This window comes from Vigna angularis, chromosome 8, assembly GCF_016808095.1.
Source record: "Vigna angularis cultivar LongXiaoDou No.4 chromosome 8, ASM1680809v1, whole genome shotgun sequence".
Classification (NCBI taxonomy): Eukaryota; Viridiplantae; Streptophyta; class Magnoliopsida; order Fabales; family Fabaceae; genus Vigna; species Vigna angularis.
In genome coordinates, this window is record NC_068977.1 from 6,047,555 (window position 1) to 6,166,296 (window position 118,742).

Genomic DNA, 118,742 nt, shown 5'->3' on the forward strand with positions numbered 1-118,742 from the left:
TGAGTGTTTCGCTGAGTGAATAAGGAAGCTCAAGTGAGTGAGCCTTAATATTTAAAAACTTTGAATGTTGTTTCACAAGCATATGTGTTTGTTGAGGGAGAATGACAAAGTTACTGTGTAAAAATTAGTATTTTAAGATTTTGAAATGAAAATTTGCGAATGCATTGATAGAGCAAATGGTTAACCATAATCTAAGGTAAGAAATTACATCATGTTGTAAAGAAATTTATCCTGTTATACAAAAGAATATTTAATTTTTGGGATGTAACTCTTTAGACCGAAAGATTATATGAGAAGTGTAAAATGTGAGTTTAATTTTCTTAAAAAATAGAGGTAATGTCAATTATTATTAATGTTTTGATTAAATGATATTAATTAACTAATGAACGTGAAAATATGTAATCATGAATATTGAACTTTAGAAATGTATATTTTTTACTTTCAAAAAATATATTAACATTCCATATTTTATTGTTTGTGTCATTTTTAGTTGTAATATTATACAGATAATATTTCAGGTCAAAGTTGAATTATATTATGATAAACGAAGAGTGATTAAGAGATAGAAATTTTTATTATATATACGTGTGTGTTTTTTTTTTTGTAATTGGAATAAGTGATATTACACTCTTAGTAGTTCTTATTATCAATTGATGATTACTTTTTTGTATCTTTTAGAATCAGATTAAATATTAAACCAAACTATCTCATTGATTTTTGTAAATTAAGATTATTAACCGTACAACTTGAAAAGAAAAAGAAAGCCAGTGAAAGTTTGAGTCTTGGAAACTGATTTGTGACAGATTTTATGGTAGTTGACAGTTGAAATGAAAATCACATAATTTATGCGTGCTAATTAATCATTTTCATATTCAATCAGGTACAAAACAGGTCAATTAAAGAAACAAAACCCAATCTTAAAAATTATACTTAAATTCATACCCAAAAGAATCACTTACATCATGATATCCAAGATTTGAGCTTTCAACCATTAACAATTCTCTTGCAAAAATCAAAGGAACTCCATGAAGTGTGTTTTTGTTGTTCATGTGTTCATGTGAAGAAGTGAAAAGTGAGAAAGAAAAAGACATGGCAGTGTCAGCACCAACCTCAAAGTTCGACATTGTAATCCTCGGAGCCTCTGGTTTCACCGGCAAGCATGTTCTTAGAGAAGCCCTAAAATTCCTCACCAATTTCAACTCCATCGCCATAGCGGGCCGCGACACCTCCAAATTGGCCCAAACTCTCAACTGGGCTGCCAGGCCCAATCCGCCACCTCCCATCCCCATCCTTGCCGCCGACACCGCCGACGCCGCCTCCCTCCGGGCGCTATGTGACCGCGCGCGCATCCTCCTCAACTGCGTCGGCCCCTTCCGCCGCCACGGGGCGCCCGTTGTCGCCGCGTGTGTAGCCGCCGGCTGCGACTACCTCGACATCACCGGCGAGGCCGAGTTCATGGAGCGCATGGAGCGTGAACACCATGTGCAGGCTGTAAAGAACGGAGCTTTGGTGGTTTCGGCTTGTGGGTTTGACTCGGTGCCGGCGGAGATGGGGTTTTTGTTCCACTCGAGGCAGTGGGTGGGCCCGGCCCGGCCCAACATGGTGGAGGCGTATCTTGGCTTGGAGTCAGAGAGGAGGATTGTGGGGAATTTTGGAACGTTTGAGTCTGCGGTTATGGCTGTCAAGGATTTGAAGGAGATTGAACAGCGTAGAGTCATCAGAGTAAAACCTAAGGTATGATATGATATGATGTGATAGTAATGATAAGCACAAATTTTGATTGGAGTGGTTTATTTCACTTGAATTTAATTCAATTTCTTGTGCATTCTTCTTTATTGTTTATTGGGATTCTGAGTAGCAATAGATAATTAGATTAGGTTTAGCATCTGAGATTTGATCAGTGGAAATCATACCTGCAGAAGAATTGAATTCCATGGTGGTGGATAAGAGGGAGAAATGAACTAGCAAAGGAGAAATCATTCATGTAGAGATCTCCCTTTTACACTGTCTTCCAATCACAAGTTTTCATATGTATTATGTGACAAGTTTTGTTGATTCTTAGAAGTTGAGTTCTTCAATGTTATGATACCATGATGACACAATCTTGAAGAGAGAGTTGAGGTTCACTTGAATTTAATTCGATTTTGTGTTCTTCATTCTTGTTTGTTGGGTTTTGAATTAGGAATATAGCTGCTGAGAATTTAAAAGAATGAACAACTCATAATGTTATCTCTTCCACTAACAATCATACATGCTTGTTGAGTTCTAGAATTTTTGTCTGTTTGGACAAATTTTTTCATAAGCACCTTTTGGGAGAAAAAGTAAAATTAATTTCTCCAAAAGTTAAAATCAGGTTATGCTTATGCTAATATGTAAAAGATCTCTTCTATAAGTTTCTATTTTCGTATTTTTAACTTGTGTAACATAATTTTAGCTGATGGAGAAACTCATCTCATTTTTTTCTTCTTATTTCTCTCTCGGGCAAGTGCTTGTGGAGAAACTTGTCTAAACAAACCATTAAATCAATCTCAAAAGCTAGCTCATATTGTAAGAGTCACCCTTGCTTGACAGTGTAAAAAACTCTTACACTGACAATTATTAAACTCACTAATTCATATCACCTACTCATGAATTTTGATATGATTGGAATATTTTTTGGTTTTTATTTCTACCCTTCATAGAGTTCAAGATACAGTAAACAGAGTTCACAGAACTCAAACGACAATGTTTGCCTGCAACCTGCAATATATAACAGTTTTTGAGAACCCTCAAGATGCTTGAGATATCTGGTCTTCATTCCTCACACTACACACAATCTCTTCGACTGGGCATCATAGTATTATGATCATTGAGTTACTTGTGCTGGTTGTTGATTTTCATTTCTTTTAAAAAAATCAATTATCCATCATCATCTAAAATTGTGATTAACTTAATGTGATCATGTTCATGGAACTTTGTATTGTTTTTGACAGAGAACACTAATGCTAGAGTATATATTCTAGGATATATACCCTTCAAATTGCGTTTATAATCTTAAAACTAGTTGTCCATTTTTATCATGTGTTATTTGCCAACTTTTCTTACCCATGCATGGTTGCAGATTCCTGGGCCCCCACCTAAGGGAGAAATAATAGAACACCAGAAGAAAATAGGCATGTGGGGTGTAACACTACCATCAGCAGATGCAACTCTTGTTGGAAGAACTCTTTCAACTCTAACTGAATCCCCTGACGGACTACCTGGGATGAATGAGAGTGAAGAGATGGTTGAGAAAAGGAAAGCCTTCTGGTCATCTGTGAAGCCGGCTCATTTTGGAGTGAAACTGGGCTCAAAATCTTTGCTGCACATGTTTGGATTTATTATGATCGGAATACTGATTGGTGTTTTGGGAAGATTCTCTTTTGGAAGATGGCTTTTGTTGAAATATCCTTCCATCTTCACCTTTGGAGGGTTCAGCAAGAATGGACCTTCTGAAGAGGAGATTGCGAGTGCTTCATTTAAGATGTGGTTTATTGGAGATGGTTTCAGCAATGAGAGGCTTGCTGCAGAGGGAAAGAAGAAACCTGACATGGAAATTATTACAAGAGTAATGGGACCTGAAATGGGATATGTGAGCACCCCTATAATTCTGATTCAGTGTGCTCTTATTCTTCACAGCCAAAGAGAGAATCTACCAAAGGGAGGAGTTTACACTCCTGGGATTGTATTTGGTGCAACTGATCTCCAGGAAAGGCTTCAACAAAATGGAATATCTTTTCATGTCATATCAAAAAGTTCCCTTTCTACATGACACTCTGCAGTTCATCTTTCATTGGTCTGAATGCGTAAGTTATGATAAAGAAATTAGAGAACCTTCTTTGTTCTATTTGTCTATATTTTGTAAGGATACTAAAGTTATATTTTGGGGATTAATTTACTTAGAAATGGAGAATTTGTTGGATCGAACGTTTACCACTAAATCGAAAGCTATAACTATTAGTCAGGCCAAAGTTTGAGATTGATGGTTTGGTTTGAATGTGGAAGGAACTTGACACTGAATATTGAGTAGAAACACGGTTGGGAGATGCCAATGTCATTGAGCTGATAAACGTGTACATCTACTGAAGAATGACTACGAAATTCTAAGGCATGTTATTGTGAAGATATTGATCTACTTAAAATGGAAAGTCGAGTATAACAAAATTCACACCGTATTCAATTAGTTTTTTTTCTCTCTCTGAAATAGAACAACTCAAATTTGGAGTTTGTTTGCAATAATGTAAATTACATTTTGCAAAAATAAATGAATGAGATTGTAATGTAAGATCAACATCTAACCTCGTGCACATAAGAGACTTTTAATGAAAGTCAGAAAACTATCACTACAAAATTAATTCGTACTTTCCAATTTTTTTACCAAAATAAATGTGGATTTTTTCACAATTGATACAAATGTATTCCCGTTTAATATTAATTTTAGCTATTTAATTGTGCATGATTATAACTTCTTATTCATTTATAATTTATTTAAAAAATACAGTTAATAACTATTCAGGTATAAAATGTATGAAATGTATGATTGAAATGTTATTAAAATTACAGTATTTTGTTAAATTCGTTTCTTAAATTTCAAATACAAGTTAATTTAGTTCGAACACCACGTATGTCTAAAATGACTAAAATAAATCAATTTCATAAAATTATGACTACAATATTAATTCAAACTTTTCCAAATTTTTCCCGTTTAATCTTAATTTTAACGATTTAGTTACGCATGATTATAATTTCTTCTTGTTCATTTATAATCTGTTAACAACTTATGAAATATAAAATGTATGATTGAAATGCTACCAAAATTAGAATATTTTGTTAAATTCGTTCCTTAAATTTTATATACAACTTCCAAGATATAAATGTACGATTGAAATGCTACCAAAATTAGAGTATTTTGTTAAATTAGTTCCTTAAATTTCGAATACAAATTAACTTAGTTCGAACATGATGTGACATGTGTGTAAAACGATTAAAATAAATTAATTTCATAAAATAAGGACTATAAAATTAATTTGCACTTTCCCAAATTTTTACCAAAATATATGTTAATTTTTCGCAATTTATTACAAATGTGTTCCTGTTTAATCTTAATTTTAACGATTTAATTGCGTATGATTATAATTTCTTCTTGTTCATTTATAATCTGTTAACAACTTATGAGATATAAAATGTATGATTGAAATGCTACCAAAATTAGAATATTTTGTTAAATTCATTCCTTAAATTTTGAATACAACTTCCAAGATATGAAATGTATGATTGAAATGCTACCAAAATTAGAGTATTTTGTTAAAATAGTTCCTTAAATTTCGAATACAAATTAACTTAGTTCGAACATGATGTGACATGTGTGTAAAATGATTAAAATAAATTAATTTCATAAAACTAGGACTATAAATTTAATTTGCACTTTCTCAAATTTTTACAAAAATAAATGTTAATTTTTCGCAATTTACTACAAATGTGTTCCCGTTTAATCTTAATTTTAACGATTTAATTGCGTATGATTATAATTTCTTCTTGTTTATTTATAATCTGTTAACATCTTCTGAGATATAAAATGTATGATTGAAATGCTACCAAAGTTAGAATATTTTGTTAAATTCGTTCCTTAAATTTTGAATACAACTTCCAAGATATAAAATGTATGATTGAAATGCTACCAAAATTAGAGTATTTTGTTAAAATAGTTCCTTAAATTTCGAATACAAATTAACTTAGTTCGAACATGATGTGACATGTGTGTAAAATGATTAAAATAAATTAATTTCATAAAACTAGGACTATAAAATTAATTTGCAACTTTCCCAAATTTTTACTAAAATATATGTTAATTTTTTGCAATTTATTACAAATGTGTTCCGGTTAATCTTAATTTTAAGTATTTAATTGCGTATGATTATAATTTCTTCTTGTTCATTTATAATCCATTAACAACTTTTGAGATATAAAATGTATGATTGAAATGCTACAAAAATTAGAATATTTTGTTAAATTTGTGCTTTAAATTTGGAATACAACTTCCGAGATATGAAATGTATGATTGAAATGCTACCAAGATTAGAGTATTTTGTTAAATTAGTTCCTTAAATTTTGAATACAAATTAACTTAGTTCGAGTGTCAAAAAATGATTAAAATGAACAAGTTTATAATTTAATAAATTAATTTTTTATTAAATATTATTTAACAAGTCAAAGGCTTTAATAATTTTTATTTTAATTATCAATATCGATAATATTATTTAATAAGTCAATATTATTAAATAATATTTTATTTATGATATTTTAATTGATGCTGTCAATTGTAACATTAATTAAATAATATTGAAGAATACACCGGACGAGGAGTGATGTTTTGAAAAGAAGAAAAAAAGTGACGATATTCCTTATGTCCTGAACTTTATTATACACTTTTGTTTAAGTAATTTAAAATTTAATTGCCATGTATATAAATTTTAAATTTAATATACTTTTTAATACATATTTATTTATATAATTTATTTATTTTATATTTTTTCATTTTAAGCATGACATTATTTTAAATATTTAAAGTTTTGGCTTTAAAATTATCATATAAATAGAGAATAAATAGTTTATAAGAGAATAAAGAAGTTGGAAAAATACATACACAATTTTTAAAAATATAAGATACTTTATTAAATTTCTTTTACATTAAGAAAAATACATGATATTTTTGTACATTTTATTTTTTTACAACAAAAATAGTAAATATAATTAAAAAAAAGTAAATATATTTTTTATCTTTTAATTTTTTAGTAAAAAATAAAAATAAAATTAAATTTTATTCGAAATTTTAATCCAATTTTTAAGAATTTATTTTTAATCAAATTTTGTTATTTAACGTTTTATAAAACTAACAACTTTTTTTGAGATATTTTTGTATAAAATTTACAGATTTTTTTATATTAAATTTATAACTTCTACCATTAACATTGAACTACTTACTCTTATTATTATTATTTTATTATTATTATTATTATTATTATTATTATTATTATTATATATACATACAAATATTTTAAAAATACTAACACAGAGTCACACAGTCTACAGGGAGACTAATGCTAGGGTTTTGGGAGGAAGATGGCGACGATTTCTTCTGATAGAATACTCGATGATGATCTCATAGTGGAAATTCTTTCATGGCTTCCTGTAACGAGTCTCGGGCGATTCAGGTGCGTTTCAAAGACATGGAAATTCCTTATATCCGATACCTGTCTTGTGAAATTACACCTTTCCAGAAACCCACAACTCCTATTAATGCTGAGAAGGGAACACGAGAAGCAATGTTTCATGGCTTCATTCTTCTCTGTATCTTCTTTAATCCAAAACCCTGTACCCACTTTTCGTGATAGTATCGGCCACTCCCCCAAATGCCGTAGAATTTTATTCGGTTCTTGCAATGGTCTGCTTTCCACACATGACTCTGTTTCCACCGATGAATCTGAAGAGCACTGGGTCAACTTTTGGAACCCTGTCACCAAGATTTCCTCCAGACCTTCACCAAGCTTGCGTCTCAGTTACGACACTGGTTTAACCTATCATAAGAATTTTGCGTACAACACTGATTTTCTCTATCGTAAGAATTTTGGGTTTGGGTACGATGATCGGAGAGACAGTTACAAGGTGGTGATAATTCTTTTTCATACCGGTCAACGGCGAACGAGTGTGTGGGTTTACTGCATGGGTGACGTATGTTGGAGACGTACTATGATAAATTATTCGACTTTTCACAGTTTTGACAGTAATGGACACTTTCTTAATGGCACTGTTAACTGGTTAGGCTTTTTTTCTGAAGAATCGAGGATGAAGCTACGAATATTGTCGTATGATCTAAATAACGATACATGCAGATATTTGTCGGTGCCTGAACTCCCCTGTAAAAACCTTACGCGAATTCTATCGGAGTTTTGAATGGTTGTCTTTGTTTTTCTCATTGTGGGAAGACCGACTTTGATGTTTTGGTATTGAAGGACGTTCGAGATGAAACATCTTGGACTCACTTGCTGAGTGTGAGTTATAAGAGTCTTCAGATCAATGAACATAACAGCAACCTGCGAATTTTGTGCATGTCTGGTGATCTATTGTTGCTCACATATTCAAAGATGGGGTATCGCGATTTCATTGTCTTTAATTTGAAGGATAATAAGGTAGAACGTATTGAAGGTATCTTCCAGTTCATCCTCTTTAACATCTTCTCGTTTCACTATGCTCCAAGCTTGATTTCGCCTATTTGAGACATGCATTTATGTTAGATTATGCTAGTGGTTTCAGAACTTTCTCCGTATGGACATGACAGAGATTGGTTCCCGTAATTTTGCTATTTCCTTAATTTGATTTGTTTGATGATTGGTTCATTATTAATAAAATTTCGATTCTGCATTGATTTTGGCTGCAAAACAATTAAATCTTTATGTATATTGTCAAAATTGTCTCCAGTGAGCAAGAATTTTCTCCTCATTTGTGACCGTGATCACGTCAAGGTTCAAAATTGGCATGGTGTTTCTGTGTTGGTCTGCAATTCGCAGTTTATGAATTTCCTTGATATTTTGCTTCAGTTTCTTGTGCCAGTTATACGTAATTCTCTAAATATTTCAAAATCAGCTAACAATTAGATTTTTTAAGAAATAAGTTAATGATTATCTTATAAAAGATAAGTAGAAATAAAAATTATGCACAAAGAAAAACATTTTATTTATATATAAGTATAAACTATAAAATTAAATGAGTAATTTTTTTAATTTTTTAACTAGATTTTATTTATTTTGTAAATAATTTTTTAATTAAAAAGTTATTAAATTTTAAAAAACAGTCAAATTAAAAACAGATAAAATTAAAAAAAATCACTTAAATACAATAAAATCAGTAAAATAATCATTTTAATTTTAAAACTTTTATTTAAAAAAATTGAAAAAAAATGTAGAAAAAAAGGAATTTCTTTTTAATAAATGATATCAAGCTGAGTTATAAATGATAATTGAACTTTAGGCCGATTAATTACATTTATAAATGATAAATGTATTCACAGAATGAAAATAAATATTAAAGTATTTTTTTTTGTTGTAAAATAAAACTAAAGTGTAAATTCTTAAATCATTTTTTTATTTGTTAATTTTGTTTAATATATTAATGATTGAGATAATACTCAACATTGGTTTATCCTTACATTAAGGACACTATTAAAAATTTTAATTTTAAAAAGAAAACAAAACACATGTAAAAATTATTAAAAACGAAATTTATAGTGATTAGTTATTAATAAAATTAACGGAATTAAGTTTGTTGTATAAAATTGTAGTTTTTTATTTATTATACTAAAATCAAAACATGTATATTATTCTTATTTTTACTAGCCAAAACATAGGTGCTAGTTCAAAATTTTAAATGTTATAATAAGTAATAATGTAATAATCAATAGATAATAATAATCATATAAAATTATATTTATTTTGAGTAAAGTATAATATTCATTTCTATATATATTGTTGAAAAAAGATACATACATACATATTATATATATATATATTAATAATATTGTACATGTGCTATAGTAAAATATTCGTGTTTTAAATTGTTTTATTTTATTATTTTATATATTAATTTAAAAATTATTTATTATTATATATTGTACGTATGCTTATATTTTTTAAATATTTATATTATAATATAAGTTATTAATATTTGTAAATCAAATAAGTGTATACATACTAGTAATTTTATTTTTGTTAAAAAATTGAAATATATATGTAAAACTAGAAATACTAACCGATAAAGTATGATCATTGATTTACATTCTTAAAGTTTTTTTAATTGGAAAACTAAATAAAGATTGATGGTAAATATATGTTTGAGTTGCTCTGTCATTTTTAAAAATTAAATATTTTTGTTAATATATATATATATATATATATATATATATATATATATATATATATATATATATATATATATATATATATATATATATATATATATATATAATGTAATTTTAATTTATGTAGAAGTAATAAGTAAAAAGCAGTTTTTATATTTGAAAGTCTGTAACAAAACATGATCCATAATTTGTTATATTTTAAAAATTAAAAATTAAAATTAAATATTGTGATTTTTTTGTGAGACATTAATTTAATATAATGATATTAAATATTGGATAAATAATAATAACTTCATTTATGCGTATACACAAAAATTGTTGTTTGAATTGATAATGCTGATAATTATATAATATTATATTTCAAATATCAGAACACATGGTAATGTTAGTTTTTATCCTTGCACTCTTTGCACTCTTCCCACTTCCTCATTTTGAACTCTTTGAAGGCGATTTTAAAAATAGTTAAAAATAATTAATTAAAAAGAAACTACTTTTATGTATTATAATTGTAGTATTTATGTATTATAATTGTAGTATTTATGTATTATTATAATTAGTCTTTATGTTTTTATAATTTGTTTTGGGTAGGAGTTGAGATCCTTATTCAAAGCATTCAAAGTTGTTCTATAGAACGAATGGACTTCTTGATGATCCTACATTATCTAAATTGTGTCATCGCTCATTCTCCTTCTTGATGATCCTACATTATCCAAATTACGTTGTTCGCTCATTCTCCTCCCGTAGAAGTCGTGGGAATGGGTACCTGTGAAAGACACTTCGATACTGAAGCTAGTGATTACTCAATCATTTTTGTAATAAAGAAATAAAGATGAGTAATTAGAGTTACTTGCCTTTTCTGTAAGACATATATTTATAAATATTATAATGAGTTTACTATTATGCCTAACTCATAATCACCAATAAATGACTTTCATTGTTCCTATTAATCTTCAATTAATGATTATTATTCGTCTTAAGTGCCTATTAATAACTATTATAGCTCAGATTAATTTTCAATTAATTACTGTTATGGACCGACTGGTCACTTCCTCGCTGGATAGCCGATCGCCCGATCCTTGACTCACCAGGTGGTCATACATTACACAAGTCCCCCAAGTCCAAGCAAGCTCTTTATTGGAAGATGTGCGCATGGATTATTGTGAACTTGAGAGAAGTCGTTCGTGTTGTATTAGGGAGTCTGTTTTCGATGCGCTTTAAGTCTTCATTCTTCTCTATTTTGCCCGATCGATGAGCTCTAAGAGTTCACTGGAAACGTTGCCGTATAAATGACGATGCAATGAGAGTTCACTTTGAAACATTATTAACTGATCAGTGAGCTCTAAGAGTCTTAGAACCTTCCTAGGTTGAAGGAATGGTCCTGTGCGAGATCGCTCCTCACCAGTCGGTAAGCTCTAGGAGTCTTAGGACTTTCCTAGGCTGAAGAAATGATTTGATGGGAGGTCACTCCTCACCGGTCGACGAGCTTTAGGAATCTTATTTTGTACAACAATGATTACAATATTGGTAGTTACTATAAGACTACATCGAAAAAGTTTAATTATGAAATTAATTAAGCTTCTTCGTAATGGTTTCTTTCTTGCATGTATCAACACCATTAACCAAAGATTTAATTGAAATAATGTTTAACTTTTAGATCACAGAGGAAAGAAATATATTGAGTAAATCAACAATGTCTAAATTTTGAAGCTTGATCAATAATTCTTACCAACTGTTTGGGTATAGGGTTGAAGTCCCTTACTCAAAGCACTCCAGGTTGTCTTGAAGACTGGACGAGCTCCCTAGTGGTCCTCCATCCTCCAAGTTACATTGCTTGCTCTCCCTTCTCCTTGTCCAAGCCGAGTAGACGGGCACCTGTCAAAGGTACTCCGACGCTCAAGTTAGTAAATATAGCCGAATGGTTAGCTAAGTAAGTGATGCATATAATGTGCATCGTGTCCTTAAAGTCATACCTGATACCTTTATTTATACTAGTTGTGGTGGACCTTTATTTTTCGTTGGCCTAATGACAACTCAATCAAATCTTAATCTACATTAAGAGCTTAATGAGTCACTACTAGTTGACTCAGCCTATGTGGACAACCATGGAAAGAGAGAGGACGGTGGACAACCTGGGAGGTCAACCTGGAAAGACGACCATGGGAGAACCGTATAGAAGGACGACCATGTGGTAATTTTGTTGGTACACCAACAAAGAGTATTATTAGCGAAATTGTTACCATTCACTCAAGAAAAATGACATCAAATTCAACTCAATGTTGATCCCAAGCATCAAATCCAATAATGAGGGTAAGCATGGGCACAAAGATGACACTGTAATATTTTTATATTTTTTATAATTTTATTTTAAAATTTATGAATTATTTTTTCAAATATTGATAGAAATATGAATATTTACAAGTTTTTAAAAAATTGTAAATGTTTTTAAATAAATAATAAGAAATTAGATTTTCTTGTATGAATTGAATAACAAATAAACATTACCAATCATTGTGATCTCATGCCAACACTAACATCACTAGAAGGATCTTACTCCCTGTACCACCACACACGGCTCCCTGCACCTCCTCATTCATCTTTTGTCCTTCACTAATATTTAAACGGATATGAATATGTGTTGGATTCTTAAACGGATGTTAACATCCATGGACAGATATCGACATCCGTTAAAGGATAAACGGATGTCGATATTCGTCCATGGATGTTGACATCCGTTTAAAAATTGAAGGTCCACGGATGATGACATCCGTTCAACCACATGTAGTGATTGCACAAGAGAAAAGTATTACAGTGGTAGTTGTGGGTGACTCAAATTAACAACGTTTGGGTATTGGGTGAGTTCATTTAAGTGAGCTTGCAAGAGTTGGTTTGGCAACAAAAGAGAGAGAATTTTGTGCGTAGAACAGAAGAAAGAAGAGAAGAAGTAGAGGAAGGATGGGTTGTTCTCGGGTTTGAGTGGTAGGAGGAAAAGAGGATAAAGGGTTTCCGGGTTGGGAGTTGGGTACTGAACGACAGTTTTGATCTTGCATTGTCGCTTTGATCTTGCATCAACCTCGCCTAGCTTCTCTTTGCATTCGCTTTGAACAGACAATTCGACGCCAGGAATCCATCCACCAAATGCAAGTATGCCTCCAAATCATGGCAACATGCCATGTCCGCGTCCGACTTAAGGAACGACAACATCTTCGTCTTCATGCACAACTCACTTCCCACGTGTGAGTAAGCCAACGATGTTGTCTCCTCCAACACTCCCCCTCCCACTCTCCATATTTTCTCTTCAAGCTCCTCGCTCACGAATATCTCAGGGAGACGCGTAATCACATCCTGCGAATTCACTATTCACAAAACTTCCACGTTCTTCGTCGTCACGCGATCGCCGAAGGCCTTGTTCCCCCCGCGCGGCCCACCGAACCAAAAAAAGCCATCAGTGGAACTCCGGCTCAACACGTGCTTATTTCATCGGCCACCAATAGCGCCAACGTCGCTCCCAGGCTGTGTCTTGTCATGGTAATGCTTAACTCTTCGCCTCTGTACAGATTGACGAGTCTCTTTACTTCCTCCAAACGGACTCTGACAGACTCATCACGTGTGCGCCTTTCGTCTTGTACAGACTCGCCATGTATGCACCTTTCGTCTTGTACAGACTCATTGTTACTACCGAGGGCGGGCAACCGACCGGGAAGGTTTTAGACAGTGCCGATCGGGTAGAAGCAAAGCTAATATATCGGATCGGGTGTCTCAGCCTGATACGTCCGATCGGGTCTCTTAGGAGCAATACGACCAGTCGGGCGAACACCTAAAGCTATGGGCTGGAGACAGCAGTTGAAGGCTCATGAATGATTAGTTAATGAGGTAACGGTCGTTGTCGAGTATTTAAGATGCGCATTGAAAGCCATTAAAAGGTACATTAATGGGTAATATTCTTTGAAATTATATAAATAGCAGTCAAAGGAGAAGGTAAACTCTCTGTTCTGTGATAATTACATAGACTTGCTAATAGCCCATTCTGACTTGAGCGTGGGAGTGTTTGCTGCAGGTCAACCCATTTGCGTGGAGAACGAGCGTGAGGAGATTGTGAACGAGCGTGAGGAGAGTGAAAGAACGAGCGTCAGGAGTGAAGGAAGAAGAACAGATCGGAGGAGGAAGAGTGTTTCCGGGCGAAGGTAGCAGGAGTTTTCCCCGGTCCCATTCAGCAGAAACACTCATGAACCCACACTCCACCTTGGGCTTTCCTTGCCCTTCAATGGCGTAGGAACTGGTGTAGGAGCGTGAAGACCATGTGCTTCCCAAGATTTTCCTTGTGTCTTCTGCAAAAAGTAAAGGGGTGTAGGGAATTTAGGATATTAAAAAGAATAAATAAAATTAAATTAATGTAGGGTATTTTTAGAATAAGAAAAATAGTGTGGAGGTGGAAGGAGTATTTGGGGTGGTGGAGGGAGCAATTTTCTCACTAGAAATACCATAAAGAAAAAGTTATTAATGACACCATATTAACTGAAGCTTCAAAAAATTAATCGACTATGACGACTAATAGTGGTTCTTATCTCAGCTTTTCCCTACTTAAGTATACTTAAGTATAAGATGCTTCTCATTGAAGACAAAATTAAATTATAATTTGTTAAGTAATTGAAATTATGAACAATTATCGAAATAAGTCAAAAACGATTTTGAAAAGTCATGTCATTTTCATAACTTTTCTGAAACATGTATTCAAGTTATTACAAGTCTAAAATTATAGACTTAAACAATTCTAAACTATAAATAAATTCTTCTAAATATGTATTATTTCGAATTTGCTTTCATAAATACACTATTGTCCTTTGTTTCACTCAATAATACTTTAGATCAGAATTGGTATACTTCAAATACACTAATGAATCCGTACATTTCTTTTTCATCCATATAAAAAAATTGTGGTTTATGCAATCTCAAAGTTAATAAATTTTTAAAATGTGTAATTTAAAAAGTCAAAAATAATTTATGGACTGTATAATTCTAAAGCTTTTGTTTTTATATATATGTATATATAGAAGACTCTCAAATTACACAATTCAACAATTAAAAATGAGTAAAATAACTTTTTTATTGTGTAATCCAAAAGTCACATGATTTCTAAGTTATACAATTCAAAAACTATTTTTTTTTTCTTAACCCTCTTCAACTTCTCAAAATCATTTTTCACTTTACGAATTTTACAATCTAGAAATCTTTTAAATTATACAATCGAGAAGTCATTTTTAAGTCCTAATTGCACAATCTTAAAAGAGTGAAACAAGATTATTATTTATATGGGGTGTATGAAGAAATATACATATGTTAGAAGCTGTCTAGAATGACCACATGATATTTTTTCTTGGATTGGGTGGGTGTTGCTCCCTCCACCGTCCCAAGTGTTTCTGCATCTTTCCACTATTTTTTTTATTCCAAACATATTCTACACATCCTCACTATTTTCTTTTATTCCAAAAATACCCTACACCTCCCCACTATCCTCAACAATATTTCTCTTTCTCTTTCTGCATTAATGGAGCATTCATATGGCTTATATTTAAACTTGTGATATATTGCAAAATATAAAATTCAGAGGAAACTTCAATATTAGTGCTTTTACCACTTCCATTTTATAAATTTTTACAAAATAATAAACATAATAATATTAATAGTAAATAATATATTATTATTATTATTATTATTATATACTAACTTTATAATGACGAAAGAACTAAATAAATTCAAAATCTTTAACAAATAACTTTTTTTTTATATTTTAAGTATTTAATAATATTTTTATATTATTTATCTAATAAATTAAATATTTTATTCAAATTATTTGAGTCAAACATGTCGGTAAGTTAAAACATAATATAATGTTAAAATTATAGATATTAAATGTAAAAAAAAACACATATATATAAACATTTTTCTAGAAATTTAGAACAAAATTTTACCATTTATTAAGTAATTTGGAGAAGAAAAAAATTATTGAACAATGAAAATAAGATTGAATCAAACTTATTTAAGGGAAAGTGTAAATAAAATTTTGTAATATATCACAAGTTTAAATCTGAACCATGTGAATGTTCCACTAATGTGGAGAGAGAAAGAAAAAGATGACTGAATATAGTGAGAAGGTATAAGGTATTTTTGAAATAAAAAAAAATAGTGGAGAAGTGTAAAATATTTTTGGAATAAAAAAGAATAGTAAAAAGATACAGAAACAGACCAACACCCAGATTGGGTTTGCTCAAAAGACTGGTTTAAATTTCTAATTCGAATGTTCTTTCTGCCACCTCCATTATTACTAACTGCTACCCGTATTAAGAGAAAAATATTAAAATACCCTTCCTAGCTGTACCATGTCACTGTTGTTTTTGTCGTAAGTTCGTAACTGTCATTACACTGTTTTCATTACCTCTGCTGCTGTCACTGAGGTTACATCACTACTATTACATTTTTGTTCTCCACTACAAACGAAGAAGATAAGAGAAAGCATGATTTGAAACAAAAAAAAATCGTTATAAAAAGCTCAATCTGAAACACATTTTATGGAAAGCTTGTTCTAAAAAGCTTATTCCTAAAATTTGTTCCAAAAGTTATTATATATGTGTTGGAAAGCTCGTTCCATAAATCTTATTCTAAAAATTCTATTATGAAAATTGTACTAAAAAATTTTGTTTCATAAATTCTAAAAGGCTTCTTTTGAAAAATTCTTCAAACTTTCAAAACACATGTAAAATAGATTAAATCAAACTACATACCATATTAAACAAGTAATTTAACTGTATAAAGAATTTGAAGACATCTCAAACAATTTTAAAATACCAATCATAAAAAATGTTTTATCTATATATAATCATCACAATAAAGATAAAATTATACCATCATGATCATTAATAAGTAAAAACAAAAAATAGATAAAAAAAACTAAATAAGTAACTATATAAAAAGACTAAACTCTAAAAATATATTTTTAGATCGTATAACAAAACTATATATATAAAATCTTTTTAATATTAAAATAATCAAGTTTCACTATTTTTTTAAAATATTATTTTTTAAGTTTTTATATTAATTTTAATAAAATATTAATATAATATTTATATAAAAATTAAATTTGATGTTAGTTTAAAATGGATAAAAATAAATAATATATAAACTAAATTAAAAAAAAATAATGAGAAAATCATAAATTAACACGCAGTACTGATTTAATAAGTAAACATTTTTTTTTAAATTAAAAAATAAAATACAAATGATTTTTTTTTTAAATTACAAAAACTGAAAAAAAAAACACAAATTGGCATGTAAGATACATTACTCACCTATTTAAACACATATAAAAAAAATCAAATAAATTGATGAAAAATGGAAAACTTAAAGAAAATCCAACACGACTAATTAAGAATCAAAGGAAATTTAAACCAAATAATATAAATTTCACGTGGTAGACATCAAAATTAGTTGCAATGAGTAGAATTCGGAAGAACAATTCAATTTAACAGAAAGCAATATTTTATTTTTTGCATTTTAATTTATAAATAAAGGTTATTTGAATACTGAGTTAATTTATACAGATTATTCGGGTTCATATGCAGTCAATATTTATTTTTTAACTTTTATTTTATTTTAAATAAATGAAATAAATATATCACACTTTAAACAAATTAAAATCAATTACTTTTATAATTATTTATTATTAAATTTTAATAAAAATATCATATGAAAAATAAATTTTGAATTAAAAATAATACCTATAAAAATATAAATATTAAACTTCATTTTTAAATGGGTCTAATACCAACAAAATTACCATTCATTTCTCATATCTAACTGTTATAGAGTTTAAACACTAAACTAATAGTTTATTATATTTTATATTTATGTAAATAAAATTTAATTTCAAAGCTGGAGAAAAAAAAACTGTATAAATTTGTGATCCAATTAAAAACACATCCAAAACAAACCACATTTGTGAATCCTGTTGAGGTGTCTCACTGCTTATCCAACACCTTCTTAACAAATTCCTCTGGTTTTGCGCCTACAACTGACACAATCTTCACCACACTAACAAACAATCTCGGTGGAAAATTTCTTCGCCGGAAAATTCCTCCCCCTTTACGGTCACCGGCGATGGCCTCTGCAACGTCGTTTCCGGGTGTTTCTCTTCGTCCCTCCGTTCCAATTCGCAGTCACGCTCGATTAGCACAGTGTCGAGTTTCCTTTGGCTTTCCCCCGAACCTCACTTCGTTGAAGAGTTTGAGTTCAGTGCCGTCGAAGAAAAGAGAAGCTTTCTCAAATGGGTCTTCGAGAACGGGAAGAATCCTAGCACCGTTCTCTGTTCGATGCTCAATTTCATCAAGTGGAAAAGTATGTTTGAACGTTCATAACCGTATTCATTGTTATATTCAATCCTTTTTGGGATTGAAATTATTGTTAATGAGCTTATAAAAGAAGGAAATGCGTAATAGATAAGAAAATTACATTCACTCCCTAAGAATTTTTCAGATTGCATGATACCTTCTTTTTAATGTTCGATACTTTTCGATCAATTTGGAAAAGTCAGTGTAATGAGTAAAAAACGTGACCAATGATTTTTAAACATTGTAGGACAGAATGAAGAAGAGTTTGGTATACTGAATAAGAGGAAGTGTTAATGTCATTTATTCTCCTTGAAATTACTACTAAATAGTACTATTGTCACTTTTGGTTTCACTTCAAATCTTGGAAAAAAGGTATGAATATTAAGAGATTCATTTTTTTTACTAAAAATGAACATTTTTTGTGCATTTAAATTTTTTTAAGGAGGATGTGTAATAATTAAATAAATTGAACCCTTTTTAATGCTTCATTTTCAAAACCCTCTGGATTTAAGATTTGTGCTTTATTTTAATTTCGTTTGAGTTTAATCTATTGTATTTAATTGAATTATATTATTTGTCTATCAATCTCTGAATGAATCTCGAATGTTTATGTAGTGATTTCTAAAATATGGGGTTTATACAAATATTTTTCTTGTTATATGAGAGCAATTTATTCAATACATGACCCAGATACCTTCTCCACTCCTGCAAATGTTTTTTCTTAGTTTGTGTATTTTTTTATGATCCTTGAAATATTAAGATCTTTTTCTTTGTCTATGCTACAAAATGCTTATCTGACACTTGCTAGCCTGATGGATCTACCTAGTGTTTTTAGAACAAAAGAACCAAAATAGAAGATTTGGATATTATAAAGATCTTACACAAATTTACCGGAAAAAACTTGTATATTTTACATATTAAACCTAAAATATGTTAATGTTTAGTTTAGTGTCTTGTTGTTGGTATCAAAATAATACTAAATTACTTTTAACTAAACATATGTAAAGTACATTATTGTGTTAAATTTAAGTCATTGGTTGGTGTTTAAGTAAAGCTTGATATTAGCTCATGCAAGTCAAATTTGGCTTAACTCAGCTGAACTGGATTCATTTCAATTGTGGCAATTTAAATTGTTTGTGATTTTGGGTCACTTGTGATATTGATCGGGTCTAATTGGAGTTTCAGAGGTGTAGTGATTGATATTGGGTTTTGATGCAATGACAGATTATACAACAAGAATTTACAGAAATGGCATGGCAAGCAATTACCACTGCACCAGAAGTCGCTAAGGAGAACAAGCATCAGATTGTGGAGACTGAGCACTTGATGAAAGCTTTGTTAGAGCAAAAGAATGGGCTTGCTCGCCGGATCTTCTCTAAGGTTGGGGTAGATAATACTCGGCTTCTAGAGGCCACTGATAAGCACATCAAACGGCAACCCAAGGTGATTTGAACAAGTCAAATCTGCATATGCTTTGGTGCTCATAGTTATGTCTTTATCTTGTTATCATAATCTCTCTTCCTCTTGGTATTATTTGAGGTATAAGATGTTATTGATTTTACCCATATTCTCTTGTAACTTGGATTGTAGGTGTACTTTTCTTTCAGAATTAAGACCTAAATAAAAATTGTATTAATCCTCAACTTTTTCTGAGTAAAATGCAAGCTAACAGAAGCTTGGAAGTTAGAATGAAAGTTCTAGCCATTTACTTCCGTTTTCATAATGCCATAACATTGAGTTGAATCATGAGACTGATATGTACTACATCACATGTGGTTGTGGTCTGATCAATCTTTATAGTTTATCCATCCAAGCAAAAATTGCGGAGGAAAGGTGTAAAATGCCAAACTAATTTGATCAAACAGTTAATATATTGGCGATATGCAATTCAAGTCCTTACTCTTTTCCTTTATTCAAATTACATTACCATGTGTGGGAAAAATCTCTTATTTATCTGCACTCTTAATTCAGTATGATTGTATGAGCAGTCTATATTTAATGATTTTCACCGCTGATACTTGAAAAGACCCGTTTCATTGATGTTCGAAATATTGCTGACTTACAGGTGTTGGTTGCAGTTCAGATCAAGTATTTCAGACTGTGGATATTTTTTATTTTTCTATCTATGGGTAGCACTTATATTCCCAAATTCACTATTAGATATCAATATACAATTTTGAGCATATGCAAATGATATGGAGGAAAACTCCTAGGAATTCATTGTATCTTTTTAGATGCCTATAAAATACGCTCTGTAATCCTAGAACCTGATTGTTAAACTGTTGTCCTATTATGCTAGGTTCTCGGGGAATCAGGTGGTTCAATGTTGGGGCGTGATTTGGAGGCATTAATTCAGAAAGCCAAGGACATCAAGAAAGCATATGGGGACTCATTTGTGTCAGTTGAGCACTTTGTTCTTGGTTTTGCCCAAGATAAACGATTTGGGAAGACTTTGTTTAGAGATTTTCAAATATCTGAGCAAGGTCTTAAATCTGCCATAGAGTCCATAAGGGGACGCCAGTCAGTTATTGACCAAGGTCATTTATAATTATAATGTATATAATATTGCTGTCTCTTGACATTTTTGTTTTCTATTTGTTACTTGCTTTTGTTTGGCAGGAGGGTGTTGATTTTGGCTATTAAAAACTTTAGGGTCTATTTACTTATGTTTTCATTTCTATTTTATTTTTAATTACAGAACAGTCATCTTTTTTCAAAGATTTGTGCTGGAACATTGAAAACATTTATTTTTTGTTTTGCCCTGTTTGCTGTACAAGTAAAGACAGAAAATGAAAACAGAACTTTTTCTCAAACTGGCCCGTAATCTCTTTGTTTGTGCTAGAACCTGTGCTTGATGATGGGCTATGAGTATCTGTAGATGCAATGTTTTCATTTGGAAATATCTTCTGATTCATAAGCCTCAGTTTCAATTTCTTATAGATCCTGAAGGAAAGTACGAAGCCTTGGAAAAGTATGGGAAAGATTTGACAGCAATGGCTAAAGCAGGAAAACTTGACCCAGTCATAGGAAGAGATGATGAAATACGCAGGTGCATTCAAATTCTCTCCAGGAGAACAAAGAATAATCCTGTGCTAATTGGAGAGCCTGGTGTTGGAAAAACAGCAATCTCTGAAGGGTAAGTCTTTAGGTCTTCCTCCCAAGTGTTACCTGTGTTTGTCTTATTTTTAAGTATTTAACTTTAAATTATCTTTTGATTAAATTTTAGATGCTGCTTCTATCATCTTTTACCTGAATTTCATGTGTAACCTGTTTCATACATACAAGAATGCCACCTGCGATGGTGTGAAACAAAATACAAATTATTTGAACATGACAGTTCAGTTTTTTATTAGTATTTTTAAGAGATAAATCATAATTGTTTTATGTATGGAAGTTTAATATTTCAAAATACATACAAGAATGCCACCTGTGATGGTGTGAAATAAAATACAAATTATTTGAACATGACAGTACAGTTTTTTTACTAGTATTTTTAAGAGATAAATCATAATTGTTTTATGTATGGAAGTTTAATATTTCAAAATACAAGTTTCATAAAAGTAGAAAGTAAGTTGAGCAGATTATCCTAGTTTAAAATGATAGTTCTCTTCTGTTTATGAAACTAAAGTTCCTTGAAAATTGAGTGCAAGAGGTTACACATTGTTTGAAATAACAAATTATTCCTTTCTTCTATCATACTAAAACAAACATTTAGGCATTTCCTTTTCTATAGCATTATATATTAGAATCAATGGTAGAAACAATGTAATCGATTATATGGTTATTGAGACCGCAGTCAATTTAAATTGTGGTTGCAGTTACTTTGCGATTACTGTGATTTCAGGCATTGTGGGTACTGCAAGTGATGTGGGTTGTGTTGTGGCATTATTTCCCAGCTTGCAATTGTGAAATGTTATTTTGTTTTAAACAGAAGCAACATTATGGCCATTACAGTTTTTCTTGTGAATTCAACCTGCAATTTCAGGCTGATGTAGTTGCAAACACTGCATCAACCCTAATATTGCAGTTACATCAGGTGAAGTAATGTAATTTAAATGAAACCATGTTCAGTGATGCTGTTGAGACATTTTTGTTCAACCAGAGATCTTGGGTTTTTCTTGTAATTTTGTTAGATGAGAAGGACAAATGTTTATACCTTATTTGGTTGCTTGTGGTAGTTTTCATTAATTATTGACCTAGATGCCTTGGAAACAGACTTGCTCAAAGAATTGTTCAAGGAGATGTTCCTCAAGCTTTGATGAATCGAAGGGTATGTGCTTTATCTTGGCTATTCTGAATTCCTAATATTTTTTTAGAAGCTCAAAATGGAAGATAAAGGGGAAAGAATGGGAATGTGGGATAGATTTACATTAACTGGCTTTTTAAAGATTTTATCTCATTTTCATTACATTAATATATATTACGCCCTCTAAATCTTACCCTTAATTCCATTGATTTGTTCTATAAGTATGTTTTTTTTTTATCTTATTTTTTTCTCCAGTTTGAGCTGTGTGTTGACCGTGAGTTGTAAAATTAATCTGATACACTTGTCACTTTCAGCTCATATCCCTTGATATGGGTGCACTTATTGCAGGAGCAAAGTACCGGGGAGAATTTGAAGATAGACTGAAAGCTGTTCTCAAAGAAGTAACAGAATCTGATGGTCAGATTATCCTTTTCATTGATGAAATCCACACAGTTGTTGGGGCAGGTAATGAATTTCAGGATTTTCCACCTTTTGTGACTGATTTTTTGTTTTTGCAAAAGCAATTTGAAATACAACTTTCCCCATTTTCTTTCAACATTTTTTTCCTTTCTGTCTGCATGACTGCTGTGCGAAAACCTTTCAAATCCATGGATTTGTCTGTAGCAATGGTGATTTGATAAAAGAAATTAAACATGTTGCCCGTTGAACTTGATTGAAATATTGAATATATCTGTCACATGCTAGGTGCTACAAATGGTGCTTTGGATGCTGGTAATCTCTTAAAGCCTATGCTTGGTCGGGGGGAGCTGCGATGTATTGGTGCTACAACATTAGATGAGTATCGAAAGTATATTGAGAAGGATCCTGCACTTGAGCGCCGTTTCCAGCAAGTTTTTGTTGACCAACCATCAGTTGAAAATACCATTTCAATACTGAGGGGACTGCGGGAAAGATATGAACTGCATCATGGAGTTCGCATTTCTGACAGTGCACTTGTGGATGCTGCAATTCTCTCGGATAGATACATAAGTGGCAGGTTTTTGCCTGATAAAGGTATTAATAACAGACCAAAGACTCTTGGCAAATGAACATATTACACAAAGCTTAAGAAATTTTGTTTTAAGTTTTTTCTGGCAAATAATTAGTTATTGTATTATGATACCTTACTTCTTTTAAAAGAATGATATTTGGATTCTGGATTAGGGTCTTAGCAATAAATGATATAATGTATTAATAGAAACTGTTCTTAAGAGCTTTAAAACCATATGGAACTTCCCCACTGTAGGGAGCATTACTGTGACCATTGTCTAATTCATTTTCAATGTGTTGAATTTGAACGATTAATTTATAGCTGCAACTTCTCTCTTTTTCTTTATCATTTATTTGTTTCTTTACATTATTTTGTTAATTTTTTCAGAATATATGGAAAAGCATCTCATAATATTAGTATTGGAACTCAGGATATCTTAAAGTATCTCGGATGTTTGCTTAGGATTGGTTCCTATTTTTCAGTATATTCACCAATTGGTTTCCTAGATTGGGATTATGATTCTCATACTAGTATGGATGTAGGTCGATACTGTCTTTTGTATAACCTGAAGCCAATATCAATTTTGGACTATTCATTAGCTTATCTTCATATTTTTTTATCTCCTTTTATACAAAAGCATTCCCAGTTTTCAATAAAAATGTAAACTTTTACTGTATTTCATTTTCTGTGGACTTGCATCAACAATACTCACAAATCACTAACTTCTTGCTACTTCTAAATTACAGCTATTGATCTGGTTGATGAAGCAGCTGCTAAACTAAAAATGGAAATTACTTCAAAACCTACTGCACTTGATGAGATTAATAGGTCAGTCTTGAAACTCGAGATGGAGAGGCTCTCTCTCATGAATGATACAGACAAGGCTTCTAAAGATAGATTAAATCGACTTGAGACAGAACTCTCTCTCTTAAAAGGGAAACAGGATGAATTGAATGGGCAATGGGAGCATGAAAAGTCTGTAATGACTCGTCTGCAATCTATTAAAGAGGAGGTATGTTATCAGAATTATGTTATGTTTTGCCAAATGTGCATTCAGTTTATAAATAAGTGAACGTTTATAAGACAGTTTTGCGGGGTTTGATCACACTGAACCAGAGCAAGTATGTTGGTAATTATATTATGTTGGTAATTATATTATTAGAAATGCACTTGCATTAAGACCCGATTGTATGTTAATCAGAAGATTAAAATCTGATGCTTTCCGATTTTCATTTATATGCAGATAGACAGGGTAAATCTTGAGATTCAACAGGCTGAGAGGGAGTATGATCTTAATCGTGCGGCTGAATTGAAGTATGGCAGTCTAAACTCCTTGCAACGACAACTTGAAAGTGTAGAAAAGGAGTTACACGAATATATGAACTCTGGTAAGTCTATGTTGAGAGAAGAAGTTATTGGGAGTGATATTGCTGAAATTGTAAGCAAGTGGACTGGTATTCCAATTTCAAAACTTCAACAATCAGAAAGAGAGAAGCTGTTGTACTTAGAGGAAGAGCTTCATAAGCGTGTTGTTGGTCAAGATCCCGCTGTTAAGGCAGTAGCTGAGGCTATCCAACGATCAAGAGCGGGTCTTTCAGATCCCCATCGGCCGATTGCTAGCTTTATGTTTATGGGACCGACTGGTGTAGGAAAGACTGAGCTAGCCAAGGCCCTTGCTTCTTATTTGTTCAACACAGAAGAAGCACTTGTACGAATCGACATGAGTGAGTACATGGATAAACACACTGTCTCGAGATTGATTGGGGCTCCACCAGGATATGTTGGATATGAAGAGGGAGGACAACTAACAGAGACCGTTCGCCGCAGACCTTATGCTGTCATTTTGTTTGATGAGATTGAGAAGGCACACTCAGATGTTTTCAATGTATTCCTTCAAATCTTGGATGATGGAAGAGTAACTGATTCACAGGGCAGGACTGTAAGTTTTACCAACACGGTTATCATTATGACCTCAAATGTTGGATCACAGTACATTCTCAACACAGATAATGACACTGTACCCAAAGAGTCAGCATACGAAACCATAAAGCAGAAGGTAATGGACGCAGCAAGATCAATCTTTCGCCCTGAGTTCATGAACAGAGTTGATGAGTATATCGTTTTCCGGCCTCTAGACCGTGACCAAATAGGTAGTATTGTCAGGTTACAGGTAATTTTCTCCTCTCTAATAGATACATTTATGTTGAAGTCCATTACTCCACCACACACACCCCTATAAAAGAAAGAAGAGTAAAATATGTTTCTAATCTCTCAAAATTTGGTTTTAGTATCCATGAAAATTTAATACACCTTTACTCTATATTTTGATATAAACATATGTTTCTAGTCTCTGGTGAGGGACCAAAACAATACCACTTTGGGTACATGTAAAGTCTAGAGACATTAAAAGGACTAAACTAAACTTTGAGATATTTTGAAAGACTAAAAACATCTTATACTCAGGAGAATTACCTGTGTACATTTCAATGATGAAAGTCAAAGAGAATTCTGGGAATTGTTACATGGTCTTTCAATTTTTTATCACAAGACTCACTTCCTACGTCTTTTACAGTTGGAGAGGGTGCAAAAGAGGATTGCAGATCGCAAGATGAAAATCCAAGTGACAGAAGCTGCAATCCAACTCCTTGGAAGTTTGGGGTATGATCCAAACTACGGCGCTAGGCCGGTCAAGCGAGTGATTCAGCAGAATGTGGAGAATGAACTTGCCAAAGGTATTCTTAGAGGAGAGTTCAGAGATGAAGACACAATTTTAGTGGACACAGAAGTCACAGTATTTGCCAATGGTCAACTTCCCCAGCAAAAGCTAGTTTTTAAGAGGGTTGGAACTGATGCTGAATCCAGTTCTACTGTTAAAGAAAACTGGGAAGGCTCTCCACAGATTCTGTGAATGCATGTCACAGCTCCTTGTTTCTCCACATGCAAGGTTTCACAACAAATTTTGGTGCATGTCGCTTTCTTACACTTATGCAACTTCGATGATCCTGTGCATAGCATGAAATAGTTTATAGTTTTCCATATAATAACTTTTGTTGGTCAATACAAATACCATGCTAAAGAAGTGTTGACTTTATGAAAATCAATTTTATTGTAAAGCTGAAGCAGTAGTTGGTTTCTCAAAAAAAAAAATTGGCTTCCGACTTACACAATTCAGTAGTCGTTTTTGACTTTCAGATATTCCAAAAAGGGTAAAATGGGAAAGACACTTTAGGGGTGCAGGAAAAGTTATAGAAGTGCAAGAAGAAACTGCCTATATATTTCGATGGAAATTAGTATCCTTAGTTTTTCAGGTTTTCTCATTTCTATTTAAAATTTAAAACTAAAAAAATTTAAATTTCCATGCAAATTTAATATATATTACAGGTCTCCAAGATACTACCTTTCTTAGTATTTTCCTACAAACATTATATATATATATATATAATAAACTATACCAACATTTTGTGTTGAATAATTTTTTCTTTCACGAAAGTGAGGGGAATCCTCCATGGGCATCTTTAACTCATACATTGTAATATTCCATATTTTGTAACAATCACAAAATTAAAACTCAATATTCATTTATTTGAGATAATTACTATTTTATATATGTATATTATTGAAATTATAATTTTTTTGGTCAAAGTCAACTTTAATTAAAATTTGCACAAAAAAAAATATCGATTACTATAAAAAAAATTAACTAAATGAAAATTGCAATATATATTCTTAGAATTTATTAAAATTATGTGAAACGTCAAATTTCTTATTCAAGGTTTGTAACATTAAAAATAATAAATGAATTTCTAAAAAGTTAGTAAAAGTAAAGTTAGACATTTTTATACTCATAGTAACATACTTACATCCTTATTGTTTTATTATATATGATTTATCCTTCATTCATATTTTCATGAGATTAATGAGATAGATTTTACATCTTAAATCAATAAAAAAAAGTGTTTAAACTCGTGTTCAAAATATAAAAAATCAAACATTATTCTTAAAGAATCAAAATGACTCAATTTTTTTTTAAAAAAAGATAACGATGAAAATAATTTTTAAAAATATAAATCTTAAAAAATTAGATAAATAAAGGCAAAATGACAATAAGAATGCAAAGGTGAAAAAGGAAGCAAAGGAAGAACACTCTTTCTTGCGCTACCGGCATCAACGTTGTCATCCTCGGCTTCTTCTTCTTCTTCTCTCCGTTTAAGTGTTCTTCTTCCTTTTGCAGCTTGTTGTGTCGCAGAACCGAACCACTCACCATTCTTTCTAACATACGCAAATGGGTACTTTTTATTTTCCATTCATCCTGTGATTGCAGTGATAAAAGATTGAAACTTTGTGTTTCAATTCGCTTTCTCGTCACTTTTCCCCCCTACCCATTTTCACTTTCTTTGTTTTTTTTCTTCTTGGGTTAGATTTTCCGGCAGAGGAGAACGAAGAGGGAAACGTGGAAGAGTTGATGATGATGGAAGGAGTAGCATCAATAGCATTGTTGCCGTGTGGCTCTATCTCAGGACACTTCATCCAACTTCCACATTCTACTTGCTATGGCCTTTCTGGCACTGGTATATCATACATGTTCATCTTTTCTTTGTTTGACTGATACATGTTTCCCCTTCTCTTCTCTCCAAAGATTAGGTTAAAACGATTATTTTGTCCTACATGTTCCTACATAAGACATGACTTTAAGATAACTTTCTCTATGAAAAAAATGTAAGTTCTAATCTTTATAGGCTTTCATTAGTGCACATTGGTCCGTGCTGATACTATGCTGCTGAAGTTTGAATTCTTAACAAACTTATTGCATTATATCCTCTAGTAGGGATTGAAAAAATTTCATTCAGGATTGATTTCTAAGTTAGATTCACTTGTAAGCATCAAATGATTAAAGAGTGAAAGATTATCACATTAGAATTATTCTCTTGTAATGAACTTTAGGTATTAAGGGATAACTGGTTTGTTTTTATTTAAAATTTTAAGGGCTCCTTTATGTCCATGCTTTGTACAAGGAATTGATGTAAATGGCCCGTAGGTTCCATATTATTTGACTTAAAATTAAATTAAACTAAATTCATCAACTAATTTAACTTCTTGTTAGCCTTTCAGCTAAAGATTGTAGTTATTACTACCAGCTTGCAAGAGTAGTAAATATCCTTTTTAGTGCATCAATTCTTATACAACTATTTTTAGTAATTGTTCATGGTCCTGTATTTGATCTGCCTCTTTTATGCGACTTTTTTTATGCACTATTGTATCCATCTAGTAATTACGTGTACTTTTTTTTTTCATGAAAGAATTGGCATGTGAAAGGGAATGCAGTAGGGGTGAGGATTATCGCGTCATCAAACTCACGATCACAGATTTCAATGTAGTAATTGTGCCCTTTGTGTTGTTTGTCTTTTCCTTCCTTTGTATACTTTATTCACATTTGGTTTTCGTAAAATAGACAAAGAAAGAGCAAGCCACTGTTGTGGAGTGCAAAGGCCATGATGCTGCACGGTTCCACAGCATTGATCATATTCATGGGTAAAGCAGTGTTTTCATGTATAGTCTCTTTTTGAGTGCTCACTGTGCTTTATGATTTTGTTTTCTAATTTAAGTTGGTTCTTAGTCTGTATAACTTTCTAGTTAAACAGTGAGAATAATATTATTTTGAGGAAACTACATTTCTATAATAAGGCAACTGCTTAGGTATAAGTTATAATTTTTGGACTATAGTCAAGTCAATGAAGTCAATCTTTGTCATTGGATTCTACAAGTATTTAACTATAATTATGCTTACAGACAAATGAGCTTGTTGCTGTTTAGCATGCCAATGGAACAGAGCAGCTTATAAGAGACACATAATTAGATAATCCACAAGTTATTATCTAGTTTTCCTATGGTCCTCGTAAAGATTATTTTCTATTTTACACAAAGTACTTAGTTGGTGTTCTTTGGGATACGTTATTTTAGATTGAACTATTACTCACTATAGTTTCACACAAATTGGATTTTAGTCACTATTTCCCACTCATCTGGGTTTTTTAGTCCTTATGGTTTCTACTCATTAGGTTATTTCCCCCTATTTGCTGTGAAGGATTTTTCATTATAGTTTGCAATTATTAAACTACCGGTCCCTAAAAGACTAAAAGTCCAAATGAATTAAACTACCTTTTGTATTTCAACCTGTATTTAACATGAGTGATTATCAGTAATTGTCTGTGTTAGATTAATTTTTCTCTATTTATCTTGATTCTTTGTCTTCTGTTGGCTGGTTAGTTCTCTTTCAGAGCATGTTTGAATTTTTCACACAGATTGAAGTTCTCACTCATTTACATTTTTCTTCACTTTGAATTTTTATGATAACAAGTTCATTGCTAGCATATTCCACTTATTGTTTGCATCCACCTTTGAACAGTTGGGGTAAGGATATCACTGGTATGGTTGAACAAAAGGATGGGAAGAAAAGAATCTCTGTTTCATTCGAGTGTGAGACACTGAAAGCCGATAAAGCAGCAGAAGATCACATCAAGAAATTCATGCCAAAGTTAGCTGGGATGGATGCTGTTGGTAAGTGAATGTGACACAAGTTACTTCACACCTTCCACCTACAATAGTTTTTCCATGTTTTCTTCTGTCGGCTGTTTTTAATGCTATCATCTCGTTTACCAAGACCAATGGCATCATGTGATTGGTGTAGTCAACCTCTCTTAGTATGATAAGGCTTTGGTTGGTTTATTGTTTTTAAATTTATCTTCTGAAGAATCCTTTTTATTTTATCAAAAAAAGGTTAAACAATGAAGTAATGGAGAGATGCTCAAAAGAGTATTCTCACAGTTCTAAATTGTTGCTAGTCTTGGATGATAGTTCTACACTCATACACAATTGTGAGATCTTTGATAATTTATGGTCCTTTTCTTTGCTTTTTCCCTGTTGTGGCCTGTATATCTTTTCATGCACTTTGAATGGAGGAAGTGAAAGCGTAATGAAGAGACCAGGATTTGATCATGCCATGCAATCTGAACCGAACCATGAGGCATTCTTCTTGGAGTTGCACTTTGCTAAAAGAAACCAGCGTCATATTTCTTATACTTTCTTTTACTATTAATTGATTAAACCTGAAGATTTCAGCCTGTGGCAGGTTCTAGATGCTGCTGTATTTGATTACTGTGATATTTTGATTCTCATGATTTTTGCATGGCATGTACTTGCATGGGACACTTTTTTTTCTCTTTCACAGAATCTTGCATTCTTTTGGACCACCAAACTACAATTTTGATATTGAGAAGTGTGATGCATGCATGAGCTTAAGCACAAAGATACAATCAGTTTAATTTGTTCAATGCATTTTATTATATATCTGGACCAGTTCCTCACCCCTTGCATGCTCAGTGTTTTATTTGATGTTTGAATAATTGCAGTTAACATAGGAAAGATGAAGATTTCTGGGTTGGATTTTGGAGCAGAGGAAGATGAAGAGACTGAGTAGAAAAAAAATGATATTTTGTAACTAGTTTATGTCCATTAAGAGACTGAAAGAAAGAGTGAAATGACATTATTTGAGCAAATCATGCATAACATTGTTTTGTAGAAAGGTATGAATGTGTGGTTTGCCTAAAAGTTCATCCTTAATTGAAGAAAATAGGTTCTCCATTCCCAGTTTCTGTATATGTCTTTAAATTGGATTATTGAAGTACACAAGGGAAGAATATACTCCATCTGAATGGATAAAAGATAGAAACAGGGCAAATTTAGAACAATAAACACTGTTAACTTATATAACCACAATTTTATGAGTGAACAACATTTTTAACCCCCAGTGATAATTTTTTAATTATGAGTTTAATGGCTTAGCATTGGCAGTATTTATCATAGTTCTACAGTTAGTCAACCTATCACGTGTCAGCAGTGATGTCATTTTTAAAGTAGTATTATTATAGAAGTAAACTAAATTATCATATTTTATATTTGTGATTAGTTTACCAAGTAAAATTATTTCACTTTCTTAGCATATAATGTATGTACTCATTTAGAACCTTTTCATACGATCAAAATTAGAAATTCGGGTGTCTATTGCGTGGATCAAAATGTTCCAAATTCTTATGAATTAATCATGAGTTAGTAAACCCTCTGGCATGTATTAAAGAAAATTAGGTTAATATCTTCTATAAGAAATTATCTAAGTAATTCTGAAAATAATATATTAATTAAGACAATTTTAATGTTATTAGTTTAATTATTTTTTACTTTTGATAAACGAGATACTTTAATCTTATAAAAAGTACTACGAAGATTATTATTCCTTTTATCATTATTAAAGTTGAAAATTGTTTACTTAATAAATTTGTGGCCTGTAATTGGTAACATTAATGTCAGATGCGTATATTTATGGCATAATGATTGATAAAATGGTCATTGATCAGAATCAGTACGTAAAATTAGTTTCATTTGACAGATACAGTGCAGTTTCAACTGTGTCCATGCAGTCATTGTCATGCTAAAAGTTCTCATGATTTTAGGTGGAATGTGTCGAGTGAAAAATACGTTATATCTTATTTTCTTACCTTCATTAATTATTGATTAATAATTTTTTTTTCTACAATTTTTATTTTCTGATTTCAGTTAATTTCATAGTTAGATAACTAAATACAAAGACTCTGTTCTTGTCTGACAAAAAAATATAAAGATGTTGTCCATGTTTGACTGAAAGTATGTGGACTAAGAGCACAACTTTTTAGTATACTCTTTTACTCACAGGTGGACTTCGAAGAGTGGAGCACAAAAATTCTCTTCAAATGAATCTGAAATTGGAAAATGCTACTAAATCAAAATGATTTTTAAGAAGTATTAACTATTGCACACCCAGGTCAGAAATCTACAAAACAATTCAGTGTACCACATAGTTCTAAGTAAAGAACCACCTTCTATTTGATTTATTAAAAAAAATGTTGGCAATATTTATAATCAGTGGAAAATGCTGGCATGAGTTGAGACAGCAACATGAAGCATAATGCAATGTGGAGGTTTGAATCAAAATGAGACTTATAGCTGTTGCTGAGCACAGTTTCACCCTTGAGCAAACAGCACTGCGCTCAGCCAAATTTCATGTTAAGATTGAATTCCAATCTGCCAAGGAAACATCACAATTTCAGATGAAAATTAGATAATGCATACAATGAATGAGTTTGTCTGTCTTCATTTTTTTCAAAAAGTGTTTTTTAAAAGAATATACATATTTCAGATTCTTTTGGGTGTTTGTCTAATCTGCTTATCTTATAAATAAACAGTTTCCCTTTTTTTAAAAAAAAAATTAACTGTTAAGTAAGTGATTATCTTAAAAATATTTTCAAAGTCTAACCAAACTGGTCTAACATCATTCGTGTTGTTGGTGTGTTCTCTAATCAGATTTGGAGTTTCATCTTGATAATCTGCATAATAAAAATTCTAATAAATGTCAATGGATATTACCCAGATGAAACTTCAATTCTGATGAGAGAATAGTATCCATTTCTACAAACTTTTAACCAATAATAAACTGAAACACCTGTTAAAAAAGATAAGTTGTTGCTCATCAACATAACCAAAATTCATGAAAATGGGTCTAGTTCTCACATAGAACTAGTTTTTCATTCATAAAAAATGATAATTAAATATTACAGGAAATTATGGACTTCACAGACACAGGAAAATACCTGAGAATCATTAATATCTTACTCATTTTCAGATACATCCTCTGAATCAGACAGTGGTAACAATGTGCAGACCCCAAGCAAGTGACCATTTAGGCAGACATAATACTCAATATAATCTTTATGGGAACCCAACCTGCACTTAGCAGTTTGTGGAATCATATTGGCCTGTAGCATACTCCACAACTTAGCCTTACAATAGGGGCAAATCTCGGTTGGATGGAGCTGTGCACCTCTGTTAATTATCATCTTCTTAACGTTTGATGATGCAAACGACTTGAAAATTCCTCTGAAGAATCCTAAATCACCAGCTTCACCTTGGTCAATATGCTCACAAGGCTCAGACACATACAAAACATCATTCAGACACTGTGGCATGAGAAAGCTCTTTCCTAGTGTTTTAGAAAACCGAGTCTTGTTAACAAAGTGACCAGGAACCTCAACATTATCGAACAAACCACCTTGTGTGCAACCAGAACAGAATATGAGAAGCTTCCCCAGAGCCCTCCAGTTCCCATCTGCACTGTGACTTCCACTGGATTGCAGATCAAGCATCATCTTAGGAGCTCTTGTTCTGCAAAACTCTTTCCATAAAACCCTCTTTGCAATATCATCAAACCATTTGCATGCACACGACAGTGTAGCAATTAGATTGGGGTTCCAATTCAAATGCTGAAACACCAAGAATATCACATCTTCACTTAAATGTCCCTTGGTGCATTGACAACTAGCTGAATGTACACATCGATACTGCTTAGTGAGAATCATTTTCTTCACCTGAAGTTTACACAGAACACTCATTAGTTTCTTATTATTACTTTTTCCATGTCATACTTTAGAATATTCATACATATGACAAATCTTAATGACCAGATTTCTTAATTGTGCAATTCATGTTAATCAGGAAACATCAGGATATAACTAATGTAATGTAACCAATACTGAACTATGCAAACAATAACATCCAAAACGCATACCATATAACTAGAATTGACATCATCAAACTGCTTTCTAACATACTAAAGGTTTTTTCAAGAAAATATATGTTTTTCTCCCTCCCAATGCTCTGGTCTGTGGTGAACTTCACGAGTATATTGTTATTCAGTATCTTACTAGTCTTAAAATCTATAGTGCATGGATATGATATTTGTAGTAAATACAACAGAATATGTAAATTGAGCTATCTATGCTTCATAAGTTATAATCAATAAAATCCTATCTATATCTTCAAACAGAAAATGAAGGGTGTAAATTTCCATGGAAGGAGGAATGAAACAACTGATGAAGCAATATTCATAAAGAATGAGGCATGAAATATAAACCACTAGTTCTTACAACAAAACTCAAATGCAGAAAACAAATATCATAGATAGAGCGGTATTTCAGTTCAAGCAACAGTACTGCAACCAAGACCAGCCTTAAAAATTCTTCAAAATTCAAGCATCTAAGAGTGAAAAACGATATCAAACCATACGTACATAAAAAAAGATAATTAAATGCATCAGACAAAGTTAAGCATTCCAGAGCTACACGTAAATGAAAATTTTCATTTCCCAACACCAATAACCCAATCTACAGCAGCCACGTCACAGAACAAAGTTAAAAGACATGACACATCTCACATGGCACCTGAAGCTTAACATAAATTCCTTAATCCTTACTACATAGACAAATCTAAACTCCAAAATGACCCTTCACTAGATTCCACAGAATCCCCACTCAAAACTATAAATTTAAGAAAACCCTCCTTTCAAACGAAAAAGAAAAATTAAACTACCAAAAAAGAAGAGAAAAATGGATCGGTATCTAGAAATTAGATATAAAAAAAAATACAAGAAAAACCAAAGCAAAACAAACCCAGATTGTGACTCAGCTTACGGAACCGGCTTTAGCCATAAAAGAAACAATGGTTTGCTTTGTGGGAAAGAAAAGGGAAAAGGGTATCTGAGAAACAGTAAAATCAAAAACAGACAAGAAGAAAAGTAGCAACTTGTTTGCAAAAGTGGCGTAAAATTATCTGTAATTTTCACCTCTGAGAAGGGACAATTCGGTCCACAAAAAGCACAGGGCAACACACTCAACTCGAAGCAGCAAAAATGCAAAGAGATAAAGAGAAGAGAAGGTACGAGGAAGAAAACCAAAGAAGATGAAAAAAAAAAGCAAGAAAAAGAACCATAAACAGAAACGTTTGAAGAGGAAAAAAAGTGTAATATATTTGAAGACATGCATAGAGTAACTGAGTGAGTACGGATTCTATCAAGGACAAATCATACTGTGAAACGTGTCAACGATGTCATCTTGGTCCAGCTGGCACAGCACGATTCTAAAGTAGCATTTCGAAGGCTGATTTTGTAGGGTATTCAAAATTCAACCAAGTTGTCTCAAACACTTTCTTCTGAGTTTTTAAAGAAAAATATTTTTTTAATAATAATTCAAAAAAGTATTCTTTTTATTTCCTCTTTACAAAACCATGAAATATAATGTCTTAATTACTCACTTTCCTTAATTTCTCATCAATAATAAATAATAAAGAAAAGAAATGTAAGTGTGTAGTGTACTTACAAGTTTATTTGAATTGGTAAACAAGGAGTTAAATCCATCAATCAATTATAAAGATGATTAATATTAATGTTGAATAAGTTTATAAGAAGATAGTAATTATTGTAATTAGGTCGTTGTTAATGAAAAACTTATTTTAAAATTTATAAATATATTTAAGGTAAAAGATTAAGTTATTTGTATTTATTGTATAATTAATATCTAAACGATTAAATATTAAACTGAATTTAACATCAAAATGTTTTCTAAAATTATTTTATGAATATTTTAGATGAACAATTACGATAGAACTTAAAATTAAATACAATTTTTAGATCTTTACACGTAGAATGGTTGATCTCGATTTTATTGATCTCGATTTTATATTTCAAAATTGATTTTATATCTCAAAATCGTAAGAAACAATTATTATATATTTTTTTATGAGAGAAAAAGAAACAAATAAAAAAGAATGAAATGAAATAGATAAAAAAAAATAGTTGGTAAGTTCTGTTTATTAAATATGATGTTTAGTAAAGAGAAAACATTACATGGGTGATAAAATAAAATGAGTTATCTAATAAAATAGAAATAACTTATTGAATTGTTTAATTCTAAAATTATTATTATTATTATATTTTAATATATTGTTAAAGATTTTATTTCATTTTCTTTAACCAAGACTAAAAAGGATTATTTCTAGGTACAGTTCACGTCTGCCAGGTGTCGCTTTCTTAATGTTTGGGCTTTCATTTTCAATTTTTTTATTTATATTTAATTGATATTGTTATTTTGTGTCAACTTGGTGCTTTATCTTTCAGCTGTCAATATTTTTTTAGTTTTTTAGCTAAATAAACACAACTTGCAATTTCTTTATTCTTCTTCTTGCTTTCTCACTTGTCTCAACCTTTTTCTCTTCTTTCTATTGGATTCAACCAAATTTACAATTTTGGCTTTATAATAGTAAGTAAAAGTAAAATATTGAAATTAGTCTCATTAGTTTCATAATTTGTTATTTTGTATTTGTTATAAATTATATAAATAATTTTTAAGGTATTTTATTAAGATTATAAAACAAAATCTAGTAGTATTTAATTAATATTTTTCTTAAATTATAAGAATATGTTGATTTAGAAAAATTATACTATTCACAACGTGTCTTACATTAGTTGTTTTCAAAATGAAATGCTTTTAACTATAGTTAAAAAGTGCATTGATAAATAACTATGAAGGAAAAGAGAAAATAATGATAGATAAGATACGTAAGATAATGAAAAGGACAGGAAAAGGAAAGAAAAAGACGAAAATGGGCTTGTATTACAATTTTTCAAAAATATAAAACTCAATAAACTTAAAATATTTATTTAAACGTTAGTAAAACAAGTTAATTAAAATTATATTTTTGCCCTTTTAATAAAAAAAATAAGCTTGCTATGTTTAAATTTATTTTCATTTTGATTTTATAAAAATATTTTTAATATTTTAAAATTTTAAAATTTAAAATTTATTTATTTTTAAATATTTTCTTACTTGAATAAAGAATGAAAAATAGAACAAAAAGAAACTAGCTAATTAAAATTATTTGGAAAAAAAATTATATTTTTTTAAATGCTAACAGCATATAAATTATTATCCATATATTTAATTTAAAGTTAATCGTCTTTTTGTTACATATGCATACACATGTATTTCGATTTAACCCTACAATAATATCCAAATACTCACTATTAGTATTACTTAAATTTAATATTAAGAGAATTGTTTGACACTGGTGAAAATAAGATTGTCTTAGAAAATATTTACAAGAAATTAGAAAATATGTTATTGCTCTCTACTACAGAGTCATATTTTATATTTAATTCCTCCAAAAACTTTTGTTTGACTTTTGATTCCTGTAAAATTCCTTTTTATCCTTATTTTTTTTTATAAATATGGAAACTTTTTGTTTTACTGTTTTTCGGAAAAAAATTAACAAGAACTAAAAATAAATTATTCTCCTATCACAGGATAAAACAAAAAGAACATACCAAAAAAAAAAACTAAAATGAAATGAAAAACAGTTATTTTTTTTAAACCACGAGACAAAACATAGAAAATCAAATATTTACATATCATGTTTAGATCCTAATTTTCATATCTATCTGAGAAATTGGAACAAACTAAATATTTCCAAAATTTCAAGATGAAATGTTTTAGGAGATCAAATTACAAAAAAACATGAAAGAGAGGTAAATAAATAAATAAAATATATAAAGTAAGTATATATAGATTAAAATACCAATAATGTCTAATTTTTAAATGAGGTTTTAAATACAGTATAATATGAATTTTTATATTTCTTTTCAAAGTAAACCTATTAAAAAAAAGGTTTAATTGCTTCCTTTGTCCTCAGTTTGGTTGAATTGTGTCAAATTCATCCTCATTTTTAAAAAAAGTTTCATTGTCATCCTCACGTGGTGTAAAAGTGTCAATTGAATCCAAACATAGAAAAAATTTGTGTCAATGTAGTCATCTCCGTTAAATACACACTAACGGTGTTAAGTGGCTGATTATTTGGCACTAGAGAATTAAAACGTGGCAAATGAGTCACAGTAGTGGTAATGAGTCATCCAGATTCTAACGCCTCCTTGCGACACCATCAACTATTGCCCGCAGCTTCTTAACAATAATCAAGAACAAAATGCGACAGGGTCTTCTTCCGCGCGACTCAACCTGCCCAAAATTGCCAAGAAAGGAAAAAAATATTCCGAAATTACAAGATGAAGAACACCAATCTACAGAGAGGAAAACAAGAAACCCACTCAAATCGCAAAATCAGAAACCCCCAAATTTCCAAGTCGCGACAATAAGGAACCCCAAACTTCGAGTCAGACGCGACTTCCCTTCACTGCGAATACGCCGGAACACGAACCTAGCGCGGAGGCGCCGCTACTGCAAAGGCGTCGCGGCTTCAACATCCACCACGCCGCGATAAAATGAAAGACACGCCTGAGCCATTCAAAATCGCCTCCCTCCCTGCAGGAACGAACCGGCCACGAAGAAGCGAAAGGGAGTCTTCCCTCCCTGCGAAGCACGAACCAGAAATTGGGAAGAGGAAAAGGAGGTTCGCGCCTCCCTCACCGCGGAACGAATAAAGCGACAAAAAAAAAAGAAAATGGGTGCCTCCATCTTCTTATGAAGCCGCGACAGGGAGGAGAAGAAGAAAACAAACCCTAAGTTGGGTTATTCAAGAATAGAAACGAGGATTGAGGAAAGATTTGGACTTCTAGAATTGAAATTTTCAAATTGAATTTAATTAAGGTTAATCTGAAATCTCAATCGTCGAGTTCTTCCTTCCTAAGGACTGCCACGTCATTGACACGTCATTACCACTACTGTGACTCATTTGCCACGTTTTAATTCTCTAGTGCCAAATAATCAACCACTTAACACCGTTAGTGTGTATTTAACGGAGATGACTACATTGACACAAATTTTTTCTATGTTTGGATTCAATTGACACTTTTACACCACGTGAGGACGACAATGAAACTTTTTTAAAAATGAGGATGAATTTGACACAATTCAACCAAACTGGGGACAAAGGAAGCAATTAAACCTAAAAAAAATGATCGAAATAAATCCACTTCTACCTTAATTTCTATAACTTGGATCTGTTGAGAATTTGAGTTTTCACGACCTGAATTCTCAATATAAAATAACTTTTTACATCTTTTTTTTTTTCAAATTTTTTAGAAAAAATAGAAAAAAAAAATCATCTCAGAATTCAGTTGTTGGAGATCACATGTTGATATGATTTTTTTTTCAATTTCATTTTTAAAAATTGAGTCTATGAAGACCAAATTCTCAATCTGTAAACATTAAATGGGTCTAATCTGGAAATTAAGGTGAGAATGAGTTTAGTTGAGTAAACCTTTTTAAAAGGAATATATTTTTAGGAAAAAAAATTGTGATAATGGAAAAAAAAATGTAAAACATTTCTACCAAATCTCTCTTTTCATACTCAACTGCTCAAACCCATAAACCCAAATATCATTATTATGAAAATTAACCAAATTTACCATTGTTAATAATAATATCAGACTTAATAACAATATAAAATTAAATGCATAAACTGTGAAGATGGTATTCACAAAAAAATGTTAATGACGTCAAGAACAAGGTTAATGAGTTGGTTAATATTTATTGTACAGTTTCAGTCAGTCATATGCCAAGGATATATTTGTGAGGAGTTAGGAAGAACCATCGTTAAAATGGCACAATTAAAGAACCTTGTCGATTAGTCATTCATCAAGTTAATTGACTATTATTAAACATACTTAGAGATAAAGTATAATTGTTTATAATTGGATTATAATTAAGTTGTTACTAATCAAAAGTCTTCTCCGAAATTTATAAATATAAATTTAAGATAAGGTGATAAGAGATTTTGTATTTACTATACTATTAAAACTTTAGCGGTTGAATTTTTACTGACTTTAGCATCAGAGTACTTGTGTAGGTAACATCTGTAAGACCCTTGAAAATAATTACATTTGAGTTGATAAATATTTATTTTTGAGTACAGAAAATTTTGTATAATGCTACAGTAAAATACATATAATGTTACTGTAAAATACGTATGGTGCTATAGTAAAAATACCTCATGAAAAGCGTGTTGCTACAGTAAAATGTAGTACAACTACAGTACTGCTACAATAACAATGTAGTACAACTAATAATGTAGTACTACGACAGTAATCCTAACTTCAACTATAAAAAGGGGTGAGAATATGAAGTTTTTCATCATTGGAGTGAAATTCGTGAAGAGGGAACAAGAATTTAATAGCAGATAAAAAGATTTAAGGGTTAGGATCTGGTCATAGAGAAGGTTGTGAGAACTTCTAAAAGGGTGATTATGTTGAGTTGTAGAGAGAGTTGTCTATAGAAAAGGGGGTTGTCTTTGTGAGTGTAGAAGCTTTTAAAGGGTAAAGAAGGGAGGTGCTGCCCAGATTTTTTGTAGAGAAAGGATCAAAGTAGTTCATTAAGAGGTAAGAGGAGTTAAACCATGTCTCTTTATTTTTTTGAAAAGATGATGATATGAGCTTGTTGTTTGGACATGAATGTTGGTTGTTGTTTAGAAAATATACCTCTTGAGTAATTGTTTTTTTTTAAGTATGAGATTTTATTGATTATTGGCCAATATTGGAGTGTTTTAAAGTGTAAGTTATTAAATTTTGTTAGAAACATGATGTATGCAAATGAATGTGATATTTGTGAAACTTGTTAGGGAACACTTTGGCTAAGGAAAGAGAATGTACTGAAGTTGTCCATTGCGCGTCCTCTTTCCTGGAAGTCTACTCAAAAAGCTTTCAACTTATATCTTTTCATAGAACAAAGAAAGTATATGTTGTCTTAAATGTGATGTTGTTTGCTGTATTTAGCTTGTTGTTTCTATTCAGAAAAATAATTGCTACATGCTATTTTTGGTGTCGATTTTAGAGTATAAATATTTTTTGTATTATGACTTATTGTTTTGTTTTCGAGAGATGGTTATATGGTGCTTTTGGTGTATCTTTTGAGTAGAAATATTTATTATATTTATGTAGTAGTTTTTGGTAGTTTAGTGAAGTAGTATGTTATAATAAATAAAAATTCTGGTAATGTGTACAAGCTTGCCCACGTAATGGTCATACAAGATGAGTTTGAAATAGGAAATATATAGCTAAATTAAATGGATGATCAGTAATGTTACTTAGGTTGCCAAATATAAGTTAATAAGTCAAGTCTTTGGTCCACAATTCACGTATATTATAAGAGACTTGAAAAGTGAGGAATTGAGTTGTTAATGGATTGGAACGTATTCCTAAGTGCTTAGAAATTTTAATTATAGATTGTGTATGACCTTCAATCTTTGTTAAACTGAATGATTATTTATGTATGCATGGACAATTAACAATATGAATATTGAGTGTGTTTAATTGATGAAATTTGAATGATTGAATAATTACATGTGGAGAGTTGTGGATTTGGTGTGTTCATATGATGAGTATTTTTCTTTGCCAAAGCAGTAATATTAAATGAACATTTTTGTGATGTGATAAATGTTGGATTGTTATTGCTTTATCCACGAATTAAAGATATGTAAGTGTGGGAGTAATCTCTCCTTGTTGGTATGTTATTTATTGAATCTTAATTTTGAAATGAAAAGTTGTTCAGTGATGAGTAAGTGATGTATCTATCGTGATGTTAGAAAGTGATGTATCTATCGTGATGTTAGAAAGTATACCAATCTTGAGTGTTTTCTATTGAATGTTTGGCATAACCAATATAATAATTTTTGGTAAGATTGATGTTTTGATAAAAATGGACTCTTTGAGAATACTTGTGTGTTATTTGGATGATTATCTTGGATTAACATGGAAATGACTAGAGATGAGATATGCATGTGTGAAACTATGAGTATGGATGTGATGAGTTAATGTTGTGATTAACAACAGGATAATGGGAGTGATATGTCATTATAGTTGTTATTGAGAAATGATTCTATATGATGTGTTATCATGTTGATTGTTGGAATCATGATTGGGTATGATGTGAATGTGATGGATATATACTACATGATGAGTTTGTAGACTGAGTTGTGAATTATTGATAAGTGGATGATCTAGGTTAATGTTAGATTTTAAATCAAGAATGAGCATTATTGAGTTGTGATCTGTTGAGGCAGATGATTTTTGTGTGTTCAACGAAATTAAATTGATGGCAATCGTGTGGTCATGTATATGAAATTTGATGATTTATGTTGAAATGAATGATTTTAAGTAATGTGGATGAGTGTGTTTTGTTGTATGCTCTTCAGTGTTCTAGTTAGCTCATCCTTGCTTGTTTGTGTTTGCGTTTGTGTTTTTGCGATGATCGTATAAAGAAATATTCTAAGAAAAATATTTGAGAATTTTCTTAGGATTGTAATTTTAAATCAATGTTATTTTAAGATGTGTACTCGATTTTCAATACTTATGATGTATTAAAAATAGTTTATTGGAGAAATTGAAATTTCAAATTTTAGAAAAATAAATAAATGTTTTACGAATAAAGAGTGACACCCGAATCGGGGTGTTACAACCTCCAAGTGAAATGGACGAAAAATGATAGAAGGATTTGAACCTTAGACCTTTTCCTAACATACTAGACAACATATTGTTGATATCAATTCCCCGTACGGAAACACTTATTTAAGAATACAAAATTACTGGAAAAAAAACTCATTAAACATAAATAAGACTTATCAAAGTTTTTTGTGTTAAATAATTTTAAAATTTATTTGTATTTTTTAATGACTATTTTCATAATTTTACATAGAATTTGATAAGTTTTTTTATCCAATTAAGGGTAACAAAACATACCATCCCGACCCATTTAATCTTGGCTCAATATTGATCTGTAAAAAATGGTCGAACCACCTTAAAATTGAAAATGGGTTGAACTTTACAACCCAACTTGCTCGTTGGTGGTCTACCAGACTGGCCCACCTTTTTTTCTTTTTTATTTAATAATTTTTTTATTTAATATAAAACATAAATTCACGTTTCAATTTGTTAGTCAATAAGAAATCATGCATGGTCCTCGTACTTAGTTTAAAAGTGGCCCTTGAGTTTAAAAGTGGCCCTTGAGGGAAAGTTTCCTATAAAGATTAAATGGAGAGATATCCCATTCTTTGAATTGGGGTCGCTTTGGGCTTTTTGAGAATGTTGATGTCACTGTTGAAGTGGAAATATGTACTATTTCAACCTTTTTTTCACGCGTGACTTTGAATCACCTTTCAATCTAATCAATATTTCAATTTTCCAAATCCATTAATGCATCCAATTTTGGGAATACTTTGTACCATTCATGCACCAAAATCTCTTTCTACTCTTTCAAAAATCTACCACCCAACACAATAAATCATTTCAAGGACCAATACTTCACAACTATTTGCAAAAGGGATTTCTGTACCTTTCTTACATTTCTTATTATGATGAATGATAATACGGTATTACTCTATTAAGATAACATTATTTAAATTTAAACGACCTTTACTTCAACTTTTTATTCCAAACTCGTATAAATAAGTAAAACCATCTCAAAAACTAATAAAGTATTACAGTTTTGTAGGTAAAAAAGGGACAAAAGAGTTATGAATATTAAAAATATTGACATTAAAATTATATTTAATTACTCTTTTGGTTTTAGTTTTAGCCAAAATAATTAAATTGGTCTCCAAATTTTTTTATCTCTAATTTTTTTTTTAAATTGATACAATTTTATAATTTTTTGTTAATACTATATCAACAATATCAAATATATCTCATGCCACTTTGTGATTTTTTTTTTGTGTTTTTTAATTTTTATTTTATTTTAAAAAAAAATCATTCACATATTAAGTTTGTGTCGTGCCACATAACACTCTTAATATGATGTGATAGTGATTATGTCATATATCTTATATTCAATTTATTTTCTATATTTATTTTTATTCAATTCAATCTTATTCTTTTTCAATGAAGCAATTTTACACCTCTCTAAATTTATACTAAATTTAATTTTTATATAAATGTTAAACTAATATTGCGAGAACCTAGAAAGGTGTATTTTAGGAGTGAAAGTGTTTTAAAATACTAAGACTCTATTATTTTAATAATAAAACGCTTTTATATAACTATAAAACTATTAAAGAGTCTCATTACTTAAAAACACTCTATTTTTCTATAAACTCTTTTATAAGAGTTTTCTCCCATTTCTCTAAGATTTCTTACAATTTGTTCACCCCTTTGAGGATTAGAGGCCATAGGATTTCTTCTTGTGACAAGCTCGTCAAGGTCAACCAATCAATTTCTTCTTTAGGGTAAGTTAGTTTTTAACCTCTTTCCTCGTCTTGTTTGTTTTATCTGGTTGAATGCAAGATTTTCCTGCTCACATGTGTTCTTGTATCATCTTTCTTGAATCCATGCTGATCAATTTCTTTGTTTGCATGGTCGGATCGTTTTGATGTTGTCTCTAGGTGTAGAAAAGGGATAATCTGCAAGTTAGGAGGTGTCTTGACTCTTTAGGGTTTGTTGAGAAGCTGTCAAAGTAAGGGAAGTTAATCCTTAATTCTTTTGTAATGTTCTTTCTATTTTAATGAATTGGATTTGTAGTGAGCATGATTAATTTTACTTGTATGGTTTGAATGTTTGATTCATGATTTTGTTGGTTTGGACTTGGTTTTGTGTGATTAAGAGGGTTTATAATATAAGTAATTGGACAAATTGGTACGAGTTTCTATGTTTAAAACTATTTTGAACCAAAGCACTAAGAAAGAAGTACTATTTTGACAATTGAGCATGTACAAGTTCCATCAGAAATACAAAATACAAGTGTTGATATATGATATGACATTAAGCAGTACTAGACTAGCATTGAGCGCTAACTTCTTTGTGCAAGTTTGGAAGCATTTTTAGCTTGAGAATGTTAAGTGTCCATCTACATCGTTGAGGGTCCTATTTTGTGAATGTTTTGGTATTAAACGACAACAAGACACTATTGAGCGCATCTTTGCACTAGATGTCTATAATATTTTAGCTCTAGGATATTGAGTGCAACGTTTTGCAAGAAGAATGACATTGTTGTTAAGCACCATAAAAGGTTTAGCATTAAGTGCTACCTCTGAGCGCCAATTTGTATGTTGGATCTATTTCTTTTTTTGGCTATTTAAAATATATTTATAATAAACTTTATGAATGCTTATGATTATTATTGTGTTTGATTAAAGTGATGATACTATTGTATACATGTATGGTAATATTCTAATACTTGAATAAAAGAATATTCTAATACTTTAATATCTATTTACATTCAAGTTGAGTAGAATGTGCTATGTGAAGAATATCATAAATCTTAGTCTATAAATTTTATCCAATCTTAATTAGCGAAGAAGCTTAATCTTATATGTGATTGGATGATAAATTTGTGACTAAGGCTTTACAAGACCTAAAAACCACCACAAGTGTACATCATCCATTCTAATATTAGGAAAATATTAGGAAATTATATAATGTGAACTAAAGAAATAAATAATGATACACATATCAGACCTAAAAACCACCACAAGTGTACACCTTCCATTCTAATGTCAGGAAATTATATCATGTGAACTAAAGAAATAAATAATGATACACATACCAAAGATATGTGAATAGTTTTATATAAAAATTTGATCTTTTTAAAAAGTCCATGTATGAAACAATGTATGTATATATTTTATTATTATAATTTATCATTTTAGATAACTATATTAATATTATATATATATATATATATATTTCTAGTCAGTATCATTAATTTTATAATATTTTTTAATAATTTTATACGAATGAAATGTTATAAGTATTTTTCTTAAAATTAACACTTTAATAAACGTTTTTAAAATATATTTCAGTAATATAATTAAAGTTCATTTAAAATAAATTTCAAAAAATTGAATAAAAAAGTGAATTTTAATAAAAATATAGCATTAGATATACTCATATAGTAATTAGGTATCCCATTTGTTACAAACGTTATTACGAATGTATTAATAATATATATACGATTATCTATATCCACGTTTTCTTTGTTAAACCCCTTTTTGTATCAGCTTTGGTTTTTTCATGTTACCGAGGTGAATTTACGTATGTTGTGATGACTTTTAAAACATAAAGTGGTCAATTATTTTTGTGACAATAATTATACATGATGATGACTTTGACGTTGTGATGCCTTAGTATCTAAGTTTACACACCTCAGTCATGCATCAGCTGTTTATATGAAAATCATAGTGGTATATTTCAGACTCAAGAAAATATGTTTGACCAGAAAAAATCTAAATTACACACACTGCAGGAAGAAATCAAGCACGACAGCAGCAGTATTGAAAACAGACCGAACAAAAACTCTCCATCCCCAAAACTTAACCATCATCCGCATGTGCTCCTGCAGAATAATCAAACCATTCATTGTTATGATCGAATTCCTTGGCCAGAATCCAGGCACATTGAGGAGAAACACAACAGTTATCGACAGCCTTCGACTTGTGCAGATTCACATCATTGCAGTAAACCAGCTTCCTTGAGAGCACCTCTATAGTCTTCAACACTTTCTGCTCGCACCTGCATCCCCAGTCACATTAACAAAATAAGTTATTTAAGATGGATATTTTCACAACTCCTTCAGAACAGATAATAAAAAATCAAATTTAGCAGAATCAGTGCTATGAATCAATTGACACACCTCAGCTACACGAGTGCCGAAGTGATTCTCAATCTTCGACATGAGCCTTTCATCCTTTTCATCACATATCAGGTTAAATACAGCCCCTGTAGGATCAAAAGAAACAAACGGATAACTTAACTATTTTATACCAGCGCTGAAAATATGATTCATAACTCGAGGAAGAATGAAGTTATGAATCACTTTCTTTGGAATAAAAGGGTAAAGCAAAAAAAAGTGCATGAAGTGATACTGTGGCCAAACAGATACATATTAAAACTTAAACACCAGTCTGACCACGGTGATCACTCAAACTAAATATCTGCTTTGTCCGGTAAGATGGAAAAAGAAAAAGAATTTAGAAGTAATAAAGTCTATAAGAACTACAGATAAATAGTCAATTTTTAAAATCTCCTTTGTCATCTGATTTTCAGGTGTCCTACCAACTCAACAGCCCACTAGCTAAAAATATTTCTAACCCCGTCAGAGTAATAATATATATTGAAACAAGTAGCACCACAAAAAAAAGGAATTAGGGGGGCTCACTTAATACCTATGAAGCACCGACTCTGACACTGACACCACTAACACAGCTAATGACCAAAATATAGGACACCGTATAACTGCTGATACACACCCACAGCAAATGCATACATGTAATATAAGCATCAGGACAAAAGTCTCAACTGAGGATTAAGATTTTCATGTTGTAAAAACAAATTTGATAAAGTTTTCCTTGCAATAACATCTTTCACAGTAGAATCTTAAATAACAAACATGTAATCTTAATAGTTAAAATAACTACTTAAGTCCTTTTTATAAGCCTAAAAAATAAGTCATTATTATTTCTAATATAGGTCGTCTTCTTTCAATTTCTTTTTGCTATTTTTAAATACAGTAGCGTCAGCCAAACCTTTTTTACAAGCCTAAAAAATAAGTCATCCATTATTTCTAATATAGGTCGTCTTCTTTCAATTTCTTTTTGCTATTTTTAAATACAGTAGCGTCAGCCAAATCATGTCAAAGAGATGTAAGCCAGCAGAAAATTGTGACACAGTTGAATAGGGTTGGACATCTAATAGAAGTGTCTGACAAGTGTTCGGCAGGGCACCACACTTTTCTACCAAGGTCTCAGTGCTTCCTAGCTTAATAATGCAACTTTAACAATTTCTTATAACTACACAAGAGTAAGCAGAGAAATCTGGAAATTACCTTTGCGCCCAAAGCGCCCAGCTCTGCCAACCCTATGCAAATACACTTCACAATCAGGCTCAGGTTCACGGGTATAGCTGGCAGTGTGTTTCATTGGAAGATCATAATTGATGACCAAATTAACCTAAATAAATATAAATAGTTAGGATGTAACCACATTTAAAAGATAAAAGGACAGACAAAAAGAGAAGAGTGGGAGAGAGAACCAACACAGTACCTGTTGCTGATCAAAGCCACGAGCAAGAAGATCAGTTGAAATAAGAACTTGAGTCAAACCATCTCTGAACTCCTTAACAATTTTCTCTCTCTCGTCATGACCAAGAGCACCTTGTATAGATGTAACCTCGTAGCCCATGTCAACAAGTGATTTATGCAACATTTGTGCACTATTTCTTGTACGCACAAATATGATGGTTTGCCCCACATTCTCTCCTATTTCAAATATGTAATCTTTTATCACTTCAATCTTCGCAAGTTCATCAGAACAGTAGACTTTATATTGCTTCACTGCATCTAAAGATAGTTCTTCTTTCTTTACAAAAAGTTTATTATGATCCTCTTTGACTGTCCTTGAAACGAAATTCTTGACGGTGTCATTAAATGTAGCAGAAAACAGAAGAACCTGGAGGTACACACAAGACCAATCAATTTTCTAGATAAAAAGAAACTCACTGCAGAAAGCTTTATTCAAATGCAGATCCAATAGTTATGTGGCTCCAAAATTGTGCAAATACAAATTGACTAGTATCAATCCATTAATATCAACCAAAAGAAGATGTAATCTTTATATCCATGTGATGTTGTTTGACTGAACAAGATATATTTCACTAGACTGTTTTCTCTTCTCGTAATATGAATGGATGGTTAACTTCATATCTTTCACACGTTATAAGAGGGCTCAAAGTGATTTAAGTTTTGCATGAACTAACGAAAAGATATGCTGAAGAATAGGTGACTATAATCACCAGTCACTATATGGATGCAGAAATTTACCACACAAGTTGAAGACGCTAAACGAATCAGAGAAACTAACACATCACTTGTAAAGTAATTGCATCAAGAAAAAATATATTATGCCGTTACTTAGCTTCCATTTGGTTTACTATAAAAAATCAATTTCACCCACTGCAGCACATGTTTCAATGTAAAATATATGGCTGAGTCTAATTGGAGCATATATCTCAGTCACGTAGACAAATATATGAAATAATTTCTTGTGCAGATGGAGAATGGAGAGATATCATGATCCATGGAAGAACAACGTGAGAGAGAATTCAACCAACCTGACAATTAGAATTGACTTTTTCTATTTCTTTCATTATCCTCAGGGAATCATCTTTAAATCCATCCTGCAACATTGAAGTTAATAACAATCAAGACATGGAATATTTACCAGCAAATTTCTATTAAAAATAAGACAAATGAACATGTAACCATATGAACATTCCCGAACCTAAAACTGTCTAATGCTCAATCTCTGGCATGCACATTTATAAACTATAAATGAATAAATCGTAAAATCAAATGATTCACTACTACTAGTTCTCTATTCCTCTATATCCATGACAAACTGACAATCTACCCTGCAACACAATTACAGCACGCATACCATTTTAAAGATAGCTTTAGCAGTTTCACTACGTAATTCTTCAATAAAATGCAGTAACAATTCCTGGAAGAACGATACAGCCATGAACAGTGCACAATAGAATACGGATCATGAAAAATGGAGGAAGGCCAAAAATCAACTTTATGATATTTGGGACAATGTATGATGGGCAAAATGCAGTAGTCAAAGAGCAGTTGAAATATACATGAATCATATGTATAAAATTTTAGTTGTATGCAACTAAAAATAAGCTGCATAAATATTGGCATAGTAACATAAAATCAACTCAACAAGTCAAGAGGGAAGATCCCCAATCTCATATTGAAACAGTGGCAACAATCCTGGCCACAAAAGTTATAATTCAGCAACACAGTAGCACAGCAGCACCTCTCAATACTATTAAACTCAAGATTCTACCAAGGTTGGAGACAGGGTGAAAACTTGTAACTCAAGGATTTCAAGAATCTATATTCCTACCTAAAATGAACAATTATACCCATAATATAATACACAATATACAATGCATGTGTATTAAAAAGAACATATATAAAGCAAATACTTGCAAAACCACTTCCTCAGACAAAAAACCCCAATATTAAACAAACGTAAATAAAAAAAATCATGATTACAATAATATCTTCAAATTAACAGAATCATATATTATTATGATTATGAGCAATTAAAGGAGAAAAACACTTAGGTCCAGTAAAAAATATCATAATTATATATTATATTATAATCGTTTTAAAAGTCACTGTAACAAGCTTTGAACAATTTTACACACACACACACACTTGGGTCCATTTAAAAACACTACGCAAATTGATGAAGAGACAAGAAAAGAAATTAATATAAAAAGAAGTTCCATTCGCAAATCAGATGAGAGAAACCTTGGGAAAAGAAGGACAAAGTGACTTTCAATTCTGTTTGCATGAAGCTCAGTTCGCAAGAGAGATACAACCAGCAGGGCCAAAGCTGCAATTGTAGTGCAGCATGGACATCCAACAGTTGCAAAAGATCTAGAACTTATGTGCATAATGGAACAAGGGTCTCATTCAAACAAGGACATAACTAAGAAGTGTTTTACCATTGGGGTTGAAAGAATTTTAGGGTTTTTTTACTGGAATTGGAAATCAAAGGGGCCCGTCCCAGAATTTTTGGGCACCTTGACTCGCTAGATTTTGTAAATCCCACTATTAGTACATGAAAGATCACATCATTCTCCCGATCCTGGTCAACTGTAATCCTACGCACAATCCAGCCCAAAGGACCTGCTCCCATGTGTAGAACATTACAACCCACAAGGTGCATTATAATTTTAACAAAACTGGCATCCCTATAGCAGCTATCAAACAGCTTTGAAGTTACCAAAATGTATGTGCTAGGGTGTCTGCATAAATATTGTCTTGATAATATACGGGTTATGCAATCATGAATTGTTATGCATGGTAAGATTACTAACTCACCAGATAATTACTTAAAAGACATATCCAGAGTGATTTCTACCTAGGTGACGGTAAAGCTGTATCAAAATTAAACTCACAAATAAATGGTCAAGAAATGTGGTTTTCTACTACTACTACTACTACTACTACTACTACTACTACTACTACTACTACTACTGTTCTCTTGTGTCTAACCTAACCAATCCTCCAATAAAGCACGGTAATAACAAGTTCAGCAAGTGGGCAACGCAATAAAATTACCTCCGCAAGCATTTGATCTGCCTCGTCAAAAACAAGAATCTTCAACCTGGCGGCCCCAAGTTTCTTGAAGCTCATCCACTTCTTGATGGTGCCAGGGGTTCCGATCACCACCTGCGCCATAATCGGCGCCCTTTTCGCGATCGAGAGCGCATTGCTATCCGTCGGCACAGCGCATTCCGACGCAATCCCGGTGTACTTCCCCATCTTGCGGAGAACCTCGATGTTCTGATTAGCCAACTCCCGAGTAGGGCAGACACAGAGAGCCTGCGGTGCCTGCACCTTGGGATCGACGCGGCTGAGCATCCCAAGCACGAAGCACGTGGTCTTCCCAGACCCGTTGTGCGCCTGCGCGATGAGGTCGCGGTGCGGCGGGTCGAGGATCATCGGCAAACTTATCGCCTGGATCTTGCTCGGCTTCTGGAACTTCATCTCCACGTAGAGCCCTTTCAGAAGCTCCGGCGAGAGGTTTAAGTCCTCGAACTTCGCAGCCGACGTGTACGGCGTTTCTCCAGAGGTAACCTGACCACATTACAAAACCCTGACATTCAATTCAAAACCCTAACCGACTGTAAACAGAGAGAACAAGAAAGAGAGAAGTGTTGTGTTGCGAGTAAAACGAACCTTTTGGATGCTAGAATCGTCGGGGTCATCCAAGAGTTTGGGAGGGTTCTCATCGTTGTCTTCGATTTTTAATGAATCAAGGTTGACGGAAGATGCTTCAGTGGCGGTGGCGGTGGAGGAGGCTTCGGTTTCTTCGTCCGCTTCGTCAGCCCATCTTTTGGTAACTGGCGGCGGAGGGTCCACCGCGGTGGTGGTGGCGGCGGCGGTGGATGGTTCTGCCATGGTTCGGAAGAAGAATGCGACGGTAGCGAATAATACAAATGTTTGGGCCGAAAAAAATAATAATAATGTGTTCCTCCAATAGTAATAATAAATATAGTGAAGGTTGCGTTCCAATGACGGTGGCCAATAATACAAATGTTTGGGCCTATGTTATATGAACATTATCCACTTTTACTTCCTGCATCTCAACAATTTATTTGCGCACCTCCAAAAACTTTTAAAATGATTTTTTTCTATTGAAAAGATTAATCTTTCTGTAACAGATTTCTAAAATTTTCAAAATAAGATTTTTTAAACAAGATTTACGGGATAAACTTTATGGAATTAAATTTTTAAAACAAAATTTCTAGAATTAAATATTTAGAACGAATGAAATATATTATGGAAAAATTTTTCAAAATAGAATTTCTAAAACATATATAATATTTTTTCAGAATATCCTTACATAAAATATATTTCAAAAAAAATCTTTTCAAAACATTTAGAATACAATTTTCAAAGCTTTCCGAATTAAGTACTTTTTTTTCGCATTCTCTTTTTGTTTTAGAGCGTTCTTCCCTTCTTCCCCCTCTTCTTCTTTCTCTGCAGCTTCAGTGGTGTGGTGTTGTACTAAAAAGAGCTTGAGTTTTTATTTTCTATTATTGTGAAGGTACATTTAGCAATTATGAGAGTGAATGAAACAACAGTCACATATTTTTGGAAGAAAAAAAGTCTTTAATTGTGTAAAGTATAATATATTTTTATTACTGCAAATATACTGCTGAAACTAAAACAATATATGTGAATAAATAAATGAAGAGAATAACTTTGTGACCGACTAGAAGGTAACCCAAAAGGAACAGAAAACATCATCCTATAGGTATGCAACACCACCACCAAGTCTGATGCCATATCAATAAGTAAGTCTAACTGTTGCTCTTGAGGACAGTCCAACTGTTGGAATTATAATGTAAAGAGCTCAGTTATGGCATATGTGTGATTCATTCTTCTCAGATGATTATACTAAGCTTGCACATGTAAGGTTGGTTGCTCTTTATGCAATGTGACAAATTGGTTTTCCAGGTAAAACTTCAATGTAAAAGTACTATAATCTGAAATGTGGGGACCAAGGGTAGCTAACCTGCAGACCCCAAAACTAAGTCAGCCCCAGTAACAGGTAATAAATACACTGGCAAGGTCAATGAATGACCTTGAATTTTGACTTCTAATTCCTTGACCAACCACTCAGGAAATAAGGCATTGTCATTTCCCACCAAAACTTGAAAATTTGGAATTGGTTCAATAAGAAACTTCAAACAATGAGCTATTCGTGATTGCAAAAAATTATCACTCGAGCCACTATCTAATAAATAACGCTTGTATTGTTATGCCATTGACAGACCCCTGAAATTTCATTGTACCCAAAGTAGAGGTTCCTTTTAAAGCATTATAAGATAAATGATGCTCTTGGGACAGATGTAATTCAATGTTATGCTCAATATTTGGAGGTTTTGGTGGTAATTCTCCAGAGTCCTCATCTTGTAAATGGAGAAGTAAATATTGTTTGTTGGGGCACCGATGGCATGGAGAAAATTTTTTATCACACGTATAGTAAAGGCCTTTTTCTATCTTAAGTTGCATCTTTGCTAGGCTTATTCTCTCAATATTGGTATTTCTGATGGTGGTGGTGGATGGAGCTATAGTAGGATTAAGAAGGAAGGGTGGTAAACTAGTGGATTTAATGGTTTAGCTTATAGGTAGGCTAGTGTTTTGGCTGTTGGGTAGGGTTAATAATGTTTGGGTTTGGAAAGGTATTTCTCTTCATACAACTTGGCCAAGGAAACAGAGCGAATAAAAGTTGAGGGCGATTGAGAAATCACATCCCTTCAAATATCTGGTTTTAAGCCTCCAATAAAACAATCTAATAAAGCTTCAGTGGTGATACCTTGCACATGATTAACCAGTGCAATGAATTAAACATAATAATCATGCACAAAAGTTGTTTGTGTTAATTTAAATAGGGAACACTCTAAGGGAGAGGGACCAAACTCCAATTCTAAGGCTCGAGTAAACGCAACCCATGAATGAAATGAATCATGACGAGTCATCATTTGATACCAAGGAACCACGTCCTTGTCCAAATGTATGACAACAATAGTTAATGATGATCGTCCGGAGTATTGTAATACGAAAAAAATTACTCTGTCGGTAAGATCCACTACAAGACATCAAACCCATCAAAGGGAAGAAAATTCAACTTACATTACGCACGTGAAACGGTGGGGAAGGGTTTGCGGATTTATGCTACAACAATGTATCAACAACAGACTCCAGGGTCTCAAATCTAGTGCCATGTTCTATATCCCGTGTCTCCATTACTTTTAGGATTCTCTTTACATCAACAGTTAGTTCTTTAAGGTGAGTATTCTCAACCATGACAATGAAAACACCAATGTAACAATACCAATGTACTAGGAAATTTTCAACCACACCAGAAAGGAATTAATAAGTAAGGATAAAAGAAACTTCTCTCAATGGTATTAAAATTTAATGCTCATAAAACATAAGAGTGTTATCAGCCATTTCCATAGCTGTATAGAGCAAATGATGTAAGAAAAACAAAGTGACCCAACCGAAAGAGAAAATGCAATGAGAAAGCAAAACATAAATCAATTCCCTCCTCTTTTGCTTAACCAAAAGAATACAAAGACTAGATCTTTAGACCAATAAAAATCCTCCAGCCTAGAGTTAGTTATTTTGTTTCTTGTACCCCTCCTTAATCCCTCATTAGTGGGATTTGTTGTCAAGTGTCTTTGGTGATTTGTATCTTCAGTTGACCTTTTTGTTCCCGCTATACTTGTTACACAGCTTGAGTTCTGACATAATTGCAGATCTCAATGCAGAAATTTCCAAATTTTATGTTAATGGAATTGAAATTCGTCCTTTGAAAAAAAAAACTAATTATTCTGGATATAAATGGGTTGTTAACTGATGTAGTTTCTCCTCCTCCGGAAGATCACGAGGCTGATATAACCATTGAAGGGAAGGCAAGTAAGAATTGTTTTGTTCTTTGTTTTTATGGATCTGGTTTATTCTTATGCTAATTTTGATTAGGTTTGAATTTGATTTCAGTATTCAAGAGACCATTTTATCTCAATTTTCTGAAGTTTTGCTTCGAAAATTTTGAAGTTGGCATATGGTCTTCAAGACTGGAGTACTCTTCTAACTACCTTTGGCATAAAGAGTATTCCAATTTTGAAGACCATATGCCAACTTCAAAATTTTTGAAGCAAAACTTCAGAAAATCGAGATAAGATGGTCTCTTGAATACTGAAATCAAATTCAAACCTAATCAAAATTAGCATAAGAATAAACTAAATTCATAAAAATAAAACAATTTTTACTTGTCCTTCCCTAAATGATTATATCAGTTTCGTGATTCTTTAGAGAGGAGAAACTACATAAGCTAACAATCCATTTATATATAGAATAATTAGTCTTTTCTTCAAAAGACGAATTTCAACTCCATTCACATAAATTTGGAAATTTCTGCACTGAGATCTGCAATTACGTCAGCCACTAGTCTTTTCTTCGTCTTTTTTTTCTTCGGCTTCCTCAGTTTTCTCAGTACTCACGATATTTCCTTTGAGATCCATTATGTTATTTTTCTCTTACAAACACAGGCAACAATAATATTATTAAAATAAGTTACTAGAAAATTTACAGAGAAAAATACAAATCATTCCAAACCTTAGTATTGTTATTTTTACAGTTTCCTCTCTTTTATATCAATGGCTTTATGAATGTTCAGAAAATTACTTTTTTTTTCTAAGACCCATATTCAGGAAAGATGAAACAAATCAACAAAAGAATCAACATGAGTCAACATTAGCAAAACAGATAAAAATGCTAATCAAGAACAGATAAAAACAAACAAACAAAAAGAGTTTCTTGTTATTAGATATTTTCATGTATTTGTACACATTTTACAATTTTACCTTTCCTATCATGTGATCACCACAACACAACACTTCACTTTGCTCAAAAAAAATTAGAACACACATATGCCACTACATTTTCGTCCTCCATTATTTTATTTTCCTCTTATCTCATTTTTACTAGCACAACAAGCACCACCACAACAAACAGGTTAGCATCAATCATTTCCCTACACAACCTGATATAATTATGAAAAATTGGAACACACCAATCATACAACACTTCACTTTGTTTAAGGTAAGTATTTTCTGCCTTCCTAGACTACTTCTCCAATAATTGTGTTATTCTTGATCATTAAACTAAATGCATCAGTTCGATAGGTTGACTAGAAAAAAATAATACTTGATTGGCCAACTCATCCATCCCGCCAGTCCCATGAGTTTTAATATAAGAGATTTTTATGTTTTCAAAAGTTGAGAATAAAGATCAAGAATTTCAATTATTTTTTGAAACATATCAATTATTAGAATTCTTTATAAACAAAAAATATATTGTATATGAATCACTTACATATTCTGCTGAATTATATATATCTGCGAGATTAATTTGGAAAAATAATAGAAATATACAAAACAAACTATTTTTTGTTGGAAACATTCCTCTAATAAATTTTGTGCAAACTTTTATAGTAAATGAAATATATAGAATAGTACATTTTAATTTCACTACATTTTAAATTGAAGTCGGGCAAGATGACACAATTTTAGTTTAATTTTAGTAAAAATCGTATTAGATTAACACTACTTCGATTTAGAATACTATGACTAAAAAGCATGTCATCTTGGTACAATTTGAACTTTAATTTATTTTGTAAGAGGTTATTTAATTTTTATATCGAAAAGCCAATAATTAGATAGTATATTTTGAAGAAGAAATATTAATATATTTTCTAAATTGTCAATTCCATGGAAATGATACTAATAAAAAATTAAACATACTGTAAATAGTACTGAAAAGGCTATTAGTTATTAGAAATAAACATCTTGTTCAATAGAGATATGGAATACACAAAGAGATGAGAATCAACTTTTACCACAATTAAACAATTTTTTCCATTAGATAATTTAATATCAAAGTATGTATGAATATACAAGCCATGCATTATTTAAGATAGTTTATTTTGGGGTTAACCGACAATTTAAGCTAAAGGTTTCTATGAACATAAACACATAAAAAAAGAAAGCCCTACCTAGGATTCAATAGTCAACCAATTTTAAAATGGACATGATTAGCTAAATCTTCAAGCAATGTGCAAAAATTAGTAGATAGTTGATATCAATGCTATATTTTATTTTCTTTAACCGCGTTCTATAAGAAGTTTTTTTTTAAGTCATTTTAATAAAGATTTAAAAAAAAAGTTAATCTTTTCTTTTTAATTTTCTCTACTAAAATTTCTTATAGAAAAGATTATTCAGACATAACCTTGAATTTGAGGCTCTCTTTCTGGAAAAAAAATATTCCAACCATGATCTGTTTTACAACACAGTAGCTGCTTCCTAAGTTAGAATAATGTCTCATACACAGCAGGAATCATAGGTGATAGACTTTTTTCCAGTTTTTTTATGTGGTGGAGAATGACTTTCTTTTGTGGGAAACAAAATTATCAAAGTGATGGGAAAAAGATGCCAATGTGCACAAAGACAATGATATCAACTTCATTCAGGCACAAACAGAATCACCATATTTTCTCCATGTTGGTAATTTATAAGAAAGCAGAATTTACTTAATAAGAAACAAGAATGAACAGAAAATGTATCAAATTCACACACTAATTAGTTAACTGGATGATAACAGCAGATTTAAGAGATAATTGTTTTACAAAAAACAAATGTCCAATACTGACAACTCTTACTTTGATATGAACAACATCAAAGAAGTAACAGAAATTTTCACAAGTTCAAAGCAAGTTGGCTTTCCAGGCTAAAAATACAAAGACACTGGCATCACTGTCTGATATTTTATTCAAAATTAGAAGATACAAATCATTCACAACAGGTATGGATTTCCAAAGCAGAATGAAACAAAAAGTATATGATGCAAGTTAAGGTAAGTTTGACAACACAAAAAACCCCCTTCAAACTCTACATGCAGAGTTTCTAAAGACAATTCAAGGCAAATCTATCTCTACTTTCTGCAGTACCTTCAGCTTGTAGGCCTCACAATAACTACTCCCAAAGCTAAGGTTTATTTTCCTATCATTTCTTTACAAAACAAGTGAAAAAGCTAGAAAATGTCTACTCCAGATTTTGTCAGCTGAGTGTGTTTGCAGAAGGTTTTTTCTCTTGAAGAGAGATCACAGTTTCAAAGGCACCAACCAATGCTTTAACCTTGCTCTTACGAGTTTCGGCTAGTTTACTTGCTGTTTCCTCAATTACATTATTGAATAGTCCCTGTGCATCTTTCTTGTCCTGCATATCTTGATGTCTTAAAATAACCTTCTCTGGAGCAGTTGCAACATCATTGCTGTCAGCACAGGTTTCGTGTCTTTCAAAGCTTTTCCGGGTGTCAACCTTAACATTGACCCTCCCACCCAACCCTTTTGCTCTCCGAAACTTAATCCTCCTTGGACTACTTATCTCAGTTTGATTTTCAACCACTTTTCCCCTTCTGAACTTCAATTTTACCATTTTGTTGTCCTTGTTTTTGGAATATGCCACCCCATTCTTTGTGCTCTTGCTTTTCCTCTCGTCTTCCAATGTCTTCTCCTTTTCTATGCATTCAACTTCATGGTTTCCTGAGAAAGAATCCTGCTCATCCTGCTCATATTCACTAGTTGTATATTCAGATTCCTCTTGGTCTCCTTCGGAAAAGGATTTGGAAATTGAGGATATTGATGACTTAGGTGATAACAACTGAGGGACGTATGATTCATCATCATAGTTTTCATTCTGATCAGATTGCAAAGGTTTGTTTTCACTTTCCATCTTGATGACATACAAAGTCTTTTCCTCTACCTCGTTGTTGTCGTCTTCCTTGTGCTCAACCCTTTTGGCAGTCTGCTGATGCTTAAGGTTAGATGCAATTTTCAGGCTCTTCAGCTTTCTTGAATTTACACTTGCAACTCTTCTGAGGGAAGCTCTGGGGGATAACAAAGCCTTCTGAGGTGCAATCAGTTTTTTTGAACCTTCTTTGGAGGACTTGGCCCCCTTTTCCAACTTGATCTTATTATATATTTGGCCATCATTGCCATCTGAGGTATTCATAGAAGATATTCGCTTCTTTCTAGCACTGCTTAAATTTAAAGAAGGCACACGTTTTTCAAATGACTTTGATTCTTTACCTTTGAGAGAAGATAACTGTGAAGTTTTCACCACATAGGAAGATGGTTTTGATGAAGTTTTGACCTTGGAGATTGGTTTTGATGGATTCCCTATCTCATTGAAAGTAGGTTTTAATGGAGAGTCCATCTTATTGGCCATTGATTCTGATGGAACTTCCACCTTCCTCGAAGTTGATTTTGATGGAGCTTCCACTTTCCTAGAAGTTGGTTTTGATGGAGAATCCACTTTCCTAGATGTTGATTTTGATGGAGTTCCAACCTTTTTGGAAGCAGACTTTGATGGAGATTGGACCTCCTTCATTGAAGAAATTTCTTGTTTTGTTGAAGGAGATGTAAGGGACCTCACGACTGATGGTTTAACCTTGGCCAACCACAATTTTCTCTGGTTCACAATAACTTCGTTTCCTGATTCCTTTGGGCTGTCAAATGACTTTGTTATCAGCTTCTGCTTAGAAGTGGCTGATGTATCAGAAATCATCTTGGAATCAACTGATTCTTTCAGTTTTCTTGTTGACACCTTTGTCAGCTTGGAATCTACGGATGCACTGAGCCTAGCAACTGATATCGCTGTTATCCCACCAACACCACCTTCTAAACTTTGATGAAGCTGTTTTCTCCTAGCTCTATAAGGTATAGAGCGTCTTTCCTTCATTTCTTGTTCATGTTTCTTCCCATATTTGCAAAAATCATGACAAGAACCGGTTGAAGCTCTGAGATAATTAGGAACAACTTTTTCAACACTGCTTCCAGAACTAGCTTTGTCAGGTAAATGCCTTCTTTTTTCAACCACGGGTGAGTTAGTCACTTCTGGGGTCGCTGGTAATTCTCCACTTTCATTGGCCATCTTGGAGATGAGATGAGCTAATGAGCAGAACAAGATTCAGACAACAATCCTGAAACAAAACAAAAAAGAAAACCAATGTTAAATACAGCTTATACATATAGAACAGAGTGTTAAGCAATGGTGGATTCAAACTGCAAATACAAAACAAAAGCACATTCAATATTTCAGTATAACTAAGTTCAGAAACAAGAACAAACCACTTATGGTAGAAAGGAACGAAAATGCTTGTTCAAAGTTGTAGAGAGAAAGAATTTGCTTTTTAAAACCGATCTCAGTTTAGAGAAATTCTTTCCAAAACACAAATTACTGATCTCGTTTGAATTCAAACTTATAATCCGTGTCATCAAATGGAAATGCACAAAAGAAAAAACTTTTATACTGTTTCAAATCTGATTTTCTTCATTCGATCCACAATAATACACTCTCTTTTATCACTGTAAAATAAAATGTATGAAACTATTAATGTAACAGGAACCAACCAGACAGCAACAAACAGAGAAAGGAAAAGAAGTCATCAAACAACCAAAAAGAAAAATCATGATGCCCTAGCAGGCAAACTACTGTTTCTCAAGCAAACTTCAATGAAACACATTTTCATGTCTTGTAAACATAGGTAACTAAGACTACTTGTAATAATTGAGAAACAGTAAGCTCTGCCATTAACTGATCCTTTATAAAAAGAAGACACTCATCAAGCAAGCACATTAACCGAGCAACCAATCATCTAAGCAAATCAATGAAGAATTAGAAATGCAACAAAATTCACCCGGGTGCTGAGAATCACATAATAATTCAATCAAAATCAAACGCAGCAGAATATTCATCCAAAAGCAAAACCATCACCAGATATTTATTTTGTTCAGCAAAAGTCACAACCAAACATCATAAAAAACACATTGAAAAACTTAATGGTGAAGAAAACTTCTTTCACACACCACCACCATCAACGATCATCTTGAAACCGTATTTTGGAATCACGAGATGAAAATCAATTTTCTTTGTATGAAAATTAAAAATCAATATAAAAAGGCACCCCAGACGAAAACCAATCCAATACAACAGAAAAAAAAAACCGAATCAAGGGAGATTCAGAAATCCCATTTCAATCCACCAAAGATCAAATTTTCCAACAGACCCATTGGCATTTAGAGGATAACAAACACGACCAAGATGATGAATTTTTATTAGGCAGGTGTAGGAGAACAAGCATACCTTGTTGTTTTCTGAGAAACAAAGGGTGGCTCTGAACAAGAAAAGAGAAAGAGAAAAAGGGAATAAAAAGAAAGTGAATAAGAAGATGAAGAAGAAAGGAGATGGGACCACTGGGAACAGAACGTGCAAGCAAGTTTTTTTTTTCTTCTCTCCTGTTGTTTCTGATTCGGGTTGCGTGTCTTCTCACTGCCTTGGTTTGTTACAGAATCCAAAGAGAGAGAAACAGAGAGAGACAGAAAGAGAATTGAAAGGTTCAATTTTTTTGCATTATTTTTCGGTCTTGGCCGAAATAAAACAAACGATGAGATTAGCAAAGTGTAATAAGAAATTCAACAATAAAGAACAGGAATCAGAGGGAGCATTAAGAAACTTGAGAATGGCTGGTTGGTGGGTAGGTTGGTGAAAACCTTAAAATGGTATCTGAAATTTGCTCTGTAAAAGATCACCAACGAGAAAGAAAACAATGATGAAACATTGGTATTTTTTTAAACCTATAAAAATGCTACCTTTTTCAATACTCTGTTTCCTCTTTTGAACGATTTGTGTGCTAAAAAGTGAAATAACAAAAACTGATTTTGCTTATTTTTGATAAATTTTGAGAATTGTTCAAATTACTTCAAGTCAAAGGCAAATTCAGTTTAACTCGTGTGTTGACCGAAGTTTGTGCCACCACCTAAGTGCAATAAGGTCAAAATGCAACTCCATTTTTAGTGTATTTCCTATTTTAAGCATTTTTTAGTAATATTCAATAATAAAAAAACAATTTAACATCAATATATTTAGCTCAACATGACACATCAATTCAAAGAAAACTTCACTCCAACTCATCATGTGAAGAACATATGGTTAATTTCACCTCCTAAATACTACAATCGAGTTCACCTTAAACAAGGTGGAATTATATCATAAACAAAACTATTTTTTTCATTAATCTTCTGTATGTTTCTAAATTAATATTATTCATACATGTAGAAACTGAGAAAGGTAATTTTGTTTAGATTAAGTGATTTATAAAATATTGTGAGTAATAATTTATAAATAAATACTTGAGAAATTTTTCCTAACTTAAATATTTTAAGAAAATTATAATCAATTAAGTTTTAGATATAATATAACTAATATAAAATATTAATTATTTAGATTTCAAAGTCATTGAGTCAATTTGTGTATCTAATATATTGTCTTTTGTAAGAGTTTGGAAAATGAACACTGTAACCCACCTGTTAAATCAAAATTAATGCACCAAAACCCTGCTCAGACCATTTAAAACGCACTCCCAAACTCTGCACACTGATGTCAGGTGTCAAGAATGGAACGTTCGAAAATCAGTAGTGGAAGACAGGTGTCCGTATGAGAGTGCGCGTTCGTTTTGCCTGGGAAAGAAAAATGATTTTTCTGAAACACTTCTTCTCACTCTCTGCATGCACCCTTCTTCCTCCTGAAACCATCTGATTTTTCATTTTTCTCATCCTTCTCTCTAAAAAGCTTTCATCTTCTCTCTACTGTAACTCATTACTCTTTTCTCCGATCCACATTCAGAAACCGTAGGATCATTCCCTGAGTCGTGAGCTTCAATTTGGACCGAACAGTTTCAGAATCTGAAGCTGGTAAGTTTCTTCCCTTAGCTGTTCGTTCTTAGGTTTCATGCAAAACCAAGTTTTGGCTGCATGCAAGGGTATAGTCTAAGTATTTCGATTTTCATGTGTTTAGATTAAGTTGGAATTGTTAAGTGATCATGTGGATAGAAAGCTGTAAGCGGACGAACCAAAACCTTGCATATAGAACGTTTCAGTCACGAATCCGGGTAAGGGAAGCTTATTTGATTTAATTCATATTTTGTGTTTTGTGTGAACGATCGCTGTTTAATTTAACGAATATGGTGTATGTTGGTTGACCTGTATGATAACGTTTGATATTTTATGTATGTGAAAATGATTTATCACTTTGAAGTATGAAGGAATAATGTGAATTCTAAAGTATGTAAATTGATATTTGATATGAATTTATAAAGTATGATCTGATATGTTGAATCTTGAGTTATAAATAGACGAAAATCTGAAATATGGAATTCACACTATGATAATGTACGTTCGTTATCGAACGGTCATTTACCGTTCGGTTTTCTAGTAAACTGTTAAAAATGGAATTCTTTCATTTGGAAAGAACTCTGTCGAGAACGAGCGTCCTCCTGTAAAATACTAGGTTTGAACGATTGGCTCAGCCTAGAGGTATCCGTATGTCTGAAATAAAATAATAATATATTTATACCCTCGTACTTTAAAAGAAAAATAAGTAGCGCTCGGTCTTATACCTAGCGTTCGTAATAAGTAGCGCTCGGTCCTACACCTAGCGTTCGCCCAAATTAGTGCTCGGTCTTATACTAAGCGCTCGTACTATCGTATAATCAACCTTGATAAAATAACGTTCATTCAACTATAATTATATTTCCCTTTTTCCCATGTTCAGTCATTTACTGGCATCGGACTTTCGTATGTGAATTATTCCAAAGATAGTTCTCAACATTCTTGGTTATTCTTCTTACATTGGATCCGGTCAAAAATCTCCATAATGGAATTATTCTTTAAGTACGAGTGTGAGCTCAAACGAGTCAGTTCATTTAACTGACTCACGTGGAAATTAACGTTCGTCACAGATTTCCTTAGTTCATTCGGTTCTTTGTATCTACAAGTACTTCTCTTAGTCTTATTCTATTCTGAACAAGAAAATCATTGGTATCATTCTTATCGTTCGTCCTCGTCCTTCAGAGGGCTGGACGTTCGTTATTTTATGTCCATGTAACTAATGAGGAAGATAGTAATAAAGTAAAGGATTATAAAGGATGAACATTTTATGGAATGAATATACGATTATGGAATTTGAACGAGAGTTCCGGGGAGGAACGACTCATGTATTGAATATTGGAATTGGTAAAGTATAACTGTGGTTATGCTAATGCTGGCTGTTCATCCTGATGTTCCGTGAGTACTCGTCCTCACGTAGAGGGGGTAGGTCATGTGTGGGAACGGCAGGAGACCCTAGTCCTTAGGGGTACTTTGGATAGGGCTAACCTCGGGTAGCAGCTGATGTGATTATTCCAGTTACTACATCACCCGGGTGTAAGGATGCCTGTAGCTACGCAGATTCATACAGTCTGGACGATCCGTCTAGTGATAGATTTCGTATGATTATACATGTTGAACTATATGCATGTGTGTTGATTGAAATGTTAAATTTATATGTTGGTGTATGAATTAAATTTCATAAGCTTACCCTTCGTTTTTCCTTGTGTTGTCTCTCGTCCTTGTACGTCCGTCCTGTCATTGCAATGATCACTGTGTGACTGTTAATTGTAATTAATTCTAATTTATGGTTATTACTGTATTTTGGGATGTTACATCTTTTCAAGTCTAGATATCATATTTTGTCTTTAAAAATCAATTTAAAATGTAGAAAGAAAAAAATATCTAATTTGTCTTTATTGATATACTAAAATAATAATAAATACTTTAAAATAAAAACGATTAAAATATAGAATGATTGCGATTTATGAACTTTAATTGTAATTTATGAATTTTAATTCAACTTTCCAATTTAGTGGTGCAAAAGTATGTGTGGGATTGTCAACCTAATGAAAATTATAGAATGAAGGGTTTTGGACATTAAGTACTATGCCACGTCTTAATTGAATTTCCCTTTCAATTTAAAAGTGGGTTTCTTTGTATCTTTCACAATTTTTATGAAAAAAAATAATATTTCCAAAACAATATGCTCATCACGTTTCACAAAGCCTTTTTAAGATTCAAGATACAACAATCAAAATGGTTATATTTTTATAAATAATTAATAATGTTTTTCTATATATATATATATCTCTTTGACTACAATCTTATGAGACCTAGGTGAATATACAATGAACACAAAAATTTAATTCATCACATCACACATGATTAGTAATTTTTAATGCATTTAAATTTTTTCTAATAAATAATAATTTTTGTTTGTCTTTTGTTATGGGTTTCTTGAATTGTGAAATTAAAAATTAATGTAATTTAGAGTTGTCTTTTTATGAAATTTTTTGTATAGGAATGTAATCGAAAATATCATATAATACAAATAAAACACAATTAAGTTTTTTTATTTGACTAATAACTTATGAAAAAAAATTCAACTTGAATGAACTTTGAAGTAAGTTAAGTATTTTTACCAAAATTATAAAAATATTAAAAGTTGGAAATGTCAATAAAACAATTCAATCATGATAACATTACATTTATACTTAATTTTATAATAGAAAAAAAAATGGATATAGACTATATGCATTATGTAGAAAATTCTAAATACAAGTTTAACATCAATGAAAACTGGTCGAAAAGAAATTGAGGAAAGTAAATGTTAAAATTAAAAATTTAAAACAATTTAAATAGACTTAAGGAATAAACTATAGTGTAAAATAAGAACAATAAATTCTTACAGAATATTTGTCAATAAAAAATTTAATTCAATTTTTATATACACGCATTTTTGGTATTGTTGTTTTATTTAATGTGACTTATATACCACATTTTATAAAAGTTTCACTTGTATTTAAAAAAAAAACAAGTCAACTTAATATTTTTAATCTTCATGTAACTTCTACTTTGATAACATATTTGTCTCAATTTATAATTTTTCTTTCAACATATAATGACTTTCTCAATCTTTTAAAATTTATTTTTATTAATAGTATAAAATATTTTTCTTTACCAACGCATTTTATTTTACCCCATCTTAAACATTTTGATATTTTACAGTATTTATAATTTTAGATGTTTGAAAGGTCAAAAAATAATATCAAGAAATCAATTAAAATCTTAGGTGAATATACCTTGAGTAATTACATTCCATCTAGAAATTATTTAATTAATTATTTTAAACCATTGAAATTTCTCAGTTTTTGACTTTTAGAAAGAAAAAAAATTACCTTTTGGTGGGCACTGATTCCACTGGTGGGGCCTACTTTCTGGGTTGGTCCAAATTTGTTGAACTTATGGAGGACTTTTGCTATTAAATATTTATGTCATCAAATATTAACTATTTATAATATATAATTTTCTAAAATCACAATAACATAAGTTATCCTTATTTATTTGTTCCAGTTGGTTTTGATTTATGTCTGATGCCATATTAACTAGAGTCACAACACAACCTTTGAAATATTGTGTCGGTTTATGTTTTTTATAAAGTAAAAATTTATTATGATTTTTATATATTTTTTATCAATTTTTTTATTAATAAAAGTTTTGACAGAAAAGTGACTTGTAAAAAGATGTCATAAGTACCTTTTTTTTTCTCTATTTAATCTTTATTTGTTTCTCTATTTAAAATGACATATTTTATTTCACCGATTGGGATTTATGAAGTTTGGGACATGAAGGTACAGTGTGGTTGCAGGGTCCATGACAGACAAATTAACTTTAATACATTAATGATTTAATTATTACTTTTTAGTATTTTATTCACTGTTAACGTAAACTGAACTTTTTTAGGTCACAGTAAATTGAGAAAAAACAATTCTGAAAATATATTTAAATCATAAATTTTAATTTATTTAATCAATTAATGAAACATTAAAACATTAAAAGAATAATTATAAAAAATGAACTGCTAAAATAAAACAGTACTCTGTGCTTTCATTAATACTTTGCGTGTCGTGGCCGAAGGATCGGTTATAAATATACATTCTTAATTATAGCATTAATGGCCCGCAAAATTTATATAGATTTTGATTTATATTATTATAATTTAAATAACATTCAATCTTCATTATCAATTAAATAAAAAATCTAATTGTATTGATTCTAAATACTTTTACTTGATTTAATTATATTTATCCTGAAATGCCCCAATTACTTTATCAAGTAAATTAAAAAATAATATTGGTATGCTTATTAATTTGATAATTTTACACTGAGATTCAAATTTCAACTTTTTAAATTAGAATGGACTAAATCTAGGTAATAATATTTAAGAGGAATATAGAAACGAATAAAAGCCTATAGTATACTATAGTCAATATAATAAAAGATATACTAACTTATGAAGAAAAAAGTAATACTCTTTAAATCCACGATGAAATATAATTTGAAATTTTAGACATTTTTTTTCATGTAGGGTCAAAAAGAAATTTTCTTTAAGCATGCTTAAGATTTTATTTACCCCAAAGTATTCCATTAATTCACCCTCATGCATTTATTTGATAAAGAATTTTCTATATGAACTTTGAAAAATTCAAATTTTATCTTATTTGAAAAGATACACATGATTCACATAGAATTTTTTTTGAGACTTGTGTAAATGATGGAGAATTTAGAATCTCTTTTTTAGGTTGTATATAATTTTAATCCTCTCACGTCTTTGGATTTAATACTTCTTTCTATTTCTTTTGATTTTGTTTACAAAGAATAGATATCTAAATCACAATTCATCAAAGATTTTCATGAGAGGGTTAAAACAAAAATTCAACAACAATATGTGAGATATGAAAAATATCACAATAAGGAGAGAAAATAAATTTATCTTAAAAGGAGGGGATTTCGTTTGATTTCATCTTAAAAAAGAAGATTTTCCAATCTTTTTGAGAAATATGGTGTACATACTACTTTTAATGTATCTGACCTTCGACCTTTTGTAGAGGATGTTGATGTTGAAGAAGACTTTACATATTTGAGGAAAAATCCTTCTCAAGAGGGAAGAGATGATGAGTTGAGTCCAGCCAATTAACCAATTACAAGGGGTATGATTAGGAGGATGCAAGAAGAATTAAAGGATGAGCCACCAAAGAGAAGTAGAACATGACAAACTAAGTTATCTTTAAAAGCAGCGGATCGCCTAACGAGTGCTTAGGCACACCGAGCGAGGCAATTGCCCAGCAGCCCATGTGTATGCCCAACGTCAGCGTCCAACAACCAATGCCCACGTTTTCTTTGCTTTTCCACATATGTTAAATCCATTAAATGTGCTTTTCCATGTGACATTTGATCCACATATCACGACTGATGAACAACCATGCATAATAGGCACGATTAAAGGGCTAAATTCCTTATAAAATTAGCACCCTATACCATGTATGAGACAATTTTGATTATAGTATTGACATGATATTGAGATCACTCCAACTTCTTTTTCTCTGCTTGAAAGTCATGGCTTGAGAGACCTTAAGCCTCCTTCCATAACTAGGCAACCTCACCTAGTCCGAATCCACCATAAGCACCACTTCTTCTATCCATCAGCTCATATACTTTGATCTTCTTTTATTATCATTCATTTTTACATGTCCATTTGCTGCTATATGATAGATATCGGCTCAAGCATCAGAAATATGAAATCATCATGACTCGAAGTAGTTTTCTTCTATTTATTGTAATTATTATGTATAAGAGTTTTCTAAAACTCTAAGTTATTTTTAGTTGTTTTTTATACATTTTATTTTTACAATTTTGGAGATAACTATATTAATTCTATATAATATATATATATATATATATATATATATATATATATATATTTTGAGACAATCTATTTTATTTTACAAATTTTATAATATCTTATTTTTATAAGTGGTAAGGTATTAAAAATTATATGAGCATTATACTAAATTTTGATAAAAAAATTTCACTTAAAATAGTTTGATAAGATTAAATAAGATTAGGTTTAATGTCTTCATAAGTTTCTACTTTTGTCTAGAATTTCAAATAGGACACTTTCTTTTTTGGCGTCTCAATTGAGTCTTTATTTTTGTAAAATTTGAGCAATTAAAGGTCTGCCGTTAAATTAAGCAAACGACCGCTTAAGTGTTGATTACGTGGCATGGTCAAACTTTAAGTTAATGAAACGTGGCATTATAAATTAATTTTGTATTAAAAGTTATGAATGCATGATGGTGTAATAAGCTTTTTGAAAGGGCAAAGTGGGAAAAATAAAGACTTTCTACTTCTTCTTCTACCTCCACATTCTCGCTCCTGCGTCCCAAATTTCCATGGCTGCGTTTTGGTTCTTTTGAATTGGGAATGCACGAACCTTGAAGGTGGTTTCCCTTGCAGGTTGTGATTGGGATTCTGGCTTAGAGGAGGTGGATAGAGATTCACAGTGGTGCTTTGGATGCTTTTTGAGGGTTTCTGTTGTCGCCAGATTTGGGGGTTTCTGTTGTCACCAGATTTGGGGGTTTTTGGGTTTTTCTGGTTTGGCTTTGCTAGTCCGGTGATGGTGGGGAGCGATAGCTTTAGTGCTTGCAGTTGGAGCGTGGAGGAGATTGAATCTTGCGATCTGGCAGAGAGGAACACGCTACTGGTTATGCGATAGTGGAGAAGACAAAGATGTCGCGGCGCACTCGCGATGATGGAAGGACATGGTCTGAAGGTTCTCGCGACGGTTGTAAGACCCAAAAATAAATTAATACTATAAGATAATTTATTTTGCAACTAATATTCAGTTAGTAAGAATTTCTTATTTTGTGATAGTAATTGTGTATTTAAGTGTTTAAGATGTAATTCTATTATATTACTTACTTTGTTAAATTACCATGGTTATTGAATTAAATGGCTTTAGGATTCTGTAAAACTTGTCTTGCTTTTCTTAATTTAATTGCATGCGAGAACTTTGCCTATTTATGGTTGTCATAAAAGTTTGGAGTGTGATGGTTAGTCAAATGATCACGTAAAGTGTTAAGGATTTTGTGCCATATATGAATAAAGAGTGAATAAAAATAGCCACATCAACATACAGTCCTTTCGGGGCACATTTAATTTTTTTAGTAAAAAGACATACTTGGATGAAACAATTCTTGATGCACCAAAAGTTTGTTCTGTCTTTTGTTTATTTTATTTTATTTATTTTTTTGACAAAGGTTGGAAACTTTTCATTCAATTCCTTTAAATTTTATATTTTTCCACTTATTTGAAAGTAGTCCATTTTGTCTGCCATGCGGATCATGGGTTAGATTACTTTATGTCTTTCAAATATGAAAGTTTGTTATTTCAAGAGTGGAACAAATTTCTTATGCAATAATTGTCTTAATACGTGAACCTGGTTTCATTTTTTTTTTGTTCTAAAAGCTTGAACTATGATGTATATACATTGGCCACATGAAGAATTTATCTTCGTGCATACTAAGGGCCATATTGAGTAGCATGAATCTTTTCTCTTTCAACCATGACCAATCTTTTTCCCCACTTCATCTGATAATTTTTTTTATTGTTGTTGCTTTCTCCACTCTTCACGGTTATAGTCTATTTCCTTTACCTTGGGGTCACCTTTTGTGTAAGCATAGCACAATATCTTCTTAAGTGCACACATCAAGACAAAACTTTCATCATGAAACGACTCTGTGGGAAACATTGAACGAAATTTTGACCTTAAGAACCAATATTATCCTTTTCTAGTGACCAACACGATTCCTATCTGGAAATGGAGGGACCGTCTGTTTGCTAATAAATCATAGAATTTCATTAGGAAAAGAAAAGAAAATAAAAACAGCAAGAACTGAAAGAATGAACGGGAGAGATATCTAAAATTGGAGTGTTGCCGGAGAAGTTGAGAAACTAAGGAAGAAGGAGACTTAGATCAACAAAGTAAGGGCTGAAAATCTTAAGGAACCAACCAACCTTTGCTGGAGAAAGAGGTAGGGGAGCTAAACCATTTCTTTTATTCATTGTAGAAATTGTATGATTACCTTGAATTGCATTCTGTTGCATCTTGATTGATCGGTAGAGATGCATATCGTATCTTGAAAGCTGGTCATGAATCTTTTTGCTGTAAGATATACTCGTTATCAACTCTGATAAATATGATACAATCATAAATCTAGTTGAACAAGTGTTGATTCACGGTTCTGCACAAAGTGTGTTTCCAGTCATATGATTGTTGTAAGCCGATGTCTTTCTTTAATTTATGGTTACGCTTGCTGACTTTGGTTGGGAGGCATGAAACAGTTTGGTAATAGAGAATAACCGAAGGCTGTTGCTTCATATATATTAATATGAGTATATGAGACAATGAAGAATTTGGATGTGAATTATACTTTTATGAGGCGTGCATGTTGGTATTGTCGTAAGTCTTCTCTTTTGTCTAGTTATATATTTCTTTTTCTTTAGAGCCATGCTTCTTGTGTCAGACTTACCATACTTACATGTTTTTAAATTTATTCCTTTATACCATTGGAATTCCAATTCCAGCCGTAATGGTCTATAGTAGTATAAAATTTTAGAATAGTTTAATTGCTATATTTCCTTATAGAACATCTCTCACGGTACTAAATTCTCTTGGTATGTGTACCCTGAACATAGTGGCAGTAGCATATTGATTTCTAAACTATGGTAGAATAATAATTAAATACGCTTACCACCTAATATCTTAAACCCTATATATATATATACATCAACCTATTTATCCTCCTCTCTATACGTTTCCTTTCTTTATTAGCCATATTACTTTGATTGATAAAATCTTATTTTATGTTCAGGCCATGATTCTCGGTTTCCATTGTTTTGTTTTTGTTTTTTTTACTACATGGATGATATAACAAATTGTGTTGTTTAATCCATCACTACCCATAAGAACATCATTTTTTTAAAAGTTGCACTGAACTTGAATAATAAGATAATATATTGATCATACTTTCTAGGCTTGGTAGCTTTGAAAATTAAATACTATTCTTTAATTCTTACTTCTGAAAAAAAAATACGTGATTGCTACAGAATTTTTTTGGACCTACCATATTTGAACATAGGACCATATCTTAGTTGTCCAATTATAATCACTTCTCAAACTTCGTCCTGGAAATCAGATTTCGAACCAAGGCACCCTCTCATGTGGTATTGTCTTAATTGGAGCAAAGGTTCATTTTTTTTTTTTGAACTTGTTATAAATCCACCGTGAGTCATGTACACTTGTCTAGGAAGCTCAGAAAATGCTGATTTTCATAATTTCACTGCAGTTAGTACAGTGGTCCAAAAATTTTAATTCCAGTGTCTAAAGAAAGCTTATTGAGTCTATTTTCTAACCGAAAAAGAACCATATTATTTGGAATTATGTGGAGAGAGTAATAACCAAAACAATAAAGAAAGGTTATAGCTGAAAATACAGAAAAAGGTGACGAAAATGTTTATTTTAAACATTTTACTGCAGCTGATCCTTTAATCCAAAAATTACGAGTTAGCATTCATATGAAAGGTTTTTAAATCTAGAATCCAACAAAACAAGAATCAATTCATTCAGAATTCTATAAAGTAAGTTACGGGTGAAACATTAAGCGAAGGCCGAAATTGACAGCAATTTGTCTTGTATGTGATTTCTGTATTTAATGCAAGTTGACATGTACTTTATTTTCGTGGGATTTAATTAGATAGCCTTTCAGAATTTTATATTCTTATCGTGTATAATCAAAAATATTTTTATGCTTTATCTCGGTAGTTAAAAAGGATAATTTCCTTTTTTTTGCCTATATAAGGCGATAGGTGGATACGAGTTCTATCATTTTACCCTTTCGAGGGAAATACAGATATCTAGCCCGTAAAATTCTAACTCGTGCTGAGTATTGTGCTTGGTGAATGGATGTTACTCACCAATGTTTTTACTCGTAAGTCCTTGAAGAACCGGGAAGATATGTCTAAAGCGGTGTGTGGAGGACGACTCTTATCCGAGGTCCAATAGCTGCATGTGAAGGACCAGTGTCCAATAGCTGCGTGTGAAGGACAAGAACCGAGATAGGTCCAATAGCTGCGTGTGAAGGACCAATGTCCAATAGCTGCGTGTGAAGGACAAGAACCGAGATAGGTCCAATAGCTGCGTGTGAAGGACCAGTGTCCAATAGCTGCGTGTGAAGGACCAGTGTCCAATAGCTGCGTGTGAAGGACCAGTGTCCAATAGCTGCGTGTGAAGGACAAGAACCGAGATAGGTCCAATAGCTGCGTGCGAAGGACCAGTGTCCATTAGCTGCGTGTGAAGGACAAAATCAATAAGTCTGATAACTTCGAGTCGTGTCCGAAGAAATTTCCGGTTATCTAGCTTTACATGATATAGTACAAGAGGATAAACAAACTTAAATTCACTTATGAATAAATTGCCTAGTCAATTACAATTATGATATTAAGTTCTTTTGGCAGAGGTGTTACGATCTTATTAATACGTTATTTATATTATTAGATATTTATAGTGTGTACGCTTATCTGTAAATTATTATTTTTATGGTTATGGTTAGCTTACCCTACTTGTGTGACTACGATGATCGTATAACGCGTATCGTTATACGGGAGTAGATGATGTTCCAGGTGAAGCTGAAGAAGTTTAGAACGAGGAGCGTGTTGGGAAATTTACATGGAAATTTTAAAGTGCGAAAATAAATTGTTGTGAAGTATTGTACTTTAAGCAGACTTTTAATTTGTTATGGTTTGTAATTTTAAAACATCTTTTAATATTCGGTTTGTAATCTAATAATTACTCGCTAATACTTCGATGTATTTTTCAGTAATAATATTAAATGTTGTGCCTTTAAAAGTAAACAATTATTTTGAAAAAATTTCTGTGACATTCCGAGAAGGGGTGTTACAACGGTGTCCATGGTAGCGCGAGGTAAGATTGGACGAACTTTGTCTGTGTCGCGGTGTTCATAGAGGTTGGCGATTTGGGTGGTGCGACTGGGTTGTCTGCTTTGCACGGATTGGGGTTCATAGCGTTGGTGGCGGTGACTTTCGCTCCGACGAGGATGATGATGGTGGAGGCGCGCGATGATGATTTTACGAATTGGTTTTCTCTGTTTAGGTTTCTGCGATTTTGTGCTTTGATTGACAAAGAAGATGATGGGGGTGTGTCGCGATTCTGATGGTGATGGCTGTGGAGGCTCGCGACTCTGCAACGGCACTAACGGTGTAGATGAACAGCGGTGGTGGGCCACGATGAGATGAGCAAGGTGGTCGTGCTTCAACTTGTTTCAAACCAATGTTCTTCCCCACCAACACTTGCATCTACTTCAACAACAACGATTTTGTGGATGAATGATGAGGCCTATGACTCAAATTTCCCCAATTTCATTTCGACATAGCAATTGCAGAGAGAATGTATAATACCAATTTCCAACTTTGCCCTTTCTTTAATTGAATTTCCATTCTGTTTAGTTAATTTTTTTAATTCAAAATTTAAAATAATAGAATTGAGTCACGTTTTTAATGACACATATGTAAAAACAACACTGTCAGCATGTCAGGTGATACAATCTTTAACGTCGTTTGATCAATTTGATAGAAAGTCCCTATTTAATTCAATTTTAAAAAAATAAAGACCTAATTAAGACGCCAAAAAAGAAAGAGTCCTATCTAAAATTTTGGATATAAATAAGGACTCATGGAGACATTAAATCAATAAGATTACTTCTCATTACAAAAACTCATAGAATCTTAAATTAAAAATCTCCCCTTCCCAATTATCCAAAGTATATTATTTCAATATATTTGAAGATAATTTTTATAATGTAATATTCAATAAATATTACATTATAATTAAATTTAGTAATTCAGTGCTTCTCAATTCAGTAACTTAAAAAACGATTATTATCAGCTTTTCTTTTATTATTATTTCTAAGCTTCATTTTCATTTATGAAAACTCAAAAGCTTTATACTATTTTTTAAACTTAAAAGAGTATATCTAATTATCTTCATGGTTACACTACTATTATTTTAAAAATTGTTATTAACTTGAACTTTTATTTGGGTTAGTTTCTATTTAATTATAGTTTATTTTTCAAAAAATTCATTAATATATATTTTTTATTTCATAAATCTTTCTACTATTCAATATCTTTTGAGAAACATAAAGAAGAAGTGTTACTATTTATGAAGTTCAAGTGCAAAATCATAATACCTATATTTAGTGAAGATGGGTGATATAAACAATATACATGAAAAAAAAATCTATAAACTTGTGTTTTAGTTGAAAGTGATATTACTTTTAGGTAAGTGATATTTTCACTCTTAACAAATTTTTAAAGTCATTTTATATTATCCTTCACTTTTTTTTTCTTTAATAATATAAAAATTTACTTTTTTTTTTATAACTATTTTATCCCTACTATCAATGTTAAAGGAACTTTTTTGTTTCAAAGGTTTTTTCCTTACTTTTATATATAATTGGGTTAAATATGTTTTTGTTCTTTAACTTTTTAATAAAATTTAAAATGTATTATCAAAACTTTATTCCAATTAATTTCTCAATTTTAAAAATGAGTGAATTTAATTATTTTAACCAATTTTTATTATGTTTATTTGAAGTTTTAAACGCATTTATCAATTAATATTGATGTGAAAATATGTTGAACAATGTAAACAACTCAAATATTATCATGAAACACATTGAAAACTTAGGAAAATTTGGTTAAAATGACTAAATTCACGCATTTTTGTTGTTGGGGACTAAATTAAGTCAAAGTTTTGAGGGTTAAATATGTTTTTGGTCTTTTTAACATTTAGTAAAAATTGAAATTAGTCCATTTTAAAACTTTTACCCAATTTAGTCTTTTAACTTTTTAAAAATATGTAAATTTAGTTATTTTAATCAAATTTTATTATTTATTTAATGTTTCAAATACATTTGAAACGTCAAATAAATCTGAAAACTAAATTAAACCGAAATTTTAAAGAGGGACTAATTCCAATTTTGACTTTAAATTTAAGAAACTAAAACGTATTTAACCTAAAATTTTAAAAATAAATGAATTATAACTTTTACATAACATTGAAAAAACAAAAAATATATTTAACCCTGTATTATTTAACTCGTAATTCAGATGCACAACTTTTAAGTTAGGCACTCTTCCATGACATTCACTCTGTAAACAATCAAATTAATCATAAGTATGAAATTTCATTTGCCAAAAGCTTCCAAAGAAAAGGTGATTGAGAAACTAGTGTGATTATCTTGATGGCAATGATTAGAATGTTGGGTATAACAGAATGACCCTTTATCCATGTTAAAGCTTTGTTGTGTGTTCCACCTTCCATCATACCATGCACTCAATGTGGGAATGACTATAGGTCCCATTAACCCATTAAGTTTCAGTGGCAAACCTTTTTTCTGCATTTTGCTCCAACCAAACGTACCATAAACCCTCATGTGAACCATATATATTTTATTTCTACACTTAGTTACTTTTTCTATTATTTATGTATTTATTTATATAAATTTTGATCATTCTCATAGTAACAAAATGGGGAAATCATGTCTTACATTAAAATATTGTCCAAAACAAACAAAAGGATTAAACATCATAAGCCAATAAATATTAACCGATCATGTTGTTGTTTTACAAAAAAATAAATAACTTGGATTGAAGTTTTTATTTATAAAAAATAAATTAATAATAACCTAACTTTTACACAAACTTGGGCACCCAGTGGGGTTGGGAAAGATCTAGAGTGGTTTAAGGGAAAAGAAAAGTAATGAAAAAGTTGTCCTTTTTAAATTATTTTGTGGGAAGGAGATAGAGAAAGAATTCATATTGCATAAATGTAGGGAAGCATGCATGCCTTTAAGCATTATCAAAGTTGTGGTTCACACAAACATATATATAAAAGAAGCAAAAAGTTAAAAGATAAATAAACAAAAATATAAAATTTCATAGGATTCCTCTCTCTCTCATTTTATATATATATATATATATATATATATATATATATATATATATATATATATATATATATATATGTATGTATAATATAATATAATATAATATGAAATTGATGAAAAAGTAAGTTGGTGGCTAAGCTTAGTCAAGGTGACCCTCCAACTAGGAGGATTAAATGTGTAAAGAAAATGTGTATCTTCTAGTTTCTTAGTTAGGTTAGATGTGAAAAACATGTTGAATTTTGTTGCTCTTGTAATACTTTATAATGAAAATTTTAAATTGGTCATATAGGTAGGACATGCATGACATTTTGTGAAGTCACAAAAAATAATAAATGAGAAACTTTTTGTGTATTTTAATTTTAACATGGAAACATGTAATTCTTTAAAATATTGCCATTACTATTTCTTTAATTTCTAATAATAAATAAAGGTTGTTTGTTTATATAAATTTTAATTTTAACACAATAAAGATTTTAACAAAATAATAAAGCTAATATTTTTTTTGAGTATTTTCCATTGATAATTTCAGTATAGTGTACATTCAAACTATACTTTGAGAAAACCATGATAATGTTGGTGAAAAAAACAACATGGTTGTTCCAAACATATTATAATTATAGTATGTCTAATTTGATAGTTGTTCCAATGTATTAAAAATTTATGGTAGTTTGCATATATATAATGTGGTGAATGGTGAATTAGGAGGATTATATATAAGAAATGTCTATCTTATAACTTGTGTTGCAAAAGTGATATTGAAAGTGAAAAATACATTAATTGACCATGTTACTATTCTAGGGAAAATTTGCATAATGAATTGGTTAGTGTAATTTCACATAAACAAACAAGTCTCTAACGAAACTTGTAAAAGATTAGGGTTTCAAAACTCTCTCTACACACCAAAAGAAGGTACTATTTGTAACTTCTCTATTATTTTTCTTATTTGATGTGATTTAAACAATGAGATATAAGATGTGCAACCAAACACGTGCCTATTATATTAATGTTGGAGGATAATGTGGAATCATTCACTATTTTTTTTTTCTGTAAGCAAAACCAAGAAATAATATATTATTCTTCTCTCATTATTTTATATTTCTCTTAAATTTTCCACTTAGATTCTATGACAACCTGATTTGGGCCATATCCTTCTAACCACTCCCATCTAATGTTATCTATAGTTAGGCCATGCTACTTGAAAGTCATGATTAACTTTTTCTTTTAAGAGAAATCTTATTTTTCATTTTTGTATTTGCATGGATTACACTCTTTTGATTCTTTAGATTTGGTGTGTAGTTTTAATCCTTTCAAGTTTTAGTTATTACCTTTTGGATACTTTAAGCATTGCAAGTGTGCTTTTCTAATACATTTCTATTAATTTTGCCATCAACATGCTTGAGCATTATAATAAGTAGTCACTATATTTGTGGCCAACAACATTACTCCATTCTCCCTACATATATGTTTGATGTTTCCTTTTCAACATCTATAAATTCAACTTCCTAATAAAAACATACCCAAGAATTATATTTCTGAAACAAACTTTCCACCAAACCAATTATAACAAAGAAGTGAAAAGATCCACAGCAAAAAAAAAAAGTACTCTTTTACTATCATGACATTGGTATGGGGTTTTGTCATAATGTCATAATCATGCTTAGGGATTTAATAACAAGGTTCAAACCCTTTTGCCCATAGTCTTCCCCTTTAATCCCACCTTTATTAAACACCATATTTCTAAATTATTTCTTTTATTGAGATTCATCAACTAACAAAACTTTAATAAGAGTTAACTTATTTTTATTTTAGTCTATTTTCTTTGATTTTCATCCTTTGATTACTATTTGAGAACGAACTAAGAAGATGTGAGTATAGAAAGGAAAGGTTAATGATAGGTACTTAATTTGAATGGAATAATATTTTAATTATAATAAAAAACGAATTACTTGAAATATACGACCCAAAAATATTTTGTGGTAGCAAATAGACTTTTACTTTCTGTACCCCTATTATTACTAATTGCACTCCATAGGAAAAGACTCAAACGTCTCTCATCATTGTACCACACCATTGCTGCCGCTTCCACCGCCGTCACTGTCGCACCGCTGGTACTGAGGAAGAAGAGAGGGAGAACATTACAGAGAGAAAGAAGAAGAAGAACATTTTTCCAAGATATATTTATTGTATTATGGAAAGCTCTTTCTTAAACATGTTTTAATGTACGAGCATTTAGAAAGAGGGTCCGGCTAATCAGTTTTACTGATTAAGAATAACTAATATACATTGAAATTTACAAAAGTTCATAATTAATTGTGACATGAATTTTGATATCAATAATTATTAATGTAATTTTATTTTATTTAAAGGATAAAAATGTTCATAAATGTTGTAAATTGTATTTGGTAATTTATTTGATACACAAACAAAATTAATTAGTAAATAATTTTAGGTTTCTTTTTATTTAACCGCTTTTATTTCATTCTAATGTTGCTAAATATTAAAATATAATTAAACGTAAAAAGAAATTAAATTAATAAAGTGTCAAACATTTAAAAGAATTTATAAAAAAGACATTTAAAGGGTACTTTTATCTTTTAATTTATGAAGTTAATTATTCTAGATTTCAATATAAATACAGTGAAATAAACTTTTATACAAGTTTATATTATTTTGATTACTAGAATTAATTATTGTAGATTTCAACATAACATAAGTTTATATTATTTTGATTACTAGAGTTAATTATTCTAGATTTCAACATAACATTATCAAATATCATTAATTATACCTTAATATGGTACTAATCAATATTCCCCTTAGAAAAATCCATTAGGAAAGACATTTTATGAGTTTTGAAATTTCTTTTTCGAAAATTTCGTTCTGAAAAATTTATTTCGGGGACACGTTTCATAACATTTTGTTTCAGAAATCATGTTTTAGAATTTCGTTTTGGAAATGTTGTTTCGAAAATTAAAAAAAAAAAACTTGTTTTGAAAAGCTTCCGAAATATGTAATTTAAAGTTACTTTTTTGAAAGATAAAGTGGTCATTTTGAAAGTTTGAGAGGTGGGCAAAAAAATGTGGAGTGTAGAAAGTAAAACTCGAGAGCAGAAAACACATAGGATTTTGCTTCCTGCACCTACATAGTTATAGAGTTGTAGGTAGTAAGAAGAAAAAAACTATACAACAAGAGTTAGCAAGAAAATCTTGTTAATCCTTTTATTTTTCGTTACAACACTTAAATTACCAAATAATTAAATTAGTTCATAAATTTTATACTATTTAACCCTTAAGTTTAGCACGACACAATTTTTTTTTGACTTATCGTTCCCTAAATTTTGTCCCCTAATCTTATCAAAATACTTTACCATCAATTTATTGTAATTTTCAAACGTTTTACTAATATTCCAAGTTCATAATAAATCGACCACGTGCCAAAAAAAATTAAAACAATGTTGTTTTTAACATGTCCTTTGGTGTTTACTTTTATTTGTTTTGTTTAATGCATCATGGCTAAAAGTTTAGGGAATAATGTGTGAGGATTAAAGAAAATGATAAAATGAAAAACAACCATTTGCAGAAGAAATAACTGACAAAATAGAACGTAAAAATATGTCATTATCAATGCTAATTGAATTTTAATGCTATAATATTTGTTAATTGATTTTTTTTATTATCACAACATACAATATTTTGTGGACAAAATAAATTATCATCCAATCTATAAATTATTATTATTATTATAAAAAGAAACACTAACATCACACCCACTAACTTAAAAATTTGTTACACAATCTCCATCCTTCATATTTTCATAATCTCAACCAATCTTTATATAATCAAAATTTACAAACTGTTAAAAAGGTTAAGAACATTCAATTTTGTGTTACTTATAGATTCATTCATCAAGCTCATGGTGATTTTCAATTATGTAATTTTGTTTTTCTCATAATACTTTGTTTTGAAAACATTCTTTTTATTAGATCAAATTTATTAAAAATCATAGAACTTTGTGGGTTCCCTTTGTTCTTTATCATCACTTGTCTCTACCCATATTTTTACATTACACTAAAATAATTTTCTAAAACTTGGAGATTTTTCAAGCTATATATGGTTCCCCTTACTCAATGTACCTAATACTTTTAAGAAATGTGGGATTTCCAACTCATATTAAGTTACTAACTCTAAATAACCTTTCACATATCTCTCAGATCTTTTTTCATGCAAATTATCTTCTCTATTTGTATAATCAATCAATGTCAAACAACATTTACATCTTTAAGGATCAAACTCCCCCTGCAACAAAATTATACTAATTTTACATTTGCAAAGTTAACAAGTTGTGATGCACCTCTCTCTCTCTCTCTCTCTCTCTCTCTCTTTCACTCTCACCTTTTCCTTCCTGAAACAGTTTTCTTCACAGCTCCAACAGACACCAAAAACTGGTCAAGGGATGAAAGGGTCCTCATGTCATCTGGAGGAAAATAGCTGGCTGCTTTTCCCATGATTGATGAGAAGAGAAGGGACAGTGAAGGCCATGCAGCATTACTTTCCACCAGAAACTCATCCAGAAATGCAAATGCAGCCCTAAAATCAGACCTGCTTGCACTTATTGGACCAGCAAAGTGAGCAGGGATTATTCTCTTGAATCTCCAATCTCTGGAAATGCTATCAACCCACTCTCTAACCTGGATCATAATAAGTAACACAAAATGTCAATCCAGGTCATTTTCATCTATTTTTTTTCCCTCAACATTTTCAATTCAAATTTGTGACTCTCAGAATTAACTTGGTTTAGTTAGTTTTCACTTTTAGTCCAGAGTTTAATCATTGTACACTATTAGAAAAGGTGGTAAATATGAACTTGTAAATAGTAATTGCAAAAGTTAACAAACTTATCTAATAACAATTTGTGATTGAATGACAATGTAAAAAAATCTTACTTTGTCAATATATTATGATTGATATCATGAAGCATAAAAACCAGACTTAACTAGGAAACAGACATTCCTACAAAGCTAGAGCCTAAAATATAAAACATAAGGGCAACACACATATACTGTTGAGGGATTAACATATCATATTCCCTCCTCTGCAAATGAAAAATAGGCACTATGTGGAAACAAAAGTAAGAATAGAAAAGAAGAATAGTAACAATTTTTATGTGGAAAACCCTTCTCAATGAAAGTAACAATTTTTATGTGCAAATTGCTCAGCTCCGATTGTTTCGTATATATTGTGTTTGTTTTCTTTCTAATGTTTGAGCTTGTTTATTGTCGTGCTTATGAGATTTTAGTCAAGTTACGAAATGTGATGTACTACAATCTCTTTTATTAATGAAAATCTAAGTCTTTGTGTGATAAATAATCTTCAGATTTCTTAATCTTTTAAAAATATACAATTACATTTAATGATGTCTTATAGGAACTAGATCAGAAACTCAAAAAGGGAAAGGAAACTCAAACAAAGGAATTGAGAATTGCATATAGAAGTTTCAGAGATTCTTTTACAAACACACCACTTGCACTTCAAGGGTCGAGGAACCTCCCACTAATCAACAAATTTTCTCCCCTCCCCCTAAACCTGAAAACACACCTCTCTCTCTCTCTCTCTATATATATATATACAAGTTTCCCAACGTAACAACAAACTTATCTACTAACAGATTTCACAGCTGTTTGAATTAAAACAAATAGCTTCATTTTCCTTTTCCCTTGTTTCTTTTTTTATGAACCTTCATAATAGGAGGTTGTGTCCTAACAACGTCAAAGAGGGTGAAGAAGAATTTTGTTGTTTTACATGACCCCGAGACTGGATAAGAACACATAATTTATCAAGATGAAAGAAAGTTGTTAGCATCAAATAGGGGGAGTTTGTTGACAAGTGATGCAATGCCTCCTACATGTGATGAAGATTTGAAGATATCAACCTTATGTTGGATCTAATATTGATGTGTGTCTAGTTTGATTATTAGTTAAACTGTATGGGATAAGATGTTAAAAGACAAAGGAATGAGGTTTTAGAAGTTGTAGAAAAGTTATTTAGACATTTCTGATTTAATCCATTAAACTGTTCAAAGTGAAATATGAAAAATAAAAAAAGAACAAATTATATCAGATTTACATATTAGAAAATCAAAGGCAACATCTGAAACTTGTCTGACTTAATTGATTAAATCACATTTAATCAGATGTGCAACCGATTAAACTGATTTTAACCTACTAAAATGCATGAGTTTTGTTTATCTAGAACCCACCAAGAACATTTTAACAGATATCCTCCAGTATAAAATATTGAAGGATATCATACTATTTTGGAACGCCATTGCACATTACACTGAAGGACATATGTCTGACATAAATTTAACTACATCCAGGAAAGAGTAATGTAAAAAAGAAAATATTTTAAGGTTAAACAGATAGTTTTCAACTAATAGCTATACATCAAATAGAACCAGATCAAAATATTCTTAATAGAAAATAAATTATATGACAGATAGTGTATTACCTTCTCAGGAACTTTGCTGAAGACCAGAGTCTTAACAATTGGTGAAACTATCAACTTTTGTGACATCTGTGCAAAGCTTGCATTGGGTTCTAAAAGATTTGATGGACCAAGAAACAAGATTTGTAGGACCATTCTTTCCCATCCTGCAGAATAGAACAATCTGGTTCAATTTGACAGTGATGTCAAATGAAAAGTAACATGCTTTGTGCAAGTTGAAAACAATAATAATCACAATATCGACCCAACCTTTTTGTCGGTTCCTTTTGTCGTCAACTACAGGTTCATTAGGTACCTCCTTTCCTTTACTGAGAAGTTTCACAGCCAAACCATTTTTCGCAGATGCTAACAAGGATTCTTTGCTTATACACTCAGGTGGTTGTCTTGGGACAAAAATAACAGCATCTGTCACCAATAGTGTTTTTGAAGGTTTGTGGTAGAAAGCTACCTCAACATAAGGTCCAATTCCTGAAACAACCACAAGCAAATAAGATTTTTCATCATGGATTTACAAGGATTGAAAGGAATTTTGAAGAGATTCTACAAGTCATATTATACCAGTATTTCACAAATATTTGGTTAAGCTTATGAAAGTGACTTATGTGTTATAACCTCTCCCACCTTTCATTTCATCAATGTGGTTTGAGAACATGAAAAGGAGGGATCAGTGGAAGAACAAGTTACGAGAGTAGATTCCATGTTATTTAGTAATGTGAAAAGGGAGAGAGACACAAAAAAGGACATTGGAAGTTGTTACAAAGCATCTCAAGGTAAATAATATCTTCAAATGTTGATACTTAAACATGTCAAATGACAACATGTGATCCATGTAATTATTGACTTTACCTAGTGATAAGGATTCTTTCTTTTTTTGTTGTAGTCTATTTCAATAAACTTCATTGTAAAATTTATAGAAGACAGCTTATTTAATAAACTCTGATTAAATAAGTGTTATAATTTTTAGTTCTTTACTCAAACACGCCTCAAGTCTAAAATTATGTATGAAGAAGTGGCAATTACCAACTTCTGGTGAGCTTAGAATCTTTTGCTCTATTTCTCCAGCCCAAGGAGTGGATAAATCATTGTCTTTCAAGGTTTTAGCACGAAAAATACCAAAGAATTCCAATGGTAAGTTCAATGGCCAACTCCATTGCCTTGGTGCCACCCACACCTGAGCAAGGGGAAATTTTCTAGAAAATGGACCAACAAATACTTTGTGCTCATAAGCAAAAGTGGGGAGAACAATATATTCAACAGGAGCCCCCAATTCCTTAATAAGCTGCAAGAAACAAAAAAAAAGGCATGTTAAGAAGGCATAACAGAATCACCCTCTCAATATGTTTTGTTTTTACAATATTCATGTTTCATAAAAGTAACCTTGGATCAAGTCATATAAAAATTGCCAAGCAGCATTGATAAGGAATCAAAGTTTGCATTAGTCTCTTCAAGTTTGCAGATTTCTAAACACTAACGTTGTTTTACTTTCATTGAGGTTTACTACCATTTACAAGTTTGCAAGCTCAAAGTAAGAGACTAGGCTGTCAGAGTGGAACCTGAATACACTCATCAGTTGGTGCTATGGGAGCATGAACCCATAAGCCCCCAGATTTGAGTTTGATAACAGTCATTCTTATGTTTGTGGAAACACTGCTGAAGCCTAATGCCTGCTCTTGTTCGAATAGCCATATACAACCTTTCACAGCCTACAACATGATTCAGAGAACATTTCCTGTTAGTGTCTCCAAAACAAAATTTCCTGCCAAAATTTGTAGCAAAACGTTCACAACAAATAACATGACTTCTATGTACAAGGAAATACCAACAACATGCCACTAAGCTTTTTATGCAAAGCCAAAACAAAACTTATTTCACCAAGTAGTTAAAAGCATTTGATTTGAATTGAATCCAATGAAAGTAGAGAATACAGTGATTTGCACATCTAGTCTCAGGAATTACTTCATTGTTCATTCAACCAATAATCCTTCTTATATAGCGTGAAATAACTTTTCCAGAGAAATTAGATAAAAAAAATGTTGACATTGTAAAGGTTTTTTACAGCATCATCCAAAAAGAAATAACCAAACTTGTTTATCTCTTTATAACAACTACCTTAAATGTCATTAGGATGATTTCTGATTGATTCAGAGAGCACAAACTTTTGCATTCATGAGATAACTACATTACTATAAACATCAAGTCATAGATATGCAACTCAAGGAACAAAAACCTCAACCAAATCAATTAAATGATCAAAGTAGTCATCCAAACATCAGATAAACCAAGACTGCATACCTCAGTCCTAATAGTGCGCCTGTTCAGAAAAGGACCAAGTGGGAAAGGAAATCCAGTGATGTTGAAGTAAAACCTGCCACCAGAATTGCTCTTTGAGACACTTGGGGTGGCAGAAGCAGAAGCCACAGCCAAATTGGAAACGTCTCTTCTTTGTGGCCTTGGTTTCTGATGCAAGCAAAGACCCTTCAAAGATCCCCCAAAACAACTTGAAGATGAGTCACCCAAATAGATGGGGTTCTGCAAAAGTGTGGACTTTGGAGAAGAAACAGCAATGGGTGCCACCATTTTCTGAAGAACCTCACTTTGTCACCATAAAGCAATGGTTTTGAAACTGTAATCATCAAATGCAGTGGGAAGCCTCGTTGGATATGCTTTCGACACGTGGAATCTGGTTGGTGGATAGTTCTACAGAGATGTTTATGGACCTCAAATTAATTGTGGAAGCTGTGAAGTAAGGTTAATGTTTGAAGTGTACAAGAAAAAAATAACTAACTTAAGATTAGGACAAAATTTAGAGAAAGTTTTGTTTTTGGACTATGTTGCCTCTCTAATTAAAATTAGAGTTTGAGCTTAATAACTCATTTGTCTTAAATTCAATTTTAGTTCTAATCTTTAAGTGTGTTTGTATGTATTTGTTACATTTTGATTAATTGAGTGTTTTTAATAATACTTTAAGTGAACATATTAAGTTAAATGTTCAATCAACACAAAATAAATGAAACATATTTAAAATTGAATATCATACATTTTGAATTTTTTTAGAAGACTAAATATTTTTAACACGGTGATATTTTAACAAATTCTTTTTAATAACGAACCAATGATAAAATCATGTTGTCAAAAAGTTGTCAAAAAAAAGTCGTTAAAAAAATATTTTCCATATAAGATAAGAGGTAATATTTTGGATTAAATAAAAAACAAAAATTATATCTAAATCTATTTCATCTGCATGAAAGTTTAATGCAAATTAGTCAAAACAATCTTCAATTTTGATTAAAACAAGAATTTAACAGTTATGTAATTTTATTATCAACTAATTATAAATGATAATAATAAGTATATATATTTATAATTAAATAACAATAATAATGTACACATATAAATATAATTACACTATGTATAATTAAACAATACATTATAAACTTGGTGGTGTTTTGAATTGCTTCTTTTTGGAAAATTTTGATTTTTAATTATAAAATGTCACTATTTTTTAAACGCTTGTATCAAAATCTATGTAATAAATTTTATTCGTTTTTATGCAAATATTGGAAATAAAAACAAAATACCAATAAGACAACTTTGTATAATTAAAAGTAGGATAAATAATGATTTTGATATTTGAATACGTAAATCCATATGATTTAGTTTCAATTAGGACAAACGTAGTCCTTGAAAGCGCAAACATTGTGATTGAATGTATATAAAAATGTAATAATTATATTCTGTTATTAAATTTTGTGAACTGTAATATGTAATATTTCAGGATCAATTTAATATTAAATTATTTTTTTAAGAACTTTTTGATACTAGGTTATTAAGTTTAAGATTAATTATACTACTTTACATAATAAGTACCGATCACTAATCAATTGATTAAAATAATAAATATTAATCACTGGTTCAAATTCATTTGTTTAAAATAAATAAATAAAATGTATTTTCTCAACCAGGTGGCCTTAAAATAATTTTAGTAATGGGTACCACAATTTGTAATATATAGGAAAAACTTTTTTTCTATTATTGGTGTCTGAAATATTCCTAAGGAACCAAACTTCATAATTCAAAAAGTATAACCAGAATATCGATGAAAGCATTTATAAGAAAGAACTACTACAATTAATATTTTAAATAAGGCTTAATAATGTTTTTAAGTCTTAAAAAATGTAGGATGAATTCAACTTTGATCTTTTAAATTTAAAGATGAATTAGTCTCCAAAATTTGATAAAAAAAAACACCTTTTACAAAATTTAAGAGACAATTTTGTAAAAAAAAAATAAAAATCTGAAGAACAAAACTGAATTTACTCTTAATTTTAGAGACTAAACACGTAGTTAATTTTTTGAAACAATAATTAATCTTATATATTCAAAGCATATAAATAAGTTTCATAAAAGCTGTATTATCAAGTTAGGTTATATTTTGCAAAACAAGTTTTGTGGAATAGCCAAATACTAGATGAGTAATTCATATTACCGTGTTTTCAGTTTCATTGTGTGTTCAAATAATCACATGATAAAAGTTTAAAATGAATATAAACTTGTTCGAATGCATTGAATAATTGCTTTTCAGCAAATGAATACTCAGTAGAAGTTCATTTCAGACTGCAGAAGTACACACACAAATGGAATAAACTGTTTCATGTATTTAAATCCTTTGACAAACTCCATTATGCCTGCATAAACTATGACAGATGCATTTTTTAAACAAGGTGCCAGTTCTTCTATACAGCCAGACATACATTAAACATACACTTCCTAAGTAGAGTAGCAGAAGTTGAAGCAACCAAGCATAGACAGGAAGGTCAATAATTTCAAATTATGCAGATTGTATTTCCATACATAGCAGACAAATAACAAGATTACTATGTACAACTTAAGAAACATAATAGTATAAGCTGTATTGGAAGTAACATCCATGTGTCCATCCATACAAAATAAAACTTGACATAATCAGACAAATACTTGCCACCAGGAAAAAGGCACAAGCATTTATCATTACCCCAACCACACAGCCCTGGTTCCACCAACTAGCCAACTTCAACTAAAGCTAAAATCAAGACTCAAGTATACAGAGATTGAGAGTGACCCTGAATGGGAAGATAAATGAGAGCTTGTAAAAGGGATGTCGGCTAATTACAAAGTAGAAGATATATGTTGTTGACTTAATGCTTGCAAAGTTGGCGCCTGTACTAGTTCACAATCTTAAGCGATGATTTCCCTGACAAGCCAATCCAAACTAGGATAAGAGAAGTACAAAATGAGAAAAGATGGGAGGGCAAACAGAATTGTAACAAGTACATACAGAGCCAAAATGGCAGCACTGGCCGGTATTGCATATAAGACAATCAAAAGAAATATAATGACCAATGGGAACTTTGCCGTCACCTGGACAAAGAATAACAGTGACTTCCGAAAATAAACATAGAGTCTTTCCATATTGAGGAGATTACCAGTATTGCCATGATATTGATTATAATTTGATACCTCTGGATGGCGGACTTGCCCCCTCCGATGGTTTCCATGGCTTACCTGGCTTCCCATGGTTAAATTGTCTTTAAGTGAGTGTTGTTGGTTATCACCACATAAAGGTGAATGTGATTTCAGTCTATCACCATTCATGCTCTCAACCATCCAGAGAAGAAAGTAGTTTTTGCGAGGGAATTTAAGATTTCCACGGTAAACTAAACGGAAAGATAGAAGGTTGCACCATGGACAGGAGATAAAAAGAGGAAGTTGAACAGGCAGTGTTGGAAATTTCACAACAGCCCATTGCAATCCAAGGATGCAATTTTTACAAAGAGTATGGCCACACCATAAAACATAGGGCACGTTTTCAACAATATTGAAAGATTCCCAGCATATTGGGCATTCCAGTCCTTCCTCTCTGCCTATAATAGAAGTCTCGTCATCAGAACATTCTGACGTAGAATGAGTAGGCTTTGAAGAATCACTTTTCACTCCCACAGTTCCAGCAATGCAATTTGATGCAAAGCTCCACATTCTGAATTACAATATGTAAATAACCAATCAGGAAGTATCATCCAGATGTCAATTTATCATTAATGACTCACCCAAAAGCATAAATCAGTAACATACCTGCAGGACAAACTCACATGAGTAACAAGAATAAACCATAAAATATAAACAAAAAAAAAAGCGATAATAATATTTTGACTCGACAATACAAATTTTGTATAGACTGAAATTAAATTCATTTGAAGTAAAGCTATAGCCATCATCATATGCAATCCAGTTAATCTACTGAATGCATTTGACACACTTTCTATAACCATCACCAATCAGGAACCATATTAACACCATTAATATACATTTTGTACCTATAAAGATTTTCTTTTGAGTTTTCTGTTCCAGTTCCACATTACTCTGTCAGTAGTTAAAATCCAACTTTTTCCTATTTATCCTTTGGGATTGGCGGTGAAAGGGCCAGCCAACTGGCAAGAATCTCAGAATCACAAACTAACGCATAGAAAGTAATTTCTTTAATCATACTCATGAAAGAACTAATGAATCCATGTTTGCTACTCCCTAAATATGAAGCATAGGTTAGTAGGATCCAGGGAGCAATCAGCCCTGATGACCTACATATTTCATTAAAAATCAGCTTTCAGTGTTTGATAAAAAAAATGGCTATATGCCACTACCTCCAACCCTACATAATTAATAAACATGGAACCAGAGGAACTCATACCCAAGTAGATGAAAAGACATTAGCAAATAAAATCTCAAAACAGCATAGCATCTAGCCATATAACAAGTTTTGTTTTCAAGAAGTTACCTTCAGTCCTAAGAAGAATTTTCCAACCACTGTTTTGTACAGAATGCTAGACATGAAGAACACAAACATAGGCATGTGTGGATGTATTCACGATTACAATCTACAGGTATGATCATGAAGCGTGCACACAACACTGCTATAGTTGATGGTATATAAATATAGTTCAATCCAGTCACCAATCAGTAAACAAACACGAGTAACATGTTTAACTAGCTGCTTACTCTTATATGCACTGACTCAACGGTATAGCATAACTCAACCATACAGTTATATTAACATTTAACGTCAAAACTCACCACCTAGTGATCAGCATTACACTTTTCGTTTTGGCCAAGCACACGAAAAGCTTGGCATGTAGATACCAATGAAATCAATTATTGTGTACGCAAATGCATACTAGCTAAAAATTTAACTCCAAAGTTCCAACCCATTTAAGTTACTAATAACTTTATAGCAGATAAGAAACTTACCAGGTCAATCTCCTGTGTTTGAATTTTATGAATTTAGGAGAAAGAAACACAAATTTTTTTATATATAAAAAAGAAGAAGCATAAAACCAATTTTTTTATCCATGTATACTAAAAACCATGCCTTTATTTCTTCAATAACCCTATCACCCAATTCAGAGATCAGGAGACTGTTTAAAAGGCAGAATTTTAAGGGAAAATATTCCATATTCTCACTTCTGCATAGTTCATATCAAACTTCACCTCATTTCATGAAATCATTTCATAGCTATCCCCAATTCAAATGGGGTCTCAGAAATCAAAATCAGCTTCTTAAAAATCCCAAAGCCCCCATAAACAACAGCACCCTATCAAAACGGTCAACATTTTAACCAGTTAATCAACAAGAAAAAAAGAAAAGTAAATTTTAATCCCAAATTATTTATCAGCAAAAAACCTAATTCAAAAACCAAGCGTCTAAGTAACACGAAAAGAAAAAGAAGAATAAGCAGAAAAAAAATTGGATGGGGAAAAGAAGAGAATACCGATTAGGCGCAAAATTAGAGACTTGGTGAAGAGGAGGAGAGGAGAGTGACAATGGCACCATGTAAGAAAGGGAGAAATGGTGGTTTCTCCAATTTGACTGAAACCAACTCATTGGTAAACGACGTCGTTTATTGACCTGGTCCCACCCATGCAAAGGCCTTGATGTCTAACAGAGTGATAAAAAATGGTACAAGATTCTCACCTGTACAAAGAATATTGATTCTTTAACAAACTTAATATTTTTATATTTATTTGATAATATTTTTATTTATTTTTTATTCTCTTATTTTTTAAAAGATATAAAAATTTATACTTTTATAATCATTTTATCCTTACATTCTATTCTATGTCAAATGTGTCATGATATCATTACTTTATATAAAAAGTTATACACAAAGGAAAAGCAAAAATATTCATGATATAAGTGATGTTTTAAGTTTAAGTATTTATAAATAATGGGTAAACAGTAATATCACTATAAATGAGTACAAATATATATTATTCATAATATCAATTACTTCGTAAAAAAATTAAATTTATATTTTATGATAAATTTAATTAAAATTAAAATTTAATTTATATTTTGTTATGTTAAATTTAATTAAAATTATATTTATATTTAATTTAATTTACATTATAAAAATGGTTAACACACATACATGCATGTGTTTTCACTTTATTATTTTGAATTTAAAGGAACACTTAACAAAGATTTAGTTTACATTAAGATTAGATGATATAATAAAGACCTTTTCGAGGAAGATTAACTCAGAGTACATAGAGTGTTTGGTAAAAAAATATCTTTTAAGGTATATGTTTACTACATGGTATTATAATTAGTTGAAAGAATAATTTACAAAAAGAAAAGTCGTAGTTTATCAATCATTAAAGCAAAATATACTACTATGACTGAAGTTGTGAAGAAAATCTAGTCATAGAGCTAAAGGTGCAAGACTAGATTGTCATTGTCTATTGTGACAAAAACAACACTATACAGTTATACAAACTCCACGTATGTCGTGGAAGAATGAAATAGATTGATATCAAGCAATGTTTTACAAGAAAGGGTCTTACTTGAGGGCTTGTGAAGATGATGAAGGTTTTAAGACATCATAATCCCTCTAATATGATTACAAATGTTGTACTTGGTAACAAGTTCTTTTATTGTTTGAACTTGATCCAACTAATTGATGATTAATCATGTAATGGGCTTATGGCAAGTAACAATTCTCATTCAAGAATTTGTAATGAACTAAGGTAGAGATTTGTGGAGATTGGTTTAATAAAATCAAAGTTCCTATTTCATATGACTTTTCCATATTGTTTGAAAGTTCAAGATCATATACTTGTTCAGTTATGTATGTATTGACCAATGTACTTGTCTTTTATAAAAGCATTAGATGACATTATACTTTAATTTTCTTTTCTACTTGTATCATTTAAAGAGCTTCCTAAGTGATGTTTCAAACTCAATAATGGAATCATTGTTAAACCTGTCTTTTCTACTAGTTTAAAGGTGATTTACAAAAGTTAGTTATGGTGATCATTGGCTAATGAAAATAATATGTCTTGGAAAGTCCCACATCACTTTGGAAAAGTAAAGGAGTGGGTGATAACAACTATATAATGGACTTCAACTCTATTGTGTTTCTTGCTCCAAATCAAAGACACTTTAAGTTTGTATTTAGGTTAAATTTTTGCTTTAGAGAGTTTGGGTGTACTTGGGGATCAAAGGGCATGGGAAAGTGGTTTATGAGTAGTACAAATATTCATAGTCTTATCTTTTGGTTGTCTTTAAATAGTAGTGTACAATAAATAGAAACCTATAATTGTGCTAAAAGAGACAATTACTATCCTAAACTGATGCTCATGAATGATTATAGTAATTACTGTAATATTACACAATAAATAAAAAATGATATTGTGAATAACTAAAATCAAGAGTCATAAATGACAAGATATTGATCATAATATTTCATTCTATCTAACTTGCAATTTCAAGTATTCTAAAACATTGTTACACTCCAACCAAGATAATCAATCATTACATATTCAAGTCATTCAAATAGAATTTTAATTAACAAGTTACAATAGAATTTTAATTAACAAATTACGATTAATTCTACACCAATGCAACCAATCAAACAATTTTCTGGACCAAGTCCAGTAACCACGAGAGAGTCACTCATCAAACTAAACATTTTGAACCCATTTTTTTCTACCACACAGAAAAAAGTTTGGAGTCTACTACTTTATAGAATCGATACCAATCTCACTACTAACCTTGTCTTTAGAGTGAATCTTCCACTTACAAAGAGGCTATTCAAAACCCATGTTGGATTAAGGCAATGAAAGTTGAAATTTGTGCTCTAAATTTAAATCAGACTTGGGACATTGTTTTGACTCCTTCTAATGTTAAACCATCAGAAGCAAATGAGTTTACAAGATCAAGCGCAGAGCTGATGATAGTATTGAACGCTACAAAACATGACTTGTTGCAAAAGGTTTTTCTCAAATTGAAGGTATTAATTACGTGGAGACTTTCTCCTGGTCAAGATGACTACAATACGTGATGTTCTTGCTTTAACTTCAATCTCAATCAATGTATTTGGAGCAACTATATATTAATAATACTTTCTTATAGGGGGATTTAACAAAAGATGTTTACATAATTATCCCCTTGTCATTAATGACTATTCTAGCTCACATTGTTGTAAACTTCAGATCATAGCCTTTTTACCAAAATCAATGGAACTGATTTTAGAGTCCTCACAGTGTATGTTGATGATATAGTCTTGGTTGGTATATTGCTTGCATGAAATTTAAACTATTAAGCATGTCCTAAACTTTAATTTTCACATTAAGGATTTAGGGCCTCTTAAGTATTTCTTGGGTCTGGAGTCAATATATAATATATTGGGATTCCTATTTGCCCACAAAATTATTGCTTAGATTTGTTATCCAAATTCGGTAAGTTGGGGTGCAAGCCATCTACTACTCCTATTGATTCCTCACTTTTTCTTCATCAAGATTCAAGTGATGTAATGCCTGATCCTCTTTGCTACAGATGTCTGATTGGTCATTTATTATACCTTACAAGCACACGTCCAAACTTTTTCTTTTTAGTCCAACAATTAAGTTAATTTATGGCTAACCAAACCCAAACTCACTTCCAGGTTGTGATGCATGTTCTTAAATATCTTAAAGGTTATCCCAACAAAGCCTTCTATCTTAGGCGTGATTCTCTGGTTCATATTATGGGTTTTAGTGACACATATTGGACCACTTGCACTGATTCTTGTTTATCTGTTATGTGATATTGCCTCTTCATTGGTGGTTCTTGTTGAGATAAGATCGTCTAGAGAGACTGGATCATCTAAGCATCTCTGGTTTTGAAGTTTAACAAACAACAATAAACGATATAGTCTTAGGAAGAAGGAAGCGTTTGGAGAAAATAAACATAGACACAAACATGAGAAAAAATATATATATCCCTGAGTGATCACAAGAAAGCGTATGAACATTAGACAACCTTTTATAATCACCTAGACACATGTCCAACCAAGATGTAGGCAAACAAAGGAGTGAAAAACAATTAAAAGTGTATCTATCATAACTGAAAGGTCATAAGACTAATGCTCTAAAGCTCCTAAACATTAATCATAAGGGATCTATCAAGTAAAACATGTTTTACAAAGACGACTTACAAAAGGAATTGTTTAAGGAACACATGCAAAATATTAGGATAAGTTCTCAAGCTCTGAAACTATCGTATGTATCCTTGAGAAAGATAAAACACTAAAGATCAATATTTCATATATAAAGCAGTGTTAGAAGTAAAAGCATGAAGAAGAGAGAACAAGAGCAAATACATGATCTAATGAATAGTTAGCTCTATACAATAAGACGTAATCCCAAAGTTGTAATTAATGAAAAACGTCTTATGAATAGTATTATCTAATGAAAAGCGTGTAAAAATTTGTGTATCAAATTGCTTTTCATTTGTAAGTATCTAATGCCTCACAACGAATGTCAATATGTTTTATATTGTCTGACAAACGATATGCTTAAGACGTGGTGTTAAACAAATTATCAACTAAAGTGTATTATAAAAGAAACGCTCTAAAGAAAAGCGTGTCAAACAATATATCTTAAGATTGTTTTTCATTCACAAGCGTCTAACTCTTTATATTGTTTGTCAATATTTGAACGTTGAACTAATCACATACATTTATTATTGACATGATATATGATGAAATATTTTTGAACGAGAAATTATCTTTTACGTATATAAACGTTTAAAACATTAAATGAATGTACTGCAAACTACTATTTTGCTTGTATGTTTTGTCCTCGTTCAATGTGCAGGTCAAAAATATACAATGGATATCAAAACCAATGCACATGATAGATAAAGATGTTGAGATAAAAAGAGAATATTCTGTGAATGTTTCTAGTAAAGACTTATGCTCTGACAAGCCATACAAGTTGCGCTTCAATCAAGATATGAGAAAGCAATGTACCTCTACATGACAAGAGAAGAGAGTGTGACCAGTCAGCAAAAGAGCTATGAAGCCTATCCAACGATCAACTTACATCCAACGATCATCTCTTCAAGAAAGCTATATAAAGATGATTTGAAGAAGAGAAAAGACTAACGAATGAAGAGCAACAAACTGACGAAGACATAAAATGATGAAGTGAAGAAAAATAAGACGAAGAGAGCAATAAAGAATCATGCCCAAAATGGGATGAGAGAAAAGAAGAAAGGAAGAATAGAAAAGAGGTTGAATCAATTAAGATTGAAATGAAGAAGAAAAGAATGAAGTTGAGAACATATTGAAAAGAAGAGAAGAAAAAAAATAGAGTATGCATTGAACATTCACTCCACTGCTCACCAAGCTCATACATATTGTCTGAAGCTCTTCCATCCAAAGGGAATCAAGAAGAGAAAGAGCATCCAAAAGAAAGGCAATTGAATGATCAACAATGTTGTTGCTGAGAGTTTACATCATATACGACTCTTCAATAAAAGGAAAACAACTTCATTGAAGATGAGAAGAAAGAGAAAGAGCCAGTATGCATCCTACTGCTCTTTAAGCTTACACTATCTGATTCTTCTCAAGTCAAAGGAACAATCTCACTGAATAAAATAAATAAAGAGCAAGCTCAAGCATGACGATTGAAGATCAACACTGTTGCTTTCCATTCCTACATCGTCTGATGCTTTTCAGTTAAAGAAACAACCTCAAAGTTACAAGATTGTGTTCATTTTACTTATCCTCTCTAAGAGAGTTAATAGAGTCTGTAGCTATATAAGTGTCAGATTTTAATTGTAAACATATCCTCTCATGTGAGAGTTAAACATTTGTACCTTATAATATCCCGTAGTGGATTTATGAATGCCAAGAGTGGTTAGAATACTCAACCAGGAGTGGTTGATACTTAGTTTTCCATGAGTTATTGAGAAGAATAATCATGCAAGAGTAACTAGACTACTCAACTAGGAGTGAGCGAAACTTAGTGTAACCAGGAGTGGTGCTAATACTCATTGTAACCAAGAGTGATGCTAATACTTAGTGTAACTAGTAATAGTGCTAATACTTAGTGTAACTAGGAGTAGTGCTAATACTCAGTCTAACCAACAATGGTGCTAATACTTAGTGTAACCAAGAGTGGTGCTAATACTTAGTGTAACCAAGAGTGGTGCTAATACTTAGTGTAACCAAGAGTGGTGTTAATACTCAGTGTAACCAAGAGTGGTGCTAATACTCACACTAGGAGTGGTGAATGAATACCCAACTAGACTGGAGTCCAGGGATACCAAGAGTGGTAAATAATACTATGCAACCAGAAGTGGGGAAACTAAACTGGACAGGTCATCCAGGGATACCAAGAGTGGTGAATAATATATCACAATCAGGCGTGAGTTAAACTCAACTAGACGAGTTTCTAGGGATACCGGGAGTGGTGAATAATACTACACAACCAAGAGTGAGTTAAACTCAATTGTAATCTTATTGAAGATTAATAGAACCTCTCAAGAGTTTTTGGGAGAGATTAGATGTAGCTCAGTTAGAGCGGACTAGTATAAAAATCTTGTGTCTATTGCATTACTTTGTTAAATGTTTTATAAACTATTTACTCATGAAAAGATAATGTATGATCAATTCATTTTTAACTGTTTATTTTCTTATACTCACTAGACGTTGTTTTGCAAACTAAGGCTCGAGTGTTATTACATCTTTATTCAATATGTTTTACTCAAACAATTACTTTAAGACATAATAAATGCAACTTCAAATATTTTTTGTCACCTGTCATAGTAAGTCACTTACTATGACAAGTATTTGGAGACATGTCATAACAAGTGATCCCATTATGACATGAATTTGGAACCTGACATAGTTGTAAATTGACGTTTAAAGTTATTTTGGCAAGTAATGTAAACTACGTCACAGTAAGTTGGATTTTTTTAGGTTCGCTTTACCATTTTTCAGTCCATTCAATTTACCTACAACTCCCAAACAATTTGCCCAACCACATGATGAATTATTATTTTCTTCACTGCACTTAGTTTATTGTGCTAGAATTAATCAGGGAATTGTGCTTAATTGTCCAGTATTTTTCTATTTTTCCTAATTGTGCTAAATTTGATCGAAAAATCTAATTTTAATTAATTTGAATTATCTGAGTTAATTATTTGCATTATAAATTGTAGGGAAAATGATGGAACATATTTTGGGACTGAAACATTTTAAATCAAAATAAGAAACAAAATGAAACAAATTATTTCCAATTTTGCATAATGGACCGTCCACCCATGCCACATCACATAGAGAAAATTTTTAATTCATCTTATTGGAAAGCAAAGGTCCATGTGATTCTTTCATTTTGTAGAGTGCACATAATGTTGAAAGGGCTTCACGGTTACTAGAAGACATTACCATATTTTGTTGGCTTTAAAATATGTAGTCATGGAAGGAAATGCTTGGAGGGCCCCCTTACTCACTTTTGCACGTAGAAAACAAGATTGATTGAAGAAAGTGGAAAAAGTTTGCTACAATATTCAAACATATTTTGTTGGACAACATATTGGCCCACCACTCACGTTAGTTAATGGTTTGGCAAAGTTCACATGCTTGGATACAACTAACACGTAGAGATGCAGCAGGAGACCCAAAATGATCAGTAAGTGATGCTTGATTTTGGAAAGAAGTGATACCACGGCCCAAAATGCTCCATGAGAAAGGGCCACACGGTTTTTCTTTTACAATGGGTTGGCATAATATTAAATGGAATTGAAGATGCAAGTGCAACTGCACACAGCCCCATTACAATTCATCTTATCAAGCACATCAACACATGCCACGGCTATCCAGCGGAGTTGAAGTGAAATGATGGAGGGGCCACGTGAATGAAGCTAACTCACGGCAGCACACAAAATAGAGAATTTTTGCTATAAAGGAGCAGCAACACGTCAAGGAGAATGCCATGACAGCAGCTTCAACGTCCAGCATCCTCCACCATTCCAGCAACTTGATTCCAGTCCAGCTTGGAGCTGCTCACGCCCACCATGAGTTGAAGAAGAATTACAGCAGCAAAATGAAGAGAAGCAAACTGGGAGAAGATGACAAATGAAGGTAGGCAGCATCCAGCTGGGAGGCGTCACATTCAGGCTGCGCACAACGTCCCATTTGGAGCAGCGACCAAGGGGAAGAGAGGAGAGAAAACTCACGTCCAGCAGCTGCAAAGTGTGAAGCAAAGGGCTGGATTGAAGGAGAAGGGTGTGCACAACAAAGAGAAGAAGTCTCGGCCCTTGAGCAGTAGCCACCACCGAAAAGATGTCTTCCCTTTTCTCCATTAGTTCACGCTTGGGAGAATGAAGGAGAGAGTGTTGGATGTGTGAAACCGTGAAGGTTGAATGGAGAAAAGTGGTCCAGCAGCTCACTTCCAGGAAGAAACACACTACATGGAAAGCATGCGTCAAGCATGGGAAATACTTTGGAAGCATGGACAATGGAATTGAAGAAAAGCGTTGATGTGCACCGAGAGAAGTTTGAGAAGATGCACCCAGAATGGAGGGGTCTACCTAAATTATTTTTAGATGAAAGAATATATCAGTGGGAACACTCACGGGCTGGAAGGCCACATAGAGATAAGCATGTTTCTCATTTCCAGAAATGAAAAGGTGATGCCCGTGTATAAAAGGAGGTGTAGGAGTTCCAGAGAAGGGAGTCTCAGTAGGCAGTAGTGAGAGTAGGAGACGGCTTGGAGGCCTGGAAGAGGCTCTCGGTTCTTCTCTTCTAGGGGCTCTGGGATTTTCATTTTTCTGTACTAAATGATGTAGAAATTTATTTCTGAAAGCGTGTAATCTGTTGGAGCATTTGATCGGTTTGAGTTTTATCCAGTCATTTTATTTTAAGTGTCAATCTTTGATGAATTTTATTTTCAGTCAAGTGCTTCTATTTTTACCGTTTACTTAAAATTCTGTCAATATATTTTTCTATTCATCTTATTTTCAGACGTTGTTTTTACCCTTTATTTTTACTGATGCTTTTGGTAAATTTTAATTACAATGTTTTTACCGTTTCTGCATATTTACTGTTCCGTTTTTACCATCTTTTACTGTTCAGTTTTTATTGTCTTTAAAATTTATTTCAGTATTTTAAAATTATGTTATTTAATTTCCAGTTTTAATTTTATTTTTTGCATCCAAAAATATTCACAAACCCCCCCTTCGTGTTAAAATCTAAGACTGAACCACACAATTTGGTCCTTGAGAGACGACCTAGGAGTCACTTCCTAATTATACTGCATTAATTTCTGTGCACATCAAATTTGTATGACCGCGACAGTCGTATCACCACACAATTCCTAAGCAAATCAATTCATACATTACATTTTCCAAGAATGTTTAAAATATTACATTGTATATACATAAACCTACAACATTTACATATTTTACAAATACTCTCCAAAATATTGTAAAGTACTATAAACCTAAAATATTTCTACAAGTTATCACTAACACTCAAAAGAAAGGAGGTTCACTTACTTCTAAAGCAAATACCTTCAATATCAAGAAATAATGTTAAAATAAATTATTGAATGCAGTCGTTGTTCCTCGAAGTGTGGGATCTAAGGCAAGTAGGGATTTAATGAGTTTTGTGGTATAGATGGATATTCTTTAAATGTTTCAGCAACACAACGCTTATAATGGTGGGAGGCCAAATTTTTTAGCCTACATAAAATTTGTCCATAATCTCATGGTAGATCCAAATATGTGTCTTCTCCTATCACAAATTCCATATATTTTATCAAGTTAAATCTATTTTTTTTCATATTTTGTAACTTAAAAAAAAGTATATACTAATTCATATAAGACTTTTAAAATATTTTAAATAATATCAACATACATATTAAAATAAAGTTAAATGTGATATGTATCATGTGTTTGAGTATAACCATTTAGTGTTTAATACATGTTGGTAAATGTTGAAGTTGTTTACAATCTTGTATACAAAGGTAGTGAAGTTGTTTCTTGTGTAGAAAAAAAAATTTGTCAGTCAAGTTATATGAGTGTTAGATAGAATATGTAGGATTAGTTTAGTCATTGGTCTGTACTTATTTGCTATAAAGTTTGGAGAACTTCTTTGAAAATCATATTTGATGTAGAATCCAAATACCTTTGGTGGTTGTCATGAATTTGCTTTGAACCCTAGACACAACAACATACAATTATTTATGACTAAAAACTGATGTTGGTAAATCTAGCTCTATTGAAGATAAATATCGGCCTTGAGATTTGTTTTTTGTCATAACATATGACACTATGATAGGAAATTGTCTTATAATAAGTTATAAAGGCCATGGTTATTGTGATGGGGACATAGACATTCACGAAATATATATTTCATCACTAGTTATGCTTCTTGTGATAACTTTTGCACTAATCACATGATTGGTTGGCCTTATTACTATCAATCTACTTCTATTACATAAACCTTAAGTTTGATCCAAGTTCCTTAAAAGCATTATTGGTCTCCCAATTTCAACTTGAGTATAGTTGCAAACAACTATTTGAGATAATGTCTTGAACCCCATTCCTCTACTTTCTTAATAGCTTCAATATATTTTGTATCATTGATAACAGTTGAAAAACTGTTATTTTTATACTTAAAATTGACTTCAATTACAACCTTTATGACTTAGAAATTAGCTTGAACTCATGATTTTGTTGAATTGTTGGAAATAAGAGAGTTGGACAGGTTTTATGCTTGATTTCCTTATTTTTGCAGGTTTTGAGATGAAATTGATGAAAGAAGTGAAAAGGGATAGAGATGGAATCAGAAAAGGACACAAAAAGTGCAAAAGAAGAGAAATCGCAAGTATCGCTCAGCGTAAATTACCGTTGAGCGGCACTCTCAAAGAGTCGTTGGCACCGCTGAGGGGAGAAATGCCGCCAAGGGGAAGAAATGATCACACGCTACTACCGTTGAATGGTATTTACTGCTGAGCGGCACTTTTCTGGGCTTGGGCCTACTTTTCTGTAATTTTTAGAATATTATATAACCTTTAGGACGTTCTAGAATTTGTATCTTTGGCTGGGACGAAGCAAAAACGCACTCTTTCACCCCTTGGAGGAGGATTTTGGATGCTAAGGCTCCTTTCTCAACTCTCTAGGGTTCTATCCTTCACTTTTCCATTGTATTTCATCTAGTTTCACCATGAATATGGTGAACTAAACTTATTTTGTTGTTGGGAAATCAATGTAAATCCTTAGAAACTCTGTTGTATGGAATTTGTTCTTCAAGATCATTTTTATGATACATGCTTTCTTTCATTAATAGTTAGGGTTTTTTCTCTTTGCTCAAAGCATGCATTGTTTAACTCATTCAATGTCATGATTATTGGTTTTGTCGATATGGACACATACGGGAAAATCTAGATCTAGGGAATCTCTCCCAACAGTATATTACAAACCTAGACATAGGAGTATGATGTTTGGTTACCTTTAAGCTTCTATGCTTTAGAATTAATTATTAGGGATGCTAGGAATTGTATGAACTCATAATTAAGGATATGCTTTCTTCACCGAGACATCGGGTTTAAAGTAATTTAGAAAGTGACATTAATATTAATGAAAAGAATGATGAATTCCTAAATACAAGAGAGTGGATAGGATGAAATTGATAAACCCCAACAACATATTCATTCATATAATTCAAATCACGTGTTTTGTTTCTTTTTGCCCATTGATAATCACATGTATACATAGTTACTTTTCAGTCTTTTGCATTTGAAACTTACAACAATTTGTTTACAAGTCTTAATTAATCAACAAAATCACACAATTGTCTAGGCCGTGAGTCCTTTGGGAGAATGATACTTGGTCTTACCAGGTTTATTACTTGATACGATTCGGTTACACTTGCCGAGGGTTAACAACTTTTTGACTCTGTTTTCGGGGATTGAAGATTTGTTCATCAATCATCTGCTTAGAATCCTTATGCAAAGCAAGTTTCTTTGAATATGGGATGTGTTATGTTATCGATGATTTTGATGTCATCATAGGACAAAAGTCCCTTTACGACAGTTAACATCCTTCGTTAATATAAAAGCTCCCTAGTATTTAGTGGTACCCAAATAATTCTTCCTATTGTATTTGCTCTTTCTTTAAGTTTTTAATATATATTCTTCTTAACATAAACAAATTTGGAAGAAAATTGTGCCTATGTTAAATTTATAGCCTCTTGGACTTTTTTTTGTTTTACTCCAACCAAACTATAAACATGTGTTGTGTAACATTTGGTTTATAAATTACGTCATCAATGTCATCATCTTTAAACTATACATCATGCTCACCTTGAAGATGGAAAAAAAGTCTTTCCGCTGCTAAATTTCTTCCATGAAAACGAAAAGAAAATGTTCGCCAACATACTTCACATGGACATATGTATCTACAATCTAAATATTGTGATTCCATCTAATGGCTAAGACAATGAGCAGCTTGAGTGTTATTAGGAACAATAACAATTGTAATCCTGTTATATCCTTTATTGATGTATTTGAATAAGTACTTAATTGAAGTACTTTGATTACACTATTCAACATTAATATGTGCTTAGTACTTTAGTAACAACATGAAGTTATAAGGAGAGAAAAAAACGATTATCTAATGTGATATCATTCTTAACAATGCTAAAATTATTGTCTCTTCTTCTATAATGAGAAAAACCATCTTGGTTTATGATAGTCATTTCTTCAAATGTTTCATGCAAGGTGATGACTTATTAGATATACAAAAAGGTCCGTGAAACATGTGATCTTTTACATAATTATACAATTGAGATTTTTCTTAGAATACATTATTTCAGCTGAGATCACTCTATCTACATCCTCTGCATTTGGATATTTGGTAGAAGGATGCATAAAAAAAAAGTAGATGAGCATGTGGTAATAAAATTACATGGTATAGTTAGAAACATTATGGATTACAATAATTACTTTGAATAACTTATAACATTAAAACTCACATGTTATAACTCCACTTATCACATGTTTCTAGTCAAATAGTCAAGTAATTCCATCAAACTTAATTTTGAAAATTCTAGATATTATATCTAAACAGTTTGATGTTATATTTAATTCCTTTAACAATCTTGGCATTCCTGGCCAATTTGGATTGCAAGTAAAGTTAGGAATAGATATGAAAAACCAACAAGGCTACAAATTGTCATTCCATCAAAATTTAATTGGTCCATAGATATTCTACTACCAACAAAAGTTAATGGAAGCACAACCTTTTTTTCCTCTGTCTGCTCATTCATTATGTTAACTACTTGTTGGTTGTGAAAGGTTACCATATTTATCGACCCTCAACTTAGATTGATTATTTTTGACAAATGATAGTCTCTAAAATTCTAGCATTATATATCCATCTACCATAAATTGATGGAACAACCTTCTATATCTTAACACAATGATTACCTTTGACTTTCTAGATTGAATTCGAAAATCAAACTCTTCTCTTACAATGTTTGTAGGAGATGGTGTATCAACTTTACCTACTATTAGTGCAACTACTTCTGAAACCTTTGGTATATCATATATACGACCATCTTTATCCCTATCAACTATCAATCTTAGTTTCAGATCTTGATATGGTTGATCTTTATATCTATCTTTGGCCATTTGAAATGATTTTGTATGTACATTATAAGCATCCGTCATATCTCTTAACTTTTTCACAATTTCAACATCAACTTGGTTTTGGTTCCTACCATTGCATATATGAATTCATAAATAAATAAATAGTTAACATTTCTTAAACTATTATAAAGAAAGTTAGTGCTTTTATTTTGTTTAACATTGTCTGTTAAACATATATTATGCAAAGTAAGAAATGGTTGGAAGAAGGAACTGATAATTAAAAAGAGCATTTTACCTTAAAAAGTTTATTTTGATATGTATTTCAATCTCAGTGGCATGTATGTATAGTTGAGCAAAATTAGGTACTTATCCAGGTAGTGGTAATAAACTTCTATTTTATGACATGATTTTTCTTGTATTCTCAAATTTAGAGGTCCTATTCCATTATTGAATGAGCTATCAAGCTATGTACCAAGGAAAGTAAATGCAAACATGATATTATATGCTCTATTGTTTGCAAAATTACCACTAAATAGAAGAAGCTCTAATAGAAGAGACTATGTTAAGAGTGAGAGTTGAACTTTGCCATTATCACAACATAGTTGAAACTTTTGGATTAGCAACATTTCTATGTTTAATTATTATTTCCCGATACCACGTATAGGTTTTGCAATGATGATATTGGAAAATAGAATTATCTATATTTGAACATCTAGGATTTCAAATTTGTATTAGTTAATTATATTAAAAGATTGAATATGACTTAATTTCAAAATAATGACAAATGATTGATTCTTTACTTGAATTTTTATTATATTTTGTATTTGCTTTCTTTCTTGAAGTATTTGTTCATCATCATCACCGAAATTATTGTCAAATGTCTCATCTATTCTAATATGAAAACATCATCATGAGATGAAATTATAATAATAATGCTGATGACAATTAATGTATATGATTAAACTACTTTTGAATTGAACACTAATATAGTTGGAATAAGATATTTCTGAAAAACATTTTATTGACTTTTTCCAAAGTCTTCCTTATGATGATTCGGTGTTGGATGATTTTCAATTAGTTGCTTCAAATTTATTGAATAAATTTGTTTATCTCATATTATGTAAAAAGAAAATTCTATTTTTTGTGTTTGTTACATTAGATTTATTTTTAGTACAATATTTGACTAAATTAATTCATCCATCTTATTGATTGAGAAAATTCAAAGTAGTATTTAACAATGGTTGATTTATTTTCTGTTGTTTAGGCAAAAGTTGTTTGCTTCCCTTTTTAATTGTATTTTGCTTTTCCATTAGAACTTTTTTTTTCTTTTCAGTCTTGCATCTGGATAACTGCTTGTTGATGTGTTATTTACGCCATAATTAACTTCAAAATGTCTGAAACTGTTAGATTTGCATGGTCAGTTCAATTTGGCAATGGATGGATAAGTATAAGTAGTTTGCGAGAATATGCTATATAAGTATAGGCAATTCGACATAAATTGGAGTTGGAACAAATCTAGTATTTTAGGTTTTTCTTTTTTTGTTAAAATCTTTAAAAATGTCTCAGTGAAATATGTACTGTACAAAGTAAAAAAAATGTCTATTTTAATAATTACTTTAATTGGTTCAGCTGAAATGTTAAAAGATCTCAAAACAAAAACACTGATAAATCTTTTATATTACAATGTTGTGATTTTTTCTTTTCTTTTCTTAAAACCCAAGCTTTTAGAAAGTTGCTTAAAAAACAGAGATTAAAAAAGTTTAGTTGGAAATGTCAAGAGTGACAAATCTCCTAATTAAAAAAAAACTCTTAAAACTAAAAAACTCATATAGAACCTAATAATATTTAAAAACACATTGTATTTGTTACTGTAATAAACAAAAATGTCAATATAATAACCTTTTTTAAAAAAATTATTTGCAAATGTGACCTGCATGATCAACCTTTTGGCATGATGAACCTACCCACTCATTCATCCAATTTGTATGCAATTTTAATATTTATATGTCTCAAATGTTGATGTTAGTTTTTAGTTAGGTGTGTATTATTAATGAGTTATCTCTACTTTAATTTCATGTCATTGTTTCAATGAAAATGAATTTGAAAGGAAGTATTTTCTTTATTTCTTGAATCACAATAATACTTAGTTAGAATAATTATAACTTTTGAAAATTTATAGAATTATTTTAGTAAAATGGAGGGTTTTTTTTTTTTAAAATAAAAAATAAAAGGTAGTTATTAAGTCATGGATTGTAAATAATTAACTTTTTATTTTTTTATTTTAAATTAAATATTAAAATTATTAAAATACCTTTAGGTTTAAAGTATGTTTTTCTTTCAATGAGGATTTTTTTGTCCATTAAAACTTGGTCACTTTGTTAAGATGTAACAACTAAACACAGACCAAATTAACAAATCCCTACAAATAAACAAAGAAAGTTGAATTATATGCAAAAATTGATATTTTATTAAAAAAATTTAGTGTGATAATAGTGAGTATATACAAAACAAATTGAATCATGACTTTATTAGTTTTTATTATTTTAAATAAAGCTGGTTTATAGAACCAATATTTTCTTTTCTTTTCCACTATTTTCGGTGAGTTCGCATATAACATGGTTTCGCTTACCACAAAATATGCTGGTGTATTTCATTCAGTTATTTCATTATGTTATTGTACTTGGGTTTATATAAGCCATGTTCAATTCATTAATAAGATACCGTGTGTTGTTTCCTTCAAGCGTGTAAGCACTTTTACTGCATTTTACATGGATGAGGCCAAATATATTATGCAAAATGCAAAGTATTTGCGTACGATGAAAATAAAATTCCACACTTACAATATAATACTAATGATGGGAAGAAACAAACTTTCATAAGAGATTTATCGTCATGCATGAAAAGTTAAGATATTTGTAAACTTTTATGAAAGAAGTAGTTGTTTTCCTTTTGTTTGTGTTTTCTTTAATAGTGTAAGAATGTTGACATGTTTATCAGATTAATCTATTCTTCTTCACCTAATTAAAGTTTGTCACACATTATCCCTCTTGTTTTTTGCAGACAGTGAACCAAAGCTTGTTCACCATGTCGTCTGAAAAGTTGCTCAGCTAGCCATTCCAAAGTTTGATGGTCATTATTATTTTTGGTCCATGACAATGGAGAATTTCCTAAGGAGTAAGGAAATGTGGCACATTATAGAAGAAGGTATTCCAATCTCTACACCTGGAACTACATTGACAGAGGTGTAGTAGAAGACTATTGAAGAGGCCAAGCTCAAGGACTTGAAAGTCAATAATTTCTTGTTTCAAGCTATTGACAGAGAAATTGTTGAAACTATTATTAATAAAGCAACTTCAAAGGAAATATGGAGCTCCATGCAGAGAAAGTATCAAGGGTCCACGCGGGTAAAAAAAAAAGCATAACTTCAAGCACTAAGAAGAGAGTTTGAGTTACATACTATGAAAGAAGGAGAATCAATTGACAACTACATAGGTAGACTTCTTCATGTAGTTTCCAAAATGAAATCAAATGGTGAAGAAATGAAAGAGAGCACCATTGTCAGCAAAATACTCATATCTTTGACATCGAAATTCAACTATGTTGTATGTTCGATAGAAGAGTCAAATGATTTGGATGTTTTAATCATAGATGAACTACAGGACAGTCTTTTGGTGCATGAACAACGCATGCAAGACATCCAAATAGAAGAACACATTCTGAAGGTCACAAATACAAATGATAGTGGACCTTCTAGGGGCAGGGGCGACAGAGGTGCATTTAGAGGAGGAGGCCGCAGTAGAGCAGGACGTGGAAGAGGTAGACAGTCATTGAATAAATCACTCATTGAGTGCTTTAAATGTCACAGACTGGGTCACTTCCAATATGAGTGTCCAGATTGGGAAAGACAGGCTCATTATGCAGAACTTGATTAAGAAGACGAAGAACTTCTATTAGTGGCATATGAAGAACTTCATCACACCACACATGAGGACATATGGTTTCTAGATTCCGGCTGCAGCAACCATATGACGGGAAGCAAGGAATGGTTTTCTGATTTTGAGGAAGGATTATGCAAAACTGTGAAACTTGGAAATAATACTACAATGAAAGTAGTTGGAAAAGGAAGTATCCGAGTAAAAATACATGGTTTTACTCAGGTAATATCAGATGTTTATCTTGTCCCTGAGTTGAAGAATAATTTACTCAGTTTAGGCCAACTTCAAGAGAAGGGTCTATCCATCTTAATCCAGCAAGGCAGCTGTAAGATATTCCATCCAGAGAAGGGCTTGATTATACACTCTAAAATGAAGAGTAACAGAATGTTTTACGTGACAACATGTGTAGCACCTAAAGAATCAATGTGTATGCAAACGAATACCAGCTTCGATCAAGAAACACATCTGTGGCACTGTCATTTTGGTCATCTTAGCTATGGAGGGTTGAACACACTTGTAAGCAAAGAAATGGTCACAGGACTTCCACCACTGAAATTCCAAAACAGAATTTGTGAAACATGTCTCATTGGCAAACAACAAAGGGAGCCAATACCAAAGAAATGCTTATGGAGAGCCTCAAAACAACTTTAGCTCATTCATGCTAACATTTGTGGTCCTATCACACCATCCTTGAAAAGCAACAAGAGGTACCTATTAACCTTCATTCATGATTTTTCTTGCAAAACTTGGATCTATTTTTTGCAAGAAAAGTCCGAGGCTTTGACTATGTTCAAAAGATTCAAAGCGGGTGTTGAAAAAGAAGTCGATATGTGCATCACGTGTCTGAGGACCGATCGAGGAGGTGAATTTACATCAATAGAGTTTGAAGAATTTTGTAGAACTCAAGGAATTTCTAGACAATTAACTGCTACCTACACGCCTCAGCAAAATGGAGTTGTTGAACGAAAGAACAAGACAATCATGAATGCAGTACGCGCAATACTAAATGGGAAACAAGTTCCTAAAGCGTTTTGGCCCGAAGCAGCTAGATGGTGTGTGCATGTACAAAACAGAAGTCCAACTTCAAATGTGGTAGAGGGTCAACCAATAATCAATCCAAGGATAGAGTAATTAATTAACTAGCTGTATGTGATATTATTTGAGTGGGAAAAACTACTAAATCTAATCTAATTGAAATATATGTTATCTATATGGGCACTAAATACTATACTAAAATTGATAAAAATGAATGCAAACTAATATGGAATATGCTACTATCACAAATGCAACACAATGTGAACGTATAAGATATTTGTAAACTAATCCAACCTATAACCGTACCTCTCTTACATACATAATACAGTTTTAACATTTTCTGAACTCTCTCTAGTTCTTCTTGCACCCTTTTCTCTCTGTTTTTCCATTAGTGGTATCAAGAGCCTTTGTCGAGAAGAACCTAAGGGGTATTGTGTCTGGGCACAGTGTAACTGGCCAAGCGTGGTTGGAACGTCCAAAGAAAGGAGTTCTTACAGTAGAAAGAAGGGTTGATGGCTGATCTTTCTACGATAAACTTTCCAGTTCTTACAGACAAGAACTGGAGCAGGTGGAGCACTCAAATGCGAATCGTGTTTCGTGTACAAGGCGTGAGTGGTGTTGTAGAAGGATCAGAGACTGTGAAAGAAGATCAAAAGGAGGAGTTCAGAAAACAAGATGACAAGACATTGCTGATCATCCATCAATGTGTAGATGATGCACATTTTGAGAAGATTCAAAATGCGACTATCGCGAGGGAAGCCTGGAACATCTTGGTGCGCTACCACTCTGGGGGAGAAAAAGTTAAGAAAGTCAAACTCCAAACTTTGCGAAGGCAGTATGAACACCTACTGATGGAAGAAGGTGATAAGGTGAGTGAGTTCTTTAACCGTATCTTGACTCTTACTAACCAGATGAAAGGCTATGGTGAAGCCATTACCGATCTAATGATAATTGAAAAAATTATGAGATCGATGCCTCCAACGTTTGATCACATCGTGGTAGCAATCGAAGAATCAAGAGACCTTGAAAAACTCAAGATTGAAGAACTACAAAGTTCTCTGGAAGCATATGAAATGAGGAGACGGGAAAGGAATTCAGTCAAAAATGATGAGCTAGCATTGAAGGCTCAGCATGTTAAGGGTGAAGGAAAGAAGAAGTTTAAGAAATGGAAAGGTAAATCCGCTACAAGAGGAAAATGAAAGAATGACAACTGCACGGATGATCAAGAAGAAAAGGATGAGTCGACATAAAGCAAAGGTGGATTCGACAAAAATATGAAGAAAAAGGACAGAAGGAATATAGAGTGCTTCAACTGTCACAAGATGGGGCACTTTGCGTATGAATGCTATTCAAACAAAGGTAAGCAGAGCAAGAAAATTGAGAAAAAGGAGGCCTATCTAGCAAAAGAGGAAGACTCAGATTCAGAAACGTTAACTCTAATGGTGACCACCTCATCTGAAGGATCTACATCCGTAAGTAAATCTTTGTATCTGGACTCAGGCTGCTCAAATCATATGACATACAATAGGGAATGACTAGTTAGTTTGGATGAGTCAAAGAGAAGCAGGATTAAATTCGCAGACGACAGCACACTAAGAGTAGAAGGAGTTGGAAATGTTGTTATCAGGAAGAAAGATGGATCACATGCGATGATAGAAAACGTGCTATTCGTACCAGCAATGAGATGCAACTTATTGAGTCTCGATCAACTAGTATAGAAATGATTCACTGTGGTCATGGGAAATCAGAATAGCGTGGAGGTGTTTGACAGTAAAAAGAAACTTGTCTTGAAGAGCAAGATCAGCAAAAACCGAACCTTCCAGGTCAGTATAGATACAATAGGTAGTTGGCGCTGCTTATCCACTGTGAAAGACGATGAAACCTAGAAATGGCACTGTTAATCTCTTTGGCAAGTGCACCAAATCGTTCAAGTAATAAACCGTGGTAAGACCAGGTATCGTTTTCCCAAGAGACTCGTAATACTAGAAAATTATGCGATTAACAACTCATATAGACTCAAGAACAACTCATCATTTAAGAATATGTGCAAAAAGATAAATTCACAAGTAATTACAACGTTGGACTTTGGTATTGAAGGCACTTGGAAATGGAAAAGACTAGAAATGGTATGAAATGACATTGTTAAGGTTAGTTTTCACCAATGCACTCTTGTGTATAACCAATTTCATCTCCTCTCTATCAATTTACTAAAGTCAATCCACTAAAACACTCTAGCCCTAATCCCTTAGGTGGAAGAGCCTAGGTTTTCCTTATCAAACTCCAATCCCTTGGACAATCTAACAAGCAAACCTGCATTAAGAACTAGGATCTAAGACAACATGTGAATCATATCCCATTCCTGGCTCAATGACCCACAAGGACTCTTGTTTCAGTTCAAGATTTCATATCCCATCCCTGGCTCAATGAAACCCCAAAATCAAGTCATGAACGTCCCCATTACATGCAAGCTTTAAGATCAGAAACAAGAATACTAGTAATAGATAGAAAAGGCATTTATAAATACGAAATAATCATTCATTACACAAGAGTTCATAGGCTACATCTAACCCTAACAAGATGAATCTGGTTCTCCATTTCCATGAAGAACCCTAAAGCTTACAAACATGGAAGATGGAAGAAGAAGGAGACCCAAAGGAAGAGGAGGAGATGTTCCCACAAGCTCCTCGTGCCCTCCATGAGCTCCAAACGTGAAATCGCACCTCCAAAGAACCAAAGACCCTTTTTTCTTTCTGCCTCATGAGTATATATACTGCCCGAATTCTCGCTTAAGCGAGAATTCTTCTTGGAGAAGATAGTCATTCTCGCTTAAGCTAAATTATTCTCGCTTAAGCTAAAATGACTGTTAAATCAATGACTTCCTGGATCACCGAGGCTCTTCAATGTAATGGAGGATCTTCCTAACATTGAAATAGATAAAAGAAAACAAGGGATTAGAGTATTATTTACGTAATGTAGCTCAAAATATAGATAAATACTAAAACTAAATAAAATAGAGGATTTAAGCAAGTAATAAGCTAAAGAAGAGTTGATTTTGCTACTAAAATGATGCTTAGATAATGGCAAGAATTAGCATTATCAGGCACCTAAGGCTTGGCCATTTGAATTTCAAAGATTTGAAAAAGGTAAGTGAGAAAGGCTTGGTAGATGGAATATCAGACATCAGATTACCAGAAAGCGTGTGTGAATCCTATGTCACTGGAAAGCAAACAAGAAGATCATTTTAGTCAAAGATAGAAATGAGATCTAAAAAGTGTCTCGAGGTAGTACACTCTGACATTTGCGGTCCTTTGGAGGTGTCATCAACCTTGGCTGGAAATAGGTATTTCATTACTTTCATAGATGAATTCAGTAGAATGTCTTGGGTGTTTCTAATAAAGCTAAAGAGTGAAGCGTTTGGAATATTCAAGAAGTGGAAAGTCAGAGTTGAAAAAGAAAGTGGAAAAGCAATCAAGGTGTTAAGAACTGACGATGGAGGCGAGTACACATCTCACGAGTTTGAGCAATTCTGCCAAGAAAATGGAATCAATCATGAGGTAATAGCTCCCTATACTCCGCAGCATAATGGCCTGGCTGAGAGGAGAAACCGGACAATCTTGAACATGACCAGATGTCTTCTGAGAGAGAAGAGTGTGCCACGAATTCTCTGGGGCGAAGCTGTGTCAACAACTGTTCACATTCTGAATAGGTGTCCCACTAAACGTCTTGCAGACAAAGTGCCCATAGAAGCTTGGACAGGTAAGAAACCCTCAGTTAAACACTTCAAAGTATTTGGATCTTTGGTTTTTGTTCATGTTGCAGATCAAAGAAGGGCGAAGCTGGAAGATAAAGGAGAGGCAATGGTATTCGTAGGATATCATCCAACCGGTGCGTATAAGCTATATGATCCTATGAAAGACAAGATGGTGCTAAGTAGAGATGTGGTGTTTCTAGAAGATAAAAATTGGGACTGGAAACAAAGAAAGACATAGATGAACAAGATATCGATGATGCATGGGGTAGCAGATGAGTCTACACTTGCTGAAACACATCCTGCCAACGTCACCAACAGTGAAGCAGATCTGGAAAACACAACACAGAGACCAAGGAGACAACCTGTGAGACCATCCCGGTTCTCAGACTATGAAGTTTACTCTGATACAGGGGTGAGTGATGAAGGAAACTTAGTTCATATGGCCTTGTTAGCTGGATCAGAATCAATAACTTTAGAAGACGCCTTAAAGCAACCTGTTTGGAAGACAACGATGATTGAAGAAATGAAATCTGTAGAAAAGAACGAGACATAGAAGTTGGTCGACCTGCCACCTGATAAACACTGCATTGGAGTAAAGTGGGTTTTTAAACGCAAACTCAATCCTGATGGCACTGTGGCAAAGCACAAAGCCAGAATCGTGGCGAGAGGCTTCCTACAACGTCAAGGGGTCGATTTCTCAGAGGTTTTTGCTCCAGGTGCAAGGTTAAAAACAATCCAATTAGTTATAGCTATTGCTTGTGCAAAACATTGGTCACTATTCCAACTTGACGTTAAATCGGCTTTCCTGCATGGACCCTTGGAGGAGGAGGTTTACGTTCAACAACCTCTTGGATTCAACGTCAAGGACAGGAAGTAGCAGATGTACAAGCTCTAGAAGGCTCTCTATGGCTTACGTCAAGCTCTAAGAGCGTGGAACAAGAAGATTGATACCTTCTTCAGCAGTCACGGGTTTGAGCGGTGCACTGTGGAGCATGGCCTCTACGTGACGGAGAATTCTGATGGCGCAAAAATGATCATCTGCTTGTATGTTGACGACCTACTAATTACCGGTTCAAGCCAAAAGGAGATTGCTGAGTTCAAGAAAATGATGAAGGTTGAATTCGAGATGATGGATCTCGGGAAACTTGGCTACTTCTTGGGAATGGAGTTCACTCATACAGCTACTGGACTGCTGATGCACCAACAGAAATATGCAAAAGAACTACTAGAGAGATATAAGATGATCGACTGCAACGAGACCAAAAGCCCACTGGAGATAAATGAGAAGCTAAAAGTAGATGAATCTGAAGAAGGTATGAATGAAACTGTGTACAAACAGATAGTGGGATCTCTGCGTTTTCTTTGCAACAGCAGGCCAGATCTTGCGTTTAGCGTTGGTCTGATAAGTCGGTTTATGGGCAATCCGAAGAAGAGTCATACGACTGTTGCCAAACACGTGCTGAGATATGTTAAAGGAACTGCAAGTTGTGGAATTTTGTTTCCATACGGGATGAAGAATAATGAATTGAAGCTTGCTGGATTCAGTGATTCAGACTATGAAGGTGATCAAGTTGAAAGAAAGAGTACTTTAGGGAACATCTTCTTCCTGAACAAAGCACCTGTCTCATGGTGCTCTAAAAAGCAATCTGTAGTTGCTTTATCAAGTTGTGAGGCAGAATACATATATGGTTGCAATGCTGCGTGCCAAGGCATCTGGCTAAGTGAAGTGCTGAAGGAGTTAAAGATACATGAAGAGGGTTCAGTGGTGTTGAAGATGGATAACACATCGGCAATAAATTTAGCAAAGAATCCAGTGAGCCATGGAAGAAGCAAACATATAGAAATAAAATTCCATTTTTTAAGAGACATGGTAAACAAAGGAAAAGTTGAAGTGGTTTACTGCAAAACAGATTTCCAATTGGTTGATCTCTTCACTAAATCACTTAAGTTTGACAGATTTGAGTTACTTAGGAAAGAGATTGGAGTACTATCCTTAGACAGCTTGAATTAAGGAGGTGTGTTAGAATATGTAATTAAAGCTGTCATACAGTATAGGTTTTCTATACGGTACGATAGTTGGCATACTCTCACTCTGTATATATTTACATTACCTCTCTTACATACATAATACAATTTTAACATTTTCTGAATTCTCTCTCTCTAGTTCTTCTTGCACCCTTTTCTCTCTGTTTTTCCATTAGGATGGATTAATGAAAAACACTTAGCATCAATTTTAGCAGCTCATGAATCCAAAATAGATGCAAGTCAAGTCCCAGTTTTCGTCTTCTTCAAGTGCAGCTTTGACCTTCAATTACAACTCACTTTGCTTGATTTGAATGTGTCTCAGACCTTCAACACCTCTCATTACATGTTACTTGAGGTCTCCAATACTTAGAACTTCCACCTGAGTTTCATTTTATTATCTTGAAAGGTTTCCAACAACTTATGTATGGTTTTCAATCTCCAAAATGAAAGTCAATATCCTAAGGATAACTCATACAAAGTTTAACAACTTCATATGCACCCACACTAAACTAGAGAAACAAAACTATTAAAACCTAAGACAACACCACTTTATGTTATATTATCACTATTCTAATATAAAAAAACCACCAATTAAAAGAAAATACTACTCAAGGCCTAAATATCCAATATACATTAAAAATGTCCTAAAATACTAAAACTCATACAAATTTAGTCCTAAAAGAGTGATTTTAAGCTTGAAAAATTCTAGCACTTTGAGACTCATCAAACCCTAGTACAACAATTAAACAAGACATTAAACACCTAAAGCTTTCATAGAATTTGACATTAACACACACTCACTACAACAAAGATGGCCTATATCATTTTCAAGGTGTGCTCAAGCAATTGGCATCAACAAGAGTCTCTACAAGTTCTAGAGTACAATCTCACACAAGAATCATCATTAAGGCTCAAATCTATCTAGGTATAAAACCCTAATTATCAATGAAAGAAATGCACAATGTGTCATTGTATTTGTCATACTTATTTCACTTGAAAACACCTACATGATCAAATTTTCTTTTAGAGTGCTTGCACCATGATGTTTCCATATGAAAGCTCTACGATCACCCTACCCTGAATAAATGGCCAGTCATTCATTAATAAAAAACAAACTACATGCCATATTATCTCTGTGCACAAGATTGCTTCATTCTTTGTAATCTTCATTGTTCTTATATTTACAGTCATTTATTCTCATGAAAAAATCATTTTAGGTATGACAAATTCCTAAGATTTTCTCATGTTCTATGCTTCTTAAGTCCTCCATTATCTAATAAATCATGAACTTTTCATATGCCAAAAGTCTTGAGAAGTTTTTCCCTTGTTAGCCAAATAAAATTATTTAGCACCACAATGATAGTGCACTTTTCTTGATAAAATTATCAATATATTATTAATTTTGGTTACTTTGTTACTTTTCTACCACTAATTGGGTAGACTTATGACTTTTACCTGTTTACGATACTCTGACAAGTGTCCAAATTACTAAGTGTAATGTGGGAAGAAGTTTACTATATGAATTTTGCCTTATACCATATCTGTTCGAGCATGAATGTTAGTGTCAAGATTAAGCTTTAAGAACGATCTTGTTGTAATAGTGTCACTTGATTTTATTTTACAAAATACTTAGGTAATGAAAACACATATCTACAACAACTTTGATATAAATGTTAACCCTATCCATCTTCGTTTGAGGATAACTATAAGATAATTTGAATAATACAAAAAAATTATTTTGCAATAAATTGGTTATTTAATATTTTTAATGCACAATTTTGTTATACCATATAAAAAAATTAATACTTCATTATTTCTTTTGTAAGTGTATATGTCTTTCACATATTTTTTTGTTAGGAAATGAATATTTTCAAAATCCATAAGAAATTTAAGAAGGTGAAATTATGATATTTTTCACTGAAAAATCCATGAGAAATTAACCACTAAAATGACGCTGTCTTTTACAGCAAAAAAATTCTGTCGAAAATTAACCACTAAAAATAAAAATCATGGGAAATGTTTTTTACAATTATATTACCTGTGAATTTTGGTTGGTGAAAAAAACACTCTTACTCATGAATTTTGAGTTTTTCCATGAATTTTTATAATGGGAAATTATAATTTTTTTTATAGTGTATAATATAGGCCTACCAATCAAGACATCAATAGTAGAGTAACTTTCATCCACAATTTCCTTTATACTTTTTGAAATTACACTCTCTAATAGAATATTTGTAATTTATAAGAGTGTTCACATATCTATGTTGTCGTTGGTTCTTTAGGATTTTGAAATTATACATAACATGAGTTTGATCTTCAACTAATTTATCTTTCAACAACCCTATGTCTTCTTTCTTAACAAAAGCAGGTATCATATCTCTCTACATATAAAATACATACATGCATTATGGTAGTGATTGTGAATAATACATATTATATACAGCATTATAGTGATATATCTTATGGTCCATCAGATCATTTAAATATGTTTAGTAAAATCACGATTTTGAACAATCCATATAAATCAATTATCCTAACATCAAACTTTAGTGTTCATAGCCTACCATCAATATTGTTTATGAAATCAAATTTCTTGATCGTCTACTAAACAAATCGAAAACTAAGTTAGTAAAAAAACAAACACAACAAATAAAAAAAGTATATCACAAATATAACAAACCTAATATCAAATCAAAATACTATTTGGCCTTGTTCAGGTGCACATAAAACATTAGACAATGGAATTTAAAATGTTCATAAATGGAAATTAAAAACCAAAATTCGAAATCCTGTGAAAAAATAATGCTTATCCACAAAAATATAAATAAATCCAGGGAAAAAAATAATGTATACAAAAATATAAATAAATCCAAGAAAAAAAAAAGAAAACGGGTTTTTTAATTGACACTTTTAGATAAGATTGATTAATTCGAAACATTTTCGTGAATAAAGGAAAGAAAAAAGAAACCCTTAATTATTCTTTGGATTTGGTAGTTGATAATAGATTTGTTGATCTAGACTACTGGGTAATTCACAACATTGATGAGAGGAAAGAAAAAATAGTTTGCATGTATAAATGACTAAAATATTATAATTTTGCATACGAGTCAATAAAAGGATATGAATAATGAAATAAATTTTTTTATCTTCTTTTCTTATATTATAATAAATTATAATAGATTATAATAAACTTATATATGTAC

General features: G+C 31.8%; 10 protein-coding genes across 19 annotated transcripts; 5 read left to right on the plus strand and 5 right to left on the minus strand.

Annotated features, from left to right (window-relative positions):
• Nucleotides 1–919: 919 nt before the first annotated feature.
• On the plus strand, nucleotides 920–3,959 carry LOC108344659 (probable mitochondrial saccharopine dehydrogenase-like oxidoreductase At5g39410). The gene is made up of 2 exons (XM_017583101.2): nucleotides 920–1,734; nucleotides 3,101–3,959. Exons 1-2 carry the CDS (start codon nucleotides 1,048–1,050, stop codon nucleotides 3,788–3,790), a joined length of 1,377 nt encoding a protein of 458 aa, XP_017438590.1. The 5' UTR covers nucleotides 920–1,047; the 3' UTR covers nucleotides 3,791–3,959.
• Nucleotides 3,960–7,101: 3,142 nt separating this feature from the next.
• LOC108345224 (F-box/kelch-repeat protein At3g23880) lies at nucleotides 7,102–8,592 on the plus strand. The gene has a single exon (XM_017583806.2). It carries the CDS (start codon nucleotides 7,138–7,140, stop codon nucleotides 7,966–7,968), a length of 831 nt encoding a protein of 276 aa, XP_017439295.1. The 5' UTR covers nucleotides 7,102–7,137; the 3' UTR covers nucleotides 7,969–8,592.
• Nucleotides 8,593–17,915: 9,323 nt separating this feature from the next.
• On the plus strand, nucleotides 17,916–26,656 carry LOC108345725 (chaperone protein ClpB3, chloroplastic). Of its 2 annotated transcripts, none has more exons than XM_017584444.2 (10): nucleotides 17,916–18,313; nucleotides 19,531–19,749; nucleotides 20,606–20,843; nucleotides 21,247–21,442; nucleotides 22,522–22,576; nucleotides 22,867–23,017; nucleotides 23,258–23,566; nucleotides 24,290–24,555; nucleotides 24,787–25,713; nucleotides 26,116–26,656. In XM_017584444.2, the coding sequence occupies exons 1-10, from the start codon at nucleotides 18,077–18,079 to the stop codon at nucleotides 26,449–26,451; spliced, it is 2,934 nt and encodes a 977-aa protein (XP_017439933.1). In that variant the 5' UTR covers nucleotides 17,916–18,076; the 3' UTR covers nucleotides 26,452–26,656. The 2 variants fall into 2 exon arrangements, with proteins under 2 accessions (XP_017439933.1, XP_052723115.1); XM_052867155.1 differs by lacking the exon at nucleotides 17,916–18,313 and adding an exon at nucleotides 20,372–20,435 and having other exon boundaries at nucleotides 19,612–19,749.
• Nucleotides 26,657–27,653: 997 nt separating this feature from the next.
• LOC108344953 (uncharacterized) lies at nucleotides 27,654–31,181 on the plus strand. The gene is made up of 6 exons (XM_017583493.2): nucleotides 27,654–27,829; nucleotides 27,962–28,111; nucleotides 28,841–28,914; nucleotides 28,993–29,072; nucleotides 29,947–30,098; nucleotides 30,950–31,181. The coding sequence occupies exons 1-6, from the start codon at nucleotides 27,826–27,828 to the stop codon at nucleotides 31,015–31,017; spliced, it is 528 nt and encodes a 175-aa protein (XP_017438982.1). The 5' UTR covers nucleotides 27,654–27,825; the 3' UTR covers nucleotides 31,018–31,181.
• Nucleotides 31,182–32,343: 1,162 nt separating this feature from the next.
• LOC108344778 (EID1-like F-box protein 2) lies at nucleotides 32,344–35,457 on the minus strand. 3 transcript variants are annotated; one of them, XR_008244956.1, is made up of 4 exons: nucleotides 35,248–35,457; nucleotides 33,221–33,994; nucleotides 32,997–33,072; nucleotides 32,344–32,654 (listed from the first exon to the last, which is right to left on the minus strand). XR_008244956.1 is itself a non-coding variant. In XM_052867471.1 (3 exons), the coding sequence occupies exons 1-2, from the start codon at nucleotides 35,440–35,442 to the stop codon at nucleotides 33,239–33,241; spliced, it is 951 nt and encodes a 316-aa protein (XP_052723431.1). In that variant the 5' UTR covers nucleotides 35,443–35,457; the 3' UTR covers nucleotides 32,344–32,654; nucleotides 33,221–33,238. The 3 variants fall into 3 exon arrangements, 2 of the variants coding, with proteins under 2 accessions (XP_052723431.1, XP_052723432.1); XM_052867471.1 differs by lacking the exon at nucleotides 32,997–33,072; XM_052867472.1 differs by lacking the exons at nucleotides 32,997–33,072; nucleotides 35,248–35,457 and adding an exon at nucleotides 35,075–35,235.
• Nucleotides 35,458–46,465: 11,008 nt separating this feature from the next.
• On the minus strand, nucleotides 46,466–52,445 carry LOC108344527 (DEAD-box ATP-dependent RNA helicase 38). The gene is made up of 7 exons (XM_052866898.1): nucleotides 52,151–52,445; nucleotides 51,530–52,048; nucleotides 49,498–49,563; nucleotides 48,432–48,836; nucleotides 48,215–48,338; nucleotides 47,024–47,109; nucleotides 46,466–46,902 (listed from the first exon to the last, which is right to left on the minus strand). The coding sequence occupies exons 1-7, from the start codon at nucleotides 52,370–52,372 to the stop codon at nucleotides 46,840–46,842; spliced, it is 1,485 nt and encodes a 494-aa protein (XP_052722858.1). The 5' UTR covers nucleotides 52,373–52,445; the 3' UTR covers nucleotides 46,466–46,839.
• Nucleotides 52,446–58,271: 5,826 nt separating this feature from the next.
• LOC108343694 (uncharacterized) lies at nucleotides 58,272–62,152 on the minus strand. The gene is made up of 2 exons (XM_017582029.2): nucleotides 61,687–62,152; nucleotides 58,272–60,523 (listed from the first exon to the last, which is right to left on the minus strand). Exon 2 carries the CDS (start codon nucleotides 60,472–60,474, stop codon nucleotides 58,600–58,602), a length of 1,875 nt encoding a protein of 624 aa, XP_017437518.1. The 5' UTR covers nucleotides 60,475–60,523; nucleotides 61,687–62,152; the 3' UTR covers nucleotides 58,272–58,599.
• Nucleotides 62,153–81,531: 19,379 nt separating this feature from the next.
• Nucleotides 81,532–86,464, minus strand: LOC108343848 (uncharacterized). Its single transcript, XM_017582258.2, has 6 exons — nucleotides 86,131–86,464; nucleotides 85,392–85,541; nucleotides 84,859–85,117; nucleotides 84,088–84,306; nucleotides 83,842–83,984; nucleotides 81,532–82,022 (listed from the first exon to the last, which is right to left on the minus strand). The coding sequence occupies exons 1-6, from the start codon at nucleotides 86,413–86,415 to the stop codon at nucleotides 81,723–81,725; spliced, it is 1,356 nt and encodes a 451-aa protein (XP_017437747.1). The 5' UTR covers nucleotides 86,416–86,464; the 3' UTR covers nucleotides 81,532–81,722.
• A 2,178-nt stretch (nucleotides 86,465–88,642) lies between these two features.
• LOC108346130 (uncharacterized) lies at nucleotides 88,643–91,796 on the minus strand. 7 transcript variants are annotated; one of them, XM_017585133.2, is made up of 3 exons: nucleotides 91,638–91,796; nucleotides 89,335–89,851; nucleotides 88,643–89,068 (listed from the first exon to the last, which is right to left on the minus strand). In XM_017585133.2, the coding sequence occupies exons 1-3, from the start codon at nucleotides 91,748–91,750 to the stop codon at nucleotides 89,045–89,047; spliced, it is 654 nt and encodes a 217-aa protein (XP_017440622.1). In that variant the 5' UTR covers nucleotides 91,751–91,796; the 3' UTR covers nucleotides 88,643–89,044. The 7 variants fall into 7 exon arrangements, with proteins under 7 accessions (XP_017440622.1, XP_017440616.1, XP_017440619.1 ...); XM_017585127.2 differs by having other exon boundaries at nucleotides 89,153–89,851; nucleotides 91,638–91,794; XM_017585130.2 differs by adding an exon at nucleotides 90,189–90,449 and having other exon boundaries at nucleotides 88,643–89,851; nucleotides 91,638–91,787.
• A 17,022-nt stretch (nucleotides 91,797–108,818) lies between these two features.
• Nucleotides 108,819–110,283, plus strand: LOC108344528 (uncharacterized). The gene is made up of 2 exons (XM_017582957.1): nucleotides 108,819–109,053; nucleotides 110,156–110,283. Exons 1-2 carry the CDS (start codon nucleotides 108,819–108,821, stop codon nucleotides 110,281–110,283), a joined length of 363 nt encoding a protein of 120 aa, XP_017438446.1.
• The last annotated feature ends 8,459 nt before the right edge of the window (nucleotides 110,284–118,742 follow it).

Coding starts and splice junctions, on each gene's coding strand:
- LOC108344659 (XM_017583101.2), top strand. CDS start 1,048: ATGTGTTCATGTGAAGAAGTGAAAAGTGAGAAAGAAAAAGACATGGCA. Junction 1,735..3,100: donor TCATCAGAGTAAAACCTAAG/GTATGATATGAT, acceptor GCATGGTTGCAG/ATTCCTGGGCCCCCACCTAA.
- LOC108345224 (XM_017583806.2), top strand. CDS start 7,138: ATGGCGACGATTTCTTCTGATAGAATACTCGATGATGATCTCATAGTG.
- LOC108345725 (XM_017584444.2), top strand. CDS start 18,077: ATGGCCTCTGCAACGTCGTTTCCGGGTGTTTCTCTTCGTCCCTCCGTT. Junction 19,750..20,605: donor ACATCAAACGGCAACCCAAG/GTGATTTGAACA, acceptor CTATTATGCTAG/GTTCTCGGGGAATCAGGTGG. Junction 23,567..24,289: donor CAGGTTTTTGCCTGATAAAG/GTATTAATAACA, acceptor TCTAAATTACAG/CTATTGATCTGGTTGATGAA.
- LOC108344953 (XM_017583493.2), top strand. Junction 28,915..28,992: donor TCACGATCACAGATTTCAAT/GTAGTAATTGTG, acceptor TTCGTAAAATAG/ACAAAGAAAGAGCAAGCCAC. Junction 29,073..29,946: donor AGCATTGATCATATTCATGG/GTAAAGCAGTGT, acceptor ACCTTTGAACAG/TTGGGGTAAGGATATCACTG.
- LOC108344778 (XM_052867471.1), bottom strand. CDS start 35,442: ATGTCTTCAAATATATTACACTTTTTTTCCTCTTCAAACGTTTCTGTT. Junction 33,995..35,247: donor CGAATTGTCCCTTCTCAGAG/GTGAAAATTACA, acceptor TGTAAACTTCAG/GTGAAGAAAATGATTCTCAC.
- LOC108344527 (XM_052866898.1), bottom strand. CDS start 52,372: ATGGCAGAACCATCCACCGCCGCCGCCACCACCACCGCGGTGGACCCT. Junction 48,837..49,497: donor AAGTCAATTCTAATTGTCAG/GTTGGTTGAATT, acceptor GTGTACCTCCAG/GTTCTTCTGTTTTCTGCTAC. Junction 48,339..48,431: donor GTGGCTTTGATCAGCAACAG/GTACTGTGTTGG, acceptor ATATTTATTTAG/GTTAATTTGGTCATCAATTA.
- LOC108343694 (XM_017582029.2), bottom strand. CDS start 60,474: ATGGCCAATGAAAGTGGAGAATTACCAGCGACCCCAGAAGTGACTAAC.
- LOC108343848 (XM_017582258.2), bottom strand. CDS start 86,415: ATGGTGGCACCCATTGCTGTTTCTTCTCCAAAGTCCACACTTTTGCAG. Junction 85,542..86,130: donor GGCGCACTATTAGGACTGAG/GTATGCAGTCTT, acceptor ATCATGTTGTAG/GCTGTGAAAGGTTGTATATG. Junction 83,985..84,087: donor CAAAAGGAACCGACAAAAAG/GTTGGGTCGATA, acceptor TCTATTCTGCAG/GATGGGAAAGAATGGTCCTA.
- LOC108346130 (XM_017585126.2), bottom strand. CDS start 91,750: ATGAGTTGGTTTCAGTCAAATTGGAGAAACCACCATTTCTCCCTTTCT. Junction 89,852..91,637: donor TCTAATTTTGCGCCTAATCG/GTATTCTCTTCT, acceptor ATTGTAATTCAG/AATGTGGAGCTTTGCATCAA.
- LOC108344528 (XM_017582957.1), top strand. CDS start 108,819: ATGACGGGAAGCAAGGAATGGTTTTCTGATTTTGAGGAAGGATTATGC. Junction 109,054..110,155: donor CTTAATCCAGCAAGGCAGCT/GTAAGATATTCC, acceptor TTTTTCCATTAG/TGGTATCAAGAGCCTTTGTC.